This window comes from Pongo pygmaeus, chromosome 18 (assembly GCF_028885625.2).
Source record: "Pongo pygmaeus isolate AG05252 chromosome 18, NHGRI_mPonPyg2-v2.0_pri, whole genome shotgun sequence".
In the NCBI taxonomy this organism is placed as follows: Eukaryota; Metazoa; Chordata; class Mammalia; order Primates; family Hominidae; genus Pongo; species Pongo pygmaeus.
In genome coordinates, this window is record NC_072391.2 from 52,750,798 (window position 1) to 52,877,154 (window position 126,357).

The 126,357-nt window shown below is 46.5% G+C and overlaps 3 protein-coding genes and 1 pseudogene across 8 annotated transcripts; all 4 read left to right on the forward strand.

The window, feature by feature from the left end:
- Nucleotides 1-1,127: 1,127 nt before the first annotated feature.
- SLC6A2 (solute carrier family 6 member 2) lies at nucleotides 1,128-51,536 on the forward strand. Of its 6 annotated transcripts, none has more exons than XM_054452564.1 (15): nucleotides 1,128-1,309; nucleotides 1,782-2,106; nucleotides 14,737-14,868; nucleotides 17,121-17,358; nucleotides 30,323-30,461; nucleotides 37,212-37,346; nucleotides 39,349-39,452; nucleotides 40,617-40,741; nucleotides 41,556-41,668; nucleotides 43,291-43,419; nucleotides 43,865-43,964; nucleotides 44,943-45,043; nucleotides 45,528-45,695; nucleotides 47,264-47,335; nucleotides 47,724-48,221. In XM_054452564.1, exons 2-15 carry the CDS (start codon nucleotides 1,833-1,835, stop codon nucleotides 47,745-47,747), a joined length of 1,854 nt encoding a protein of 617 aa, XP_054308539.1. In that variant the 5' UTR covers nucleotides 1,128-1,309; nucleotides 1,782-1,832; the 3' UTR covers nucleotides 47,748-48,221. The 6 variants fall into 6 exon arrangements, with proteins under 6 accessions (XP_054308539.1, XP_054308537.1, XP_063511231.1 ...); XM_054452562.1 differs by lacking the exon at nucleotides 47,724-48,221 and adding an exon at nucleotides 51,299-51,536 and having other exon boundaries at nucleotides 1,221-1,309; XM_054452561.2 differs by lacking the exons at nucleotides 1,128-1,309; nucleotides 47,724-48,221 and adding exons at nucleotides 1,424-1,490; nucleotides 51,299-51,536.
- A 7,922-nt stretch (nucleotides 51,537-59,458) lies between these two features.
- LOC129015015 (histone-lysine N-methyltransferase SETMAR-like) lies at nucleotides 59,459-60,482 on the forward strand (annotated as a pseudogene).
- Nucleotides 60,483-69,824: 9,342 nt separating this feature from the next.
- Nucleotides 69,825-75,607, forward strand: LOC129015158 (putative inactive carboxylesterase 4). The gene is made up of 4 exons (XM_054452755.1): nucleotides 69,825-69,840; nucleotides 70,708-70,867; nucleotides 73,251-73,395; nucleotides 75,470-75,607. The coding sequence occupies exons 1-4, from the start codon at nucleotides 69,825-69,827 to the stop codon at nucleotides 75,605-75,607; spliced, it is 459 nt and encodes a 152-aa protein (XP_054308730.1).
- An 11,701-nt stretch (nucleotides 75,608-87,308) lies between these two features.
- On the forward strand, nucleotides 87,309-118,204 carry LOC129015159 (liver carboxylesterase 1-like). The gene is given in 13 exon segments (XM_054452756.2): nucleotides 87,309-87,495; nucleotides 88,308-88,512; nucleotides 89,269-89,413; nucleotides 91,506-91,639; nucleotides 96,324-96,477; nucleotides 98,123-98,230; nucleotides 104,447-104,635; nucleotides 108,676-108,816; nucleotides 110,701-110,781; nucleotides 111,045-111,204; nucleotides 115,339-115,470; nucleotides 117,456-117,528; nucleotides 117,822-118,204. Coding segments are annotated over 13 exon segments (1,893 nt in total). The 3' UTR covers nucleotides 118,006-118,204.
- The last annotated feature ends 8,153 nt before the right edge of the window (nucleotides 118,205-126,357 follow it).

Below are 126,357 nucleotides of genomic sequence, written 5' to 3' on the forward strand. Positions count from 1 at the left end.
TTGCTGATTCAGCTCCACCCTGCTTCCACACATCTGTGGTCACAACACATCCTGACCACACTGGGTTATGATAGACTCTACACACTGGTCTGGGAGCTCCTTGAAAGCAAGGACTATCTCCTCTCTAGCCAGCACTGTTCACGCACACAGCAGGTGATCAGCATCTGCTAAAGGGATTAATACATTAATCAATAGATGAATGAATGAGTGAGAAAACGACTCTCAGGTCCAAATGGCTCACTCCTTTACTTGTCTAATTGTTACCTTCTCAAATTCCCTGACCCCGTACGCAAACTGCAGCCCCACTGTCCCCCCTTTCCCTCACCCATCATATAACGTGTGTGTTTATTACGTTTCCCGTTTCCTCTGTCTCCGCCAGCAGAATGTAAACTCCATGAGGTCAGGAATCTCCGAGTTATGTTGCGCCAGTGTAATCCAAGAGCCCGGAACAGTGCCTGGCACACAGCGGGCATATGGAAGAACAAATGTGTGAAGGTGTGAATGAATGAATAATTGAGTGAATAAATAGTAGTTCTCAGCCTCATAGAACACGGGTCACAACCTCAAATGCCCTGCTACCCTGCCCATAAATAACAGAGATGCAGGAGTAAGTGCTGGGCTGTGACCTGTCAACATGCTAAGCCGCTCAAACAAAACTGCCCAACAGCCCTCTGGCCGCCTATTTGCAGCACTGGGCCCTGAGCCGCACATTCCCATTTCGTTGATAAAGAAACTGACCAGATAGTTTAAGTGGCCTGCTGCGGAAGACAGAGCTGGTGCTGCACCGATCGCTGCTTCCCCAGTCCTTTTTTGGCCTCCTCTCTGACGCAACGCAGACCCCAGTTCTGGAGAGTCTGTCACTAGCTCCCCGTGGTGGGAGATCAGAGGCCTGGTGTCCTTGGGAGCGGCGAGCGGTGCTCGGCGCAGGATAGAAAGGGAGTGCGCGCCCGGGTCCCCCAGATCCCTGGGAGCCCGCGCCACGCTCCCGCCCCTGCCCATCCCCGGCCGCGCTGTCAGTCTCCATTAGCGCTAACAGGCTCCAGACGGAGCGGGCCGGGCGCTGGGTTAATGCAATCGGCGCGTTACCTGGGGCGCAGGCTACATTATCAGCCCGGCCCCCGCCAGGCACGGCCAGAACCAGTCAGCCCGCGCCCTGCCGGCCGCCCCGCGCCTCCAGCTCTTCCCCGGCCCCGCCCGAACGCCACACGGCGGAGCCCAGCCCCAGCCCGCGTCCCAGAGCCCGCCAAGGCGCAGCCGGTCGGGGGCCGGCAGGGCGCAAGGCACCAGGGATCCCCTCGCCGCCGGACACGTGAGTGCGCCCTGAGCGCGGGACAGGGCTAGGTCGGCCGGGGAGGCCCGGGCCGAGACGCGCCAGCAGAGGGCTAGCGAGTTTGTAGTGCAGTGACTTTGTGTCCGGGAAGGCTCCTGTGGCTGTTGAAGTGTCGCGGACCCGAGCTGGGGTGGGGGTCGGCACGCTGCCCTCAGCCTCGGTGAGTTCAATCCCAGCCATTTGGGGCAGGCGAGAGTGGGTGAACGAGGAAAAGTGCTGCAGGGTCTTCAGCCGCCCCCAGAGGGCTGTCAGAAGTCTCCAACTCTTGAGTTCCGGCGTGCACCAACCTCTGTTTCCAAATTTTTCCAGCGGACGCGCACCCTTTTCTGGGAACCCTGCGTCCGCTCAGCGCGCGCTCATCCCAGTATCTAAGGCGCTCCCGGGTGGTCTTGGGAGTTGCAAGTAGGGAGGAACGGCCCGGTAACCACCTCTTTTCCCTTTATCCAAGCAGAGCCTCGGCGTGCCCCCAGGACCGCTAAAGTTCCTCTCGCCAGCTGCATCCATGCTTCTGGCGCGGATGAACCCGCAGGTGCAGCCCGAGAACAGCGGCGCGGACGCGGGTGCAGAGCAGCCCCTTCGGGCGCGCAAAACTGCGGAGCTGCTGGTGGTGAAGGAGCGCAACGGCGTCCAGTGCCTGCTGGCGCCCCGCGACGGCGACGCGCAGCCCCGGGAGACCTGGGGCAAGAAGATCGACTTCCTGCTGTCCGTAGTCGGCTTCGCAGTGGACCTGGCCAACGTGTGGCGCTTCCCCTACCTCTGCTACAAGAACGGCGGCGGTGAGCGCGGGATCGGGCTGGGAATTTGAATTTGGGAGGTCCGCTCTCTGCAGCGGTGGCTGGGACAGGAGCTGGAATACACACGGAAGGGAGGCGAGAAGACAGGGGCATATCTGGGGCGCAGAAAGAACTGGACAGGGCTAACGGAAAAAAAAAAGGATTGGAGTCCTCTGGAAGGTCATTTTCCCGGGCTCTTTGCAGAGTACCTCGAGCTCATTCCAGCGGAAGTGTCAGGATTGGGCACCCTGGAAGCAAAACAGCAGAAGAGTGAAATCGAGGCATGACCCTAAAGTCATGATAGGGGTATGGATGGAAAGGACAGAATCTGGGGTGCCGGTTTGGGTGGGGGAGCCTGACCTTTTGATGGTCTACTGGAAGGGAGGTGGAGGTTCCAAGAGCTCTTGAAGGGGCACCAGAAGTGGGTGGGATTTGACAACCAGGCCCACAGTGACCCTAAATCTAGCACTCTGAGCCTGGGGGCAGGAACCTTTGGGCCAGGAGCAGTGGGAATACTTCGGTTTTCTGAATGCAACTGGGGAGGCCCTGTGGTCTTGGGGATAGAAACACACAAGAAGAAGCCAGTATCAGAAAGAATGCCATTCTCAGGGAGCACAGCCCAGGTGGAATCAGGCCAGTAGGTGCCAAGAACTGGCCTGGTCCTCAAGGCAGGAGGCCTAGATGATTGGTGTGAAACCTCTACCTCCTGAAGTTCTAGCTGCATTGCAGGGAGGAGTGGGAGAGGGGCCTGAAGAAGACTCCAGTGGAACAGATGCACTCTCTCCCCCTTCTGCTGGGTGGTCCAATTGGCCACCTGCCTGAGAATGAGAGCCTAGAAATCACCTACAGCCAATCCAGGAAGAATAACATAGAACCCCGGGCCAGGGAAGCAGCCTGGGAGTCAGGGTGCTGACCCCCCACCCCCTAGCTCCTTCCTGAGGGGCTTTGCTCCTGGGGTGCCCAGTCCTGCCACTTTTGCTGGAATGAGCTCAGAGGTACCCTGCAAAGAGTGTGGGAAAATAGACCTTTTGAGGAAGAAATTGAAGGGGAACCCAGCTCTGAAAGCCTCTCTCTCTCCACTGGGCTGCACTGCTTGACGGTAGCTGTGACTCTGGACTTAAGGGAGGTCAGAGGGAGGAAGGGCAAGAATTTGGAGCTGGGTAGAGGGAAAGCTCATGACCTGTTCACAGGCTCTAGGACTTACAACTCTTTGCTTCTGTGTGTACTCTGGACCCTTGCTTTGGGATGGGCAATACTTGGTGTTTGCAAAAAAGGAGTGAGGCCGGGCATGGTGGCTCATGCCTGTAATCCTAACACTTTGGAAGGACAAAGTGGGCAGATTGCCTGAGCTCAGGAGTTCAAGACCAGCCTGGGCAACATGGTGAGACCTCGTCTCTACTAAAAGTACAAAAACTTAGCTGGGCGTAGTGGTGCACGCCTGTAATCCCAGCTACTCAGGAGACTGAGGCAGGAGAATCACTTGAACCCGGGATGTGGAAGTTGCAGTGAGCCGAGATCACGCCACTGCACTCCAGCCTGGACCATGGGTGGCAGAGCAAGACTCTGTCTCAAAAAAAAGGAGTGGGATCACCATAGAGCACGGGTGGCTCTGAGCAGAGGATGCTGAGTAAGAAAGCAGTTAGCTCTTCCAACGAGAAAGTTAACCCAAGGTTGGAGCTGACAGATGGAGGATTGCGTCCACGGTCTCCCTGACACCTCCTGAGATGGGTCTGTCATTGTCAGATACTCTGAGACCAGATAGCTGGGACAGCAGTCCTGAGCTTCAGGAGCATCTGAGGTCTGGGGCCTGATCCCTGGGGGAACAACTTGTGACTCTGCAGGCTCAATGTTTGTGTCTGGCCCTGGGATGGTCATAGGCAGAGAGAGAAAGGTGAGAAAAGGAGAAGCTAATCCAGAGGTGAAACTTTCCCACCTTTGGTGGCTGCAGCCTCTCAAGCGTTACTGGGCAGGTTTAAGCATGGCTGTTTGGGCCCGGGAAGGGAGAAAATGCAGATTCTCTGTTTTTTAACAGGCAGGGAGATGATGAATGACAGACCTTAAGACCCGCCATCCCGCCTGCCGTCAGTGACTGCACCAGACTGCTTGTCTCTAGACAGTGGAAGGCTCTGTCATTAATCAGTAATATTTTTCTGGTCCCTCTTGGTGTGAGACACAATGCTAGGCTCTGCAGGGGTCACGGTCACCAAGAGACATGAACCACCACTTCTGCCTGCCAGGAGCTTTAATCACCCGAGTCTTTATTGTCATGCTGCTACAAGTTCTTCCCATTGCTCTATGGGTTTGTTGAAACTAAAAGCATCCAGATGGCCAATTTGACAAGTCAGCTAGATGGATATTCCAGGGCTTTCATTGACACTGTGTGCTCTTTAGTCATTGCCAGCAATGCAAATAAAGAGCACCTGTTGTATGCAGGGTACTAGGTTCTTAGGATGCAGAATGGAGCAAACTTGTCACGAGTTCCGGTCTTTAAGTGAAGTTGGCCGAGGGCTCCTTCGCCCGGGCTTGCTAGCTCAAAACACAGCTCACTCCAAGTTGTTTGGTGGCTTTTCTCTTTGTGGGTCTGTCTCCCAAACAGGAAAAGGCACAATGAGGGCAGAGACTGTGACTTTTTAATCCCTGTATTTCTAATGCCCAAGATAGGGCCTAGATCACAGGAATGTGGTAGAAGGTGCCCAAGAAACTGCTGTTGAATAAGTTAATGAAATGCTCCAAGCCCTCAGAGACCTCCAACCATATTCAGAAACAACAACAGAAACACTCAGTGCTAACTAATAAAGTGAAGCCACATACAGCAGTGGGGCAGGGGCGGACTATTTATTAGCGGTCTTAGCTGTGGAGTCCTGGGTTCCAGTTTCTAGCTGTATGGCTTTGGCAAGTCTCCAAGCCTCAGTTTCCTCACTTGTCAAATGGAAATAATGGTGTTCAGCTCAGAACATTGTTGTGGGGACCAAATATAATAACTGATGGAGAGCCTGGCATGGATTGTGGCCTTAGGAAAGGTGGCTGCTGATTTTTGTTAATGTCGTTATGATGATGTATGAAATGGATGGAGAGACAAGTGCTTTAGACAAATGCTCTAAAGGCCTGAGGAAGGGCTGCTTAGGAAGGGCTGGGAGGAGGTGGGCTGTGGTTGAAGCTCAGCTGCTCTGGATGGGGAGGGTGCAGACAAGCAATGAGAAGGGAGGAGATCTCCAGCTGTGCACCTGGGGCAGGAATGTACATGGAATCATCTCAGAGAACAGGAGTGTAGGCTGGCTGCAGGGCAAGCTGGGAGAGATAAGGGTGCAGGGGCAAGTTGGGGCCAGGCTGCAGAGGCCTTGAATGCCAGGCTAAGGGGTGGGGATATTATACCAGTGAATTTCCATTTCTGGTTAGGATGTTCACAGTTGGTGTCAGGGAGCAGTGCAGCCCTCCATCTCAGACTATGAGGTAACTCCTTTTCTCACTTACCTCTCATCCCTTCAGACATGCTCAGCTAGCCCCCTCTGGGCTTTATCTCTGCGTAGGCCTCCTGGCTTCTCTGTCTTTTTGTGGATCAATTCTCATCCAGTAATTCCCAAATTAGCCCCAGAGATGAGAGCGAGTGGTCAGGAAAGGTGGGTCTTTGCAGTTGCAGAAGCAGCCGGAAGACTGGAGTTTGAATCTGAGCTCTGCCTCTCACTGTGTGACCTCAGGCATAGTACAGCCCCTCTCTGAGCCTCAAGTTCCCAGCCATAGGTGAACATGACCTGGGATAACACCACAAGATTTATTCCTTTCCAATTCCCTGGCTCAGGGTTACACTGAAGCCAGGACTCACCCGGCCTGTTATTTAACAGCCCTCAGTGTGCTCTTCTGGTGCCAGTATTAACACTGTAACCTCTGCAATTCTGACTGTTCATCCTGGCCCAGAATGGAGGATGTTTTGAAATGATGAAGGTGGCAATGGTTTAGGCCCCTGGTTAATGTTTTCTGAATGAATTACTGGAAAAGATCAGCCTGTCTGAACATCTTCCCCATGGCCAGCTGCTGGGATGCACGGGCTGCGGGAGGCTTTGGGAGGGGAAAGCCACTCTCAGAAATTCCAGAGCTTTGTTCAGAACCTTCTCAAACAGCTGGTCTCCATGAGGAGGCAGTACCAGGCGGTGATTCTAGAGTTTCCCTTTGCACCTGTGATCCTGGTCTGTGCTGGTCCCTGGGGAAGAGCAGGAAGACTGACTGGGTGCTCATGTTTGCCTTTCTTCCAGGGAAGTGGCCACTGTGAATTAACCTTTGCACATGGCTGCTTCTGTTTGACTCCTGTCCTGAGGCCAGCTTAGAGCTGTGCATTGTAGAGAAATATAGTCTTTAGGTTCAGGATCTGAGTCTAACTTTTGCTAGAAAGGTAATGATAGACAAATCACTCACCTTTGCTGATCTGAGCTTCAGTTTCCTTACACAGAAGAGGAGAATAACCACAGCACCTTCTTGCAGGATGAGATGGCATCAGAGACAATATATGTAAACTCCTTGAAATGATGTCACATAATAGGGGCTCCATACATGTAGTCATTAGTATTTTGTTATTGTTCAATGATATTAACTGAATGCTAGACTTAGGAGTGGGGCAGGATCCTGATTTTGGAAGTAGCAGAATTCATCCTAAGATGAAATTGATAAAAGGAAATAAGGCTGGAAAGTAGTCCCACTTGGGTCTGGAGCCCAAGCATGATAGACTCAGGAATCAGGGGTTGGGCTTTGCTCCATTTCCTGACAGCCTAACCGTATCTCAAAATAGATTCCTTACCTGGAAAATGGGGTTTATAATTCCTGCATGGGGTCCCATGACCTTCTGTGGTTTTGCATCCCCAGCGGACTCTCTCCTCTCCCCAAGGAAGCTCAGAGTCTTAGGGACCCCCAGCCCTTTGGGAGCCCTTGTGGCCAAAATATCTGGGATCCTTAACACCGAGTATGAAGCAGTGGCTGCTACAGAGGTCAGGAGTCTCCAAACTCAGTGCTCTTACATCTGGCCTGGCTGCAGGGGGCCATCTACACCCCGGGCTTGCCAAGCCAGACACTGATTGTCAGCTCAGATGCACAATGAGCCAGCCAGCTGGTGTGGCACTCAGCTGACAAGTCTGTACATCCCTTGGCAGAAATGTGGTGCTCATCTGGGACCCTGATCTGAGGTCACTGGCATGGTTTGGCTTGTTACTCCAAGCTTGTCAAAAGGATCTGAAAGGGGCTGTTCCTGACAACATTGGGATTTAATAGGAATAAATGTTATATCCTGCCCTGCAGTCCCAAACATAACTGCCTAAGTAAGGATTAGGCTACAGCACAAGTGGAGAAAGGCCCCGGGGCTTTCATTAGCTGCATCCTTCATGTGAGTCACTGCTGAGAGCCATTATTTAGCCAAAAAAAATTTACTAATTGCCTATCATATGCCAGGAATATGGAGATGAGCAAAAGAAAATCCTTGCCTTTAAGGGGCTCATGATCTGCTGCAGATCTCCTAAAAGTTTGTCATTTTCGATTCCAATATTGGAGGTATTAATCCCAAATGAGGGAGGTGAGGTCCTGCTCTGTTATTTGTGGGTCATATTTCCCTCTGTGATGTAGTTCTGAGCAACCCAAACACCCTCTGATGTGTTTCTCTTAAAGAGACTAAGATGGAGGAAATGGAAACCAGAATCTTCACAGAGATTTTACTAAAGCCATAGCTTTATTAGGAAAAATCAAGTCCAGATCCTCCAAAGTGACCAGCAGATGGAGAATTACCACATGAGGGGGGGTAGCCCGGCGCCAGTTTCCCTGAATTCCACCCCCATTTTTCTACTTAGAGCAGCTGGGTTTAATCCATCAGGGGAGTGGGTGTGTTCCCTCAGTGGGCCTGTTTCCAGGTCTTTCACTCAACAACAACAATCAACACAGAAGATGTCTGTGACCCCATGTTTGGGGGTTTCTCCCAGCACATCAGGCAAGTAATCAAGTCTGCAGCAGACACCAGCTGAGTGCCTCCGATTCAATTCAATTCTGGTGCTGTCTACCTGGAGATAGCATCAGATCCCACAGGTTGAGGCATTCCCACAAGAATGCCCATCACTTTATGTTCCTATAATAAGGCCCAGGTTGTTTTACTGTGCTTCTGACCCACTGTCTATAAATCAGGGTTCCCCCCACCCCTTGCTTGGGTTTGATTAATTTGCTAGAGTGGCTCACAGAACTCAGAGGAACACTTTATTACATTTTCTGCTATGGTTTAGATATGGTTTGTTTGTCTCCACTAAAACTCCTGTTGAAGTTTGAATCCCAGTGTTGGAGTGTTGGGAGGAGGGGCCTAGTGAGAGGTGTTTGGGTCATGAGAGTGGATCTCTTATAAATAGATTAATGTCCTTTGGAGAAGGTAAGTGAGTTCTCGCCCCACTCTCTTGGTTCCCCTCTTGCCATGTGATCTCTGTACCCCTGCTCCCCTTTCCTTTTCTGCCATGAGTGGAAGCAGCCAGAGGCCCTCACCAGATGCAGCTGCCCAACGTTGAACTTTCCAGCCACCAGAATCATGAGACATATAAACCTCTTTTCTTTATAAATTCCCTAGCCTCAGGTATTCTGTTATAGCAATGCTAAACAGACCAAGGCACTCCCTCACCTTCACCTTGGGTCCCTCCAGCTGAGGTCTTACCATAGCTCTGTGTACTACTATGATACCTATCTGTCTATCTGTCTATCCATCTGTCTGTCTATCTATTGATCTATTGTTCCTGGCTCAAAATACCAATAGCCCTTGCTGTAACATTGGGGCACTTTAGGCCTCAGAAAACAGAACCTCTCTGTCTTTGACCTTCTGCTGCCCTCCTTCCATCTGCTCCCTTATCTCTCCAAGGCAGGATTTTTCCCTGGGTTTTCTTTCTTGGAGCTGGCAGTAACGAAATTCTCTGACCCACCTTTCTAATTGTGAGTCATAAAACCCCCATTTCAGAAGAAGTCCTGCCCCAGGCCCTGGGGGAAGGAATGCTGCACAGGGAGACCGAGAAGAATCTGAACAGACAGGCCTTGCTGAGCTTTCCCACTCAGCTTATTAGTATTACATCATACTCCATTCAGTCATGGTGGCCAAACATGCCTGTCCAATGACATCTCCATAGAAGGCCCAAGAGGACAGGGTTCAGGAGCTTCAGGAGAGCCAAACACATGGAGGTTCCTGAGTAGGAAATGTTTGAGGGGCCATCTCAGCTTCAGAACTCTTCTAGGGTCAGCTAAGGTTTGGCCTGGCATATCCTGTCCCCCGCTTTGGCCGGTGCTTCCATTCCCTAAATCTCTTCACTGCATGCATCCCCCTCCCACTACCTTCATGCCATCCTTCGTGCAGCACTACAGGGCATTCTTTCTAGGTAACAGGGCTGTCTGTGGCCTGGGGGCATCTTTTGTCCTGCATTTGCTCATGGTCAGCACTCTTGTTTGCACACAAGAGTAGAGTAGCCAGCCCCACTTGGGACAGGGACATGAGGATCCCAGAGCACTGCCGCAGAGTCCTGTGTGTGGCCTCCAGCCGGCGTTCATGCTGTGCTCCACAAAGGGCCCAGCCACCCTCCACCACACAAGACATCCTTTACTTCCTGTTTCCAGTGGACAGAGCTGCTGCACATCTGCTCTTGAGTATAATGACAAGACATGAGTCCCATTTACAGAGCACCCACTAAGTGCCTGACACTTCACCTCTGTCATCTCTGATTATCACAGCAAACCAGTGACACAGGTATTATTATCGCATTTACAAAGGGGGAGCTAAGGCTCAGAGGAGGTACATTTAGACAAGGTCACGTAGCTATACACAGCAGGGCTGAGGGACAGGATTATCTTTAGGTCCAGGCATGAAGACCTGCCCTACCTCTGTGCTTCAGAGAGCACAACTCTGCCCCCTTTCCATCTCATGGGAGTCAAGTGTGCCTGCCCACCCAGCACACTCCCCATCCGAATACCCCACCACCCTCCAATACCCGGAGGGTGGAATTCCCTGCCCAAACAGCCTCAGGCACCCTTCTGGGTCTACATGAACCTCTTGCTGTGTTCCCTCTTCTGTGGTGTGGGCTGTGCTGCGGGAGGTGGGGGTGTCTGCAAGGCAGGTGGACATAGCTTGGACACCTATGTGCAAGAGCCCTGACATGGCTAGATTGAGCTGGGAGGAAGTAGGGGCAGGGCAAATGGGTCTTCCCCTCTACCTCCACATTCCAGCCTGGAGCTCCAAGAGCTGAGAATTCCAACCTTGAACTTCATAATAGAACTATTACAAAGGTCTCTTTGTCAAAGTAGGAAGACAGAACATGTTTTATGTAACAGTTGTTGATTTGTCACCTTTAAATGTGTTGAAGTGTGAGCAGCCCTGTCTCCTGACTAAAGTTTCACCTTCTCCTGCATCCTGATGCCTACTGTGCTGTTAGGGCACCCTTGGGGTGTTGGGGAAGGGGGACAAATCTAGCTTCCCTAAGCGTGGACCAAGGTTTTCTTGGGGGCTCTGGTGCATGACACCAGCAGTGACAGCCTGTAGCTGAGCTGTGTGTATCAAGGGAACTATTCTGTGGATTGGCACTTCCTGCATATATCAGGGTGTGGCCAGAATTCACAGTTTGAGGAATCCTGTCCTCAACAAACTAGGTATCAGGGGAGCCTCTCTCTTTCCTGAAGCTCCTCTTTGACCACACTCCCTCCACCTCCCCCGAGATCCCCAGCAGGTCTTAGCCACTGCACCCCTCACTGAACCCTTCCTCCAGGCTTTCCAGCCCTCTACCTGGGGTCCTCCTCACCTGCTGGGGGCTCCTCCAGCACATCCCACTCTAAACCTAATGACCCCTCGGCTTCCCTTCCTGGGTACTTAGCATTTGCACAGAGGCTTCCAGAGCCCTTCTGTACCCAGAAGAGTTTCTCTCTAACAGTGGGATGGGAGGCAGTGTGGTTGGGCCACAGGTGATGGGACTAATGCTTTTCTTACTAAATTCATCCAAAGGCCACTGCTCAGAGTTTCTTTCATGGTCGACAGTTCTTTTTCTCATGTGGTTGTGTGAGTGTGTCGACATGCAAAAGTGTGTGTCCATTTGCATGAGTATGCACAGGTGTGCATTTGTGTGCATGCATATGGTTTTTGGAGACTCCCAGGCACTGGGCACTGAGCCCCTCATGAGGCATGCCCTGCCTGTGTTTTTCCAGGTCTGCCCTCACCAGCCCAGCACTCATGCAGCCAGGGCATTCCAAGATAAGATTCTGGCCTTGCAGTTCTGAGACTCTCGGACCCTGTGTGAGGACGGTTGCAGCTGGCACTGCTACACATGGAGATGGAGCAGGACCACACGAGTATGGCAGTTACAAGCCTTGCAGAGCAGTAATTTTTAGGGGGTTTGCAACCAGCCTCAGTTTCCAGAGAACCACTGCAGAGCTGTTTATAAAAGAGGCAACTTCAGTTGACTTCTCTCATCCCTGGAGCTCCTTCCTGACTCTTCAATCTGAAGAGTTTACTTCTGCAAGAGGAGAAGGAAACTCCCACGTTTCCTTCTGCAAGAGGCCTTGGGCAAGCTAGCTGTCCTCTTTTAGAATAAGGCACTGACCACGGGTAGCTGGCTGTTTTTTCATTCCTACTTAGCCATTTCACCACTCTTTGGTCTTCTTAATCTGTTTCCACCTGAATGAAGCTTTGGCTGGCCCACATCAAATGCACTCACAGAGAAGAGCCGCAGGCGCATGCAGACTCATCATCTTCCCTCCTTTTCTCACGTTACTGTGCCTCCCAGCCAGCAGAGGAAGAGTAACTCCAAACTGGGCAGTTTACCTATGTGTTGGCAGTGTTACCCAGAGGTTTAGAGTTGAGGAAAACAGCCAAAGTGAGACGCCTAGTTAACTGGCTGATGCTGCTTTTCCCCTCCCTTGGCCATGCAGCAGAGTATTGAGTCGTGGGGGGCAACCCACAGTGGCAAGGGCTGAGCAGTGACTCCTGGCTTTTTCCTTCGCCATGTTCCCTTGGGCCACTGACTTCCATCTTCAGGCCTATCAAAGAGTTTTTGTTTATTTGTTTGTTTTGTTTTCTTCTCTCTTTCTCTCTCTCTAAATTTTTTTTTTTGAGTCAGCATCTCACTCTGTCACCCAGGCTGCAGGGCAGTGGCATAATCATAGCTCACTGAGCCTCAAACTCTGATGCCCAGGCTGTTCTTGAGTTCCTGGGCTCAAGTAAGCCTCCTGCCTCGGCCTCCCTAAGTGCTGGGACTACAGGCATGAGCCACTGTGCCTGGCCCTATTAAACAGTTTAATACACCTATCTAACTGCCCCTTGCCCTGGCTCTAGATCCTCAAGGGGAGTAGCAGTTGGCCACAAGGCAGAGTGGGGCTGAGACAGATCCAGGTTTGAAGCCAAGCTTCATACTTGCTAGTTGGACAAGCAGCTTAACCTTTCTAAGCCTCAGTTTCCTCATCTGTAAAAGGGATTGTGGTAATTCTCTCTCAGGGGTGGTTTTAAATAAATAATTATGTAAAAACTTGTGTGCAGCTTGGCATATAACAGGTGCTCAACAAATGGTACTTGTTAACTTTCACCAACCCCACTGCCTACCTCCATCTACATCAGCACACCAGCCCACCATTACTGTCAGCAATGTGCATAGGGACATGGGTCAGGTGGCAAACCAGCCCTCTCTATGTGGGAGAGGGAGAAAGGAAGAGAATGAAAGGAAGAAATGAGGAAGGGGAGAAATGGCACATGGCCACTCCAGAGACTTCCAGCCTGGAACAGTGGCTGTAGCATTGGGCCAGCCTATGACCAATAGACCAGATAGCTTAGCTGGTCCCAGATCCCCCATTTCAGAACAACCTACCCTCTGATCCTATTCAGACTCATGTCCTTCATCTAGGCTGGAATGTTCTAGAATCTGTGGGGCATGTTGGACACAGCTCTGGAGCTCTTGAGCCAGGCAGACCTGGACCCAAATCCTAACAGGATAAGGTCAACTTACCAGCAACTTACCAGCAGGATAAGGTCAGTCATGTCATTTAATTTCTCCAACCCTCAGTTTCCTCATCTGAAAAATGGGTATAGCAGTTGCTATGTCAGAGGGTTTCTGGGTAGTGTAAGTGGGATCAAGCCCAGGTCCTGCTTGATACACAGGAGATGTTCATTTCCCAGTAGTTTTACCTTTTCCCCCTTTCTGCCCTGCCCCCCACCACTGACCCATCTTCTACTCACAAGGGATTGGGTCTCTCAGCGTTAGGGCCAACACTTCATGCTTCCTACTTAGGAGAGGCACCCTGAGAAACAAGTGGGGACTGATAGTCTGAGTAGCTGAGTGAGTTTGACCCTAGGTATCATGTGACTTTGCCACAGTTCTTTGCTATCTTGAAACCTTAGTTTCCACATCTGTAAAATGGAAATAATAATGATCTTTGATCTTTGTGGTGAGGATTGAATGAAAGTGCTTGGAGCTCAGAAGGGGAGGAGCAAGTGTGAGCTGCTGGTATCTATTGTTAATATTGCTAATGTTACCATTGTTAAAGTATTTCCTGTTTTCTTGATGTGGGTAGGTCAGAGAGTATTTGGTTTCCAGGGTTACAAACCTTAGCTAAAGGCCAGTGGTAACAGGAGTTTAGATCTGGCCTGGCCACCTCCAGCTGTGTGTGGAAAGGAGCTGGTGTTTTGCTTTGGGCACGCTTGCAAGCTGGGGCTCATATGACATGTGTCCCAGTGAGTCACCTCGCAGAGTCAGAACCCACTAAGCACATCCCGGGCTGCCAGGGTGTACTGAGAATTGTCTCAGCACCTCAGACGAGTCTAAGTCCACCAGGAATTCTCCCAGGAATTAATTGCTGCCTGGTGCCCAGGGACCCCATCAAGTTTCTGTGATGTTCTGGGTGGGTAACTTCCCTGATCAGAGACTTGAACCTCTGCCCCTTTGCTTCAGCCGCCTGTGACAGTGGGGACCAAGTGGGTCGCAAGGCCGGAATGTGAATCCGGCTTCCATCACCTACCAGCAGCACCAACAGGAGCCATTAGACTCCCTTCTCTGCCCCTCAGCTTGCCCTGGGGTACGTAATGACCCTGACTGGTTATTATGTTTGCAGGCTGTTGTGAAACTCTAAGAAGAATCCAGTGAGATCATGTTTGGGAAAGCCACATGCAACCCTATGTGATAGGATACCAGCAAAATTCGAAACTCTGTCATGTAAATTTAGGCACTGTCTCTTTTTCTCTGGTCTCAATTTTCTTGCCTGTAAAAGGAAGGGTTTGGGTTAGATTGGCATTCCCAGAGTGATGATTCATAAAAGAAAAGTTCAGTGTTTAAATAAATCTGGTAAAGGCTACACCTGTGATCCCCCTCCTGGCACATCACAGCATGCACTTGTGTATCAAAGGCTAGGAGAAGCCTGCAAGAAGCAAACCTATTTTGCTTTGCTTAACCTAGATTTTACTAATTTGACCACAGAACCTCACTATTATGGTTATGATTATTACTACCACAAATATTCTTACTGTTATGATGATTAGTATTGATTGCTGTGCGTCACCTTTGGAAGCAGCCAGCTGAGCAGATGCCCAGGAACTTTGCAGCTCTTGCAGACACGGATCCAAGACTGGGAGGGGCAGGGGTCTGCCAGGTCACACTCTGCCCCTGTGTCCTCCAGGTGCCTTCTTGATCCCGTACACACTGTTCCTTATCATCGCGGGGATGCCCCTGTTCTACATGGAGCTGGCTCTGGGACAGTACAACCGGGAGGGGGCTGCCACCGTGTGGAAAATCTGCCCATTCTTCAAAGGTAAAGAAGGGGTGGGAGGAAGTTTCAAGGTTGTTCATAAAGGCTTCCCTGTTGCCCTTGGGGAATCTGCTCCAGTGGTGAGATCTAAGGTAGACCTCCTGTCATGTGGGATTCACAGGTATTGACAAGGTCAACAGTGTCCCCCATTCCAAGTTACATGGAGAGCATTCAGTGTGTTGGGAATAGCATTAGCATAGAAATTCTGGAAACCTGGGTTCTAATCCAGCTTACCTGCTGAGTGACCAGAGAGTCTATTTCCTGTATGGGAAATTTTTACGTAAGTATCAGAAGTACCCAGCACATACACCACTACTCTCTCCTTTTGCTCCCATGGCAGACATTAGAAGTTGATCATGGATCTTTTTGAGCCCAGCCAGAAAGCTGATTCAAAATCCTTAGTACAATAGCCACAACTAGTTGATTGCAGCAGAAATATAACACAAAGCCTACTTGCATTTGGGACTAAGAACACATCTGCAGAAAGTAGCCAGAGCAACTGCTATTTCTTGGCCCCTATACAGCTGGGAGAAGGGCATGGAGGAAGAGTTAGTCTCTCCCAAGCACTGGTTGGAGAACTGGGCAGATGGCAACGAGGGCCAGTGTGATTCCCATGAGCCTCTTCTCAGCTGGCATGTGTCTCCTGAGTACCTCCTGTGTACTCAGTCCTGTGGGAGATACAGCTGGTGCAAGAGTCTTATAAGACATGTGCATTCGTTACTTTTTTTGTTGTTAATTGTCAGAAATTCAACTCAAACTGGCTTCAGTATAAAAGAGAATTGCCTTCTGTTACAGTAAAGTCCGGGGATTGGCTTCAGGTATAGATAGATCCAGATGCCCAAATAATGTTATCTGGAATCTATCACTGTTTTTGTGTTTCAGATCTGTTGTTTTCTCTTAGCATCAGTCTCAGGTAAATTCTTCTCAAGTACCTGCAAAGATGGCCATCAGCAACCCCAGGCTTAAATTTTACCAAGTATAAATTTTACCAAAAGCAAACAAGTAAACAAACAAAAACCCTTATAGAGTCATAGCTTCCTTAAAGGTCCCAGAGAAGATGCTCATTGGTTTAACTTGAGTCATATGCCCATCTACTAACCAATCACTGTGGCTGTGAGGAAGCAGTGCTCTGATTGGCCAGGCGTACATCTCATGATGGAGGAAGAGTGGGGAGTAGCCTCATCCACACCTCATAGGCTAATCATAGCTTAAGGCTAATTCCTTAAAAAGCAATGTTGGGTAGGTAAACAATACATCTACCCTAGAAAAAAGCTATAGAACTATCCGTAAAGGAGCTTGTGATACATTGAGGAACACGATACTGGCACCCGAAGCAAGTGGTTGAGAGTAGGACCCAGAAGGCACACAGGGCTGAAGTTCCAATCAGGGAGTGCTTGCTTGGGTTTCCCCAGAAGCATTTCGGAGACAAGGATATAAGCGTAAGGAGTTAGTGCGGGAAGTGATCCTCAGGGAGCAGCAACTGGGGATAGGGAAGGGGAGGCAGCCATAAAGGGTGTGCACCAAGTCCGTGCCACCCTGGGCAGGGAGCTCAGTCCCATCAGGGAAGAATGTGAACATCCGTCAGTGTTATCCTGCCCAGGGGGCGAGGGAGCTGGATACTTATAATCCAGCTCCTAACATGGCTGCCCACTGGGGGCAAGAAGGTGGTGAGTGGGCAGGGGAGCTCCAGTGGAAAGAGAGAGCTCTCGGGCAAAGAGATGGCAGGGGCCTATGGACTCTGGCAATCTGCTATAGCACGTTTCCTCAATCCCCGGGCCACGGACCAATAACCGTGCAGTCGGTGGCCTGTTAGGAACCGGGCCACACAGCAGGAGGTGAGCAGCGGGTAAGTGAAGCTTCATCTGTATTTACAGCTGCTCTCCATCGCTCGCATGACCGCCTGAGCTCTGCCTCCTGTCAGATCAGCCGCGGCACTAGATTCTCATATGAGCGCAACCCCTACTGTGAACTGCGCATGGGAGGGATCTAGGTTGTGTGCTCCTTATGAGAATCTAACTAACGCCTGATGACCTGTGGTGGAACGGTTTCATCTTGAAACTACCCCCACCCCAAAATCTATGGAAAAATTGTCTTCCATGCAACTGGTCCCTGGTGCTGAAAAGATTGGGGACCGCTGTGCGGCAGGAAACGAGAGGCAGAGGGAATGGGAGTGCAGTGGTGGAGCCACACCCAAGGAGAGGTGGCTGTGGGGCTGGGCCTGGGAGACTCCTGCCTTACCCCCTGTCCCCGCCCAGGCGTTGGCTATGCTGTCATCCTGATCGCCCTGTACGTTGGCTTCTACTACAACGTCATCATCGCCTGGTCACTCTACTACCTCTTCTCCTCCTTCACCCTCAACCTGCCCTGGACCGACTGTGGCCACACCTGGAACAGTCCCAACTGTACCGACCCCAAGCTCCTCAATGGCTCCGTGCTTGGCAACCACACCAAGTACTCCAAGTACAAGTTCACGCCGGCAGCCGAGTTTTATGAGTAAGTCACAGACCCCTTGTGCTGGGCCTGTTGAGGCCAGTGCTTGGTATGACCTGAGCCGAACACTAAGGAAAGTCATAGACCAAGGAGACGCATGCCGTCAGGATATTAATGTTTACTGAGCAGCCACTGACCTGATGCTGGGTGAGGGGCTGAGGACACAGCCATGGTCGAGGTAGTTGGAGGAGCTTGCGTTCTGGGGCAGGGAAGTGGAGGCGGGCAAGATAATACACAAATAAACAGGTAAGGGAGTGAGAATGTTTTAGAGTGTGTGTGCACTTCAGGGAATGCAACACTTTCTGGGGTGTGTAACTGCTCTTAAAGAACTGAAACCAGGTATGTGGGAAAAATCAATCATGGAGGGAAAAGAACGGTTGTGTGGGTAGTCAGGGAAGGCCTCTCTGAGAAGGTTACATAGGAACTGATGATGTCAGAGAAGGGAAGAGCTGGGGCTCCAGGGCAGGCGATGAGCTGCAGGTTGAACCCAAGTTGATTTGACCCTAAAGCTGTTGTTTGACTCACCCTGGGCTGCTGTCCTTCTGGAGTTCCTATGGGGGAATGTAATCAGAGCTTGGAGAAAATTCAAGAAGTGGGAAGCAGGCCAGCTGTATGCAGCTCTGAGAAATTATTTGGACCATGTGTGCATGAGAAGCACTGGCCGTTGGTGCAAGACAGAATATCATTAAAAAAAAGAAACTTTTATGTTGAAATACCATTATACATTAAAAGTAGTAAAAATAGTGCATATACCCATCACCCAGTTTCCCCAATGTTGACAACTTACATAACCATGGTATGAGTTTGAAACCAGAAAATTAACATTGATACACTGTTAGCTAACAAGCTGCAGACCTTACTTGAATTTCACCAATTTTCCCACTCATGTTCTTTTCAGGTATTTAGTTGCCATGTTTCTTTAATCTTCTCCAATCTTTGCTCTTCCTTGATTTTCATGACCTTAACACTTGAAAAGTACGGCCAGTTACTTTGTGAAATATTGATTTGAGTTTGTTTGTTGTTTTCTCATAATTAAACTGTGGTTATGCATTTTGGCAAGATTACCCTAGAAATGATGCTCTGCCCTCCTCAGTTCATTCCATCAGGGGGTGGGGAGACATGCTGTCAATGTCTTGTTACTTGTGATGTTAACCTTGCACACTTGGTTAAGGTGGAGACTGCCAGCTTCCTCCTGTGTAGAGAAAGTTATTTTCCTTTTTTAAGTAATGTGCCTTTTAAGGACATACACTGAGTTTATGCAAATATCTTGATTCTCATCATACTTTTGTCCACATTTCTTAGCATTCGTTGATGATTTTTGCAAGTAAGGACTATTACCATAATGTTTATCTGGTTGTAATTTCCTATTTCCATCATTTCTTCTATTTTATTTTATTTGTTGTTTTTTGAGACAGAGTCTCGCTCTGTTGCCCAGGCTGGAGTGCAGTGGTGCCATCTCGGCTCACTGCAACCTCCACTTCCCACATTTAAGTGATTCTCCTGCCTCAACCTCCTGAGTAGCCAGGATTACAAGTGTGCACCATCACGCCTGGCTAATTTTTGTATTTTTAATAGAGATGGGGTTTCACCATGTTGGCCAGGCTGGTCTCGAACTCCTGGCCTCAGGTGATCCACCCATTTTGGCCTCCCAAAGTGCTGGGATTACAGGCGTGAGCCACCACCCCCAACCTATCATTCCTTCTAGATTAATTGGAATTCTTCTTTAAGGAAGAGTTGTCCCTTCTCCCCTGTTTATTTGTTTTTTCAGTTATTCATTTATATCAGTATGGGCTTCTGGATATTTATTTTATTCTGTAGTCTTAATTCATAACTATTATTGTTGTTGTTATTATTATTTATTTCAACTTTCATTTTAGATTCAGGGGTACACAAGCAGGTTGTTACATGGGTACATTGCATGATGCTGAGGTTTGGGGTGTGATTGAACCTGCCACCCAAGTAATGAGCATAGTACCCAATAGGTACTTTTTAAATTCTTGTCCCCCTCCCTCCCTCACTCCTCACTCTTGTTGTCCCCAGTGTCTACTGTTCCTGTCTTTATGTCCATGTGTACTCAATATTTAGCTTCCTCTTATAAGTAAGAACATGCAGTATTTGGTTTTCTGTTCCTGGATTAATTTACTTAGGATAAGGGCCTCCAGCTACATCCATGTCCCTGCAAAGGACATGATTTTGTCCTTTTTGTGGCTGCATAATATTCCATGGTATATATGTACCACATTTTCTTTTTCTTTTTCTTTTTTTTTTTTTTGAGACCAAGTCTCTCTCTGTCACTCAGGCTGTAGTGCAGTGGTGTGATCTCGGCTCACTGCAACCTCTGTGTCCCAGGTTCAAGTGATTCTCCTGACTCAGCCTCCTGAGTAGCTGGGATTACAGGCACCCACCACCACGCCTGGCTAATTTTTGAATTTTTAGTAGAGACAGAGTTTCACTACGTTGGCTAGGCTAGTCTCAAACTCCTGACCTCAGGTGATCCACCTGCCTCGGCCTCCCAAAATGCTGGGATTACAGGCATGAGCCATCACACCCAGCCACCACATTTTCTTTATCCAATCCATCATTGATGGGCACCTAGGTTGATGACATGTCTTTGCTATTTTGAGTAGTGCTGCAATGAACATCCATGCGCAGGTGTCTTTTTGGTAGAAGGATTCATCTTTCTTTGGGTAGATGCCCAGTAGTGGGATTGCTGGGTCGAATGGTAGTTCTATTTTTAGTTCTCAGAGAAATCTCCAAACTGCTTTCCACATTGGCTTAACTAATTTACATTCCCACCAACATTGTATAAGCATTCCCTTTTCTCGGCAGCCTTGCCAGCATCTGTTATTTTTTGATTTTTTAAATAATAGCCATTCTGTTGGGTGTGAGCTCATAACCATCATTATTTAATTTGTGGCTTCCCTGAATCCTCTCAGCTTCTACTTCCTCTATTTATGTCCTTGAGGAGGGCAATGACTGACTTGTTTTCAGCCGCCTGATTTAAAATGTTTGCATAGCACTCTGTTCACAATGTAGCATCCATTGTCTTCATCCCTCAGACGTGGGTCAATTCCATTTTATCAATCCCTACACAAACATGCTAGCAGGTAAGCAGAAAGCACCTGTTACAACTTGTGGGGCAGACAGGATAGATTCCACCTGAACTCCACCCTCAGGGCACTCATGGTCTAGAGCAGAGGTCCCCAAACTTTTCTGCTTAAGATCATAGAGTAAATATTGCAGAATTTGCAGGCCACATATGTTCTGTTGCATGTTCTTTGTTTTATTTTACCTCTAAAAAGTAAAACCATTCTTAGCTCACAGGTCATACCTAAACAGTCCATAGCTCAGATTTGGCCTGGGGGCCGTGGTGTGCTGATTCCTGGCCTAGTGCAAGATTTCCCAATAAAACTTCCCGCCATGATAGAAATGGTCTATATCTGTGCAATCCACCAGAGTACCCACTTGCCACAGGTGGTTACCGAGCAGTTGAAATGTGGCTAAGGTGACTGATGAGCTATATTTCTAATTTAATTTTAATTTATTTACCTTTAAATAGACATATGTGGCCAGTTGCTACTGTATTGGGCAGTGCAAAAAAGGGTGAAAAAAAAAAACATATTCACAAACAACAAAACTTTAGGGCTCTTCTCCTTCAGTCCTATGGATTCCCCAAGCCCAGAACCTGGGAATGAGTCCTGATTATCTGGAGATTGGGGTTATCCTGGGACCAACTCTTTCCCTGCCATCTTGGTGCAGCAGGGCCAGGGGGATTTAGTTTGGTTGAAAGAGTCCTCTGGAAAGTCTACTGCCTCCTGGGGCTCAGGGGAGTCAGTTTTCTCAGGATCCAGGAAATACCCTCAATGGTTCACTACAGAGAATTTGCTAAGGGTCCTGTACCTGCATCCACCTGTCTCCATCCATGATTCCCATGGACTTCTAACAGGCATATGTAAAAATTATGTGTTTTAGAATTTTTCTTGGAGAGGGTCTATAGTTGTCATCAAATTCTCAAATACCTCTCCAGCCCTCCCAGAGGATCTGAATCACTGCTGTCGCTGAACATCAGCATCTGCTATAAGAAACCTGTCTTCCTCACCACCACATTAATAGCTAACCTCTTACCATGTGTATGAGGTTTTCTGCTAACTTCCTCGTATGTATTATTTTGATTTAAGCCTCACCCACCTAATGAGGTTTTTGTAACTCTTATCCTCATAACACTCTTAGGGAGGCTTCATTTCACAGTTGAGACAGTAAAGTCCACAACCACACAACTACTACTGCACAGAGCCAAGATTTGGACCCAGCCAGCGTGCATTTGCAAGACCCTGAGAATGAGCATCTCCCATTTTGCACTGTAGGAGCTTACTTCTCCCCACTCTAACCCCAGCCCTGCCTGGCAGGGAAACTTCACAGCATGCACCCTTAACCTCCGTGTTATATTGGCCTCTACCCATTATACATGTTTGTTATTATGCAGAAATATTGTCGTGGTCACACATCACATTTACCCAGCTTGGATTGTATTCCAGCCATGGTTCAAAGCACTCTTTCTATACTACATTTTAATCCTGAGCACTGTGATCTAAAATTATTTTTATGAATGGGAAAACAGGCACAAACCAGTAAGTGACTTGTCTGAGGTCATAGAGTTTAGAAGTGGCATTAAAAGTCGGTTTGGACCCAGTCTATCTCCAAAGCCCAAGCTCTTAGCCCAGGATTCTAAACCTTGACTGCGCATCAGAATCACCTGGAAAGCATGGATGCCTGGATTCTACATCCAGAGATTCTGATTTCATTGGTCCAGGTACAACCAGGGCACAGAAATTTCCGTCAATAGCCCCTCCTGCAATTCTAACATCCAGCCAACGTTGGAAGCCCTTGTTTACACACTGCGCTCTTCTGTCTTGGAGTAAGACTCCTGCTGGAGTCACGCTGACATCTCTATAGTCTCATGTCATGGAAAATCTAGGGCCTCCTTCACTCTTCTGAGGAGGATTATGGCCTCAGAAAATTCCCAAACCATCAGAGAGCTTGCAGGTGGGGGTTTTAGGCCTTTCTGTCTTATGAACATGGTTTGGAGGGGAAGGTGGTAAAGATAGTGGAGCAGAGTGCTGCCGACACATGTGATTGGTTGCACGCTCTCCCCCTCATCCTCCCATAGAGGAAAAAGCGTGATTTTTCTTTTTGCTCTTGGCAACCCTTGTTTTACAAATTAAAATGGGAAACAATAGCTTTGTCTCTAGTCCAGTTAGCATTTGATTCCTCCGCTGATGTCTTCATGGCTAGTATGTTGGCCCCAGCAGAGACACCCAGCCGGAGGGAGAGGTGAGATAGGTTTTGAGACCCTACTTACTTTAATTACTGCCCTAAGCTTCCTCCAGGCTCAGCTGTAAGGAGAAAGTGGTGGGAAAAGATGGCATCCTCAGGCTGAAATGGTTGGGGGATGCAGGTAGAACTGAATGCAGAGTTGTTTTTTGTTTGTTTGTTTGTTTTAAAAAAGACGGGGTCTTGCTCTGTCACCCAGTGGCACAGTCTCGGCTCAATGCAGCCTTGACCTCCCAGGCTCAAGTAATCCTCCCACCTCAGCATCCCAAGTAGCTGGGACTACAAGCATGTACCACCACGCCGGGCTAACTTTTTATATTTTTTGTAGAGATGGGGTTTCATCATGTTGCACAGGCTGGTCTTGAACTCCTGGGCTCAGGTGATCCACCCACCTCTGCCTCCCAAAGTGATGGGATTACAGATGTGAGCCACCTCACCGGGCCTACAGAGCTTATTTTAGGAGCCTTCTGCCCTACAGATCTTCCCTCTCTTTTTCCTCTCCTTAACCTTCCCTCCACTAACCATGCAAACCTTCACTGCTACCATCAGCCAAGCACTGAGGATCTCCTCACATCCAAATCTCATTTAATCTTCACAGTTCATGGAGGTGGAAATTATTCCCATTTTACAGATAAGAGAGTGGAGGCTCAGGTTTTAGGTAAGTGGCAGAGCTGGGAGTGCAGGGGCCTCTGCAAGTAGATAGGAGTTCTTCTCACTCCGCCCTTTCTTGCCTAGAGCCTGCCTCTGTGCTTTGTAATGCACAGCACTGTCATCAGCTGCCTCTGGACTTTTTTTTTTCATGGCATGCTGCCCTTTTGTCTAAATGTTTCTGCTTGAAAAACATCCCCTCAACTCAGTTTGGGGAGCCAGTGAGTGGGACTCCTAGTGCCAACCCTGAGGAAATAGAAAATTTTTTCTCTTTCCGCCAACCTCCTGGCCAATTTTGTTACCATCCTGTACTCATTTAGGCTGATGGACTGAGCATATCATTCAAGGGAACAAAACTGCTATTCTCCCCAGGCTCCAGGCCTGAAGCCAAGCAGCCCCACAGCTAAAAGAGACTCTGCAGCTCTGTAACTTTATCTGTAAAAGGCCACCTTTGATGAACATGTGCCTGGCAATAGAAAACTTCCACCCCATGCCGGTCCCTGGTGAGGAAGAAAAGTCTCCCTCCAGCCTAGTATTAATCATCTGTGCTAAATATCAAGTGAGAAATTGAGCTTTTTTGGTGTGTAGACTTCAGAAAGCCTGGACAGTACACTTAACGATGATTCATTTTCATTAAACTTCTGGAAAACTAAAACTGACGTAAGTTTCTTGTACTAAACCCCAAGGCTTGGGCCTGCTGGGGAAAGCAGGCTGGATTCTCATTGATTTTCTTGGGTGTAAGCTTGGGAGTCCAGATCTTTTCACTGATGAAATACCTAGACAACCTCTACAACCCTGAAAGTGGACTTTGAATGCATGGGACATCAGTTGGGCCTGTTGGGGGGGCATTTCAACCATGAGATTGGACACCAGAGGCATTTTGGCAAGTTTCAGGGCAAGGATGATTGGTTCCATGCCTTTTTATTCCCATTATTTGGATAGTCAAGTCAACCAAATGACAGTTGACACAATTCAACACCTGTCCCATAAAGGCACAGGAAGAAGCGGAATTAAGCATCAGATAGGGTCAGTACATGCCTCTGGTTCTCTATCTTTTTTTTTTTTTTTTTTTTTTTTTTGAGGCAGATTCTCACCCTGTCACGCAGGCTGGAGGGCAGTGGCTCAATCTTGGCTATTGCAATCTCCGCCTCCCAGGTTCAAGTGATTCTCCTGCCTCAGCCTCCCAAGTAGCTGGGACTACAGGTGTGCGCCACCACACTCGGCTAATTTTTGTATTTTTAGCAAAGAGGTAGTTTCACCATGTTGACCAGACTGATCTTGAACTCCTGATCTCAAGTGATCCACCTGCCTTGGCCTCCCAACATGCTGGGATTGTAGGCGTGAGCCACCACACCCAGCCTGGTCCTCTGTCTTTTTAAATATGAGTATGCCTTGCCATCCTTTCCTCTTCTTTCTGTCTCTCTCTTAGGACATAGCAGAGGGGTCTAAGTCAGGGGATCGTTTTGAGTTAGGACTAACAGGATGAGAAGTTAGCCAGGTAGACAAATTGAGCTCAGACGTGTGTTCTGGCTGAAGGAACGGAAGGTCCCAAGGCCCAGAGCCATGGATACACCCTATAACTGGGGACTGACAAGTAGCTTGCTGCTGCTGGGGTGAAAGGCAGGGTGTGGCAAGGCCAGGGATGAACTTGGCAGGGGATGGACTGTGGAAGGCCTCAGATTCTGAGAGACTTACATTGTTATCCTCTGGACCTCGATGCTTTCGACTTTTTCGGTTGGATGATTCTTTGTTGGGGGACGGGGTGCACACTGTCTTGTGTATCTGTGATGTTTAGCAGCATCCCTGGCCTCTACTCTCTAGATACCAGCAGCATCTCCCTCCTTCCAGAGGTAACAACCAAAAATATCTCTCTAGACATGCCAAATGTCTCTGGAAGGCAGGGGCAAAGTTGCCTCCAGTGAGAACCACTGTTTTAGGTGCTAAGAAACCTCTGAGGCTTTGGAGGCAGGAGAGTGGCAAGGTTAGAACAGCACTTTGGATGGATGGTTCTGCAGTGGCACAGACAGTGGATTTAAGGGGGCTGACAGGAGGCAGAGAGACTGGGTTCGGGAGAGGGTGGGAGTCATTTACAATAGCTCTGGAAGGACAGTGTATTAGTCAGGGTTCTCTAGAGGGACAGACTAATGATATAGATCTCATATGAGTTTATTAAGGAGTATCGACTCACACGATCACAAGGTGATGTCCCACAGTAGGCTGTCTGCAAGCTGAGGAGCAAGGAAGCCAGTCCAAGTCCCAAAGCTGAAGAACTTGGAATCCGATGTTCGAGGGTAGCAAGCATCCAGCACGGGAGAAAGATGTAGGCCAGAAGACTAAACCAGTCTAGTCTTTCCATGTTCTTCTGCCTGCTTTTGTTCTGGCTTCACTGGCAGCTGACTAGATGGTGCCCACCCAGATTGAGGGTGGGCCTGCCTTTCCGAGTTCACCGACTTAAATGTTAATCTCCTTTGGCAACACACTCCCAGACACACCCAGGAACAGTACTTTGCATCCTTCAATCCAATCAAGTTGACACTCAATATTAACCATCACAGACAGAATGTGGGTCTGGCCTGGGATGGGGACAGTGGGGGTGGGGGTGGAGGGAGCAACCAAGAGACAGGGTTAGCGGGGGACCAGACACGGCAACTGATTGCATGGGGAAGATGATGCAGGGTGAGAGTTTAAGGCCACAACGCTGGTCTGGGAGCTGCAGGGATGGGAGCCATTTTGGGGAGGGGGCATTGGTCTGGGTAGACCTTGATGACCCACCCAACTCTTCTCATTCATTCACGCATGCTCACATCCCCTCTCCCCATTGCTCCCTCTCCTATACCTGTGCACCTCCTATCAGCTTTCTGGCCAGCAGAGAAGGCACCTGCCACCTTCACAGCGGAGTCTCCCCAGCCGACCCCCTCTACTGAGTTTTCTGGGTACCCTTGACTCTCTTGCTGACACCTGCTGCTCCTTGAAGCCTAGGACTCAAACATAATGATCATTATAATTACCATTTATTGAGCATTTCCTGGGTTCAGGGTATCATTATCTGATATTCTGTAACAGCCCTCATCACAGCCCTTTCACTGAAAAGGGAAAGACTCGGTGATGGGGAATGCTTACACGCACTACTGTCCCCTTGCCTGTGAGCCCCAGGGGGCTGGAGCCGTCACCTGCTTCTCCACAGCCATGCCACCAGCCCCCGGCACACTGCCTGCTCAGAGCAGAGGTGCAGAGAGAGTTTGTGGAATCGATGAAAGGATTCGGGTCACACAGGAGCTGGTGGTAAGGGCTAGGATGGGAAGCCAGGTCTGTCTGACCCCAGAGCTCAGACAATTTCTGTGCCACATTTTTCTGTTTTCCTTCACATTCTTTCAAATAACATACGTCTATTTTGAGTGGATAAATGATGAAAGAGTGAATGAAACAGCATCGCTGGTGGTCTTCAGCCTTTCTTTCACCTGCCTGGAAACAAATTTTAATTCCTACCCAAGGGTAAGCTAAGTAAGTTTCCAGACTCAGGGTATATGTTTTCCTTACAAGCCTGGAATCTTCCTGCATCATTCGGGATGATTCCAGCAAGGGTTGTCATCTGCCTCTGGCAGACAGACAATTGATCTTATCCCCTGCAGGTGTGTACAGTGTTGCCATTAATGTGTGTTTTGGAATTAAAGCCACCTTCCAGGGAAGGACAATATATTAAGCTGTTTGCCTCTAACACTTTAGTGTAAATTTATTTTGTTTTGTTTTGTTTTTGAGATGGAGTCTTGCTCTGTTGCCCAGGCTGGAGTGCAGTGACAAGATCTCCGCTCACCGCAATCTCTATCTCCCAGGTTCAAGCAATTCTCATGCTTCAGTCTCCCAAGTAGCTGGGATTACAGGCATGCACTACCACACCCAGCTAATTTTTGTATTTTTAGTAGAGACAGGGTTTTGCCATGTTGGCCAGGCCGGTCTCGAACTCCTGACCTCAGGTGATCCTCCTGCCTTGGCCTCCCAAAGTGCTGGAATTATAAGCATGAGCCACCATGCCTGGTTATATAAATCTATTAAGCAGCTGCTTTCTGAATGGACCTCTAGCTGTGCACAAACGCCTATAGAATGAGACAGGGAAGTTTCCTTATGGGAAAATGTGTGGTGCCCTGGGCAGTATGAAAGATCTGGGCAAAGGGGTTAGAAATTTGCCACAAGTGAGGGGAGGAGTTGCTAAGAGAAAGACTGAGAGTGTGTGGGAGACTGACCCTCTTTCCTTACTCATTCTTCTTGGGGTGATCCTGGGATCTCATTTTCTATAGTAGAGGGATTGTTGGGTTTAGCAAGAAAGGCTGGGAGCATTTATCTGTTTCTAATCCAATGATCTCTCATGAGCTAACAGGTCTAACTGCCAGTTCTGGGCTTAGCACTGAGGACCAGGAATGGTTAATTCACCTCCTCATCCTGGGAGACCCTTGTATACAGTTAGCCCTGACCTTGCAGGAATGGGCAGGCTCTCCTAGCAACTGAGTCAAGAGCCACGGGAACTGGAAGAGTTGAAAGATGCCTATCAAGGATGATCAGGGGGCCTCCCAGGAGAGGTGACACTGGATCTGGGCTTTGAAGAGTGTTGGGCAATGTGCAGCTGACTGTTGCCTTTGAGTGTGAGGCACAGAGAAGAAGAACCCAGTGGGAACTCATTTTGGGGGCCCCTGAAGCTCCCTTGAACCTCCCAACATGTGTCATGCTTTATTGTGAATTTGCATGTAGCGTTGCCTCCCATGCTACAATACAAGCCCACCAAGGCAGAGTCGGGACAGTGCACGAGCAGTTTCTGTGTGTGTCCGAGGCCCAGATGGGCTGGCTCACAGCGGGCCTTCAGTGACAAATGAACGATTAGGGTGCAGAGCAAATACCACACCAAGTTGTTCCCATTTCTGCTTGCTTTGCCTTGCAAGGGTGCAGAATGGTCAGGGGAACCCTTCTCTCCTGGGACCTGCTGTACTGTTTCAGCAGTCAGTCTTATTTGACCTTTCCTCAGCTCCTAACCGACTTTGATTAGATTCTCATTAGCAAACGGTCATTTTGTTTTCAATTCTCTTTATCATTTCTTCATTGTAGATTGTACAAGGGACCCCAATATTCTCAGACCACCTTAGGATTGTTTGTTTTTCTTACTTAAAAAAAACCAGGCCTGGCGCAGTGGCTCATGCCTGTAATCCCAGCACTTTGGGAGGCCAAGGCAGGTGGATAGCCTGAGGTCAGGAGTTCAAGACCAGCCTGGCCAACATGGTGAAACCGTATCTCTACTAAAAATACAAAAATTTAGCCAGGTATGATGGTGGGCTTCTGTAATCCCAGGTACTCAGGAGGCTGAGGTATGAGAATCACTTGAACTTGGGAGGCGGAGGTTGCAGTGAGCCGACATCGCACCATTGCACTCCAGCCTGGGCAACAATAGTGAAACTCCATCTCAAAAAAAAAAAAAAAAAAAAAAATGAAACAAAACAAAAGAAAAAAAAACCCAAACACTTTATTGATAGCTAACATATTACAAAGGAATGACTATCATCAAGCGACAGCTCAGAAAATGTTACCTGTTGAACGCAGCCAGTAACCTCACCCAGCTCAGGAAAGAGTATGATGAATGAATGTCCTGAAGTCCTCATCATGTCCTCTCCCAGCCAGTATCCCCCTCACCCCCATCCCAGGGTACACCTCTCCTGACTTCTAATCCTTTAGGTCAGTTTTGCCTGTTGTTGAATTTTATATGACTTGAGTCAGACGGAAGTGCTCTTCTGGCTTTGACTTCTTTCTCTCAACAGTGTGTGCTACAGCCATCCCTCTGGAGGTAATTGCTGTATAATACTCCACTTAGGCCAGGTGTGGTGGCTCACACCTATAATCTCAGCACTTTGAGAGGCTGGAGCATTTGGATCACTTGAGCCCAGGAGTTCAAGAACAGTCTGGGCAACATGGCAAAACCCAGTCTCTACCAAAAGAATACAAAAATTAGCCAGGCGTGGTGATGTATACCTATATTCCCAGCTGCTTGGGAGGCTGAGGTGGGAGGACCACCTGAGCCTGGGGAGGCTGAGCCTGTGGTGAGCCGTGATGGTGCCACTGCACTCCAGCCTGGGCAACAGAGTGAGAACCTATCTCAAAAAAAAACAAAAACAAAAACAACAACAACACCAACAACAACAAAACTCCACTTTATAAATATATCCTAATTTACCCATTCCACTGTTGATGGATGTTTGAGTACTTTGCAATTTGGGGTTATTATGAATAATGCTGCCATAAACATTCTAGAGCATGTCTTTTGGTGAACATGTGTACAATATTCTATTGAGTCAATATCTAGGGCACAGGATAAGCATAGCTTTAGCTTTAGTAGCTATTCCCCAATAGGAGAAATGTTCACTCTTGTCTCAGTCTCTAGACCAGGTATTCTCAGATTCAGCAATATGGACCTTTTGGGCAGGATCATTTTTTTGTTATTGGAGACTGTCCTGTACATTGCAGTATGTTTAGCAGCACCCATAGTCTCTATGCCAGTAGCACCACCTCTCATCAAGTCATGACAATCAAAAACAACTCAGACATTGCCAAATATCCTCTGGGGTGGGGGTCGGGGGCAAAACAGTCTTCCCTCCTGCTGAGAACTGCTCTTTACAGTGTGAGTTCTGTGAGGACAGGAACCTTCCTTATTTATTACTCCAAGGCCAGGCGAGCAATAGGCACTTGAGATTTTTGTCTTTTAAAAGCAGCCATGAGCCTGGAATCTCCCCAGATGATTTGCCTCTTCTAGGACAGAGTGGTCCTGGGCACAGGCCATGGCTGACCAGGTCAGACCCATGTGGTGCATGGCAGTGGCTAGGGCCCCTGAGTTAGGGGAGAGTGGCCAGGTCCTGTCTCCATCAGCATGCATTTGCAGGGACTGGTCTGTGGTCACGGCCTCTGTCGTCCTCCCTGACGACATTTACCCTGGTCCCCTCCCTTCTCCTCTGGGCAGGCGTGGTGTCCTCCACCTTCACGAGAGCAGCGGGATTCATGACATCGGCCTGCCTCAGTGGCAGCTCTTGCTCTGTCTGATGGTCGTCGTCATCGTCTTGTATTTTAGCCTCTGGAAAGGGGTGAAGACATCAGGAAAGGTAATATCTCTTTGTTTCTCTTTCAGTTGGGTGATCAACCTTGGGGGGTGTGATTATTTCTAGCAATAATTATGTGGCTGGTGGACAAAAAAGATGGAGCTGGAAGTGCAAGGCCTGGGTTCAAGCCCCTGTTCTGCCACTGACTTGGACAAATCCCTTCCCTTCCTTTCCTTTCCCTTCCCCAAATCTGTGTCTCCACAACAATAGGTTGAAGGGGTATAAGTGGATCAGAGTTCCTCATATTTTCCTGCCAAAACCTCCCTAATAGCAGAGACCAGGGACTGGGATACCCCCAAGGGCCTCAGGACAAAGTCTAGAGATACTATCAACATGCCCTTGATAAATCTTGAATCTTGACCTAAATCTTCATGCAAATGTTGCATCCTACTCTGGAATATGACCATAAAATCAATAAATCCCCTCTCTGAATTTTTGAGAAAAAAGGATGCTCTAGAAGATATTCAGATGTATGCTGGATTTTGTGTTTCCTCGGATACGGAAATAAGTGCCCCCAGGGTTCCAGGTGCCTTGGAGAGAAGAGCATAGGTTTAGATGACCCATGAGGGCCAGTCTGGGGTTGGCATTCTGAACTTGGGTGACACTGTCCTCCTATAGTCAGCCTCTCATGGGTGGGGAATATTCAGGAAATGGCTCCTGTTGATTTTTAGCCCAAGGAACATCATGGGAACAACAACCCCATTTGGACTCTACAGGGTCTATTTAGAAGCTTGACTCTATTAAAGAGGATGTGGATGGGAAATTTTCTTTCTAGTGTTCTGGTGAGCTAACACTGTGCAACAAACTACCCCAAAATGTAGTGACTCAAAATAACAACCATTTTATTGTCTCTCACAATCCTATGGGTTGATCGGGATCAGCTGGGTGGTTCTTCTGCTCCACGTGATATTCCCGTGACTACATAGCTTCACTGGGCTGGAATATTCTAGATTGTCCATACACATTGCTAGCAATTGGCACTAGCTGGGAGCTAAGTTGGAGCTGCCAACCAGAGCATCTTGGGATGTTTCCATATAGCCTTTCTATGGTGCTTGGGCTTCTCACAGCATGGCGGCTGAGTTCCAAGAACATGTCCCAAGCAGACAAGCCCCAGTGATGTACAAGTAGCTCTTCCAGTCACTGCTTGCATCATTCTTGCTATTGTCCCAATGGCCAAAAAAAGTGTTGAGGTAAAACCCAGTGTCCATATGGGAGGGGATTACACACAGGTGTGCATTCATTGGGGGCCACAGTGCAACAGTCTACCTTAATCAGGTGGGTGTCAATTTGGGAGAATCCTCATTAGGCAACTGATTTTGGAAAGGGAGGGTGCACCAGAGTTCTCTCTGATACTCTTAGAGTTCTTGGTCATGCCATTGAGAGCAAAGAAAGTAGCAGGGGAGCAGCAGCCAGTAGAGATGAAATCCATCAAGAACTGGAGAGAGAACTTCCTATCAGCATGTTGGGGACACAGTGTCTACCCTAAGAAAGCACTCAAACAAAATGCAGACCAGGGCTTGGAGAAAGTCTAGGGTTGAGCAAAACCAGGATAGGACCACTACCATTCTGATGCCTGGCACCTAGTAGGTCTTCAGTAAATATTTATTGGATGATTGAAGGATGGGTGGGTGTATAAGTTTGGGGAACTTCATTAAGTATTCTTTCGAATTTAGTTCAAAATATCAACATAGGAGACCTACTATGTACCAGGCTTGATGCTAGTACTAGTGATGTAAGAATAACACAGGTTCCTTCTTCAATTGCTTTAGTCTATGTGTATTACAGGCAGGTTATGGATCAACCAACGTCACTAGCTTCTTGGGTCTCTATCCAGAGACATATGTGTGTGTCCCCATTTAATAAAAACCTGTGGTCACAAACTATGCGCACTATTATATATCCTGCTATTTTTTAAGCTTAACTTTACCTTGAAGATAATTTCACATCCAGTAGTCGAATTACATTTCAATAGAAATACAAACTGTGGGTTTCAAAATTGTAATTAAATCAGCTTAATGGGTCATCACATACACTTTTTAAAAATGAAAAAGTCTAGATAATAAGAGATCATTGCACATAGTAAAGTAAGAGCTGTCTCTTGGAATTTTTGTTTCAGTTACAGCAATCTCTAAGTTTATGTGTAGTTTGTCTTGATATTGAAGGTATTTCTTAGCATGAGTCGTGGTCAAAAAGTGTGAGATGCTGCATTAGTGGAGAAAGGAAGCTCTTTCAACTGAAAGTGTCTCCAAAGACCATACAGAAGGTGGCATTCGAGCTGGGTCTACAAGGTCAGGCACAGGTAGAGGTGGGGTGAAGGGAAGGGATTCTTAGCAGAAGGAACTACATGAGCAAAGCCGTAGAGATGTGGAAGCCCCAGGCCAGCCTTGTCTAGCACTCTCTGCACCTTTCCTGGGTACGAGGAGCAGAGTTCTCCTGGCCTCTGCAGGCACAGACAGAGACCCTGAGGGGAGACAGGGCTCACCCCTGTGAACTGCAGAAGATGTATGAGCTTTATACTGCTTCTGGCCTTGGCATAGGACCACCACAAACTTCTAATATTGCACCCCAAGATTGGGTTCCCCAATGCCATCACAAAAGAGGGTAGAGCCTGCCCCACCTAGTTTAGCTTCTGACTAGAGTGGAGTATATGTTGTCTGCAGGCAGGCTGATGCGAAAGAGACCGGGAGGAGTGGGGCTGAGCATGCTCAGTTCTTTCCAAAATACACCTTCAGAGAAGGTAATGAGGGGCGAACCGGAGTGTTACACTAGGAAAGCCCCCATGTAGAAAAACAATGAGAGAGGAATATGAGTCCCCTCTGCATGTGTCATCTGAAACCACAGCCCACATTTTGCATAAGTCTCTCAGAGTTCTGACCACTAAGCAGGCATGCCACAGGCAGTCCATGGAGAGGAGATTTTTAGAATGGGGAGCTTCACTTAGGACATTACTGTGCCCTGTCTTTAATTGTTTTTATAAACTGGCTTGTGAGAAACCAAGAGTGTTGCTTATTTCTTTCTAGACTGAACCTGGAACAGGACACTGAGCCTTTCTTAGCAGGCTTCCATAGCCTCAGAGCTGGCCTCAGGTGAATTGCAAATGTTCATACCTCCAGTCTTGGCAAGTGAAGGTTGTGCTGGTCCTGGCTTGCTTTAGTGATTTGATTGGACTCAATTTTAATGAACAGCATCATTCACACATGAGTGAGGCATAGACTAAAATGTTTGTAGCTTGGTGTTTTCTTCAGTAACATCAGTGCATACCCCACACCTCATAAATCTCCCTTTTTAAAATCACAAATTCTAAATCAGTAAAGGGTAAATTAATGCAGATTTAAAGTGGTAAAGTGCGGACATTTATCATCTCTGTTTTCAAGTCAACCTTAGAGCAGGTCCTGGGCAGTGTTTTTCAAACTCTCATGGGTGTAAGAATCACTGAAATGGCTTGCTAAAACTCAGATTCCTGGGTCCCTCTTTGAGAGAGTCTGATTCAGTGGGGATGAGGTGAGAATTTGCATTTCTGACAAGCACCTAGGTGATGCTCATGCTGCTGGTCTATGGACCACACCTTGATCTAGGCAGCCCTTTTCTCGATGCCTGGATTCATAGCAAGGCTTGCACAACTTCAGTGACAAGCACCTCATCACCTTCCTGGGCAGCTCTTTCCCTTGAGAGAGCTCTATCAATTTGAAAGTTCCTTCTTTTATGGAGCCAAGGTCCTCATTTTGATGGTGAGCCACTGGCTTGAATTTGGTACCCCGGAACCACACAAATTATCCATAGAAACACCAGCAGGTATGGATTTAAAGTGATAGAAAGCAGTGACCTCCCTTAGGGACTAAGGACATTTGCCAAGACCAATGGGCTGCTCATTGCTTTCTTGATGTTGTGCTCAAAATTGGACCAAGTCTAGGTTCTCATGGCCAGAGCTATGTTGCAAGTTGAAATTCTGAGAGCTGAGAAGCCTGGGGTGGAGACGACAGAGCCCAAGCCTTTCTTCTGTTTACCCATTGTGCATTCAGGGCACATTTGAGCATGAGTGAACTGTTGGCCAAAGATCCAGGAATCCTTCTTTCAACACAAGATCTTAGGCAGCTGAAGTAACACCCGCTGCCAATTCTGAGAATCTTCAACAAGACTCAGATGATTTAGCTTTGAACACATGGGCATAGACAAAACAAGTTCCCTTTCTTGATGCCTGAACTATAGTCAGGGTCTCAGCCCAGTCATGGCCTGATGTATTCCTTAGGGAAACTGAATCCATGGCCAACAAACATGGCCAATGCAGGACCACCTCCAGGCCCCATGGGAGATTCCCTGGAGTCAGAGGTCAAGATACTGTTTTCTGATGGGAGGAGTGTAGTCTCACCTGGTTTGCTGGGCTGGGCATTGCAGCGGGGCTGCAGCTATTGACATGAGTTTTAGGAGACCAGAGCAGTTAGGACCAGTCTCAAGGAGATGTGAGAGCTCCTTCTTGTGCCTTTTGCCAAGGGCTTACACCTGTTTGTCCCAGATCAGGAGACTGAATACAAGATTGATTAACATGAGGTCACCCAGATGCAACAGCTTCACTTTCCAGGGCATGTTTCCCTCCTCATTTGTTATGCAATTTGTCCTTCCTGTTCTTGCCTCCCTGAAAGAAAACAAGTGGAAATCCCATTTCCACAAAGACCTTCTTAGAGCGAGGGAGTGATGGAGAAACAAGTGGATAACATGAAACAGAGGAGGCTTTCCTGATTCCTTCTGAGCCCAGAAGATGTGACTACCACTATGCATTTACTCACTCCCATGCTGACCCTGTTACTCATTCATTCACCTGTTCACGCATTTATTCTTTGACTTAGTCGTCCACTAACTTTCTGATTTATCACTTCGTCCATCCATCCATCCATCTACTCAACCCTCCACCCAACTAATCATCTTATCCATCCTTTTAACCAGCTACCCAATCATAATCCAGCCATCCACTCATCCATCCATTTACCTAACAATCCAATCATTCATCTACACCACTGCCCAGTCCAATCATTCATACAATAAACATTTATTCGGACTCACATGTGCCAGGTTCTGGGGCTTCAGGTTTGAAAAATATAGGATTTTACTTCTAAGGGGCTCATGATCTAGTGGGAAAGACAAGTAAAGAAAGAGGATAAATCCCCACCCTTAAACATAAGTATGAAAAACATATGGCTTTATTTTCTATATCTCCATTTTTTGTTTAGAGCCCATATCTTTTTAGCCTGGCAAAGAACTTTCATGTTTCAAGGTTTCCACTTTCTCCTTAGGGATATGTGAAGATTCCTGGGGCTATGTAGTTCCAGGGATTTGGGGGGTGGAACCACCTGGCATTTAAGTTATAGGCCTTCTCATGTTTCAGCTGAGTCCTCCTTGAGTCTGACTACCTTGACCTTAGCCTGATTTTTCACTTGGGGCACAGCCTTCTTTCAGCAAGGCTACCCATGGCTGCCTCTGCCTAAAGTGGTGATTTCTCACCTTGGCTGCACAATTTTATCATCTGGGAAGCTTTACAAAAAAAATACTCATTTCGGGCCCACCCCGACCAACTAAGTCAGAAACTCCAAGAATAGGATCTGAGCTTTAACATTTTTACCTATAATTTCCCCCAGGGTATTTGAATGTGTAGCCAAGGGTGAGAAGGAACAGCAAGGAAACCCATATAACACCCCCATCCCTGTCTCTAACTTTCTTTTCTGTTCCTGCAACCCGGACAAGGGGATGGGGTGTTTCTTTTTAGTCTGGAGTAATCTCTTCCTTTGTGTGTTTCTGAATAAAGTACGTTGTCTGTGTCCCACATCTGTCCCCACTAAGATAAAGAATGGTCAGAGGTTCTGCTTTCTGCCCAGCCACATCCCTTCCTGGGCAATGTGCTTAGGAAAGAAAATATGCTTAAAGTGGGGTAAAGAAAAAGAGGAAGAGATAAACAAAAGGGAGAGAGTGGAGGAGAGGGAGACGAGGGAGGGGAGAACAAGAAGAGGGAGGGAGGATGGGGACAGAGAAAAAGAGAGGGGGAGAGAGAGAGAGAGAGAGAGAGAGAGAGAGAGAGAGAGAGAGAGAGAGAGAGAGAGAGAGAGAGAGAGACAGACTGAGACTGAGATTTCTAAATATCCTGCCAGTCAGATAGGTGCATGCGGCAACGAATAGCAATGGTGTGATGGACACAGGACTGATGGGGAAAGGGGAGAGCACAAAGGTGGGTGTACTTAGTTCTGCCTGATCCACGAACCACACCTTGATCTAGGCAATCCTTTGCCAATGCCTGTATTCATAGCAACACTCGCACAACTTCAATTGGTGGTGAGACAGGTACCTCACCACCTCTCTAGGCTCTTTTCCTTTAGAGAGCTCTATATATGGGAAAGTTCTTCATTTTATGGAGTCAGGAGTCTTTCCTTGAAGGAGTCAGGAGAGGTGGCTTTGTAGATGAGGAGGCATCTGGTGTTATGAGGACCTAGTCTTTGCCCTTGGCTTCCATCATAGTGCTATCCCCACTGCGGCTAACTCTCGCCCTGGGTTCTGAGCTTCTCTAGGGTGTCACCTGTGTCCGTTTGCTGATCTAGCCCTGGATTCCGGCTCAGGGCCTTGCCTAGAGCTGGAACTTGTAGCATGTGCTTTGGGTAAAGGAAGGTGGGAAAGAGCATGACTGGCTCTCTGGGAAAGGGCTCTGTGCCCCACCAGCCCGCCACGGGATTGGGGCCAGAGCGAGGCTCTCACCTGAACTTATCCATTGCCCAGGTGGTGTGGATCACAGCCACGCTGCCTTACTTCGTGCTGTTCGTGCTCCTGGTCCATGGCGTCACGCTGCCCGGAGCCTCCAACGGCATCAATGCCTACCTGCACATCGACTTCTACCGCTTGAAAGAGGCCACGGTCAGTGCTCAGTGACCACCAAGCCTTGGGCCAGGCTTGTGGGAGGGTTTTCAGGAGAAGGTGATGATGGAAAATCTGGTCCCAGCTCTGCCACAAATGTGCAGTGTAGCCTCGGACAGGATCCTTCCCTGTCTGAGGTGCAGCTTCCCCATCTGACCAATGCGGATTTGCACCTGACAGTCTCCATAAGCCCGCCCATGTCTGGAGGCCTGGGATTCTGTGATTCCATCTGGTGGTCTTCACAGACTACTCTTTTTGAGGAGAGAAATTCCCTGTGAAGAGGACATGATGTCCTGGGACCTTGCTCTTGTCCTGTGCCCACAGTTCCCTAGCCCACCCCAGCCATTCCCTGCCCTCTTTCTACTGTGGGATCCCCAAACCTGGTCTTTGCCGCCATCCTGTGATGTCAGCACAAGGATAGTCTTAGCCACCAGGGAGGCCCTGCCAACTCTCTTCCCCAACACCCTCATCCAACCACTCCCCCTGTCCAGAGGTCCAAACTATGGTGAAAGTGGGTGAATTTGGTAGTGGAGTCCAGTGCAGAGCAGTGAGGGTGGGAGCAGAGACAATCACAGAGGTACTCAGTACCTTGAGCATCTTCAGATAACTGCTGAGATTACTTCCAGCCTCCTCTTGCAGGGCCCCTCAGTGAGAACACCTCAACATGCTATCTTACAATTCTCCAGGGTTTCTTTATTTGAACCCATAATAATCCTGGCAGGTTCCAGCAGCACAGGATGAAGAGGAATGCATCCCAATGTACATCTCCATAGTTGTAATGCTCCAACACACTGCAATGTTATAGACCGGTAACCAAGAGAAAACCTATTTTCATAGTAGCAGCCAGAAAGATAGCAGAGCATAAGACATGAATCAGCCTTGTAAATTGCAAAATAAGTCAGACTTCTATTTGTTCTGTGACTGTTTATGCCAAACCTTTCAGATGTGTAGAAGCTAAGCCCTCAGTGCAGTCTCAAGGAGCAGATCTGTCTTCCCCCATCAGATCATGCTGCCCTCTGTTTGCACAGCTGGGGAAGCCTGGACTAACACCAGTCAGGGGATGACAGACATCTCTGAAATCTGAATTGCAAGGCTGGGCGCGGTGGTTCACGCCTGTAATCCCAGCACTTTGGGAGGCTGAGGTGGGCGGATCACTTGAGGTCAGGAGTTCAAGACCAGCCTGGCCAACATGGGGAAACCCCGTCTCTACTAAAAATACAAAAATTAGCAGGGCATGGTGGCACACACTTGTAATCCCAGCTACTCAGGATGCTTGAACCCAGGGGGTAGAGGTTGCAGTGAGCCAAGGTCATGCCACTGCACTCCAGCCTGGGTGACAGAGTGAGACCCTCATTAAAAAAAAAAAAAAAATCTGAATTGCAGCTCTTAGTCTGAGTGGGTGAGGTATAATTATCCCCATTATACAGATAAGGAAACAGACAGAGAGAAGTGAACTTGACCAGGGCTAGGATATGAGGCAGAGAAGTTGGAAAGGAATTCAGATCTTCAGGCCTCCAGCCATGTGCTTTTATCACCTAACAGATGGAATAAGTAAGCCCCATTGGCCCCCAAGGAGTCACCATTGTCGATGGCTTGTAGAAGCCTACTAGGAATGGTCCTCACTTTCTGAAAATGCCATCTCCGTAACTCCTAAGATGGCCATAACCCTCTGTTCCTGCCCCATTCACACTCTAGCCTAGAACTTTTCATTTTGTTAACTTTCTTTGAAAATCAGGGCATGAAATTGAGTGAATGAGTTCCTACAGGGTGAGCTCACTCATGACTACCCAAGGCTGGGAGATGCTAGAGAGGCCCAGCCTCTCTCTGCAGTTGTTTTGTACAGGATGCAGGGGAGGGAGTTGCCAGGGCTGCCCATCTCTGGTTCAGACCATGTTTCCTCTGGTCTCAGAGCAGCCCCAGGGTTTCTCAGCCCTTCCAGAGCAGTGAGGTGTTCCAGTGGTGTAGGAAGCAGAGGCTGATGGTTTTTGTCTGCTGGTTTCAGGTATGGATTGATGCCGCAACTCAGATATTTTTTTCCCTGGGGGCTGGATTTGGAGTGTTGATTGCATTTGCCAGTTACAACAAATTTGACAACAACTGTTACAGGTAAGATTCTTCTCAGAATTCTGAGAAGCTCTAAATCCTGGGGATTGACTCTTGTGGAGATGGCAGAGAGGGCTCTGGTCTGGAAGCCAACTCTCCCAGGGCAAGCCAAATTTTCTTCCTGTGAACCATCCTGGGCATTCTATAAACTGCGACATGGCCTCTGAGGGTCCTGATGACCACATTTCATCTCAGGATGCCTCTTAAAAAAATGTGAGGTGTGGAACTGGGAAAACTGAGGTTACCAGCACTGAGAGATGGGTAGTTATGACAGAGGAGAACTGTGAAGATTTCAGTATGGACTCTGTCCATCAGATGCCCAGGCAGGCAGGGGTGGAATATCCCAGCTGCTGAGGTCCTGGCAGGGTCAGAGGTGAGACTACAGGGGAGACTGAGACTCAGAAGACCATGATCTAGCTCAGTTCAGGAAGCACTCGATGCTACCTCCTGCTGGCCCAGTGCTGTGGGGACTTCAGGCACAGGCACAAATTTGGGTCCACTTCCATTACACTCCATCCAAGGCTTAAGGCAGAATCACAGTGTCTTTGGTACATGACGGAGTCCAGTGAATTCATACCAGTGGGACAGGCTATAGGCAGGTAAGGAAATGGGGTGATCAGCCCCCTGATAGAAGACAAGCCAGTGCATGGAGGTGAATTTGAGATGAGCCTTGGAGGATAGTTAGGATTATGCTAGGCAGACGTGGAGTGGACTGCATGCACTGGGGGAGAAGGGGGACAACACAGGCAAATGCAAGGAAGTGGTTTGTTTATGGACCAATTTATGGTTTGTTCAGAGTACACCTTGGGAGTCATGGAAGATAAATATATAAGGAAGGTTGGGTCTTCTTAGCAAAGCTCTTGAATGGCAGGATGAGGAGTTGGGAGGCACTGGGGAGCAGCCATGGAAGGTTTGTTGAAGGAGGCTGGTGACTCAATTCCCTGGCAGGAGTACACTCTGGTATCAGGCTGTTGCATCCATAAGCAGTTAACCTACTTCCTGCACCAGTGATGGTGAGGCCCCGTATCCATGTGGCAGCAGGAGCTGCTGAAGGGGGGATGGCCTTTGAGGCTGGGGCCAGGCTGCAGTTTCTATAGCCAGTCCAGCAGTCAAAGCACAGGGTTGAGGGTGTCAAGGGACTTGACCTCACTGTGCTTCTTCCCCCAGGGATGCCCTGCTGACCAGCAGCATCAATTGCATCACCAGCTTCGTCTCTGGGTTCGCCATCTTCTCCATCCTTGGTTACATGGCCCATGAACACAAGGTCAACATTGAGGATGTGGCCACAGAAGGTGGGTGGGCAGCCCACCTGGGCCCCAGCCCACTGAGGAGGGAGCTGAGAAGCCCACCTTATTCTTGGCTGCATGGCTCTTCCGTGGCTGTAGGTTGTCCATGGAGGTGTCCAAACCACCCATGTGATTGACTTTCCTTTGAGGTTGTTAGTGGGAATTCCAGGCAGTCACAGGCCCCATGCATGTAGCAGAACCTTCCTCTGAGTCAGGGTGGAAAGAACAGATTTTGGAATGTCCTCTCTGTACCAGCCCTGGGCTAAGCACTTGACATACCTCCCACTTAGTTCTCACAAGGCTGCCAAGCAAGTGTCAATAGACTCACTTTACAAATGGGAAGACTGAGACGCAAGCTAAATACATTGTCCGGCATCACCCAGCTAGTGAGCAATTGTGCAATAGTATTCACACCCCAATCAATCCAGCTCTGGAGCTTGTGTCCTTCCCTGCAGCTTCCCATATCCTTATGGCCACAGAGAAGCTGATACCTGGGGAAGGGCTACTTCTAATGCACTCTGAGGACCCCAAGATTTTGTGAGTAAGAGTGGATCCCTTATAGAGTATAGGAGGTGGGGTTTGCAGCACGTAGCCTATAGCTGTCCAGGCAGGGAACTGCTCTCCAGACTGGCTGTTGGGGGTCAGCCTCTCCGATGCACAGGTGAGCTGTAAGTTCATGCTGACTTCATCTGCTATCTCCAGACCTGTGTTCTGTCCGCCCACACATGACCGAACAATTGGGCCCCCAGATACTCCCCTATCATGTGCAGCTCAGACCAATGGTTTCAGCCATTGATGAGGTCCTTGATGTTTCTTACAGGAGCTGGCCTAGTGTTCATCCTGTATCCAGAGGCCATTTCTACCCTGTCTGGATCTACATTCTGGGCTGTTGTGTTTTTCGTCATGCTCCTGGCGCTGGGCCTTGACAGCTCAGTGAGTGACCTTGCTCAGGATACCTATCCCCCATCCCACTGGGCCTGACCCCCTTCCCCAACACACAGTGCTGGGCCTGAAGTTCCCACTATTCAAACACCAGGTTAACAGTTGTTTCCGGAAGGCCCTATTTAAATGCAGACAAAAAAAATGAGTCCTCACTCAAAAAGATAAGACTTAGGCCAAAGCCAAGAACCATAGGAACCCCTTTGACATCCAAATAAGAAGAGACTTAGAAATCCAATAAGAAGAGACTTAGATATCCAAATAAGAAATCCAAATAAGAAGAGACTTCAGATAAGCCAGCCCCACGCTGTCCTCTTGCAGGTAGGGAAATGATTCAGAGGCAACACAGATAGAATCTTGTTCTCTAAACAAGCATTTTCTCGTTATATTTTATTACCAATAATCAACAGGCCAGGCATGGTGGCTCACGCATATAATTCCAGGGCTGTGGAAGGCCGAGGTGGGAGGATTGCTTGAGGCCAGGATGTCGAGGCCAGGATGTCAAGACCAGACTGGGCAACATAGGGAGATCCTCGTCTCTGTAAAAAATTTAAAAAATTAGCTGAGCATGGTGTTGTATGCCTGTAGCCCTAGCTACTCAGGAGACTGAGGTGGGAGGATCACATGAGCCCACGAGTTGGAGGCTGCAGTGAGCTATGATTATACCACTGCACTTCAACCTGGGTAGAGTGAGACCTGGTTTCTAAAAAACACCTCAAAACCCAAACAAACAAAAACATTTTGAGCCCAGTAGTTTCTTACATCCTTTTATTTTCTCCAAATGTAAGATTGGATTTACTGACGTCTTTTTAAATCTATACCTACCCTTACTACCTCATGCCTGGAGGTTTGCAAAAAATCTTATGGAAGGGCTGGCACTTGGTTTTTCTCCCACTGCCTTTTGCTTTCAATCAGCAGATCTGCCAGGAGCAGGGTGTTGAGAAGGATTTTGAGGCTGCTTCTGGGCTTATAATGAAGAATAGTGATTTTGATTAACAGTGTCTGCCAAGAGGAGGGGAGAGGAGAGGAGAGTGGTAGCTTGCATGCTTCTTGTCTGCCCTCACATTGTCCTCATAAGGAAGCAATCTGCCCATAGCAGTGGGATATGAGACCCTTTCAGACTCTAAGAGTCTGGAGTTTGAAGTGACCACTTTGCTTGATCATTAGAAAGGCAGCCAAAAATCCTTATCAAAAACTGCTGCCTGAAGTTCCCATCACTAGAAGCTCTTCTGACGGAGTTGTTTCCAGAGACACTTATTGACATGTAAACGTATGACATGGGTTTTGGCGTTTTACTGCTTTCACTCCACTATCAGCTTATCTGTACCCACTCAGGCTAAGTGAGTGGCAGGAGACAGGTAGCTGTTGAGTAGGGGAGACAGGCATTGTCTTAACCCTCACCCTCTCCCACATAGTTTCTGAGTTCTGATTTTGCCTGAGAACAAGACAGAAATGGGACAAGAGGATAGGGAAGGCAGGACGTGCTGATTTCTCGAGAGAGGCAAGGCAGCCTACGTGAGTCCTGGGCTGCAGGAGGCCCTAGGAACCCTGGAGCCTGAGACTGAGGTCCAGGGAGACCCTAATTCCTGCACTCCACCCCTCCTGGTTCCCTCCAGATGGGAGGCATGGAGGCTGTCATCACAGGCCTGGCAGACGACTTCCAGGTCCTGAAGCGACACCGGAAACTCTTCACATTTGGCGTCACCTTCAGCACCTTCCTTCTCGCCCTGTTCTGCATAACCAAGGTGAGTAGGGGCTGGGCTCTGGGTCACCTGGGGGCCTCTGAGGCTGCATTTCGATAAAGTCAAACATTCCTAGCCTTAGAACTGGGGCTGAGCTCAGGGAGAACAATGCAGGATCCAGCATCCTCAATTCAGCGGCCTGACCCACTAGGGTTAGGCCCAGTAGTCTTCTTCCATCTCTGATGCTAAGGATTCTGTTCAGCCCTGTTAATTGCTTATTGATTTGAGGGGCAGCAAAAGTCCCTTTGGAACCCATCTAACTCTTTATTGGCTGAAACTGAGGTGACTGTAACGTCAATACAACAGCACCACAACCCTATGCCCTGGGTTTTCAAATAGGGCTCCGAGCAAGTGGGACAGGAGGCAGGTTAGTAAGTTGACAGACACAACAATCAGTTCCCACGTTTGACCAAAGAGGGCCACTTGGCTTCTTCTCTCCCTGTGCCAGGGTGGAATTTATGTGCTCACCCTCCTGGACACCTTTGCTGCGGGCACCTCCATCCTTTTTGCTGTCCTCATGGAAGCCATCGGAGTTTCCTGGTTTTATGGTATGTGAGTGTGTGGAAAAGCCTCAGCTCCCAGTCCTCCTAGAATCCTGCACCTGGAGGTGCAGAGAGGCCTTCCATTTCCAGGACAGCCACCTAAAATTCCAGAGTCCAGCAAGTCACTTATTGGGAACAAATCTCAATCCTCGGCTCATCTTTGGATGAACCTGCCCTTAACAGGAGGCTGCAAAGGCCCCTCAGCATCAACTCCTAAAAGAGGAACCCTTAGGAAAATGCTGACCCCCCAAGTCATATAATTCATCCTACCAGGGGGTTGCCAGATTTAGCAAACACAACACGGGTTGCCTAGTTAAACTTGAATTTCAGATAAATAACAAATAATTATTTAGTATAAGTATAGCTCAAATATTGCATCGGACATACACTAATTTTTTTCATTATTTATGTGAAATTCAAACTTAACTGGGTATCTTGTATTTTTTCTGGCAAACTTATTCTGGAACAGAACTGAGGAATATTTTACAAACCCTTAAATGTGTTAATTGTTTGTTTTCCCCCCCAAGTGTCACACCAACATGTTAGTCCTGTTCTCACTCTGCTGCCACTCAGAAAGAGATTCAGTGGAAGAGTCTGGGCTCTTCTATCAGATTGAAGTCAGGGAATGTGCTGTATGCATAGTTGTTGTTATTTTCAGAGCAAGAGTAACCAAGAGGGAAGAGCTGGGCTTTGGAGTCAGGCCAACTGGCTCTGGAATTTGGGGCAAATCCCCTCACCTCTTTGAGCCCAGGTTTCCCTCTGACAGGTGAATTGGGGTGGCACATGAAAGGGGATATTGTCCTAGAGTTTGTCCTCTCCCTCATTCTGCATTACAAAGCGCCCACCCCCGAGTCTCCGGAGTTCCAGGGTGTCAGCATCTCGCCTCACTGCCCTGCTCTCCACCTGGGGCCAGAACCTCATGGGAGGACCTGGCCCTGGCTGTCATGGGGGCCATGGTAACAGGCCTGCCCTGTGTGTGCACAGGAGTGGACAGGTTCAGCAACGACATCCAGCAGATGATGGGGTTCAGGCCGGGTCTATACTGGAGACTGTGCTGGAAGTTCGTCAGTCCTGCCTTCCTCCTGGTGTGTAGTGTCTGCAGGGAAGCCCTGCATGTGGGGAGGGGGCTGTGTCCAGGATGGAGCTGGGTGAGGATATTTGCTTCTTAGGGGAGGAGGCTCTGGGATCCAGAAGCCCTGGTCATGCAGAGGGGTCACTTGGGATGCTTGGCCCTGTGGATAACGTGGTAGACATCCACCTTACTAGGGGGTTCTCCAGCTGGGGCCAGGTCCCCGGGGGCTGTTATGCCTTCTCCAAAGTCACCTTCTGTTCTTCCTCTTTTCTTGCTCCCTGTCATATCTGCCTCCTTTTGATTATCACTTGCTTCTTGAATTCTTTCTTATTTCTCCATCTCTTTCTCTTTTTCCCTCCTTCCTTATTTCCTCCCTTTGCTGTGATGCTCACTGCTGTTCATTTCTCTCCCACCTTTCTTCCACCTCCTTCTCTCTTTCCTTTCTTGTCTCTCTTCTGTCCCGTCTTCCTTTCTCTCCCTTCCCTGCCCATCTCTAGTTCGTGGTTGTGGTCAGCATCATCAACTTCAAGCCACTCACCTACGACGACTACATCTTCCCGCCCTGGGCCAACTGGGTGGGGTGGGGCATCGCCCTGTCCTCCATGGTCCTGGTGCCCATCTACGTCATCTATAAGTTCCTCAGCACGCAGGGCTCTCTTTGGGAGGTGAGCTCTGGTCCTCCCCAGGGGAACAGGGTGGGAGGGGGCTGAAGGGAAAGACGGGAGGACTCTCATTCCTGTTGGGGTGGGGGAAGGGAGACAGAAGGACACAGACACTAGGGTCAAACGGACCCACCTCATTGGCCAGGTTATTTTCCCCCATGAGCCTCAGTTTCCACATCTGTATATTAAGGATAATATTACGTACCCCAAAACAAAAAGGAAGTACTTAGCACAGTGTCTGGCGCACAGGAGGTGTTCAGTACATGTTACTTGGGGGTGAGCTCAGCCTTGGAGTTCACTAAGGATTGATTAGACAGACGGCCTGAACCCAGCTCACTCTCGTGTCTCTGTCTAAGCTTTGTCATTTCCCAAGATGTCCCAGCTCTTCCCCATCCATGCCCACTGTGATCTGCTCCTTCTGGTTTTCACCTGCCTCTTTCCAGAACCTAATAATCTGATCAGCCTAAACCACAGATTTCTGAACTATATTTTCTTTCTATGCATTCTGCATATATGTCAATATTTATACATATGTATATATGTACATGTGTATGTATATACATATATATATACACACACACACACATTTATATAAATATTTAGGAAACTGCCCTTTATTCTGAAATTACGTCATTCCTATTTGATTAAAATACCCTTTCTTTCATAAACTAATAGTGATAATCTTTTCCTCATATCCTTACTTTACAAAACAAAGATGATTTCATTCCTTCATTCCTTTATCCACTCACTTGGAAGGTATTTATTGGGACGCAGATATATGCTGGGCAGTATTCGAGGCACTAGACAAAAATTCCTGCCCTTATGGAGTTCACATTCTAATGAAGGGCAGGTAAACAAAATGAGGGTGGAAGGCATCCTTGGGAGCCACGCGGAAACTCAAGGAAGGGAATAACAGACAGACAGCCCCCACCCTCATTCTTTGTGATACGTTTCCTGTCTGTGAAATCCCTAAGTCTGGAGTCCTCTTGTTTCGGGTCACTGGGAGGATCAGTGTTCAGTGACCTCATTCTAGACATGGGAACTGGGACCTGAGCCTTCTATTCTCCACACTTTGGGAGTGGAGAGGCTTCCCGCTATCAGTGATCAATTGTTGGTTCAGAACACATGACTTGAGACCCCACAAGTGCCTCCACAGCAGGAGGGCTTTCCTGATTCCCTGCAGGGCCAGAGGCTTCCTTCCACACTCTCCCTGCTGCACTTTCTCCATTCTGGGTCTAAGACGATGTGTGTGTTTGTTCATTGCCAGTCCCTTACATGGGCGGTAAGCTCCCCCAAAGTAGAGACTGTGTGGTTCTCCTTCAAGTCTGGATCCACAGGGCCTAGCCCCATGTCTGACCACAGTAGATAGCTCAAGAAACAGTGGCTGCATGAATGACTCAATGGACCAGCTCCACAAACAAGGCTGGAGGTGTCTTATACAGACCCCAAATGCTATCCATGTGGGGCTGCAGGATCAAATAGCAGGTGGCCCTCATCTGGGGGTGCAGCCAGGCTGCCAGAAGGGTGTCCCTGGGCCAAGCTGAGGCCTCCTCCCCTTCTCTTCCTTTCAGAGACTGGCCTATGGCATTACGCCAGAGAACGAGCACCACCTGGTGGCTCAGAGGGACGTCAGACAGTTCCAGGTGGGTGAAGCCTAGACCCCTGGGGTGGAGATTACAAGGGCGGGCCCTGGCTGTTCCCTGCTGTGCACTGCCCAAGGCTGGACCTCACAGCCAGAAAATCCAGAAACCCAGTGTGAGCTGCCTTTTCCCCTTGGAAACATCGGGATCGGGGACAGGGAGGCTCCCCGCGAGCCCATGGCCTCAGGCTTGCCGTGTGACTTTGGGGAGGTTCTGCTGCCCTTTCTGGGCCTCTGTGACAATTAGGGAATCAACTTGCATGTTCCCTGAGGCCCGTGAAGGAAGGGGGTGTTTTTCTGCCTCCTCTCTACCTCCTGCTGCCCCCGCCAACTTGCCCTTGCTCCTTTCGGTCCCCACCATGTCATCAAGTCCTCGCCGTCTTTCTCTGCAGTTGCAACACTGGCTGGCCATCTAAGCCTGCCTGGAAGAGAAGGAGGAACCCCCATGCCAATGTCCAGGTCACAGGCATCCGCTTCGCTCCCACCCCAGACACCATCTTATGATTCCCCCCTGGAAGTTGTCCTTTCTGATCCTCTCTTCTTTTCCCATTTACAAATGATTTTGTGACTGTAGTTTTTGTTCACCTTCTGTGCATCTGGCCCGGGGGCTGTTAGCTCAGAGGAGGGGAGCAAACAGGAAAATGACTTCTGTTCTGTCCCCGTTGTTTTGGGGGAAGTCTCTCCCACTTTGGGATCCTGCCAATGCTAGGTTCACGAGGTCAGAAATCCCCACCAAGTTTGCCTAGACTTTGGGCACAGAAGTTCTTAGTCCACCAAATCAGAGAGAGGATGGGCTTTTGATCAGATACCCCCCACCCAGAAAAAACAAAAACAAAAGCAAAAATCAAACAAAATCTGGCTGAGTTTAGTGGGGTGGTTGGGGAAGGTACGTAGACCCTCCTCTTGCCCACCCTAGACAGCCCTCTCGTGTCTGAACCTCAGCCTGGGAGTTAGATTTATTTGTCCCTAAAATGAAGTCAGTGGATAGATGCTTTGAGGGATTTTGAGTAGAAACATTCATAGTTAATTTTCACTCTGGCCAATCTGAGTTTGATGTGTGTGTTCTGGAACATTCCTCCAGCTTTTGGTGGTCAGATGGCCCAGAGCTATGGGGGCCAGGAAAAAGAGGGTAAATGAACCACACTGAGCAGATTCTAGGAGGTACCTACATCAGACAAGCTGGTGGAGGCCACGTGACAAGCCACATCTACTGAGGCCTCATGCTGCTCTTGCTGTGTTAAGACATGGAGCCCAGAAACCCATCTGCACTTCCTGAGACCTGCATGGGGAAATGGGGGCAGGGACCAAGTGAGGCCGCATGTGTGTCTTCACCGTGCTGTCCTCACAAGGCCAGGTGGGTGCCCAAAGGGAGCCTGACAGGCTGTTGTGTTAATTTATTGTTTTTGGACACCTGCACACCCTCCCTCTGGGAATCCCACCTGGAGTGGACCAGGGGTCTTGAGAGATGGAGAGTTGGCTGCAAAAACTCTCCTGCACTAGATGTGGCACCTTGGAAGGCAGGGTGAGACAAGCAGCCCAGAAATACTCTCTCAAGTGGAGGGGAGAATTTTGAGAGTGTATGGGACAGTTCGGTGGTTTCAGAGAATTTCTAGGTTTCTACTTGGATCTACTTCTGATGCAAACTTGCACTTGGTGCCCTCTGGTGGTGGTTAGTTTTAATTCCATGAGAGAAATGATTCCTAGTTTGCTAAATTGGTGGCATCTTTGGAAGAGGTTTTTGTTTATGGTTAGAGTCTCTTACACCCTTGTTGGAGGGATTCTTATTCTGACTGTGGGAGCTCCTGTTGCAGGATCTTGGGAAAAAATAAAGAAGCCACTGCACTCGCACGTCAAGAGGGTGCTTTGCCTCAAATTGGGGTGTTGTTGAGCCTGGCGGTTCCTGCATGAAGAGGATTATGAGGGGACCAGGGTGGGGCAGGGAGATGGTTTTGTCTCCCAGGGTCCTGAGGTTTCCTTGCTGGGTCGGGGTCCTCAGGTCATTCTATAGAGAAAAGAGGGAAAATCGGGAGACTTTGAATCCTTCCGTATAAAAAGGTCAGCTGAATGCCTGAGACAGCCCAGGTGGCAGGTGTCTTGTAGCCCCGTGAACAGTGAGGCTTAAGAATGGAGAACAATCAGGTCGGGGTCTGGGCCCCATTAGTGATTTTGAATCCTCCCATAAAAGGTAACTTCTTCCTAGGTGTTACCATTTTTCTTTTCGTTTTTTGTTTGTTTGTTTTTCTTTTTGTTTTTGTAATAAAGCACTTTTATGCACATTACCTGCCATCTGCCCGATGAGGACTGCAGGGCTATAGCTTCTATCTCCCCATTTCCCAGGTGAGAAAACCAAGGCCCAGCATTTTAGTCACTCTTGCTCAAGGTTTTTTAGCAACTAAGAGATCGAGTTGGACCTTCAATTCACATCCGCTGACTCTCAGCCCAGATTATTTTGAAATTCCCTGCACAATATGGTTCACCCCACTCAGGGCTGTCATTTAAAAAAAAAAAAAACTCATTCAAACAGCAAAGGAAAATTTCTTAGCAAAAGAACAATGTGTTGGAGGATGGGAAGGGGCGAGAGAATGCCATTTATTTTCCTCTAGCTGGTTTCCAGAGAGGAAATTATTTAGCTCCTCACTTTTGATGAAAATAATCACTCTTTGGAATAGTTGGATGTGAAAAGCTGAGTCTACTTGGTTGAAATGAGAGCAAACAGTCAGTCAGCAAAGCCTTGTGCATTAGAGCAGGGGCATGCTTCCGAGAGAGCCTGCCATTTCCTCTTTGCCATCTGCATGTGGCCCCTTCTGCCTCCAGACATTTGTCCCGGGGTGAATCGGAGATGTGGTGCTAGCTGAACCAACACCAAACCAACGCAATGGTGCTGCCTTGCGGCGGAAGTTGGCTCCTGAATCTGGGGTGGGAACCTGGCTCCAAGCCTGGGTCCCCTGGGAGGGTGGGGGTACCCAGAAAGCCCTTGGAAGTTCTCGGGGAGGTGCTTGGCGACCATTTGGGTTTACCTTTCCACCCACATGTAATGGAGGGAGAGTATGGGCTTTATGTTAAGTCATCTTTGACTTCCTTTTTGTAGCTTGTTTTTAATAGCAGAGGTCACCCAGGACAAGGGTGCTGTGTACTGTATATGACACTTGACACTTTTGATATTTTGTCAGGTTTTTAAAGAATTATTATTTTTCATGAAATGTAAAATATCAGTTTGAGAACATCACATTTACATCTACTCAATGTCTAGTTATTTAGCACCCACCTTTTAGCTTTCATTCTAGATGAAAACGAGACAAGGGAGAAGGAGAGCTACCAACTCTTGCCAGATATTCTGCTGAACAGAAATCCCCGAAGCTGCCTTAATTCTCAAAGGGAGTTACTGCTCAGATGGGAGCCAGTTCCTGCTATATGATCTGTTTTCCAGCCTCGCTAATGTGAGACTGAAGCATTCTTACCAAAGAAATAATTTCTTAGTAAAGAAGCCCATTGGACTCACTTTATTTGTTTATTTCCTTTGAAAGCCACAGAAGAGAGAAAAACAGAGAAGGTGTGTAGTGTGGCAGAAAAAGCACAGCATATAGTTTTACAGACTTGGGTCTGCAGCTGACTAGCTGGGTGGCCTGGGGATAGTGGCTTCATCTTTTGGGGCTTCAAGATTCTTTGTCTTTAAAATCAGGGGTTATATCAGATCATCAAAGTTCCCATTCCATTAAGGAAAACCCTGCATGTATCCATAATGATGCTGTCCTGTTAAATTTACAATGAAGGAAACACATCACTTAACTCTAAGAATTTTCCACAATGAACTGATGACCAGTGATCTCTCTATCAGAGAAATGTCAGATTTCTAGCCTCCAGAACTTTGCTTTTTCTGGACATTCAATAGTTCCTCTTTCTCAGATATTTTTCAACTGATGCCAGAAACACTTGGTATTTGTTTTTAATCCAACCCTTTTGTTTTGAGGCTTTGGAGGATAACATGTTGTCATACCCTGTGAGTCCCAGGATCCTCAGAAGCCACTGAAACCTTGGTGAATGTGAAGTCACTTTTGGGGTGCCTGCCCTCATCCCTCTGTCTCTCTGCTTCCGTGTAAATAAAGACTGTTTCAATTGTGTCCTCTCTGTGTCATGGAGTGTTCCAATGTCATGCAGATTTCTGTGTCTGATTTGGATTTATTTTAAAAGTTGTTCTCTTCGTGGAATATAAGTGTACAGAATAATAAAGAATGTTTCCTGGGCTGTGTATCTGGTAGTAGAGTTCTGAATGCTTTCTTCCATGAAAGTGGAATGCTACAAATTATGTAAGGGAGGTGGGTGTGTCTATGATCAGCTTCCAACTAGTAAAGAAGAGCGTCTGGTCATAGTGACCCACCTTTTAATCAAATAACTCTTTTTATAACCTATGGAAAAGGAGATTGGAAGGAGTTAAATCTGTAATCTTAGCTTTGAGATTAAAGTATATTTTTAAATAAAAAGAGGGCACCAAGTGATACAAGGTTTAGTTTAGTTTAGTTTTCATTTCTAAGGCTGAGTTTCCAGGAGCTCAGAACCTCCTGTTGAATTGAATTAAATACACAATTTGGTGCGTGTGTGAATTTTTCTGGGGAGAGGGATACATTCACATTTAGACCCTTAGAAGATCTAAGTCTTTGTTTGGGGAAGATGTAAACTGAGTATTGTCATTGTTTGGAGAAGATGTGAACATATAGGTAATGATTTTTAATGCAAGCCAGCAACTAGATAGTGATACCAACATAAAAGAGGTGTTGTCAACTGTTCAGTCAATGTCCTCCAATATCTAAAGGCTGTCAGAGAGTGTGTGGTGGGCCCAAGTGCTGAAATGGTGCCAATGGTAGGAAGTCCAGGAAGACAGCTTGCAAGATTCGACCAGAACAGAGAATGGGCTGTTGCTGGAAGTGATAACTCCAGCTCTAGAGATATGCAAGCTATCATCAGGCAGTGTCTCCTGGGGATGCAATGTCAGGTGGAATTGGGGGGAGGGAGGTTGCACAGCCTCTAAGATTCCTTCCATTTGGAGTTCCTAGGGTTGTTTTTTTTCTTTTCTTTTTTTTTTGACAGTCATAAGCCAGCCTTGTACAACAGCACTGGGAGATGCAAATACATTCATGCCAAGGACCCTGGGGTGGGAGTGGTTTGGCCTCACAAATTAGAGTTCGGCAGATATCCCAGAGAGGCTATTATCATTCTGATCATTTTGTTTCAATCCAGAATTGGAGTTGGGCTTTATTATAGTGAATCAAACAGAAGGCAGCTGCACTTCTGGCATTCCCTTGTGCCTGACAAGATCTGGTAAGCCGTAGTCCTGTGGGAGGAGGGGAGGGAGGCTGGTCCAGAGAGGGAAAGAGCAGCTGTTTTGTGGGGGTGATGGAGAATCTGGTGGCCCAGGCTTCCACCCTGTCCCCTAGGCTGACAACCCAGTAGGAGAAGTCGGAGGAGCACAGATAAGCCTCACCTTAGGCACTTGGTGGGCTTCTGAATTTTCCCCAATTTAATTGCACCCCATCCTACTTCTGGAGATTGGATAGCTTCATTTTTATCTCCTCCCCAAAGGCACTGATACACGTAGTCTCTATCTGGGGCTCAATTTGTTCCTCTGTACAGTGGATCGGGAGTGATCAGAACTAAGTGTTCATGAATGGGTTTCAAAATTTTTCAGAATCTTCTGAGATTAAATTCAAACTTTTGTTTGAATGAATTTGTGCTCAATTTTGGGGAAAGAGGATCCATACATTCATCAAGTTTTCAAATATTTAAAACCCACAAGTATATATTACTTTTGGGGGCCTCTCTCTTCTGATGATACATGGCATCGGTCTCTGCCCTTCACCCCAAACTAAATGAGGATGACAATAGACCTATTTCTGAATCTCAGTCACCCTGCATTATGTTGACTTTGTTTTTTTGTCTATTTGTTTCTGAGACAGGGTCTCACTCTGTTGCCCAGGCTGGAGTGCAGTGGTGCGATGACAGCTCACAGCAGTCTTGACCTCCTGGGCTCAAAGTGATCCTCCCACCTCGGCCTCCTGAGTAGATGGGATTACAAGTGCATGCCACCACAGTTGGCTAATTTTAATTTTGGTAGAAACAGTGACTCGCTAGATTGCCCAGGCTGGTCTCAAACTCCTGACCTCAAGCAAACCTCCTGCCTTAGCTTCCTGAGTAGCTGGGATCACAGGTGCGGGCCACTGGGCCTGGCTTGACTTTTCATATCAATCATCCCACAGCAAATACCTCATTTTATCCCCTGACAATAAGCCTGCAAGATAGGCAGCAACAGGAACACCATGCCCACTGGACAGATGAGACAACTGAGGCTGGAGCTGAGAAGTGACCTGCCTAAGGTCACGCAGCTACCGAAGGGCAAAGTCAGGTCCCCTGATGCCTGGGTCAATGCTCTTCACATTATATTCACTGCCCTATGGAAATAAGGTAGAGTGGGGACAAGACAAGTCCTGATGGGTACCACAGAAGTGTGGGAAGAGACTGCAGGGCTATAAGGACTTGGTCAGCTAACGGGAGCTTGTTGCAGGGGACTGGGAACATTGCTTCGTCACACAGTCTCAAACAGGACTGGAAGGATCAATGCTGTTAGGGATCAATGCTCTGGAAAAGTTCTGGCCCCCCAGTGTCCACTTGAGACCAACTACTCTGATGTGATGATTGAGTCATGTTGGAAAAGTCATTGCTAAGCCTTGGCTTTCCCAGCTATGAAATGAGAATGTTGGATCGGGTGATTCTCTAAAGTCCTTTCTGTTTCTAACTCTATGAGATACACTCAGGGAGCCGGCATGAAGTTGATGGGCTAATTCATATGAAGATGTAAATGGCTACTTTGTCAGGCAGACAGTGACAGACAAAGGTGGGAGTTGCTGCCTTTTGTTCATCCTATAAGTTTAGTGCAGGGCTTGGTAAACTATTTCTGTAAAGGTCTCTGTCACAACTTCTCAGCTGCTGTTGTAGCATGAAAGTAACCTTATTTATAAGTATCAGGTGGTGGGTTGGATTTGGCCTGAGGTCTGTGGTTTGCAGACCTCTGGTTAGGCGGAAAGAGTGAAGGGTCTGGAGTTGGACTAGACCTGGGTTTGAGTCTCAGCTTTACCACTGACTGCTGTGAAATCTTGGACAAGTTATGTAAAACTTCTGAAGGCTTTCTTGTTTCTGAAGAGTGAGAATAAGATTCCCACAAGAGAGTTTTCAGGAAGGTGAAACAAGGTGATGTACACTTACAGCAACTCTCTGGGGCTGCAGTACCTGGATTCAAGCCCTGGTTCCATCACTCCAGTGTGAATCCCTGGGCAAGCCACATAACTTCCCTTTGCCTCTGTTTATCATCGATAAATGGGAAAGACAGTAGTGACCCCTGCTAGGGTCATGGGGAGAATTAAATGTTAATATGGTATTCAGAATAGTACCACCTACACAGTTTATCCTTTTGTATATTTGGTTCATGTCAGCTATAGGATGAATGTATATTTCCTCCTCTCATCACCTCTGCCCATTTCAAAGGCATCCCAGCTACCACTGTGTTTTCACGAAGCCAAATCAGTGTCTGTTTCCTCGTCCTCTTGGATCCCCTCCTTAGAATGGTGCCCTCCTTAGGATGATGTCCTTGAATTTGGGTCTGGGTAGCCAAATCCAAGTTTCCCTGGGCCTGAGTACATGCAACCACCTGGGCAGGAAGTTCAAGCTTCTGGAAATCCCAGGCTCCACAGACCTTGCCTCCTGCAGGACCCGGCTTCCCTGTAAGCCCTCAGCTGTCAGCCCCCATTAGACCACTGGCATGGGAGATATTACTCTAGGCTGGCCCTGGTCTTGGCTATGACCTGGAAAGGGAGGAGACAAGAGGCAGACTCCTCAAAGAGCTGGCAACTGTCTGGGTCCTGGTGTCCTACTTATCAGCTACTGGCTCTGCCAGCCTCAGGCCTGGGGAAAGCTAGGTCGGGTCAGATTAGCAGGGCATGAGGGTAAGGGTTGGGCTGCAGTACATCAAGGAGGACCACCCTGTCCCCAGAGAAGGCCCAGCAAGGGTCACAGCCTGGAATGCCCAGGAGCCACAAAGCCACCATCTCTGCAGCAGAGGGTAGTTGTTAGGTGGGGAGCACTCCACACACCCCTGCAGCTCCAGGCTGCAATCCAGACCCCAGCCCAGGAGGGGCAGACAGGAGTCAGAAGAAGAGAGGCCTAACACAGCAGTAGCACCTGGTCACAGTCAGCCCAGCAACAGGGCACCTGCCTGCCGTCCACCTCGAGCCATTCCCAGGACCCTGCTAAACCTTTTTTCTTGCACCACGGCAACCAAACTGCCTCCTTGTAGTTGCCTTTGACCCCTGACCCACATCTGCAGTCACTTGGTGGTAACAATCCCCTATCATGGGGAGAAGGGACAGGGTAGGGCTGGCATTTGAGGCATACCCACTCACATAAGGAGAGCATTGCAGCTCTGGCCTGTCAAATGGACTGAAGAGCCAAACCAGGGAGTGTCAGAGACAAGATTAGGGGATCTGGGCTCCACAGTACATTGTGGATGAGAGCATGAAGCCACATCCCGGCCACACAAGCCCTGGAGTTCCAGGAGGACCAAGGCTTTAGGAGCATCAGCACCTTGGACAAGGCCAATTGGCTGATCTGCCTTTAATTAGCAAACAGGTTGGTTTACCTTGTGTCAGTTACTATTCTGAGCGCTTTACAAATATCAGTCACTGAACCCTCCTAATGACTCCATGAGATAGCATGATTATTCGCATTTATAAATGGGGGAAACTGAGACACAAAGAGATGGAATAACTAGTTGTTGGAACCAGGATTTGAACCCGGTAAGTCTGGCTCCAGTCTGTGTCTTTAACCATTGATCTGCCCCCTTCCCTGGTTCCCAGCCACATGGACATAACACGGTCAGGCTGGTGTGGACATGAGTCCTCCTCTACTTCCATCCCTTCTTCAATTGCAAATGCATAATGCTAAATAAATATCTTAACTTACGTGTATACATATATAAGTTGTACACATATGTGTAATTTAACACACATGTGTGTTATACACATATATACCTATTTCTAACAAAAATATGTAAATGTAAATATATATGTATGTGTGTGTGTGTGTATATATATATATATATATTTAAGTGCCTACAATGTGATAGGAAGCAAACTTGCTCTAGATCACATAGTAAGAGGGAATTCAGTTTGGACAGAGGCTCCCTATCTCCTAGGAAAAGTACCTGTCCTGGCTTTCTCCAGAAACCCCCCAATCCTGTACTCTCTGGTTCTTTATGCCAAATACAGGTTTAGTCTGGGCTCACTAGCCAAAAGCAAAAAGATTAGGCACATATATGTTAGGATGCAAGTGACTGCATCTAACAGAAATGTAACTATAGTTTCTTCATAAATGGGGTTTTCTTATCCTCTTGTAACAAACAGGCAATGGGTCAGGGAGAAGGTGTTGAGCAGGAAGAAGATGGAGAAGTAACTTTGGTCCTAGAGAAGGATTTCAACAGGGGCCCCTGCCTGGATGTGTCCAGAAGCCCCAGATGGCTCTGGAGCTGCTTTAAAAAGTAATAAAAAAAATTGGATGCCTTCCAGCTTCTTGTTCCACTATCCACAGCATGTGGTGGTCATCCTCATGGAGAAAAGATGGTGAAGCCACCTGCAGATGCCTTGCCCACCTTTCAGGCAGTAGGAAGGGGGAGGGACAGAAAAGGTAAAGGCAGAAGACAGCTGAGTCATCTCTTGTCACGCTGGAGGAGCGTGGCTTCCCTGGAACCCCTCCACAGTCTGCCTACACCCCATTGGCCCAATCTGTGCAACACAGAACCCATGACTATAAGAGAGTCTGGAGAAGTAAGAACTTTTGCTGGGTACGTTGCTGCCCTGAACAGAATCATGATTCTCTTAGGGAGAGGATGGGAAGGACATTGAGGAGATGCTCATTGCTGCCTCCCTCTCTGCAGCTTCCTCACCCCAGGTTCCCTCATCTGCTGAGAACAAGAGGGTCCCTGTGGAAAGCACCCTGGACCGAAAGGCCACAGATAAGGGCATCTATGTTCTATGGTCTGATATTAGTTACTCCCTTGGGCTCAAGTTGTGGGGACTCAGGACTCAGGTCTTGCAGGAGGAAGACAGACAGACCTGGGGTTGGCATTCACAGAGGCACCACTGAGCTGGCGGTAGATATGTCCATTGAGCAGAGTATTTCTGCCCATTCTAGGTTCCCTCTCCCCTTCCCTGGCCTGACAGGTGCGTTAGCAACAAAGGAGGGAGAGTTCTAATTGATAATATGAGCACTATGACCACCAGGTGGCACCAACACACACTTCTGTGGCTAAGCAGAGGCTGAACCCAGACCCTTCTCAGAGCCTGTCTGAATCCTCAACACTCTCTGGAACCAGGGGAGTGAAAAGCAGTTTTGAATGAATGAAAAGATCCATTTTGTTTTGTTACTATCATATCTTGGTTGCACTCATTCGTTCATTCATTTATTCATTGATCAGAATCATACAGGGTCCCACTATGTTCCAGGAAAGAACAATGGAAAACAGAGAAGGAATAGTCCTGCCCGGGAGGAGCTCTCAGTCTAATGGGGAGACGGATTGTGTGTTGATAAGGAAACATTTATTGAGCACTTATTGCATGCTCATGGAAAGCCCTTTAGTGGCTCCTCATTTCCTTCAAGGTAAATTCAAGTCCTCAGCCTCCCTGTCTTCATCTCACCCCACCTCTCTGCACCATCACCCTACACTAGCTGCACATAATCCAAGCACACCCTGTCTCCCTGAGCCTCAGCCTTGGGCTCCTCCCCCTCTTTCATCTCTCTGAAACTGGATAACTTCTGTTTGTCACTCAAGATATCAGACCCTAAAAAATGCCTTTCCTAACCTATCCATCACCACATTTGCCACATTTATTGAAATGATCTTTCAGGGGACCAGCAGCTTTTGAGACAGGAGGCAATAACTGCTTATTCATATTTGTATGCCTGGTGCTTAGACAAGGATCTGGCACATGTAAGCCTTAAGGGGATGGTTGGGTTTATAGAGATGAATGAGACAAGGCCATCTCATAACCTAGCAGAGAAATCATGCACAGAGCCCCATTTGGGGAGATCAGAGAGGGCTCCCCATAGCAGGTGGTGCTAGATTTGCATCTTAGGGAAATTCCAGGTCATGAGAATAGCGAGAGTGGCAGCACAGAGGCATGAATCAGTAGCAGAGAGTACAAGATCTGCAGAAATTTGCAGAGTCCAAGCAGAGGGGCTGTAGAAGAGCACAAAATTCAGAATATGAGAGACACCCTGTACTGAGAGAAGGCAGTGGAACTTTTTCCAGAAGGCAAAAAGGAGCCAAGGGTTTTAGATGGGTGGAATGATATAATCATAATTGGGCGTAGATGGTGCATTAGTGAACGACTGTGGTGTAGCGAACTACCCCCAAACTTATAAAGACAATCATGTATTTAACTCGTAAATCTGTGGCCCATCTAGGAAGTTCTGCAGATACTGACCAAGCTCCACATCTTGATTGGGTTTCCTCATGTGTCTGTAGCTGGCAGGCCAGTTGGAAACTGGCTGGTCTTAGATAGCCTCCCCTGGGATGTTTTCCTTCCATGCAGTGTCTCATTCCCCAGGGAAATCATGTGGGTTCAAGGGAGTGATTGGACACGAGTAAGGCCTCTTAAGGCCTTGGCTGAGAACTGGCACACCGTCACGTCTGCCATACATTATTTTGAAACCACATGCAAAAGCTGATATATAGAGAGGTGAAAACAATTGTGGCCATTCAGATGGCTCATTGCGCCTCTGTAGTGGGGAGAGTAGTGATAGAGAGACCAATTAGGAATCTTACACCAGCCCAGGTGGGAGGCAAAGCGTGGGTTTAAAACAAAGATTTTATTTTTTTAAGTTCAAATTTAACTTTTAATTGACATATAGTATTAGGTTCTTTCCAATGTAATTGCAGTTTTTGTACTGTTGAAATGTGCCGTTTGATATTGGAATACATCCTTAAATAAATGTGGTTATGCTATACATGATTTTAATGCACATATCTCGTTTTATTTTTTTGCTAATGACTTGTTACTTGCTGTTTATTTCATATTTATTTTAGGCTATGGAAATAATGTTAGACAAAAAGCAAATTTGAATGATTTTTTTTGAGTTGAAAATGGGTCGTAAAGCAGTGGAGACAACTCACAACATCAACAACACATTTGGCCCAAGAATTGCTAATGAACATAGAGTGCAGTGGTGGTTCAAGAAGTTTTGCAAAGGAGACATGAGCCTTGAAGACCAGGAGTGTAGTGAGCAGCCATCAGAAGTTAACACTGACCAATTGAGAACAATCATCGAAGCTGATCCTCTTACAGCTACAGGAGAAGTTGCTGAAGAACTCAACTTGACCATTCTATGATCGTTCGGCATTTGATGCAAATTGAAAAGGTGAAAAACCTCAATAAGTGGGTTCTTAATGAGCTGAGCAAAAATGAAAAAAAAAAAGTATTTTTGAAGTGTCATCTTCTCTTATTCTATGCAACAACAATGAACCATTTCTCAATTGGATTGTGACATGTGATGAAAAGTGGATTTTATACGGCAACTGGCAACAACTAGGTCAGTGGTTGGACTTAGAAGAAGCTCCAAAGCACTTCACAAAGCCAAACTTGCACCAAAAAACAAAAGGTCATGGTCACTGTTTGGTGATCTGCTGCCAGTCTGATCCACTACCGTTTTCTGAATCCCAGTGAAGCCATTATATCTGAGAAGTATGCTCAGCAAATCGATGAGATGCACTGAAAACTGCAATGCCTGCGACCAGCATTGGTCAACAGAAAGGGTCCAATTCTCCACAACAAACTGCACATCGGACAACCAACACTTCAAAAGTTGAATGAATTGGGCTATGAAGTTTTGCCTCATCCGCCATATTTACCTGACCTCTAGCCAACTGTCTACCATTTCTTCAAGGATCTTGACAACTTTTTGTAGAAAAATGCTTCCACGACCAGCAGGATGCAGAAAATGCTTTCCAAGAGTTCATCGAATCCCAAAGCACAGATTTTTATGCTACAGGAATAAACAAACTTATTTCTCATTGGCAAAAATGTATTAATTGTAATGGTTTTTATTTTGATTAATAAATGTGTTTGAGCCTAGTTATAATGATTTAAAATTCACAATCCGAAACCACAATTACTTTTGCACCAACCTAATAATTGTACATATTTATGGGGGCACGTAGTGATGTTTCACTACACATAATGTACGGTGATCAGATCAGGGTAATTAGAATAGCTATCATCTCAAACATTTAATATTTCTTTGTGTTGCGAATATTCAGTATTCTCCTTCTAGCTATTTGGAACTGCATAGTACATTATTGTTAACTATAGTCATCCTAAAGTGCTATAGAACATTAGAATGTATTCCTCTTATTTAACTGTAATTTTGTCTCCCTTAATAAATTTCTCACTATCTTTGCCTTTCCCTACCCTTCCCAGCCTCTAGCATCCTCTGTTCTAGTTTTTTCTTTTGTGAGATCAACTTTTTAAAGCTTCTCAATATGAGTGAGAACAAGCTTTGTTTGAATTTATGTTCCTAAAACAAAGGTTTTAATAAAACAATACAAAAGGTTGGGCAGGCCAAAAGTACCCCAACATTAAAGGCCCCCAAAGAAGTCTGATCTATTTACCCTAAAAGCCAGAAAGGAAAGATTACAATGAGAAACCCGACCAAAAATTGCTTGGGGCTATGATTAGGCAGGTTAATCAACTGACAAAAGGGTCAAGGTCCCTTTGCTAAACACCTTGCTGGAAACCCAAGCTTTGTGCACAAAAGTGGGTGAAATGGTCAGGAGTTGGAGAAGAGAAACTCCAGGGCTCCTTGACACCAAAGCCCCCATATGCTGTGGTGAAGCCCCGACGTGGGGTATATACAGAATTGTATACAGAATATACAATTGTAAAGGCTGATGGGATTATGAAAGTTGGAATATTTGAACAGGCTTTATGTAAGAAAGCAGTGTCCCCTTTGCCTGAATGTTTTGTGGGAATGGATATTGTCTGGCTGGAGAACACTTCCCTTACCTAGTATTATAAAACTGAAATCTGTTGATATAGTCCTAATGGAGACTACAGTTAGGAATATAAGAGTTGAGGGAATTAAGGTGAACATTTGGATGAAAACTAATATGTTTGGGCAGGCTTTATGTGAAGTGCTTGCCTCTCCTTTACATGATTGTATTATGGGAATAGACGTATCTGACTGGGGAATGTTTTCCCTACCTAGTACTATAAAACAGAAGGCATATATAGCCAACCTCCAAGCAATATTAATTGAACATGCTAAACGAGAACTAGTAAGATTGTATGAGCCCAGACAGTGTAGACTAGAAGCTGGAGCACTGGTAGGAACAAATTCTCAGTGTGATAGCCCTGGCGGGGGCGGGGTGGTGGCGGGACATAAACCAGGGCTTACGGCAAAAGCCTGTGAGCGCCTCCCAGTGATGAACACTGGGACTTTGAACTAGAGAATTTCCACCTGAGGGTCACTTATTACCTTGTGATTGAACATTAATTGAAGTTACCTCAGTGACTGAAGGACATAAAATGATCTTAAATCCTGAAATACCCATGATATCTTGGGTGATGTCAGAGAAACACTCTCCTGGGGTTAGGGGGAAGGCAGTGTTCAGAGGTATTCCATGAAAATGAGTTCAGTGGAAATAGAATTCAATGGAAATGGTTTATACAGGATCATGCTATCTGGGAGTACAAGAAGGAGACACGCACAAACAGAGAGCCTCTTTCACCCTAGGACTGATTCCAGAGCTGTGTGAGGAGCTTCTGAATTATATTAGTTGTACAGTGCCCTATAAACCATTCTTAACTGAGCACTAAGAGCTGCTTCTTCTGTGGACAGCAATTCCAAGGTGAACGAACATCCTGTTTGGAAGGCCACCACTTTGGTTGAAGAAGGCAAAAACAAATCAGCTCAATGGGTTGAATTGCATGCTGTTTACCTAGCATGATGGAAGAATTGAACAGTGGGAAAAGCCCCCATGTTGGGGCCAGTGGCCTGGCCACACACTCAGGCAAGAGGGCAATGGAAACCTGGCCTGGTAAAAGGATGCTCATATGGAGCACAGTCCTACAGGAATTTGAGGGGTGCATTAAAGTAGGACATGTCAATGCCTTTCAGAAGAATCCCTTCCCAGATTTGAAAGGTAGTTGGAATTGACAAATAGATGTCCCTGTGTGCTTGCTTAAGGTGGCCACCTGGCTCCATGAAATGAACGGACACTGGGGTAGGGCAGCAATGCTGCTGGAATAATCTAGGCATATTCCTTTTGCGTCGTCTGAGGCACAAAATGCCAATAAGAACTGCTCTGTTTGCCAGCAGGAGACAGAGATTCCAGAGGGCTATGTGGCAGACCCTGGTGGGAAGGCCCTGAACATAGCTGGCAAGTGAGACTGATGGTGGTATCTCTGGCATGGGGGGCTACAAAGGGGTCTTGACCAGAAGAGATGCTGTCTCTAGACTGGGCTTTGCTTACCTGGTGGAAGATGCAAATACTCAGAATGCCGTAAAAGAACTGGAATAGAAGATATTGCACCAATTTGGATGGCAGAGTCACATTTCCTCAGGCCAAGAAATATACAATATAGCCTATAATGTCCAACAATGGGCAGAGAGCTCTCCTCCTCAGAATAATAGTTTGATAGAAAATTGGAACAGACAACTAAAACATTGGTTGTCTGAAATGGAGAGAGATAAAGGCATGAAGGGCTGGCTTGCACACCTTCACAAGTGTGTCCTCACACTCAGCAGGAGGAGATGAAGGACTGCCCCACTAGATAGATTCCTCTGTTTTCCTGGTGGATCTGGAAAGGAGGAGATGGGGAGAATGCTGGTGTGACTATGCAATTCTTAGTAGGGAAAGAATATGCTGATATTATGACTAAATTTTTTTAAATCTTCTTCACACTATATCAACTTTTTTTTTCTTTTTCCTAGCTGATGCAGTGGTTATAGGACCAGGGCTGATTCCAACAACAACAACAACAAAAAAGTGTAAATTCCTAAGGGTCTGATGGGGCGGATTGTTCTCTGATCCCATCTGTAAAAATTGGGGTTCATAGTAAATGCATTTATATTTTACCAGGTGGTAGAAACACCCCACTAGGTCTGCACCTGTGTAACTTTACCCTATCTGAATGGGAGTGGACTAAGGGGGAGGCACTTGCTAGACCAGCATTGCTGCCTGCAATCTGGACCAGCACAGTGGCCAAAACTAATGTACCTTCCAAAAGTTGGAAAGTTTAGGCAAAAATGGGGAGAAGGAGGAAGAGTAGCTGAGGGCAAAGGAATGAATAAATGGGTTGTGTAATGAGGGAAATCCAATATATATTAACATCTCAAAAGAGGCTCAGAGCAAGTGATGGTATTATCTCTTAGCTCAATTATACAGATGCCTAAAAGGCTAAAGCTGTATGTTTGCAGAGTCCAGTCTTGCTTTTGGAACCCAACAAGATCTCTCCAATAAGGCTACCAGCCCAAGTGGTCTCTCCCTGGGAGACATTTTCATACAATACAGTGATGAAGTGAGACTAATTATTAATGATGGAATGGGATTCTAGTAATGTGCCAGTATTTTTTTTGAGTTCTATATTGTTTGCTGTAAAGGGTCTCTGGCCAGAGTGACCCAAAGGGATGGGCTGTGACATCATAAGAAACCCATATTAGGGCCCTGGCCTTAGCCAGGGACCCCTGCAGTCTGGAACATCCAACAAAGAAACACAGGCACAGCACCAGTGATAGGAGGGGCCTCCTCCAAGGTCCAGGAGTGTACCTGGTAAAGGGGTTACCTCTCTACTCCACTGCAATGCAGAGTATGGCTGCAAATGAAAGGAAATACAGAGGAGCCACACTGCTAAGAGCCTATCTACTGCCCATTACCCTTAAGACACTCTGTATCTTTTAAGATCTAGTGGATCATAGCCTAAACTACAACATCAAAAATATTTTGCTATTATGCCCTCCTGTGAAACCAAGGGCAAGAATTTAGCCACAAATAAAGACCCTGAACAGAACCTTGACCTTCTGAAAACATCCAGAAGCCAACTGACAATACTCAACTTACACCACAGTAAAATGAACACAAACCCTCCCAGATGAGAAAGAATTGTTTGCAAGAACTCTGGCAACTCAAAAAGCCAGAGAGTCCCCTTACCTCCAAATGAGTCCACTAGATTTCCAGGAATGGCTCTCAACCAGACTGAAATGACAGGCATAGAACTCAGAATGCAGATGGCAAGAAAGCTCATCAAGATTCAGGAGAAAGTTGAAACCCAACCCAAGGAATCCAGTAAAACAACCCAAGACCTGAAAGACCAAATAGCCATTTTAAGAAAGAACCAAACTGAACTTCCAGAGCTAAAAAATTCACTACAATAATTCTATAATATAAGTAAAAGTATTATCAACAGAATAGACCAAGATGAGGAAAGAATCTCAGAGCTCAAAGGCCAGTACTTCACATTGACAGTCAGACAAAAGTTAAAAAAAATTTTTTTTAATGAACAAAACTTCCAAGAAATATGTAAAGAGACCAAATCTGCAATTCATTGGCATTCCTGAGAGAAAGAGAATAAGCAACCTTGCAAAATATATGTGGGGATGTGGGGATATAGTCCATGAAAATTTCTCTAATCTCACTAGAGAGGTTAACACGCAAATTCAGGAAATACAGAGAACCCGCTAAATGCTATACAACATGACCATCCTCAAGGAACATAGTCATCAGATTCACCAACATCAACCCAAAAGAAAAAATCTTAAAGACAGCTAGAGAGAAGGGTCAAGTCACATAGAGAGAGAATCCCATCAGGCTAGCAGCAGACCTATCAGCAGAAATCTTACACCCCAGAAGATATTGGAGGCCTATTTTTAGTGTCCTTAAAGAAAAGAAATTTCAACCAAGAATTCATATTCCTTCAAACTAAGCTTCATAAGTGAAGGAGAAATAAAATCCTTCTTAGACAAGCAAATGCTGAGGGACATTGTTTCAACTAAACCAGCCTTACAAGAGGTCATTAAGGGAGTGCTAAACATGGAATCAAAAGAGTGATACTTGTTACCACAAAAACACACTAAGAATAGAGCCCACAGGTACTATAAAGCAACTACACAACCAAGTCTACATAACAACCAGCTAGCAACACAGCAACAGGCTCAAAATCTCACATGCCTATTCTAACCTTGAATGTAAATGGGCTAAATGCCTCCACTTAAAAGATACAGAGTGGCAAGCCAGATAAAAAGAGAAGACCCAACCATCTGCTGTCTTCAAGAGACTCATCTCACATGTAATGACACCCACAGGTTCAAAGTAAAGGGATGGAGAAATATCTACCATGCAAATGGAAAACTAAAAAGAACCAGTCACTATTTTTATGTCAGATAAAATAGATGTTAAACCAATTTCTTTAAGAAGGACAAAGAAGGGTATTACATTATGCTAAAAGGTACAATTCAACAAGAATAATTAACTATCATAAATATATACACACCCAACATTGGAGCACCCCAATTCATGAAACAATTCTTCTTGGACTACAAAAAGACTTAGATAACCACACAATAAGAGTGGGAGACTTCAACATTCCACTGACAGCATTAGACAGATCGTTGAGGCAGAAAACAAACAAAGAAACTCTAGACTTAAACTTTACTCTTGGCCAGTTAGACCTAATAGACATCTAAAGAACACTCCACCAAACAACAGCAGAACAAATATTCTTCTCACCTGCACACAGAACATATTCTTCTTTTTTTTTTTTGAAACAGAGTTCCACTGTTGTCGCCCAGGCTGGAGTGCAATGGTGTGATCTTGGCTCACTGCAATCTCTGCCTCCCAGGTTCAAGTGATTCTTCTGCCTCAGCCTCCTGAGTATCTCTGGGATTATGGCACCCATCACCACGACTGGCTAATTTTTTTTTTTTTTTTTTTTTGTATTTTTACTAGAGACCAGGTTTCACCACACTGGCCAGGCTGGTCTCAAACTCCTGACCTCAAAAGATCTGCCCACCTTGGCCTCCCAAAGTGCTGGGATTACAGGTATGAGCCACCACACCTGACCACACAGAACATATTCTAAGATTAACTACATGCTCAGTCATAAAGCAAGTGTTAAAATTTTTTTGTAAAGTTAAAATCATACCAAGCACACTCTCGGACCACAGTGCAATAAAAATAAAAATATTATCAAGAACATCTCTCAAAACTGCATAAATACATGGAAATTAAACAACTTACTCTTGAATAACTCCTGGGTGAATATCAAATTTAAGGCATAAATCAAAAAATTCTTTGAAATTATTGAAAATAGGGATGCAACTTACCAAAATCTCTGGGATGCAGCTAAAGCAGTGTTAAGAGGAAAGTTTAGAGCACCAAATGCCTTCATCAAGAAGTTAGAAAGATCTCAAATTAACAATGTAAGTTTGCACCTAAAGGAACTAGAAAAAGAGAACAAACCAACCCCAAAGCTAGCAAAAGAAAAGATAACTAACATTAGAGAAGAGTTTGACATTGAGTTGCAAAAATCCATACAAATGATCATTAAAACTACAAGTTGGTTATTAGTAAAAATAAACAAGATCAATAGGCCCCTAGATAGATTAACAAAATCAAAGAAGATCCAAATAAGCACAATCAGAAATGACAAAAATGATGTTACACCTGATCCCACAGAAATACAAAAGATCCTCAGATATTATTATGAATAACCCTATGTGCACAAATTAGAAAATCTAGAGAAAATAAATAAATTCCTGGAAATACTCAATCTCCTAAGATTGAATCAGGAAGAGATTGAAATCCTGAGGAGACTAATATGAAACTCTGAAATTGAATCAGTTACAACAACAACAAAAAAACCCTACCAACCAAAAAAAGTCCTGGATCAGATTAATTTACAGCCAAATTCTACCACATGTACAAAGAAGAACTGAGACCAATTCTACTGAAACTATTCCAAGAAAATCCAAGAGGAGGGACTCCTCTCTAATTCATTCTATGAAGCCAGCATCAGACTAATGCCAAAATCTGGCAGAGACACAGTGAAAAAAAAACTTCTGGCTAATATGCCTGATGAACATAGACACAAAAATCCTCAACAAAATACTAGCAAACCAAATTCAGCAGCACATCAAAAAGTAAATAAACGATGATCAAGTAGGCTTTATCCCTGAGATGCAATAATTGGTTCAACAAGTACAAATCAATAAATGTGATTCACCACATAAACAGAATTTAAAACAAAAACAATATGTTCATCTCAATAGACAAAGAAAGAACTTCTTATAAAATCTGACATCCTTTCATGTTAAAAACCCTCAACAGACTAAGCATTAAAGGAGCACATCTCAAAATAATAAGAGCCATCTATGACAAACCCACAGCCAACATCACACTGAATGGGCAAATCTGGAAGCATTCTCCTTGAGATATGGAACAAGACAAAAATGCCAACTCTCACCACTCCTATTAAACATAGCCCTGGAAGTCCTAACTAGAGCAATCAGGCAAGAAAAAGAAATAAAAGGCATCTAAACAGGAAAAGAAGAAGTCAAACTATCTCTCTTCACTGACAATATAATTCTATACTTAGAAAACCCTGAAGATTCCACCAAAAGGCTACTAGAACTGATAAATTATTTTAGTAAGGTTTCAAGATACAAAGTCAATGTACAAAAATTACTATCATTTCTATACATCAATAACATCCAGGCTGAGAGTCAAATCAAGAACACAATCCCATTTACAACAACCACAAATAAATGAAATACCTAGGAATATAGCTAACCAAGGAAGTGAAAGATCTCTGCAAGGAGAACTACAAAACACTGCTCAAAGAATTCAGAGATGACACAAATAAATGGAAAAATATTCAATGCTCCTGGATAGGAAAAATCAATATCATTAAAATGGAAATGCTTCCTAAAGCGATTTACAGATTCAATGCTATTTCCATCAAACTACCTGCACCGATTCCTCACAGAGTTAGAAAGAACAATTCTAAAATTCATATCCAACCAAAAGAGCCAGAATCATCATAGCTATCCTAAGCAAAAAGAACAAAGCTGGAGGCATCACATTACCCAACTTCAGACTATACTATAAGACTACAGTAACCGAAATAGCATGGTACTGGTACAAAAATGGACACATAGACCAATGGAACAGAAGAGAAAACTCAGAAATAAAGCCACAAACCTAAAACCATCTGATCTTCGACAAGGTCAACAAAAACAAGCAATGGGGAAAGGACTCCCTATTCAGTAAATGGTGCTGGGATAACTGGCCAACCGTATGCAGAAGAATGAAATAATTGAAACACAGCCATGCCCATTTGCATAGGTGTCATCCATGGCTGCCTTTACCATCACAGCAGTTGCCAAAGAGAACATGGCCTGCAAAGCCTAAAATATTTACTATCTGACACTTTATAGAAAAAGCTTGCTGATACTCTAATTTGGATCACTGACTGACCATATGGAAGACAACCACATTGTTGACCTGAACAACAACACTCTACGTATGTTTATTGCAGCATTATTCACAATAGCAAAGACTTGGAACCAACCCAAATGTCCAACAATGATAGACTGGATTAAGAAAATGTGGCACATATACACCATGGAATACTATGCAGCCATAAAAAAATAATGAGTTCATGTCCTTTGTAGGGACATGGATGAAATTGGAAATCATCATTCTCAGTAAACTATCACAAGAACAAAAAACCAAACACCGCATATTCTCACTCATAGGTGGGAATTGAACAATGAGAACACATGGACACAGGAAGGGGAACATCACACTCTGCGGACTGTTATGGGGTGGGGGGAGGGGGCAGGGATAGCATTAGGAGATATACCTAATGCTAAATGACGAGTTAATGGGTGCAGCACACCAGCATGGCACATGTATACATATGTAACTAACCTGCACATTGTGCACATGTACCCTAAAACCTAAAGTATAATAATAATAAATAAATAAGTAAATAAAAAAAAAGAAAAATAAGCCATTGAAATTCTGGTCCTAATTGCTACCAGAGTTTATCCTAGTCTCACTAATAATTCTTCCTCAGCAGTCACAGGGTGATTGACTGATGAATGTACATGGCCCAATCATCAGTTGTTTGAGCCATTGCGGGTGACTAGTTATGCCCATGGGAGTACAGCTCTCTCCTCTACGACCCACCACCAGCCCAAAATTTCCTCCAGATACTCTGACCAGTAAGTCCTAGGACCTGATTGACCCCAGGGAGTCTGACCCCCTAAGTATAACACAGCATCATGGGCAGCATCATGGGCCTGGGAAGGTGTAAACATAATATAATTTCTGCCCATTGAACTGAATGTTAACAGGAAGACGTTCCCTGAAGCAGAAGGAAATGACCTTGGTGACAATGACCCTTGCCAAAGGTAGGTAACCCTTGCCTTGTCACCTACCTGGTGGTCATGATGGCGATCAAGGCTGGCCCTGCTTTCATGTAACCAACTGGCCTTCAATAGTTCACTTTTCCCATTGAGTGACTTTTTTCAGTTATACACTTTTGTAAACTAGAAGTGTTTTTACTGGCATTTCTTTATGTACTTTTTTATTTTTACCATCATTTTAATTTAAAAAATGCAGTCACACATTTTCCATGCATACCTCTAATTTATGGCAGGTTATACAGGTCTTGCATTTATGGAAATGGTATAAAGTCTCCTTTTTGAGTGAGCATGTTGAAGTAAAAAGAGTGACTTCATTTAAAGAAAACTGCTCATGGAAGTACAGATGATATGCTGATAAGGCAAAAAACCATGATATTAGTATAAGACTAACTGAGATTCCAGAAAGACTGCATATGCCCAGGCTGCAGTGGAGAATGTCATAGAATCCTGGATTCATAGAGTGTGGAGCCACGGTGAAGGGTGCATGAGAGAGCCTCTCCCCCAGAGCCACCCCCTGTCTTTCCACAAGGAATTCCTAAATGTCACCCAGTGGATTCTCAGACTTCTGTCTCCCATTTCAGTGTTCTCCACCACAAAATCTACACCTGATCAATCCCATAGTTCAGAGACAAAGCTGAGTGAGGGGCCCAGCAAGACATGGGCATGCTGCGCCCAATGCCTGCTCTAACATGTGTTTTCCATATATCCGCTGAGTAAACTGATGGAGGTGGAGAAGCTTGGGAGAGTTCATTTGAAGCCTCCAGATATGCCCACTCTCCCAAGTCCTACCCAACCTCCTATGTAAGCCAGGGGTGGCTTTGGCATGTGACCATGGTGATGTTCGCCTCAAAGTGATGCAGGAAGGAGTCAGCTTAGAAGGATTTGCACAGCCTGTGGCCATTTTCCTGGGAATCCCTTTTGCCAAGCCCCCTCTTGGACCCCTGAGGTTTACTCCACCACAGCCTGCAGAGCCGTGGAGCTTCGTGAAGAATGCCACCTCGTACCCTCCTATGTAAGCCAGGGGTGGCTGTGGCATGTGTCCGTGGGGATGTTCGCCTCAAAGTGATGCAGGAAGGAGTCAAGGCAGTCCCCCAATGGGCTGATCCTTTGCTCTGGAATCCTTAAGATCATTGTAGATCCTTAAGAACATTCCAGAACTCTCACAGCATTCTGGAGTCCATTATTTAACACATGTTTATTGAGCACCTACTGTGGGCCAGGCATGTTCTGGGTTCTTGGGATCCATTAGTGAGCAAAGCAAAGATCCCTAGATTCACGGAGGGTGCATTCTAGCAGGGGGAGACAGATAAGAACAACATGCAAATTACTCCATGGATCATGTGATACGTTAGAACGGGATAAGTGCCTTGGAAACAAAGAAGCAGTTAAGCAGATGAGGGAGATCAGAAGGAAGGATCCCATGAATTCCACTGTCTTGAACTTTGACATAGTAGGGGAGAGGGGTGGGCCAGGAGGTGTTTGAGTGGCAAGTGTACTGAGATGTCCACTCGGCAAGTGCTCAACTCTCAGGTGTGCCTATTCCTGAGGAGAACAATGGCAGGTGTGTCCTTCACCCTGGCCAAGCTGGAAAGAAAAACCAAAAGGTTCTAACTGGCCTCACCACCACTCCGCAGGGTACCAAGGACCCCACAGGCATCAGAGAAGACCCCACTCATCTCGGCAGCCAGGCATTTGGAGGCTTTCTAGCAGCCCACTTCTGGTTGCCTTCTTTTCTTTCCTTTTTTTAAAAACAATATTTACTGTTTTATTTTCTGACTGCAAATGTAATGTATACTTATTACAGAAAAGGTAAAGTATTATGATCTAATATTTTGTTTGTATTCCAGTTTTTCTGCCTGTTGCTATACTTGCTTCCTTTAAAATGGAATGCTAAGTTCAGATAATTTGGATGCTTGTTTTGCTCATTAAGTATATCATGAGCATCATTCTATGCCATTAAATAGCATAGCCTGATATTAGCAGCTGCATTACATTTGATATTGCACCATAATTAATTTCCCCAAGCTTTTATCTGGGGTCATTAGGTTACATATGAAGTTTTTGATAATATAGAGAGCACTGTGATGAATATTTTGTAGTGAAACCTTATGACCATTCATAATTATTTTAGGATAAGTTCGCAGAAATGACATTTCTGAGTCAAAAAGTATATATCTTTTGTTGAAATTCCTTGCCAAAATATTCCAACTACACTTCTCCCATTGAAGGATGATAATCTCCATTCATCAGATTTTTTGCAGTGCTTGGGGTTCTTAAAATTGTTTTTGGTTATTGGATAGGCAAAATGATAATAATAATAGCAATATTATTTTCCTCCTTGCATTTATCTGAAGACCAGTGAAGTTGAGTTCTTTTTCCCTTTCTTCACATTGGAATGTTATTATTATTATTATTATTATTATTATTATTATTATTATTATGCCGCTTGTGCTTGGTGATCTGTAGGAAAACCTCCCAGGATGGAAATCAAGAAGTTGTCCTTGCTGGCTCTGATTCTTGACAGCTGTGTCATCCCAGAGCCTGAGTGCCTCAGTTTCCTCATGTACCAAGTGGGGGCAGTGAGGCCTGCCTTCTGGTACTTTGAGGTCTGGGACCGTTGCTTATAATATACTTGTGTATAAGCACCACATGGCATGGATCTACCTGGCTATGTAACCTTGGGCAGGTTCTCTAACCTCTCTGGGCTTCAGTTTTCTCATTTGTAAAATGGAAATAATGGAACCTATGTAATCAGACTAATCTGAGGCTTAAATGAGTTAATACATAAAGGGTACTTAAAACAGTGCCTGGAACACTGGGAGGACTCAATAACTATTACCAATGTTCATCTATGTTGTATCCTTGAGATCTTTCATCAGGGCAACCAACAGCACTTGTCTGGGATAGGCGGATGGTAGAATCTTGGCATGTCAGGGCTGCAAGACTCATGTAGAAATCAATCCTCTCACATAGACCTGGCAGATTGGGACCAAGAACGTGAAAGGAATTCACCCAAGGTCACCCCGTAAGTGCGCGGGAGAGACAAAACTAGAGCACAGTTCTGATGTTGTCCCACAAAGATTTTACCCCTAAGATATTGTGAGAAATGTCACCTCCCAGGGAGGATCAGTGTATTGGTGGTCTCCCCTCCTCAACGCTGGGAGTCCCAAAGTTTCCGGGAAGAAAAGAGGTGTGAAGCCCTTCTCACTGTGCTTGGTCTTAGGAGACCTTAGTGAGTCCCAGCGCCCCCACCTGAAGCCCCTGATAGCCTCCTACCCACTACAATGTCGTGAGTCTGTAAATATCAAGTCCATTTTCAGGCTTCAACCTCCCAGTCCAAGGCGCTGCGCTTAGATCTGGCTGAATTTCAGGGGTTCTTCTTTCCCCCACCCCAGGTGCACTCAAGATCCCAAGGCAGGGCAGTTAATCTCAGAACTATTGACCAACAGAAAGGAGAACATTCCTCTCAAGATTTCCGAAGACTGCTTTTACCTCGATATTTACACTCCTGCTGACTTGACCAAGAAAAACAGGCTGCCGGTAAGCTGTGGGATCCCCTGGTCAAGGCGTGTCAGTGCCAGTAACCCGGATCTTCTGGGGCAGACCGGAAGGGGGTGAAGGCAGCTTGGGGAGGGAGCTGCACAGGCCAGGATTGTTTCAGGACCCCAGGGCCTCCACAGAAAACACTGGTTTTCCTCACCTCAGCTTCCCCTCGTGACACAGGGACCTGGGGGAGTTTGCTGTGCATCTTTAATGAACATCTTAATTGTTCCAAGTTCCCTCATGCTAATAGAAGGATGAGAATGATTACTTTTAGTTACTAGATTAAAAATCTGAAACCCAGAGTGGTTAAGACATGATTTTCAATAATGTTAGCAGTGGAAGGAACTTAGAGAAAAGCCCAACTTAGAGAAAAGCCCAACACCCCAACTCTTCCTTTTCAGATAGAGAAACTGAGGCCCAGACAAGGAAGGGGAGGTCACCCAGTGGGGTAGTTTTGGCTCAAATCTTCTGATCTTCAAACTAGTGCTTTTGACACAGATTAGGCCATTGAGCTTTTATGTGGCCTTCTCCAGCACACCAACATCCATCTTGGGTAACTTTCACTGTCTGGGTACGGGTGTTGGGGGTACAATCTGGGACAATCCCAGAAGCTCTTCGTTTTGCCTTTGGGCAAATGTCTGGGATTTTTTTGTACCTAATTTCCCTCCCTAATTGTGTTGGCAAAGGCTGATGACCCAATGTGTCAGCATTTCCCAAATAAACAAAGGGCAGGAGATGGGGCTGGCTGCCAGCTGCAGGGTTGGGAGTGTCTGCTGGCAAAGAAGGCCACCCCAAGGTGAAAGACGAAGGGGTGTCACGTCCAGCGAGTCTCCCAGGGGCACCATGGCATGGTGCCTAGGAGTGGGGGAGCAGGTCTGCAAACGTGGGACTAGAAGTTGGCCCTACATGTGCTTTGTAAGACACAGGAAGTGAGAGAAAGGTTTACTCACTCATTCATTCATTCTTCTATTGGGTACTCAGTGCCCCATATACACAGTCAGACCTGGGGCTTCAGGGAAAGGAGGAACATGAACCCACTCCACACAGCCCCTGCCTTCAAGGATCTTGCCTTCTGGGCGGTAGAGGCATATCCTCCTTTCAGCATGTTATTGCAGGCCAGCCCTAGGGCTCACCCTTCACACAAAGATGAATGCACACTCAGTCCCTCCACAGGAGGCAGGCAGGGATTAGCGGTGTGGGAGAAACAGGAGCTCTGGGAACCTGGAGGCAGGAGAACCTCCAGGAATGGCCACAGGTTCTAGAACTACACATGCTTAGAAAAGCACTTCGTACATAGTTTATGTTATGAGTTCTTTTATATTTCATGAATAATATTATTACAATATTATTATTTTAGCCACTCTCACTTCTTCCCCACTATGTGGACTTTTAAAATGCAAGAACCTTGCATTAGGAATTGTACCTACTCTCATCCTCAGGTATTAGCAGAGTCCCTGGCACATACTAAGTTCTCAGACAGTGTTAGTCCATTAATTGAAGGCATCCTGAAGAGGGTGGGTTTTAGGCTGCGCTCTGCAGGGTGGATAGGATCTGGGGATACAGAGGCATAGAGAAGGCATTTGAGGAAGAGACACCATCACAGGCATGTGTGTTTCTCGAGATAATCATTCATGCACAGAGAAGTTTACTTCACCATGAGAGAGTTAACTGAGATGAAGCTGAGATACAAGGGCTGCCCCATAGGTACATGGAGTGATGAACAGTCCAGGCTTGAGGGTGATGGGAGTGAGGGGGAGAACGTGACATCCTTAGCCTTTGCTATGCCCATGATGAGGTCCTCAGTGTGAAGAGCCTTGAGGGGAGGAGGCACTGGAGGCTGGGTAGAAAGGAAGGGGCAGCCAGGGTATGTGCAGTGGGTGGTGGCTTGGGCACCAGTTGGGAGAATTGTGGAGGAGAGAGACTGCCTTTTCCAACCTTGCTGCGTGCTTGTGAACTTCAAGTAACATCCTCCTTCAGTTGTGACCAACAGGTAGGTCACCAAACAAGATGCCCTCTGAGTGCTCCCTGGTTCTGTGTCCTGTAACTGGTATGTTGCTTTCCCCCTGCCCAGGTGATGGTGTGGATCCATGGAGGGGGGCTGATGATGGGTGCGGCATCAACCTATGATGGGCAGGTCCTCACTGCCCATGAAAACGTGGTGGTGGTGACCATTCAGCACCGCCTGGGCATCTGGGGATGCTTCAGATAAGAAATTGGACTCTCCTCACTGCACCTTTGGCCCCCAACATGAGGCTGCTAGGACCCAGCTCTGGTCATGTCAGCCCTCAGGAGACCTTACCTAGGTTCCTCATTGTAGCATACAAGCACATTCATAATTGGACACTACCTACCCTCTCACTCTCCAGCCACGCTTGTCCACTTGCCTCTGAGCTTTTGCATTTGCTGTTCCCTCTTCCTGGAATGCTTACCCTACATAAAGAACTCCCCTTCATCCTGCAAGACCCAGCCCCCAGTTACCTCCACTGAAAGACTCATCTCCTTTTCATCTGTGCTGCTCCCACACATTGCATTTCTCTGTCATGGCAGCTAGCAGGCAGCCCAGCTGTTGAAGGTTGACACATCTGACTTGTCATGGAGAGGAGGGAAGTGGCAGAGTCACAGAGGGAGCTCAGGGCATGTTGTGGGTGAAGGAATGGGGTCTGCAGAAGGTGGGGTGTGGGAGCATCTGACCCCTTCCTGGAGGAGTGTTTGGGGCCCACTCACCCCATTTTCTGCTTGAAATCTGGCAAGTGCAGGAAGCAAGGATGGAGTCTTCCCCATCAAGTCTCCATGGGGACTCAAGTCAGATCTCCTTCAAGGTGCAACTACTATGAACCTTTTCTTAGTGTGACCATCGCAGCACTCCAATCCTGAGGTCAGACATGTAAGCTACAGTGCAACGCTACAATCACTGCAATCTTCGTGAACACACACCAAAGAGAAGCTTGGGTTAGGATGAGTTTCAGTGAGTTGTATGAGTCAGAGCTGTCTAATGGGAGATGGGAAAACTCCCCCAAGGTGCCATGAACAGAATAAGGAGTGTTGGAATAGCAGCGTCGTGTTAACTGAAAAACTCAGGAGTTGAGGGCTTCAGGCATGGCTGGATCCAGATGCCTATAGGATGTTATTAAGAATCTACCACTCTCTATCCTTCAACTTTGCACAACTCTGTGTTGGCTTCACTCTTAGGCAGATATCTTCTGGGAAGGTTAAAGACAACAGCGCTCTAGAGTTATATCCTATCTACTTAGAAACCCTCTTTCTAAACAGTTCCTGTAAAAGTTCTGGGGTAACTCTATTGGATTGACATGGGTGTATGCCTATCCCTGAAGTAATATCCACGATCAGGGAGATGGGCAGCCTCCATAAGCAGGTGTCCTATCCAGAGCTCTAGCAACCGTGGCTGAGTCCCCGTCCCATCCTTCCCGTGCCGGTGCCCACCCCTCCATTCTATGCCTTCACCCTGTGCTCAGGCCCAGCAGAGTCAGAGTCCGGCCCACTTCCTCTGAGCCCAGCCAGCTCAGCACCAGGAGGGAGAACGTGACACCTCTGTTGCCTGCTCACCCAGCTCAGTGTTCTCCTGGGAAGCCTCTCACCCACATCCTCTGCCTTTGTCTTCACAGAATTTCTTAACTCTGGACTTACATGGAGACCCCAGAGAGGTAAGGACCTTTTGTTTCTTGATTACAGGTTTTAAGTCTTAGCACCTTTAAGCTCCAATTAACTGTGAGTGAAAGAATCCTCTCTCGGGTAGTTATAGTAACTCCTGTGTGCTTGATGCGGAGGCCCAGAGAGGGGCAGTGACTCACCTGGGTGACACAGCCAGTAAGACTAGTGGCTGGCCTGGAACCCATTTTCCTTACTCCCAGTCCAGTGCTCCCAGGCATCACCTCTGTGTGCCCTGGGCTCTGCCCACTCCCCTTCTTTTTTACATTTTCTGCTCTCCAAAATGGCACTATGGGAGGAGGCTGAACCAGAACTTTCCACTATCAGGATGCAGAGATAACAGGGATGATGACCCGTGGAAAGGGGAAGCCTGAATCCCAGTCCAAGGACACTCGCCTCCTCCCAGCACACAGGAAACTCCAACAGTATCCTCCTGATCTCCTCAACCCCACCCCCGCCTCCCAATGGGTTGACCATTTCTGGTGACATCACATCTGCAGCATCTTACAATCCTGTCCTCTCTGCTGCCTGCCTGGAGGTCACAGCACTCTCCTAAATGGTCATGGGCGGAGTACATAAGATTCATTCAGCAAAGACTTAATAAGCACTTCCTATGTGCCAGGACTTGTTTAGTAGCTGGGGATATAGCAGTGAAACAAGAAAGATTCCCTGCCCTCTTGGGAACCTCCATTACAGTGCAGGGAGAGTGCAATAAAAAAGCAAATCAAATATGTATTCTGTTTGATGATGTGCAGCATTAGGGGATAGAGTTTGCGGGTGGTTTCAATTTAAGTAGCAGGATCAGGGAATGGCTCAATGAGAAGGTGGCATTTGAGCCAAGCTCTGGAGGAGGCAGGAAGCCAGCTGTCAGGAAACCTGGAGAAGCCTATTCCAGGCAGAGGGAACAGCCACTGCAAAGACCCTGACGGAAGTGGCAGGTCTGGATGGAGAGGACCGAGTGTGAGGACAGACTGGCTTGAGGCTAAAGAGGTAATTGGCGGTGGGAGAGAGATCATTTAAAGTACTTGGATTTGATTTCAGAGCAAGATAGGAAGCTTTTGGAGGTTTTGAACAGAGGAGTCACATGATCTTAGATTTCACAAAGGTCTCTGCCTCTGGTGTTCAAATAGACTGTAGGAAACGGGCAGAGTGGATGCAGTTGATTAGCTGGGCAGCCGCTGCATTACCATAATCCAGGCAAGGGTTCCTGGCTGCTTAGGCCTATAGTAGTGGGGATGGGAACAGTGTTTGGAGTCTGGATATTTTTGAAGGAATAGCTGAGAGGATTCGCTGATGGACAAGATGCAAGGGGTAAGAAAGGGGGAGGCGTGGAGGATGCCCTGAGTTTTCTGACAGAAGCAAGGTCATACCCACACAGGGCAGCCACTTGAAAACTCTGAGTGGACAACAATCGCTTGTCATTGTTGCTGATGGTAATTTTCCCACTTGGCCGCCACCCAACTGCGGCAATCCTGTCTCTCTCCTCAACTTTTATTCTCTTCTACTTCACATCCTCTCGCCAATTCCACGTCTCATGGTGCAGCCAGACTAGCCTTCCTTAACAGAGTTAGAGCACATCACTCCCACCTCTTAAAAGCCTGACATTCTTTATGAGAGAAATCCCTTTCCCTCCATGGAGTTAGTCCTTCAAACACATCTACGTGTGCACTGTGTGCCAGACTGTGCAGAAGGTAGGCTCTGCACCTGTCCCTCCCTCTAGACCCTGCCCCACAGCATCCCTCCAAGCGCAGGACATTTGGGTGTTTCTGGAATTTACCCTGCATAGTGGCACCTGTGTCTTTTTGCTCCTGCCATTCCCACTGTTTAGAAATTTTCACTCCTTTCCTCACCTGTCAATACCATTCACTGCCCAGAGCCCACCGCAGGCGGGCAGTGCCTCCTCCACATAGCCTGCCCTGCATCTTCCTTTCAGAGGGGCTGCTCCTCTTGCTGGCCTCCCACGGCAGCCCTGCCTGAACTGCACAGCCTCTCAAGGAGGCTGGACTTGCACCCCAATCCTGTTCTGCATTGTCAGCCATATTGGATTACGATCTGCGCCTTGTCCAGCTGGGTGTGGTCCGCTTTTCAGAACATCTCCCCCAGGCAGCCTGAACTAGCTAGTCATTCATTGGCTTTTGTAGAGCAGACCAAAGGTCCCAGAAGCCATAGAGTGTCAAAGGCTAGGAATTGTCCAGTTGCATCTGATATCCAGGAGGGAAATACAGCCCATGGGGCATGGAGCTGGGAAGATGGCACAGAGGACTGGTGTCTATGAGAGGGATGCACAGCAACCCTGCTAACAAGTAATACCTAACATTTATTCAGCACTTCCAGACACCAGGTGCTGTGCTAAGTATTTTGCATGTATTCAGCCATTTAACCCTCACGGTAACTCACCTCTTAGATGAGAAAAATGAGGCCCAAACAGGTGAAACTCCCAGCCAGTAAGTAACAGAGCCAGGTTTCAGATCCAGTTAATCTGGTTTCAAAGTCCATGCTCTGTTTTTAACGCCACTGTGACTAAATATGAAATATAACTGTACCCAGAACCAGCTGCCCTGATGGCAACACATGAGTCGGGCTCTCCCTAAACTGTGACCACATAAAAATTATTCATCAAAGGTAAAACCTAAAATTAGGACATGGATCAATATACTGTGAGTTCATCACTGATTCTTTTATTCATGATTTTCTCTCTAATAGGGAATCACGTCCTAGTCTAGCCTCCTTGAGTGATGAGGGTTCAGTACCTCCTCAAAGCCACCAATGGATCAACAACAGCTCTTGTTTAAATACAGATAGATAGCACAATCTCTCCTCATTAATCATGGATTCTGCGTTTATAAATTCACCTGCTTCCTAAAATGTTCTTATAACCCCCAAATCGATACTGGTGGCACTTTCATGGTCACACACAGGCAGGCACAGAACAGGGGAAGCTGGATTTGCATGATGGGCACGTTCCAACTGAGATCCAGTGAGGCAACCTCTGTCTTCTTGTTTCATCTCTCATGCTAACAAGTGTCCTCTTTGCGGTCTATTTAGTGCCATGTGTTCTGCATTTTTGTGTTTTTTTGTGGTGATGTCATGGTTTAGAGTGGCCCCCAAGGGTAGTGCTGCTGTCTGGCATTCCTGAGCTAAGCAGGCTGTGCTATGCCTTACGGGGAAGGCATCTGTGTGAGACAAGCATGGGTAGTGCTGCTGGCCGTGCGTTCGGTGTTGAAAAATCTACAAAACTGAACATCCAGGAAAAGGAGGAGGAAATTGGCCAGTTCATGCATGAGGCTGTGAGGGGAAGTGCTAAAGTAATACCTACTGTGTGTGATGGAGCTCTGGAAAGATGGAAAAGCAACTATATTGGGAGATTCATGAGATGATGCAGGAATTTTTAAAAAGCAGGGTGGACAGCACTGTTGTGAGGTTGAAAACTAAGGAAATTTGCAGTCATGTTACCCTGGGTCACAAAAATGGGAAGGCCTTTCCAGCTGGAGTTTTATTAATTCTTTGTAAGACTTATGTATTGTATAAAGTGTCTTTCAACAGAAACCCACACCATCATGAGAGCTTGTTTGGTGGCCAGGCATTGACTTCATCAAGAGTCATCATTACTGCAGCCATTACTTGAACTTTGGGAAACTTCTTCCTTTTGACACTCAGATCTCTGCACAGAAATCACCTTATGTTGACATCTGGCAGGGACCTTCCAATATTCTGTTGTAATTAGGTGGTCAGAGTTCCTGGAGGAGGTTAATAAAAAATTTTGGATCCCTCTTCTTTCGCAGGAAGTGGTAGACCGTTTTTCCTTTACACAAACATTTAGAAACAATTTTTTCTACCTTTTTGACAGCTACATTGAATCTCATTGTATAATACTCAATAAATTATTTAACTATCTCCCATTGTTAGCAATTCAAATGATTTCCTATTTTGTACTATTGTCAACTTCCCTGAGGTTGATACATATATCTTTGGGCTCATTCAGAATTATTCCTAGAGAATAGTGCTTTAAAATAAAGGTTTTATCATTATTTAGGTATGGCAGGGCCAACAGATCAGATGTCAGCCATTGAAAAAACAATTTGGGCTGGACATGGTGGCTCACGCCTGTAATCCCAGCACTTTGGGAGGCCAAGGTGGATGGATTACCTGAGGTCAGGAGCTCGAGACCAGCCTGACCAACATGGAGAAACCCCATCTCTACTAAAAATACAAAAAAATGAGCTGGGTATGGTGATGGGCGCCTATAATCCCAGCTACTCAGGAGACTGAGGAAGGAGAATCACTTGAACCTGGGAGACAGAGGTGGCAGTGAGCCAAGATCACAGCATTGCACTCCAGCCTGGGCAACAGAGTGTCACTCTGTCAGATAGAAAGAAAGAAAGGAAAGAAAGAAAGAAAGAAAGAAAGAAAGAAAGAAAGAAAGAAAGAAAGAAAGAAAGAATAAGTAGTTTGTTACTCACAGACCCCAAGACAAGACAAGGGAGCACTCCATGCCATGGGAGCAGGACGCTGCACAGACAACGCTGGAGTCTATCAGAAGGTGGTGGTGATGGGGATGTGGCAACAGGTGTTCCTGTGGTTTCCATGGGAAGGAAGAGGTGAGGCAGGGTGAGCAGGTTTGGGATCAGTTAGTTTGAAAAATTTCAGGGGGCTCTGCGGCATCAGGGCTATTCCATCTGGTACCTAGCCCTGGGGTGATTAGGGTGTGAGGCTATTAGTCTAGAGTGGGAGAGCCCCACAAAGGAGGTGGTTGGGGATGTGGGCTCTGGATTGGTGAGTTTACGTATGAAAGGCACACTAAGAGACAAGTGGCTTATATCTCTAGCAATTGGCTAACCATGGGAGGAGCAGTCCCTCTAGGAGCAAAACCCTGCATGTCAAAGTATCAGAATGGAGAAAATAAGGAACATGATTAATAAAAAATAGCTGGGGCAAAAGGGATGCCTTTTTGAAATGTTAGGATAGATTTTGCCAAATTGCCCCCAAGAAAGCTTGAATTAATTGATCTCTCACATCAGTGGTGAAAGTTCCTGGTTTTCTATATTGTTGCCACTAGGCATTACCGCCAAAAGAGTAGCGGTAAAACTCCTTGCAAATTCAATAAGTGCCATTTGGGTATCTGGTTTGAATTTGCGTGTCTTGGTGTGTGTGCTGTTGATCTGGGAAAATGGTATTTTGTGGATGTGAAGACCCCTTGGAGCCTGATTGGTGGGATGGAGGGGACTGTGGACTGTACCCACCCTGATGTGCTCCTGGCCTCCAAAGAAGGACAGCTATGTGGGAAGTTTCAGAGGGGCTACAGCTTTCCCACCCCAGCTGTGACCCAGCCCAGGAAGGATTCTAGAGATTTTGTCCCTTGCATGATCTTCTAAAGTGAGAACACAGGGCCAGCATCAGTAGCTCCTGGGATCTGGGCAGACCTTTGTGCAGTCCAGCTTTTTGGAGAAGCTTATGTCATTTATGCTTGCTGAGTCCTGGTGTAAGCCCCAGAGCCAAGCTTTCACAAGCTAGGACTTAGGCAACTTTGAAAAGGAGTTTATCTTCTACCCTCCTGAGAAGTATGTAGGAGGTTCCCCTTGAGAGTAACCACTGGTCCCTCCAGATGGCTTGGCTGCTTCTGCCAGGCTCTACTTTCAGAAATGCCCTTCATTGTGCAATTCTCAGAATTAAAGCCTTTCAGCGTTTCCTCATTGTCCAGGGATGAAGTCGGTTCTCCTTGGCTTGGCATTGAAGCTCTCTGTCCTCCATTCACCCTTCTAGTCCAACTGGCCTCCCCAAGAAGCCCCTGAACCTGCCTTGTTCCAATGCTAATTTCTTCTCTGCCTCTCCAAATTTTGCCCATCTCTCAATACCCGGTACCATCAAGAGTCATCACAGCTTTGGGCATTAGCATATAGGAATATTGATAGATCTCAGGGCAAGAAAACACATGGAACATGCATCTCTGTGGACGGCACTCTATTCACCTGGATGCTTATAATGTAATCTGTAGTTTGAGTTCACAGGGCTCTTTCCAGATTATAATTCAATCTTCACTTTTCTGTGTCTAAATTTTTACATGGCTTTCTGAATCATCTTTTTCCCATTATATTCTTAACAGGCTAAAGGAAGGCTTAATAGCGTAGCCCTAATGAATAGGATATGGGTTTACAATCAGGCTTTTGTGATTTGAATCAAAGAAATGCAAAAACTTAGTGTTTATCAGAGTGTGGTGCATTATTTCTGGAGTTATGCAAGATCATTCTATATGGTGCACAAACTAGAAACCACTTATAGAACGGTTGTTTATTTATTTTGCTGTGTATTAGGGAAAAAACCCCTTACTATCAAGTCCATGGTTTAATGGACTTTACCTGTGACAAGGATTGCTGGCAGTCTGTTAAAATCTGTCCCACCTTCCTTGGTACACAGCTGGATTACATTTTCCAGCCTTGGTTGCAATTAGTTTGATCATGTGACTAAGTTCTCATCAATGTCCTCTGAGTGGGAGTGGAGAGTGCCACAGCCAGGCCTGGCCCATACAAATACTCCATGGTCACACTTCTGCTCCTGCCTCTTGCAGGTGACAGGGAGTTGACACCTATGGCAACTTTAGAAACCATGAGTTAAGGAAGGCAAAGCCACCATAGCCTAGATCAGGAGTGAGTAAACTACAGCCTGAGGGCCAAATCTGGCCTACTGTCTTTTTAAAAATAAAGTTTTATTGAAGCACAGCCATGCCCATTTGCATAGGTATTGTTTATGGGTCGCCTTACTACCACAGCAGTTGCCACAGACAGTCCATGGCCTGCAAAGCCCAAAGTACTCGCTATCTGGCCCTTTATAGAGAAAGTTTGCCAATACCCTAATTTCGATCTCTGAATGACCATATGGAGGACAGCCACCTTGTTGACCTGAACAACGCTCTAGTCCTTTACCTAAGCGAAAAATAAGCTTTTGAAATTCTGGGCCTATTTGCTACCATAGTTTAACCTACTCTCACTAATAATTCTGGCTCAGCAGTCACAGGGTGATTGACTGATGAATGTACATGGCCCGATCATCAGTTGTTTGAGCCATTGAGGTGGACTAGTTATGCCCATGGGAATTGCTGGGTCATATGGAAACTCTATGTTGAACTTTGGAGGAACTGCCTACACCGCACAACAGTTTATAACCTTTCACAACACATCCTGTCTTCATTGTTAATAAATAGCTGTGCACATCACTATTTTGAGTGAATACATCGTATTTCCTTAGCCAGCTGTACCAGAGTGTGTTTAGTGAATTCCCTATTGTTGGACATTTAATGATGCCATGAAAGACGCTTTGAGTGACTTCCTTGTGTCCCCCGCAGCTTGTAAATGACAGCTTTCCAGGCGTGCCCAGAGCACTCTGTATCCCCCTGATTCGGTGATTTCACATGGCCTTGACATCACCCCTACTGCTCTTCCACCCCATCTGTCTTGTCTACCAATGGTGAGTCCCTTGAGAAGCTGAACCATGTCTCCAATTGGCCTTTGTATGCATTATAAATGGCCAGGTGCCAGGCATTTTGGTAAATGTTCACAGAATGGATGGGCACGTGAATGGATGGATGATTAAAACCAGGAGCTACTGAGAGATGGGATCATTTTTACATTCTGTCCAAAAATTCCTGCTTTGGAAGGTAGTGATTTACCTGAGATTGGTGGTCTGTGACAGAAGGCTGGGCTAGTTGGCAGGATATTGTGAAGCTAATTCAGGCATCAGAAAGGGGACTGGATAAAATTTAAGTTCGCTTCCAAACTTGAGAGCCTGAAATGCTATGAAACACAAGCCCTGGGAGCTGAGATGTGTGCGAAGTTACCCAGCTGAGCTGTGGGGCTGTGAGTGGCTCTAAAATTTTTAAACTTTTTCTGAGGACCTCAGACCAAAGTCTCCCTTTGCCTAAAAGCTTCTGCCTGCTGGTGCAGGCCTTTGGGGGCCTTCACAGTACACTGAGGTTGGAGTCCTGCAAGGGAAAAACCCTTATGCAACAAGTAGTTGGGCGAGTTTATTAGCTCTCTGTAATTTGAGAGTATAGACCAGACTGCTTTGATGAAATAGGCCAAGGGGCTTTTATTGTGGCTTCCAAGGATAGAAGAGGAAAGGCAGGGCGGGCAGCCTGAGAACTGGTGAGTTGGGATAATTCAGGGGGCTCTGGGGCAGAGGGGCTGTTCCCAGTTGTCTGGTACCTAGACCTGGCATAATTAGGACAGGTGGGTAGTGGCCAGGGCATGGCAACCCGATCAAAGAGGCAGTTGGGGTGTGGGCTGCGGGTTGGCTGGACCCTGGGAGGGACAGTTTCTCTGATGTCAGCAAAGCCTCAGATGCCAGAGCATCAGAATAAAGAAAGCAAAACACATGGTACACAGAGGGTGCAGCGAGGGGCCTCGAAATACCCCCGTGCCATTTTATAGACAGAGAAACTGAGACTCACACAGGGAAATGTACTTGCCCAAGGTCAACCCGAAAATCATGCCTGGGTCTGTCTCTGGGTCCTGAATCCTGACAGCCCAGCCCTATCTGCATCCTGTCTTCCTTCTGGCAGCCTGACACTGTGAGAGCTCTGGAACTGTGGGGAAGGACAGAGGAAGAGAGGAAGCCTATTTGGAGCTGAATGTTCCTTTACCTCTTGTTACTCCTGGCAATGCCATCCATACAGGCTGCCTCCACTTCCTCAATTTCCTCCTCTGTAAATTGGGCATGTTGATGCCTACCCAGCAAGGCTTATTTGAAGATGAATTTAAACAAACAGGAATGCATGCCTGGCACATAGTAGGTGCCCACCATGTTCATGCTTCATATAACAACAGCAGCAACTGCTCTTGTTCCCATTCTTCTTTCTGCTTTCCCCCATTCACTCACTTTTTCACCGCTGGCAATCTGGCTGCCATCCACCTCATCCTGTTGAAGTGAATCCCTAAGCGGAAAAGGACCAGCCCAGTGGTTTCTTCTCTGCCTTGACCCTCCTCCACCTCCCTGAAGTCCTCAGCAATCTTAGCCCCCATCTTGTCCTCTTCTCCCTGGGCTTCCAGGATGCTGGGATGTTCTCTCCTTCCCACTCTGATGGATCTTCGGTCTTGGCTGTAGTGGTCTCTGTGTTTGATCTTTGTTTCTTCCCTTCCCTCTCACACTGGCATCTTCGATGAAGCCATACACATCCATGGTATGTACCCTCACCGTCTAGGAGAAGATTCTGCCCTGCTCCCCCACCAGGCTTCCTTCCAGTCTTGAAGTGTGCTCGTCCTATGGCACCATCTTGCCAGGATATCCCACTGACATCTCCACTGAGCCTATGTAAACAGGGACCCAGCATCACAAGCCAGCTCTTTGGTCTTCTTTATCTTCCATGTCCCCAAAACTGGTCAGAGACCACGTTTGTCTTTCTTTTCTTTTCTTTCTTTTTTTTTTGAGATGGAGTCTCACTCTGTCACCCAGGCTGGAGTGCAGTGGTGCAATCTCGGCTCACTCCAACCCCGCCTCCTGTACTGAAGCGATTCTCCTGCCTCAGCCTCCCAAGTAGCCAAAATTACAGGCACACGCCATCACGCCCGGCTAATTTTCATATTTTTAGTAGAGAAGGGGTTTCATCATGTTGGCCAGGCTGGTTTCCAACTCCTGACCTCAAGTGATCTGCCCTCCTCGGCCTCCCAAAGTGGTGGGATAACAGATGTGAGCCCCTGTGCCCAGTCTCCAAGTCTTACAAAATACCTTTTAGACATCATCATATTTCTTCATAAATATTTTCTTTTTTATTTAAAATTTTAAAATAATTAACGTGGGGGTGGGAAGGATTTCAGGTGAAGACTAGAAATCCCATACAGTGCAGAAAACATGGAAATCACCATGAAAACAGGCCACCTGTAATGCCACCACCCATTGCTATGTTGATAAACATGCTTCCAAGGAAATTCATCTCAATGTTATTTGTAATTAGCAACAACAACAGAAGAAATCAAGTTAAATATTCTCACTATGGGGATGGCTGTTGTTGAGACATGGATGCTGTTGCATAACTGGGCTTTGCATAGGGAGTTTCCATGCGATTGGATATTCTCCTGTAAGATCAAATCTGAATTGTTCTGTTCTGCTGTGGCCCCACTTTGATGGAGGTATTGACTTCTTGCCTGTATCCAAAGCAGAGCAGCTGGGACGACAAGAGGCTGGAAATCATTTCCCAGGAGGGAAGCTCAGACAAATTGAGGTCACTGGAGCCAGACAGGACCTCAGGGGTGGGCGGCATGATCAAGTGTCTGAAAGGCCACAGGCCACAGATCAGATCAGGCCAGTGCGGTCCCATGGCAGGTGCTACCAAGACTGATGTGGAGGCTGCGGGAAATGAATTTCAGCTCAATGAGGAAGCATTGTCTGTGCTGCAGGAATGGAGCAGACCTGCCCAGGGCCACCAGAAGATTGTACCTCAACCTGGTCATTTCCCTTATCTGGAAAGTTTCCTGCTGCTTATTTGTCCACTAACGAAAACTCAGGGGTTTAGCCTGGCATTTTAGGCTCTCCCTGACATGCGCTGTCTCATTCCAAGAATATTTTCCACTCCGCTTAGACTCCACCTGGTGCATGTGGACCATGCCCCCTTCCCCAGGCAGGCTCTGCATTCTGCTCCTCTGAGCCTCAGCAAATTCCCTTCTCTCTGCTGTGTACCACTCCCTGCTTCTCAACTCCCCTTATTCAATCCTCCTCTACCGCAAGTCCCAGCTCCTCCATGATGCCCGCAATCAGAAGGCCTTGCCCCCTCTTCTAATTCCTGGACTGCTTTATGGGTACCTCTCCCAGGACACGGCCACTTCCTTCCCAGCTGTAGCCCCAGGTGTATGTGTGACCCTTCCCTACAAGGATCAGTACTTCTGAAAACACAGTGCACCTCTTGTTCACCCTCTCATCTACCATGCAGCTCAGTGCCAGGATTCTGATGGATAAATGTTTCCAGAAGCTTCTATGGGGGAAGCTAAATGTCTTGTTCTTTCCTAGTAGCTGTCCTTCTTGCATTTATTTTTGGCTGGATGTTTTTATGCCTGCAATTCTAATTTGCTCCTTAAACCAGCTTGATGAGTTAGGAAGGACATTGATCCCTCATCCCTATTGTACATCAAGAGAAACTGAGGCATAGAGGGTCTAGGTGACTTATTTAAGGTCACACACCTAGAAAATGGGAAACCGCACCTGGAATCCGGGTCCAGCCTTTTGCCTCTGATGCATCCTGATTTCTTCTCCATGTCCAGCAGGACATCAGTCCTCGCCACCTGTGGTGGACACCGTGCATGGCAAAGTGTTGGGGAAGTTCATCAGCTTAGAAGGATTTGCACAGCCTGTGGCCATTTTCCTGGGAACCCCTTTTGCCAAGCCCCCTCTTGGACCCCTGAGGTTTACTCCACCGCAGGCTGCAGAGCGATGGAGCTTCTTGAAGAATGCCACCTCGTACTCTCCTATGTAAGCCAGGGGTGGCGGTGGCATGTGTCCATGGGGATGCTTGCCTCAAAGTGATGCAGAAAGGAGTCAAGGCAGTCTGCTGATGGGCTGATCCTTTGCTCTGGAATCTTTAAGATCATTGTAGATCCTTAAGAACATTCCAGAACTCTCACAGCATTCTGGAGTCCATTATTTAACACATGTTTATTGAGCACCTACTGTGTGCCAGGAATGTTCTGGGTTCAACCAACAGCACTTGCCTGGGATAGGCAGATGGTAGATAATCTTGGCATGTCAGGGCTTCAAAACTCATGTAGAAATCACTCCTCTCACTTAGACCTGGCAGACGGGGACCCAAAATGTGAAACGAATTCACCCAAGGTCACCCCGTAAATGCGAGGGAGAGAAAAAATTAGAGCATAGTTCTCTTGATGTCGTCCCACAAAGATTTCACCTCTAAGATGTTGTGAGAAATGTCACTTCCCAGGGAGGATCAGTGTATTGGTTGTTTCCCCTCCTTGATGCTGGAAGTCCCAAAGGGTCCAGGAAGGGTAGAGGTGTGAAGCCCTTCTCACTTTGCTTGGTCTTAGGAGACCTTAGTGAGTCCCAGCACCCCCACCTGAAGCCCCTGATAGCCTCCTACCCACTACAATATCGTGAGTCTGTAAATATCAAGTCCATTTTCAGGCTTCAACCTCCCAGTCCAAGGCGCTGCCCTAGAAGACACCTCGCTTAGATCTGGCTGAACTTCAGGGGTTCTTCTTTCCCCTTCACCAGGTGCACCCAAGATCCCAAGGCGGAGTAGTTTCTCTCAGAGCTATTGACTAACAGAAAGGAGAACATTCCTCTCAAGATTTCCGAAGACTGCTTTTACCTCAATATTTACACTCCTGCTGACTTGACCAAGAAAAACAGGCTGCCAGTAAGCTGTGGGATCCCCTGGTCAAGGCGTGTCAGTGCCAGTAACCCGGATCTTCTGGGGCAGACCGGAAGGGGGTGAAGGCAGCTTGGGGAGGGAGCTGCACAGGCCAGGATTGTTTCAGGACCCCAGGGCCTCCACAGAAAACACTGGTTTTCCTCACCTCAGCTTCCCCTCGTGACACAGGGTCCTGGGGGAGTTTGTTGTGCATCTTTAATGAACATCTTAATTGTTCCAAGTTCCCTCATGCTAATAGAAGGATGAGAATGATTACTTTTAGTTACTAGATTAAAAATCTGATACCCAGAGTGGTTAAGACATGATTTTCAATAATGTTAGCAGTGGAAGGAACTTAGAGAAAAGCCCAACTTAGAGAAAAGCCCAACACCCCAACTCTTCCTTTTCAGATAGAGAAACTGAGGCCCAGACAAGGAAGGGGAGGTCACCCAGTAGGGTAGTTTTGGCTCAAGTCTTCTGATCTTCAGACCAGTGCCTTTGACACAGAGTGGGGCATTGAGCTTGTATGTGGCCTTTCTCCAGCACACCAACATTCATCTGGGGTAACTTTCACTGTCCGGGTATGGGAGTTGGGGGTGGTGCCTGGGACAATCCCAGAAGCTCTTCGTTTTGCCTATGGTCAAATAGCTGGGATTTTTTTGTATCTAATTTCCCTCCCTAATTGTGTTGGCAAAGTCTGATGACCCAATGTGTAAGCATTTCCCAAATAAACAAAGTGCAGGAGATGGGGCTGCTGCCACTTGCAGGATGGGGAGGGTCTCCTGGTAAAGAAGGCCACCCCAGGGTGGAAGAGGAAGGGGTGTCACATCCAGCCAGTCTCTCAGGAGCACTATGGCATGGTGCCCAGGAGTGGGGGAGCAGGTCTGCGAACATGGGAGTAGAAGATGGCCCTACATGTGCTTTGTAAGACACAGGAAGTGGGAGAAACGTTTACTCACTCACTCATTCATTCATTCATTCATTCATTCTTCTATTGGGTACTCAGTGCCCCATATACACAGTTAGACTTGTGGCTTCAGGGAAAGGAGGAACATGAACCCACTCCACACATCCCCTGCCTTCAAGGAACTTGCCTTCTGGGCAGTAGAGACATACCCTCCTTTCCCCATGTTATTGCAGGCCAGCCCTAGGGCTCAGCCTTCACACAAAGATGAATGCACACTCAGTTCCTCCACAGGAGGCAGGCAGGGATTAGAGGTGTGAGAGAAACAGGAGCTCTGGGAACCTGGAGGCAGGAGAACCTCCAGGAATGGCCACAGGTTCTAGAACTACACATGCTTAGAACAGCACTTCGTACATAGTTTATGTTATGAGTTCTTTTATATTTCATGAATAATATTATTACAATATTATTATTTTAGCCACTCTCACTTCTTCCCCACTATGTGGACTTTTAAAATGCAAGAACCTTGCATTAGGAATTGTACCTACTCTCATCCTCGGGTATTAGCAGAATCCCTGGCACATAGTATGTTCTCAGACAGTGTTAGTCCATTGACTGAAGGCATCCTGAAGAGGGTGGGTTTTAGGCTGCGCTCTGCAGGATGGATATGATTTGGGGTTGCAGAGGCATAGAGGAGGCATTTGAGGAAGAGACACCATCACAGGCATGTGTGATTCTCAAGACAATCATTCATGCACAGAGAAGTTTACTTCACCATTAGAGAGTTAACTGAGATGAAGCTGAGATACAAGGGCTGCCCCATGGGTACACTGAGTGCATGAACAGTCCAGGCTTGAGGGTGATGGGAGTGAGGGGGAGAAAATGACATCCTTAGCCTTTGCTATGCCCATGATGAGGTTCTCAGTGTGAAGAGCCTTGAGGGGAGGAGGCACTGGAGGCTGGGTAGAAAGGAAGGGGCAGCCAGGGTATGTGCAGTGGGGTGGTGGCTTGGGCCCCAGTTGGGAGAATTTTGGAGGAGAGAGACTGCCTTTTGCAACCTTGCTGGGCGCTTGTGAACTTCGGGTAACATCCTCCTTCAGTTGTGACCAACAGGTAGGTCACCAAACAAGATGCCCTCTAAGTGCTCCCTGGCTCTGTGTCCTGTAACTGGTATGTTGCTTTCCCCCTGCCCAGGTGATGGTGTGGATCCATGGAGGGGGGCTGATGATGGGTGCGGCATCAACCTATGATGGGCAGGTCCTCGCTGCCCATGAAAACGTAGTGGTGGTGACCATTCAGCACTGCCCGGGCATCTGGGGATTCTTCAGGTAAGAAATTGGACTCTCCTCACTGCACCTTTGGCCCCCAACATGAGGCTGCTAGGACTAGCTCTGTTCATGTCAGCCCTCAGGAGACCTTACCTAGGTTCCTCATTGTAGCATACAAGCACATTCGTAATTGGACACTACCTGCCCTCTCACTCTCCAGCCACACTGGTTCACTTGCCTCTGAGCTTTTGTATGAGGTGTTCCGTCTGCCTGGAATGCTTACTCTACCTAAAGAACTCCTCTTTATCCTGCAAGACCCAGCCCCCAGTTACCTCCACTGAAAGACTCATCTCCTTTTCGTCTGTGCTGCTCCCACACATTGCATTTCTCTGTCATGGCAGCTAGCAGGCAGCCCAGCTGTTGAAGGTTGACACATCTGACTTCTCATGGAGAGGAGGGAAGTGGCAGAGTCACAGAGGGAGCTCAGGGCATGTTGTGGGTGAAGGAATGGGAGCTGCAAAAGGTGGGGTGTGGGAGCATCTGACCCCTTCCTGGAGAAGTGTTGGGGCCCACTCACCCCATTTTCTGCTTGAAATCTGGCAAGTGTGGGAAGCAAGGATGGAGTCCTCCTCATCAGGTCTCCATGGGGACAGGAGTCAGATCTCCTTCAAGGTGTAATTACTATGAACCTTTTCTTAGTGTGGCCATCCCAGCACCCCAATCCCGAGTGAGTGATGCGAGGGCTATGGGAAGGATTCCACTCACTGATGAGACGGCCTAGGGAGATGGAGGATGCGTTGTGGTCTACCCATCAACAAGGCATCTCAGGCCAGTCTTGGCTGTATCACCTTCATCCTTTTCAGCCACAGCCTGTGACTCTGCTCCCCATTACAGTAAAGCTGCTTCATGATCTCTCTCCACTTCCTCCCCTCCGCGTGTCTCCTCCACCCGTGCCAGTCAGGTTTCTTCCTGAGCACGCCACTCGGCTGGTCTCATCACGGTCATCAGTGACCTCTCCCTGCTCTCTGCCGAACCTCTCAGGACCTCCCAGCAGCAGCCAATGGCCGCTCAGCTTCTGTGACATGCTTCCTTCCCAGCCCCTTTCCTGGTCCGCCCTCCTCCCTGTCCACAGGCCTCTCTTGTCTCCTTCTCCCTCCCTACTAATTCCCAGTGATCCCAAGGAGCAGCCCAGAGCCCCTGTTTCCAGCCCACCTCACCTTTCAAGCCCACAGGCTTCACTCACTGCCTCCTCCCCGCCCCTGGCTGTCTAAAGGGCGCTGCACTCCTCCCAGGGACAAGCTGAATCCTTGACTCCCACTGCCCCTCCCCAACAGAGACCCCCTTCTCCTCCCACCGCATCTCCACTCAGCTGCTGCTGCCGCATCCTCCCGTGGGCTCAGGAGAAGGCTTTGTGGGCAGCCTGGACTCTCTTTTCCCACAACCCTCTTGGCTCCATCTTCAGAATCCACTACTTCGCACCTTCTCCCTGGCTCCTACCCCAACCAAAGCTCTCTGTCTCTCACCTTGATTATGATCTTAACACTTACTTTCAGAGCTCTGCCGCTTTTATACTGAGGCTGAGTTGCACAGTACCGAGAGCTATCACTTAACATGTGCACTGAATCATGCGATGCCTCTGTACAAAACCCTGCAGGGGCTTCCCATGTTCCTTACCATGACAGCCAAAGTTCTTACGAGGGCCCCAGGGCTCTCTCTAGCTGTACCTCCTGACTCACACTTTCTTTCACTGGGCCCCAGGGCCTTTGCACTTGCTTTTTCTTCTGCCTAGATTTCCTTTCTTTGGATATTTGCAAGGGTCATATGCTCGTTGTGCTTGTTAATGAAGGTCTTTACCTCCAAGACTTCAAATGCCACTGCCTCCAAAAGGCCTTCCCTGGTTGCGATCTGAAATAGCACCCTCTGTCCCACCCCTGTTTTTTCCTTACTCCATTTTATTTTCCTCAATGCACTTTCACTACCTGACATCATTATATTCTCTTTATATATCTGTTTATCTGCTTGTGATCTGTAGTGGGAGCTCAGTGTCATCACAGGTTTTGCCCTTTTTGCTCTCAGGCGTGCTGTAGCTCATAGGACAGTGTCAGACATACAGTAGATGCTCAGTAAATAGTTGCCAGTTGAATGAATGTAGAACCATACATCACAACTGTAGCAAGGCAAGGAAGGGTCTTAGAGATGCTGAAGCCCAGCCTTATTCTTTTTTTTTTTTTTTTTTGGATTTTTTCTTGTTTTTTTATTATACTTTAAGTTCTAGGGTACATGTGCGCAATGTGCAGCTTTGTTACATATGTATACATGTGCCATATTGGTGTGCTGCAGCCGTTAACTCGTCATTTACATTAGGTATATCTCCTAATGCTATCCCTCCCCCATTCCCCACCCCATGACAGGCCGTGGTGTGTGATGTTCCCCACCCTGTGTCCGAGTGTTCTCAGTGTTCAATTCCTACCTATGAGTGAGAACATGCGGTGTTTGGTTTTCTCTCCTTGCGATAGTTTGCTGAGAATGATGGTTTCCAGCTTCATCCATGTTCCCACAAAGGACATGAATGCATCCTTTTTTATGGGTGCATAGTATTCCATGGTGTATATGTGCCATATTTTCTTTTTTTTTTCTTTTCAGATAATGTAGGTAAAAACATTTACTTAGAGATAAAGGACATTACAAATGATAAAAAAAATTAATCCACCAGAAGATACAGTATTCTAAATGACAGAATATTAACTAAAAAGCCTTCAAAATATTTAAAGCAAAACCATACTAAACTAAAAAAACCAATCAAGCATATCCACAATCATGGTAGAAAATCTTAACACAAATCTCTCAATAACTGATGAAGCAATAAAAACAGTAGACATTCAGAACATTTGAACAGCAATGTAACCCGTAGCTATGGAACATATATTCTTTTCACATGTACATAGAATATTTATCAAAATTGATAATATGATAGGCCACAAATGAAGTTTTAACAAGTTCTAACAAATTGAAATTATACAGAAGATATTCTCTGAACACAATTCAGAAAAAAAAAACTGTAACCAAAAGATAATTAGGGTTTAAAAAAGCCTCAACCCATATTTCACTTCATAGACAAAGATTAACTCAAAATGGACTGTACACCTAAATGCAAAAGGAAAATTTAGAAAATTTTTATAGAAAATATAGGACCTTTGTTACCTTTGGTAGGCTAAGTTCCCTTATATGATACACAAAATACACCAGGTATAAAAAATAAAAATTATAAACTGGACTTCATTAAAATAAAAAACATCTAGTCTTCAAAAGACATCATTAAGAAAATGAAAGAAGATAATATAAAAAGAATATTTGCAACTGAATAATAAGAGGACAAAGAACCTGAGTTTAAAGTATGTGCACATGATTTGAATAGACATTTCACTAAAGAGTATATAGAAATGACCAAGTACATGCAAAATGCTCATCATCATTAGCCATCACAAGAAATATAAATTAAAAACAATTATATACCACTGCAAAACAATTAGAATGATTACAATTAAAAGGGTTGACAATACCAAGTATTAGGATGTAAAGCAGCTGGAACTCTTATGTAGTGGGAATAAAAAATGGTACAATTTGGAAAAGGGTTTCATAATTACTAAGTAATTAGTAAACACCATCTCACCCAGGGATTTCACATTAACCAAGAGAAATGGAAGTGTATGTGCACAGAAAGAAATGTACTAATATATATTCACAAATGCTCATGTGATCTTTATTCAAAAAGCCCCAAGCCAGAAAAATGCAAATACTTATCAACAGGTGAATGAATTAATAAATTGTGGCATATACATACAATGGAATATTTCTTTTTTTTATTATACTTTAAGTTTTAGGGTACATGTGCACAACGTGCAGGTTAGTAACATATGTATACATGTGCCATGTTGGTGTGCTGCACCCATTAACTCATCATTTAACATTAGGTATGTCTCCTAATGCTATCCCTCCCCCCCTCCCCCAACCCCACAACAGGACCTGGTGTGTGATGTTCCCCTTCCTGTGTCCGAGTGTTCTCATTGTTCGATTCCCACCTATGAGTGAGAACATGCGGTGTCTGGTTTTCTGTCCTTGCTATAGTTTGCTGAGAATGATGGTTTCCAGCTTCATCCATGTTCCTACAAAGGACGTGAACTCATCTTTTCTTATCGGTGCATAGTATTCCATGGTGTATGTGTGCCACATTTTCTTAATCCAGTCTATCATTGATGGACATTTGGGTTGGCTCCAAGTCTTTGCTATTGTGAATAGTGCTGCAATAAACATATGTGTGCATGTGTCTTTATAGCAGCATATTTTATAATCCTTTGGATATATACCCAGTAATGGGATGAAGCCCAGCCTTATTCTCTTTTTTTTTTTTTTTTTTTTGAGATGGAGTCTCGCTCTGTCGCCCAGGCTGGAGTGCAGTGGCATGATCTCGGCTCACTGCAACCTCTGCCTCCCAGGTTCATGCCATTCTCCTGCCTCAGCCTCCCGAGCAGCTGGGACTACAGGCGCCTGCCACCATGCCTGGCTAACTTTTTGTAGTATTAGTAGAGATGGGGTTTCACCGTGTTAGCCAGGATGGTCTCGATCTCCTGACCTTATGATCCACCCACCTTGGCACTTGTTGAGAGCCGCCAGCCGCATCTGTTGTCCTGAAGGTCCTGCCATGACATCTCTGCTCCCCACTCTCAACCTGTTCTCTTCCTCACAGCACAGGAGATGAATACAGCCAGGGGAACTGGGGTCACCCGGACCAGCTGGCTGCCCTGCACTGGGTCCAGGACAACATTGCCAGCCTCGGAGGAAACCCAGGCTCTGTGACCATCTTTGAAGAGTCATCGGGAGCAGAAAGTATTTCTGTTCTTGTGAGTGTTCCTTGCACCGGGCCCAACCCCACTGTTGATGTGATGCTGATGAGACCGCTTGGATACCTGTCAATCCAGCTATGCCCACCTCTGCTTACAATACCTGGATTCAGGACTGACCCTACTCACTGTCCCACATCAGGAAAGCTAAAGACCAAGCTCTTCTTGGCCCCCAGGAAGCTTAAGGCTCAGCTTAGTGTCCCGGGGCCATATGAATCTCCAGTTGCAGCCTGCAATGGTGGCATTCCTCTCTTCTAGCTTGGTTGAGCTCTCTCTCTCTCTCTGTCTCTCTCTCTCTCCCACTCACTTTAATATGAGGATTCACTTCCCTTGTCTTGGGAAGTAGGGATAGGCATAAATTATGAGTAAGGGCAGGCAAAGACAACAGGTGGGCGGAGGTATTGTTTGGCGCAAAGCCAGATCTACATGTGGAGGGGACGTGGACACTGAGCAGGCTGGGGATTCCTCTGGGGTGGTCTGATGGCTGGTTCATGCCCAAGAAGGAGGCAACAGTCTCTGTGACTGAGAGGCCAGGTGAGTTAGGGCAGGCAGGCGAGAAGAAGGAGCCATGGAGCCGAGGATGAGGAGGGATGGGGCAGGGGTTGTGGGACACAGACACAACCTGGGGGTGTGAGGAGTCCTGCTGGGGTGGGGATTGGGTGCAGGAGGCACTGGGGGAGCTGGGATCAAAAACCAGATGAGAAGTGCCAGGAGCTGTAGGAAGCCTTCCACCTGCCTGCAGGTGGGCAGAGGGTCAGCCCACTACTGGAGTCTTCAACCCTGTGTTGGTTTTGTAGTTGAATACGCAGAGGAAAACATTTTTATACTTTTTGAAGTAGAGAAAAAGGAAAAATACAGATAAGCCCAAGAAAGACAAAAGCCATCTACAGTCCTACAACACAGGGATAGTCATTGTGCTCAGTTTGACCCGGATTTTTCTAGTCTTCTTTTCTATGACTTTACAGCTATCTGTCTATCCATCTATCCATCCATCTACCTATCACTAGATCTATCATCTATTATCAATCTTTGCCTTTTTTATTTACGAAAGTACTTTCCTGAATACTATAATACAAGATGAATACTTTACTAAATATTAAATGTTGTCCCTTAATAGTATATTTTACAGTTGCACAGTATTCCACGATAAGAATGAAAAACCATTTATTTGCCCAACCTCATAATATTGGACCCTTGGGTTATGTCCAGTGTGTACCACTGTAAACAGCAGAGGCATCCTTAGAAATCTTTGTGTGCCTCCAGGATCATTTTTTAGGATAAGCCCTGAGTAACGGAGATGCTGAATCGAAAGTTGTGGCTAGGACATTCTAAGCTGCCTTTCCAATACCTTTGTTGGTTAGGCTCAGCTGCCACACACCTCCTGTTATGTCCTTGCCCTGTGCCGTGTCCCGATCCCACTTAGGTTCTCTTGGGTGGGAGGTTCTCTTGGGTGGGAGGTGCTCTTGGGTGGGAGGTGAGCCTGGCAAGCAGGCCAAGTGAGTTGAGTGGCCATCGTGTCCACTGAGCCCAGGATCTCAGGGGAATGGGCCAGGGCAGAGCTGGGGTGGATGTAGTCCAGAAGAGCGAGTGAGTAACTGACCCCACCCCTGAACATGAACTCTACTTCCCTCCCTTCTGCTGCCAGATTTTCTCTCCATTGTCCAAGAATCTCTTCCACCGGGCCATTTCTGAGAGTGGTGTGGCCCTCACTCCTGCTCTGGTGGAGGAGGGTAACATCAAGTCCCTGGCTAAGGTAAGTCTCCCACTTGATGCCCCCACCCCTTTGGCTCTATGCTTCTGAATCCTCAGGGGTCGCTCTTGCTGTGGATTCTAGCTAATGTTCTCCTAGAACCACTGAAGCCCTACCAGTAGCTGAGCAGGAAGTGTGAGGAGACACCCAGCCTCTCAGTTGCACAGCCGGGCAAACTGACACAGGGCTTGGAAGGGATTTTCCAAGGGCAGGAGGTGATCAGGTCAGAGCTGATACTCCAGCTCATGGGCCTAGACAGCCAGTACGGTGCCCTATCTGTGACCATACTCCTCCTATGTGCCAGGGCCTGGTGCCATGTTGGGCAGTGATGGTGTCTTATGTCTCTCAGGGTCTGAGTTCTGTGGACCCACTTGTGCGCTGTAGACCTGAAGCAGTTCCACACTGAGCACCTGATAACCAGGGTTGGTTCCTGGAGAATTCACTCATTGATTCATTTGTTCACACAACAAAACTAGGTGAGTAAGCGAAGGCAAAAAGAAGAGGTGTGCAGAGGTCATTTTTGGCTCAAAGCCAGATGTCTGTGTAGAGGAGACATGGACACTACATGGCCCTATGTGGCTCTGCATTCTAGCCAGATACCTAACACCCTCTCCAAGCTTCTGCTATAATGTAGGAAATAGATGAATAGCTACAAAATTACACAACTAGAAAGTGTCACCTGTGACAAGAGCAGTGAAGGCGAGGTACTTGCTGCCACAGCAGAATCTAAAGAAAGCATGGAGTCCTGGGGCTGGAAGAGGTTACCAGGGAAGGCTTGATGGAAAAGTGACCAATGAGTCAGGAGCAAGGAACGTCCAGGGAGTGGGAGCAGCACGTGCACGTGTCCTGTGGCAGGAGGACGCATCACAATCACGAGGGAGACAGAGAGACAGGGCCGACGCGGCCAGAGCAGGGAGAGCAGGGGGAGCGTGGCGAGTACTGAGAGCGGGGACTTTGGGAGGGGTCACCCTGCACAGGACCCTGGCAAGGATTGTGTCATCATCTGGAGAGTGGTTGGAAGCCAAAGGAAGAGGTGATCGATAGGAAACCAGACCTAGGCTGAAGATCGCCCACTGGAGCCAGTGGCATGGAGGAATTTGGTACCTTTGTGAGCTTGTTTGGGGAAAGCATTCAAACTTAAAGGGCTGGTACATTGGAGGAGAGAAAATGGGGATGCCAAGAATTTTTAGAATTTTTGAGAATATTTTTAGAATTCATTGGTTATAAGCAACAGTTGCCCATTGACCAGACTTAAGTCAAGAAGGAGGATTGGCTAAGTGTGGTGGCTCATGCCTGTAATTTCTGAGAGTGATGTGGCCCTCACTCCTGTTCTGCTGGAGAAGGGCGACCTCAAGCCCCTGGCTGACGTAAGTCTCCCGCTGGATGCCCCCACCCCCTTGACTCTGTGCTCCTGAATTCTCAGGGGTCATTCTTGCCACGGGTTCTAGGTGATGTTCTCCTAGAATCACTGAAGCGATTGGGAGGTAGAGGCGGAAGACTTGCTTGAGCCCAGGAGTTAGAGACCAGCCAAGGCAGCAAAGTGGGACCCTGTCTCTACAAAAAGCAAAAAATTAAGCTGGGCATGGTGGTGCAAGACTGTGGGCCCATCTACATGGGAGGCTGAAGTGGGAGGATCACCTGAGCCCAGGAGGTCTACGCTGCAGTGAGCTGTGTTTGCACCACTGCACTCCAGCCTGGGCAACGAAGCAAGACCTTGTCCCAAAGTCTTCTTTTTAAAAGGAGAACTTATTTTTCAAAGAAACAGAGATCTGGGAGGATGGGCTTTGTGAAAAAACAGGAAGCAGAAATTACAAAATGATGGGAATCCTAGACTCTGTTACTCTTGTTTTCTCTCTCTGTCTCTTTCTCTCTGTCGGTCTATCTTTCTCTCTCTCTCTCACCCTCTACTTCTCCCTGTCCCTGTGTATTTATTCAAGAAACACCCTGGGCATTGATTCTGTCTGAGATCCTGCACGGGGCTCTGGGGACATGTGCACTTGCCCTGGCTCTCCCACCATGGAGCCTGCCTGCTCTCCCTCTGTGCCCTTCTTTCTGGCTGCACTTTGCTTCCAGTCTGCATGAGCACCCTATCTGCCCCTGAGCTTAAGAACTCTCCTTTGGTCCCAGAAAGTAGTCAGGCTGTCTCTTCTGTTGTGAAAGATGAGCGTTTTTACGTTAGCAGCTCTCCGCCCTGATTCCAGTTCACTTAGGAGAGAGGCTCACTGTCCTGTCTTTGCTTCGATGTCCCTGAACTCTTAGAAAAGAGGGAAACCAGAGTGCGCTGGGCAGACTGACTCCAATCCGTAGGACAGGCAGAAGGGAGCCTCTGCCTCAGGAGGGCTCTGTTTATTTTTATATTTTTTACATTTTTTTTAAAGATGAAAAGAGGTTCTTGGTGTATTAATTGTTGTTACTCTGTGGCTTGACTTAGGACAAAGGTGCAGAGACCATCGCTCGTGGCCAAATCAGGATCTATGTCTGCATGGCCCTTGAGCTAAGGATGACTTTTTTTAATTATATGAAATTTAAATTTCACTGTCCATAAAGGAAATTTTCCTCGAACACAGTGACACTCATTTACCTAGTGTCTCTGGCTGCATTTCATGCCAACAGCAGTACTGAAGTTGCAGCAGAGACCACGTGGCCCACACAGCCTCAAATATTTACTGTTTGGTCTTTGATGGGCACATTGCTGACCTGTGCCCTAAAGAGTCATGTTTGATTACTGCTTGGGACTCTAGTACACAAATGTGCAGGTGGAAACTCCTGGCTGTGCCACAGACACCTCACTCAGCTGAGAAACCTCGTCTATGTCTTGCAAGGGACGACACCCTGTTTTTCTTTAGCACTCACCTTTAAAGCACATTCGCTGCCTTCTGAAGTGCCTCTGTGTGAATCATCTTATCTAGGCGTCCTGCAATTCTGTACGTTTATTGTGTGGGAGACATGGCACTCTCCCACGTGTATTAACTCATGAGGTAGGTGCAGTCATTATTCCCACCCATGGGTGGAGAAACCAAGGCCCAAAGAAATCAGGTGGACTGCCTGTGGCCTAATGGCTAGTAAGTGGAGCAGCCAGGATTTGAAAGTAGACAAGTAAATTCAAGATTCCATCGTCTCAACCCCAGCTCCACCTCACCTTTCTTGACACATTGAGCTTGAGATGATTATGTCCATTTCAATAAAGATAAGGTAGCAGAGATAAGAGACTGGGTAATTGGCTCATATCACAATTGAGATTAGTAACAGAAGCAATGCTCTGTGGGACCCAGAACCCACACATGCGGGTCTAGAGTTTCTTCTGCTGCCCCCTGTCACTTGTACAAGTCAGGCTTAGGATAGAACATCTTTTTCTATATTGATGGAGGGAAGGGACTTCTCTCTTGAACTCTGTTGTTGCCTGTGATCTTTGCAGCAAATTGCTAACACTGCTGGGTGTGAAACCACCACCTCAGCTGTCATGGTTCACTGCCTGTGACAGAAGATGGAAGAGGAGCTCTTGGAGACCACATTGAAAATGGTAGATTGCCTGTTCCTGTAGCCCAAACCCTGTAAACTTGGTCCCAGACTTCTTCATTTCAGCTGTCCTCTTGCCCTGGGAGAGTTACCTGGGACAATTTCTCAAGTCTCAGGAGTCTCAGTATCTGAATGGGGAATCCAATTTGTCCTTTTTTATTGAAAAATGACACGAATATTTTTAAAAAGTCCAAAAATAACATGATAAAAAATTGACCAAATCTACTGTTTGACCAAAGTTTAATATTTTGCCATTCTTGTTTTCAGATGTATTTTTGAGAAACTAAGCATTACATATTCCCAGGGGACACCATCATCCTGAATTTGGGGGATGGCGATATTAAGCTCAAAGATTTTCAGAAAGATGTCACAATTTATCTTGGTTGACTTAGAAACTGTCTGTATTAGACCTGGTGGTGGTCCGGTTTTCTAGATTTTCTGAGACTGACTCAGTTGTCATTCTAGGATAGTCATCCGTCCACTCAATCATTAATCCATCTACTATTATCTTATGCATCTATCTGTTCACTAATCCATCCAATTCACTGATATCTTTTTATCAATCTAATATCAACCTGTTCATAACTTTTTGTTTATCTATTTTCAATCAATCCACCATTCATGCATCATCCAGCCACCATATATCTTAACTCTATCACCCATTCCTCCAAAACCAACAATCCAGTTACAACCTATCTGTTAGTTTTCACCCATCTATTCATGTATCCATCCAATTCCACTGTACTCCAGCTATTGGCGAACCCATCCATCCCTCCATTTATCCACCCATCCATCCATGCTAAGTATGTAGGGGTGGGTGTTAGAGGTAGTGAAACAGACATGACGTGTACACAGTCCCTGCTCACAAGGAACTATCCAAAGACAAACACATTCATATACTTCGCAGGTTGAGTATGGTGGCAGCACAGAGGGGAAGCATTCATTATAGTCATCAGGGATGCTTCACTGAGAAGGTGGATGAGCCGAATTTGAGACCAGACAGCGGAATTGGAGAGTTCATGCCCTTAACCCTGACTCCACCTTATCTTTCTTGAGAAATTCAGCTTTGAGATAATTGTGCCCATTTTAATAGAGGTAACAGAGACAGAGAAATTTTGTAATTGGCTCATGTCACAGTTCCAGTTAGTCAGAGGCAACACTGTGGGACACGGAACCCACACCTGTGGGTCTAGAATATCTTCTGCCATTCCTGCTGTCCTCCCATATTAGGACTTCGGGAGGTTTATGATTAATGGACGGCCATGGTAGTCTCTCATCACAGGGAAGCCCAGCAGGACAAACATCCACATGGCACAGCACCCAGGGCCATTGGGTACTATTCCCTTTGATGGAGAAGGGTGTGAATTCCAAGCTCAGGAGTAGCCTGATCCCTGGACTCCCTTCTTGGACCTGAGGCTACTCCTGGGTCCCAGGGCTGGCCTCTACCACTGGACTCTGCTTGTGTTTCCATGGGTTGAGTCCAACGTGGTCTTGGAGCTTAGGCCTTGGTTCAGGCTCTAAATGACCAAAGTATTCAAGGAATTAAAGCACAACTGTTTTCTAATGCCTGGAAGGAGGCAAATATTCCAGCAATTCTGCATGTGGCATCAGAGGACCCAGCTTAAAAGGAAAAACTTGGTAACTTTGGGAAAATCCAGCCCTCAGATCCTGGGACATCCTGCTGAGATTTTCTAAGATCTTGTGGAAGCGCCTCTATGATTACCCACTGCCTCCAGTACACACACATGCAGACACACAGACAAATACACACACACAGAGAAGCACACACACAGAAACACACACAGACACAGAACAGAGAGACACACAAACACACACAGACACACACACAAACACACAGACACAAACAGAGACACACACAAACACACACACAAACACACACACACACACACACTTCTGGCTAGTGGGACTACAATCCTTAATGGAGAGACCTGCACTGGTTACTTCCTGTGAACAGGCCAGACATGTGAGCTACAGTGCAGCGATACAATCATTGCAATCTTCGTGAACACATACCAAAGAGAAGCATGGGGTAGGGTGAGTTTCAGTGAGTTGTATGAGTCAGAGCTGTATAATGGGAGATGAGAAAACACCCCCAAGGTGCCTTGAATGGAAAAAGGAATGTATTGGAATAACATCCTTGTGTTAACTGAAAAACTCAAAAATTGAGAGTTTCAGGCATGGCTGGATCCAGATGCCTATAGGATGTTATTGAGAATCTATCATTCTCTATCCTTCAGCTTTGCACAACTCTGTGTTGGCTTCACTTTTAGACAGACATATCTTCTGGGAAGGTTAAAGACAACAGCGCTCTAGAGTTATATCCTATCTACTTAGAAACCCTCTCTCCAAACAATTCCTGCAAAAGTTCTGGGGTAAAATCTATTGGATTGACATAGATGTATACCTATCCCTGAACTAATATCCACGATCAGGGAGATGGAGCACACCAGGTCACTTATAGATGCCTGAATTCGTGGAGTGATAGGGACAGAAAGACGTCCCTGAAAAAGAATGGGGGTATTCTTCCCTGGGGAACAGGAAGGGGAGAGGGATGGGGGACAGGGCAGGCTCCAAAAGCAGGTGTCCTACCCAGAGCTCTAGCAATGCTGGCTCACAGTTCCTGGCCCATCCTTGCCGTGCCGGTGCCCTCTCTTCTGTTCTACGCCTTCACCCTGTGCTCAGGCCCACCAGAGCCAGAGTCCTGCCCACTTCCTCTGGGCCCAGCCATCTCAGCACCAGGAGGGAGAACCTGACACCTCTGTTGCCTGCTCACCCAGCTCAGTGTTCTCCTGGGAAGCCTCTCACCCACATCCGCTGCCTTTGTCGTCACAGAATTTCTTAACTCTGGACTTACATGGAGACCCCAGAGAGGTAAGGACCTTTTGTTTCTCGATTGCAGGTTTTGAGTCTTAGCACCTTTAAGCTCCAATTAACTAGGAGTGAAAGAATCCCCTCTCGGGTAATTGTAGTAACTCCTGTGTGCTTGATGCTGAGGCCCGGAGAGGGGCAGTGACTCATCTGGGTAACACAGCCAGGAAGACTAGTGGCTGGCCTGGAACCCATTTTCCTTACTCCCAGTCCAGTGCTCCCAGGCATCACTTCTGTGTGCCCTGGGCTCTGCCCACTCCCCTTCTTTTTTACATTTTCTGCTCCCCAAAATGACACTATGGGAGGAGGTTGAACCAGAACCTGCCACTATCGGGAGGCAGAGATAACAGGGATGATTAGGCATGGAGAGGGGAAGCCTAAATCTCAGTCCAAGGACACTCGCCTCCTCCCAGCACACAGGAATCTCCAACAATATCCTCCTGATCTCCTCACCCCCACCCCCACCTCCCAATGGGTTGATGTTTCTGGTGACATCACGTCTGCAGCATCTTACAATCCTGTCCTCTCTGCTGCCTCCATGGAGGTCACAGCACTCTCCTAAATGGTCATGGGTGGAGTACATGAGATTCATCCAGAAAAGACTTAATAAACACTTCCTATGTGCCAGGACTTGTTTAGGAGTTGGTGATATAGGAGTAAAACAAGAAAGACTCCCTGCCCTCGTGGGACCTTCCATTACAGTGCAGGGGGAGTGCAACAGAAAAACAAATGAAGTATGTATTCTGTTTGATGGTGTGCAGCATTAGGGGTAGAGTTTCCAGGTGGCTTCAATTTAAGTAGCAGGATCAGGGAATGGCTGAATGAGAAGGTGGCATTTGAGCCAAGCTCTGGAGGAGGCAGGAAGCCAGCTGTCAGGAAACCTGGAGAAGCTTATTCCAGGCAGAGTGAATAGCCACTGCAAAGACCCTGATGGATGTGGCAGGTCGAGCTGGGGAGGACCAAGTGTGGGGACAGACTGGCTTGAGGCTAAAGGGGTAATGGGAAGTGGGAGAGGGATCATTTAAAGTAGTTGAATTTGGATTCAGAGCAAGATGGGGAGCTTTTGGAGGTTTTGAACAGAGGAGTCACATGATCTTAGATTTCACAAAGGTCTCTGCCCCTGGTGTTCAAATAGACTGTAGGAAATGGGCAGAGTGGATGCAGTTGACCAGCTGGGGGGCCACTGCATTGCCATAATCCAGGCAAGGGCAGCTGGCTGCTTAGGGCTGTAGTAGTGGGGATGGGAGGAATGGTTGGAGTCTGGATCTCTTTGAAGGAATAGCTGAGAGGATTCTCTGATGGACAGGATGCAAGGGGTAAGAAAGGGGGAGGAGTGGAGGATGTCCTGAGTTTTCTGACGGAAGCAAGGTCATACTCACACAGGACAGCCACTTGAAAACTCTGAGTGGACAACAATCACTTGTCATTGTTGCTGATGGCAGTCTTCCCACTTGGCTGCCACCCAACTGGGGCAATCCTGTCTCTCTCCTCAACTTTTATCCTTTTCTACTTCACATCCTCTCCCCAATTCCATGTCTCATGGTGCAGCCAGACTGGCCTTCCTTAACAGAGTTAGAGCACATCACCCCCACTTCTTAAAAGCCTGACCTTCCTTATGAGACAAATTCCCTTCTCTCCATGGAGTTAGTCCTTCAAAACACATCTGCGTGCACACTGTGTGCCAGACTGTGCAGAAGGTAGGCTCTGCCCCTGTCCCTCCCTCTAGAACCTGCCCCCAAGGTATTTCTCCAAGCCCAGAACTTCTGGGTGTTTCTGGAATTTACCCTGCATAGTGACATCTGTGTCCTTTTGCTCATGCCGTTCCCGCTCTTTAGAAATTCTCACTCCTTTCCTCACTTGTCAATACCATTCACTGCCCAGAGCCCACTGCAGGCGGGCAGCGCCTCCTCCACGTAGCCTCCCCTGCATCTTCCTTCCAGAGGGGCTGCTCCTATTGCTGGTCTCTCACGGCAGCCCTGCCTGAACTACACAGCCCCTCAAAGAGGCCAGACTTGCACCCCAGTCCTGTTCCGTATTGTCAGCCATATTGGATTAGGATCTGCGCCTTGTCCAGCTGGGTCTGGCCCACTTCACAGAACATTTCCCCCAGACAGCCCAAACTAGCTGCTCATTCATTGGCCTTTGTAGAGCAGATCAAAGGTCCCGGAAGCCATAGGGTCTCAAAACAGCTAGGAATTGTCCAGTCGCATCTGATATACAGGAGGGCAATACAGCCCATGGGGCATGGAGCTGGGAAGATGGCACAGAGGACTGGGGTCTATGAGAGGGATGCCCAGCAACCCTGCTAACAAGTAATACCTAACATTTATTCGACCCTTCCAGACATCAGGGGATGCGCTAAGTATTTTGCATGTATTCAGCCATTTAATCCTCACAATAACTCACCTCTTAGATGTGAAAAATGAGGCCCAAACAGGTGAAACTCTCAGCCAGTAAGTAGCAGAGCCAGGTTTCAGGTCCAGTTAATCTGGTTTCAACGTCCATGCTCTGTTTTTAACACCACTGTGACTAAATATGAAATATAACTGTACCCAGAACCAGCTGCCCTGATGGCAACACATGAGTCGGGCTCTCTCTAATCTGTGACCATATAAAAATTATTCATCAAAGGTAAAACCTAAAATTAGGACATGGATCAATATACTGTGAGTTCATCACTGATTCTTTTATTTATGATTTTCTCTCTAATAGGGGATCACGCCCTAGTCTAGGCTCCTTGAGTGATGAGGGTTCAGTACCTCCTCAAAGCCACCCATGGATCAATAACAGCTCTCATTTAAATACAGATAGATAGCACAATCTCTCCTCATTAATCATGGATTCTGCGTTTATAAATTCACCTGCTTGCTAAAATGTCCTTATAACCCCCAAATCGATACTGGTGGCACTTTCATGGTCACACACAGGCAGGTACAGAGTAGGGGAAGCTGGATTTACATGATGGGCAAGTTCCATCGGAGATCCGGCGAGGCAACCTCTGTCTTTTTGTTTCATCTCTCATGCTAAAAAGTGTCCTCTTCATGGTCTATTTAGTGCCATGTGTTCTGCATTTTTTGCTTTTTGAGGTGACGTCACTGTTCAGAGTCGCCCCCAAGAGTAGCGCTGCTGTCCAGCGTTCCTGAGCTAAGCAGGCTCTGCTGTGCCTTACCGGGAAGGCACCTGTGTGAGACGAGCTTGGGTAGTGCTGCTGGCCATGCATTTGGTGTTGAAAAATCCACAAAACTGCACATCCAGGAAAAGGAGGAGGAAATTGGCCAGTTCATACATGAGGCTGTGATGGGAAGTGCTAAAGTAACACCTACTGTGTGTGATGGAGCTGTGGAAAGATGGAAAAGCAACTACATTGGGAGATTCATGAGATGATGAAGGAATTTTTAAAAAGCAGGGTGGATAGCACTGTTGTGAGGTTGAAAACTAAGGAAATTTACACTCATGTTACCCAGGGACACAAAAATGGGAAGGCCCTTCCAGCTGGTGTTTTATTAAAAGTAATCCTACTTGTAATTAATTCTTTGTAAGACTTATGTATTATATAAAGTGTCTTTCAACAGAAACCCACACATAAAAGAAGGTTGATGAAAATGTTGTGGCCAGAGGTTTGCAAAAACCTAACCCAGTATTTCTCCTTTGAGTGATGACTCTGTATTCTTTAATTCAGCACTCATGGGAGCTTTGTCAGAAGCAACTGCTGCAACTATCGAAAATAACTGTGGACAAAGAGAGGGAAATGCATGTACTTCAAATTGAAATATATAAACGTGTAATTTTACATAGATAATACATGTATTTCAATATGAGTGAAGATTTCTTCCTCTCCTCAACACCTGACCAGTGTCAGCCTCTGCCTGAAGTTCTGCCCCTGAGTTACACTACCCTCCTTAGTTGGGACCCTGTGTGTGTGTAGCCATGGCCCAAAGTCACGCAGGTCTAGGGTGCTGGTCTCACCCTCAGATAGGCAGAGCTGGGGACATGGTTGTGACCCAGGGTGGGAATCACAGGCGCTGTGCTGCTCTCTCCCCCAGAGTTACCCCCACACTCCCATGGTGATTGATGGAGTGGTGCTGCCAAAAACACCCGAGGAGCTTCAAGCTGAAAGGAGGTTACACACTGTCCCCTACATCGTTGGATTTAAAAAGAAGGAATTTGGCTGCTTTCTTCCAACGGTGAGAAGGTGCAGGCCTCTTGGAGGGACTCACCTACCCCCATCAGCCCTCCCGTCTCTGGTCCCAGGAGTGCTTCCCTCTCCAAGCACCCCTCTGAGTCCTGGGCAGCTGTTCCCTTCAGCAGGAGTTAACATTTCCATGGAAACCTTCTCCAGGAGGGCACAGTTGTCACCGGGGTATCAGGTCTCTGGGATCCCCTCTCCCCAGACTCTCTGATTGTCTTCCTATTGAAGAATCCTGAAGTGTCTGTGCTAGGAGGGCCAGTAGAGAAAATAACTGTGCAGATGGGAAAACTGAGGGGGCCTGGGTCGGGGGGAAGGAGCTGAGGAGTCCGAGAGGCAGTTGGGGGCTTCCTGGCTTCCCACTTTGGCCTGGGTAGGTGTAGTTCCCCCATAAATCACTCATGCTCTTCATCACCTCATTGAAAAGATCCAAAAAAAGTGGCTTCTTTTGATTTACCATTGACTTCTAGGGAACAGTAGACAGCAGGGTCTACTTGAGAGACGACGGTCAGAGGAGGGTGAGGATGGAAAAGTTACCTAATCAGGTGCTGTCCTCAATACCTGGTAACAAAATAATCCATACAGCAAACTACAGAGAAACAATTTACCCATGTAACAAACCTGCACATGTACCCGCAAACCTAAAATAAAAATGTGGAAGAAGAAAAGATTGACTTCTAAAAGTGAAAAAGCGTTCTCCTTCCAGTAGAGGACACACAAAGCTGATCATGATTAAAGCAGTAGGACAGAGTTTATTGGGTAACATGATTGCACAGAGGAAAGAAGAGTCCAGTATGGATTGGACTCAAATCCCCAAAACTAACCCCTGGCGCTGTTTTAAAGTCTGAGTGTGCAAAGGGAAAGGCACTGTGGGCTGTGGAGAGGGACTTGGTCCATGTGACTAGACCGCCTGGATGTCTTCATCCTGGCTCACCTGGGGCAGAAACAAACTTCTCTTGTCTTCAGGAGAGGAAGCCATGCATTAGACTGCAGGAAAAACCCACCGAAGTCAGGATCTACTCTTTCCACAGGGACTGGGAAGATCAGGAGTGAGCTCCCTGAATGTTTGCATTGCAAAGAGAAGGCTCTAAAGTCCTCAAGGAAATGGGGTTGGGTGGTAGATTCCATCCCAAAGGGCAGAGAAAGTGTTTATCATTGCAAGCTTCTAAAGTAACTGCTCTAGTTGGGTTCAGGGGCCTGTCTGCTTCTCTCCAGGTTTTGGCTGGAGCAGAGTAAATTGTCCTGGCAGAGTTGAGCCTTCCCAGGCAGGCTTGTTAAGGATACCTGCGGTCATTCTAGGGACACAGCCTTAAGCTGCTAGAAGTGATGCTAGAGTTTGGTTGAGTCTCTGAGTGCAGAGGTTTGGGCAGATTGTTTTGTGCGAAGAGGTATGAAGTTTGCCCCTCAGAAGGATTTCAGAGGTTATACCAAAGACCAAAGCCATGAAGGCAGGCTCTATGGCTTTCAGTGTCATCTGTGACACATGGCAGTACTTGGGAGGTCTGCGTCCTCTTCCCCAGAGCCCTCTATTCCACACTGGCCTGGAAGACACCTTCTCTCTCCATGTCACTGACCACTGTAGGGATCCCAGCCTGAGACACACACACAAAACACACACACACACACACACACACACACACGGCAAAACTGCCAAAGCTTCTCCTTTTTTTTTTTTTTTTTTTTTGTAATTTTTGTAATGCTTGAGTTTCTGGATATAAGCCCACTTTATTCATTGATTTTGCCCATTTCAGTAAAAACCCATGCCCTTAAAAGCCCCCCCAAATTAGATGACTTTCAGTCTGCATTGATTTGGTTGGTTGGTCAGTTTGTTTCTTCTTATTAATTCCCAATGATTCATAAACGCTTAACTTTTTTTTAACAGTTGATGGGCTATCCACTCTCCGAAGGGAAACTGAACCAGAAGACAGCCATGTCACTCTTATGGAAGTCCTATCCCTTTGTTGTAAGAGTCTAGGAATCATGGGAATTGGCTGAGACCCAGAGAGGGACAAGGACTTGCCCAAATCATAGAGCAATTAAATGGCAAAATGAAGACTGGGGCCTCAGGGTTTCTCCCATCTTTCCACCGTTCCCACTTCACTTTCCACCCTAGCGGGGAGTTGCACAGGACTCGTGAGTTTCACCATTGAGGTAGGCCTTCATGATGGGCTGGAGAAACTACATTGCTCACCAGGGGGTGGCGGTCACTTTATTGATCTATTCTAGCACATTCCTAAGGAACTGATTCCAGAAGCCATTGAGAAGTACTTAGGAGGAACAGATGACCCTGTCAAAAAGAAAGACCTGTTCCTGGACTTAATGGGGGATGTACTGTTCGGTGTCCCATCTGTGATTGTGGCCGGAACCACAAAGGTGAGTCCTAGAGGTCAAACAGGGGAGGGATATGGACCCCACCAGCTTCTGTATCTGACCCACCTACCTCCCAGAATAGACAGATGTGGAAACAGCCGAGGGTCAGGCCTCAAAGGCTGATTCCATATGGCATGGGATAAGGTGCTGTCTTATTTTGGTTTATGCCAGTAGCAGACTGTGAGAAAAAAAATCCAGAGGCAAGTGGTTTTTTTTAAGGTAATGATCCCATATAACAGAAGTAGGGAGGTAGGGAAGTGAGAGAGGAAAGAGATGGAATGCAATCCATGATGCCTTGACAAGGGAGTATCCTCTGTGGACAACTGGAGCTGGGAAACTCTAGGAAACACCGAGAATACAGCACTCAGGGGCATCGCATCTGAGCAGCAATAGAGCTGGGGTATTTATCCACCAGCTTCCACTTGTCGTTGTTTTAAGGCTCTTGCAAGGAGTTGTTTATTCCCTGTGACTCTGACATGCCGTACACAAGGGCAGAGTAGTCTCTTGTGACCAGACAAAGGCCTCAGGCCAGGAGCTACAGATGCTGGAGGTGGAAGTTAGGCTGGCATGCCCAGGAAGAGGGGATATGGGTGAGACACTGACAGCATCTGCTGCAAGGGCTCCATGCCTGGAGTTATCATGGGACCTAAGGCTGCTGTAGGACAAATATTGAAAGATGAGTCTTGGAAGGTTTTTAAGGTCCAACCTGGCTGTAAACAAGCTTGTTGAGTGTTGGAGCTGGAAAAAGAGTGGGAGCCCTGCACAGGATCCAGAGTATTGTCCAGGACCAAGAAGGCCAAAAGGAAGAGCTGTGGTGGGTGTGGGGGAGGTGGTCTGAAGAATGGCAATGTCTGAGGCTGGCTTTTGTCTATCTCGGTGTGTGCAGGAACACGCAAGCACAGGGCCAGAGAAGGGTCTATGCAGGACCTTCCTCCACTGACCCAAGGCTGTGTGGGTGGGGCATGAGGTTAGGGATGCCTGGGTTCCCCTAGAGAAGAGTGTCCTCTCCTGGGTACCAACTAGCAGAGGCTCACAGAACTCCTCTTTTTCTTCCAGCTCTCATTCGCCTAGTCTTCAAGCCAGGAAATGTCCTCTCTCTAACCATGCTGGAAGGGTTTTTAAATTTAGAACTTCATAAGCTATAGCTAAAGCTGATCTAGCAGGTGCCCAGACACACCTTTGCACAGAAAGGGGCAGGTGCGCCGAGCGGGGTGGCTCACGCCTGTAATCCCAGCACTTTGGGAGGCCAAGGTGGGCAGATCACAAGGTCAGGAGATCGAGACCATCCTGGCTAACATAGTGAAACCCCATCTCTACTAAAAATACAAAAAATTAGCCGGGCCTGGTGGTGGGTGCCTGTAGTCCCAGCTACTCGGGAGGCTGAGGCAGGAGAATGGCGTGAACCCAGGAGGCAGAACTGGCAGTAAGCCGAGATGGTGCCACTGCACTCCAGCCTGGGCGACAGAGCAAGACTCCGTCTCAAAAAAAAAAAAAAAAAAAAAAAAAAAAAAGGAAGGGGCAGGTGCTCATAACTCTCATTTCTTCACAGGGTCCTGATAAAACCCTATAATCAGGCAGGACCACTGGAGTTGAATCAGTTCTGTCTTAAACTTGGCTTTGCCCCATGCTCTGTGTCTGATCTACATATAGTGTTCCCATCTCCATCTTCCGATGGTTTGAGCAATACTGACCCTCTGTTTTTCATCTGATTTCCCATGACTTTGAGTTCAGGATTTTGTTTGTTTGTTTGTTTGTTTGTTTGCCAGGACTACACAGATCTTATCAACTTTCACTTATTGTTGTGTCTCACTCTTTTTGATAAAAACATCATTTCTGAACATAAAGTTAATATGTTAAAGTTAATATGCAGAAAGTTTCAAAAATATGGAAACACATAAAGAAGAAACTAGATATGACTCCTAATTCCCCCACCTGGAGGCAAGTGGTATAAATTTTTTTGTGCTTTCCTCTAAAGATTTTTCATGTCCTATATACTTTAAGAATCAATTTCATATTTTACTTTTGTTCATAGAACACTATGGTGTGAAGATTTTCTGAATGTTGGTACAAACTCATCAAAGCATTCCTTATTCCATGAAATCGCTATATTAAATAGACTTTAATATTCCTATCCTATTAGTTGTTTAGCATGGCTGCTCATATTCTGATGCTACAATAACATTGAGCTCAGCCTAATGTTTATAAGTCTCTAACCACGTCTAATAATTTTCTTAGGATTCTTTTTAGAAGTGAATAACTAGGCTGGACCATAGAAATATTTTTGAACTCTTGGCAAATAATGCAAATTTGCATTCCAGTGCATAAGAATGTGGATTTCTTCATTCCCTTTCTCATTTGGGATACTAAGGTTAAAAGTTAATGCTGCCAATTTACCCCACCAAAAAGAAGCACATCACCCTGTTTTCTTTTGCATGTCTTTAATGACATGTCTTTCATTGTCTCTGTTTCTCTTCTTGTACCTATTTGTTATTGCCCAAAACTGTGCCCTACTTTCCTCTGAAGACTTGTGTTGTGACTGAAGGAATTGTATGGATATCAATGGCTTTAGCTAAAAAGGTTTGACAAAGTACGTTTCGGGCAGCATGCTGCCTATAATAAGTTCTCTCATTCACAAAAGCTCTTTCCTCTATAGTTGGCTTTGAGTTCCTTTGGAAAATGTTTGAATGGCAAAGGCAAGGTCAAACACTCCTTTCAGCAAGTTTTGCTTGACCTTGAAGCAGCCATTTAACAGGTGGATTACAGAGCCACAGAAGGATGGCATCTTCCCCAGAGCTCTTCCTGCTGAGCTGAGGGTGCAGTGCAGGAGGCTAACAAATATGAGCGAACAGATTATTCTTCATTCTCACATTGAAATGACATGTGCGGCTGGGGCATGAGGTTAGGGATGCCTGAGCTCCCGTTGTTAAATCCTTTTGTGGCTGAATATTTAAGGATGTTAAGAAATGACGGCTGGAGGTGGTGGCTCATGCCTACACTCTCAGCACTTTGGGAGGCTGAGGTGGGAGGATTGTGAGAGCCTAGGATTTCAAGATCAGCCTGGGCAACATAGTGAGACCTTTTCTCTACAAAAAAAATTGTTTTTAAAAAGTGATGGTAGTATATTACAAAATAACATATATAATATCATCCCAAGTTTATATACATAAAAGAGAAATATGCTAAAATAAAAAAGAAGGATTCTCTGTGGTAGAGTTATGAGTGATGTTTTAAATTTGATTTTTAAAATGGATTTTCAAAATGATTTTCAAATTATATGGGAGGTGGAAAATTCAAAGTGCTGAGGCACAGGGCCAGGCGGCCCACGAGGTAGCCCTGAAGGGGCAGCGATCTGTGGCTCCAATGAGCCAATCATTGGGAAACTGGCATCTTCTTGGGGCTGGGACAGGAGAGCTTTGTTGGTGGGAGAGGAGGGGAAAGCAGAAGGAAAGAGGGCAGGGGAAAGGCAAGGTCACCCTTGCTCAGCCCCTTCTTTTCTCTGCCAGGACTTTACTGCCTTAACACCCTAACACTCCCAGGCCAGGCAGGCAGCAAGACACATGGGGACAGAGCTATAAAGCAGTGAGTACCACAGATTCCTGAGACACAAGAGGCAGATTGTTCCCTCTCTGCATATGTTTGTATTTAAATAGCCTCATGTTCAGACAAGCAAGTTGGATTTGCTTCAGTCTTCTCAGGATGGGTGAGAAAAACACTGGAAATGCTCAAAACGAGGCAGAACACACCTGTCAGGGTGGAGATGGCATCCAAGTGAATGAACGCGAGTCTGTTATCAATGAATTATATCCGGTGTAACCAGATGTAGAGAGATTGTCTTGTGTGAGAATGCACCAGCAGGAAAAGGGGTTGACGAGGCAGAGTCAGGGTCCCTGCACCGGCAGCTATTTTAAATGAATTGACCCAGGGTTTCCACATTCACTCATAAAACATTTGTTCATTGAACACATATTTGGCTCAAATTCCTCTTCCACCTCAGACAGCTATGCAGCCCGGAGCACATGACTGAGCTTTCCTGTGATTCTGTTTCTCTACTGTGCTGACAGCCAGAGGTTTCCTGCAGAGCTGGAGATCTTGGTAGCCTCCAGGTGTGTGTCTGGCAACATGAATTGTGCATGAATCCTTGTCTTCTCAGATGCTGGAGCGCCAACCTACATGTATGAGTTTCAGTATCGTCCAAGCTTCTCATCAGACATGAAACCCAAGACGGTGATAGGAGACCATGGGGATGAGCTCTTCTCCGTCTTTGGGGCCCCATTTTTAAAAGGTAATGGCTCCTTCCTGTCTGTGAGCTAGGAGTTAGAGACTTGGGTTCCAGTCTTGGTGTGGTGGCCTTCAGCAATTTTGTCCTCTCCTGGTCTTAGTTTCCTGATTCTGTATAACAGGGTTGAATGTCATTGGGTTGTCCGCCAGCTTCCTCCCACTCTAACACACGTGAGGGGGGATGTGTATTCATGTGCCCTCTGCACAGACACTCAGAATCCTGCTCTGTGACATCAACAAGACAGGTGGTTGGGGGAGGGGGTCTCCTGCAGGATTCACTATGACAGGGTTGAATGTCATTGGGTTGTCCCCCAGTTTCCTTCTGCTCTAATACACCTGAGGGACGATGTGTATTCTTATGCCCTCTGCCACCCACACTCAGAATCCTGGGCTGTGTCATCAACAAGATAGGTGGTGGGATACATGCAGGGCCCTGCTCTAGGTTGAGAAGCCATCAGTCAATTCCCCTCTCCCAGGAGCACTGAGAATGTGAGTGAGGGTGAGGTTAGAATTGGTGTTAACCCTGAGTCAGGTCTAATGTGTGTCGTTTGTGTTTCTGTCTATCTGTCTCTAACAAACCTTGTAAAAGTTTAAATTTAATATAATTAATAATTGTTAATTTAGAAATCACAGGATGTATGAATTTGGAATGCGAGAGGAGACTTTATTTTCGATATGGTATATAGTCAGCAAGGTGGCCATCCCTCAAGCTGGGAAGGTGCCTCTGGCCAAGCCCAGAAACAGGCTCATCGAACGAGGAGGGGTTGGGTAGAAGCTTTATATGAACGGATTGGCTAAACATACATGTTCAACAGGTTACAGGGGAGCAATGGATATTCATGAAGACAGTCCTGACACGTGTATTAAACAAACATGCATGTAACATTGCCCATGTTCACCTGGTGGTGTAGACCTAATATTTAAATGTATTACTATTAGGGCCTTTAAATCCAAAGGTCTTCTCAGAACACAAAGCCCGGCAAGTGAGCAGCCTCTGTACACCGGGCAGGTCCAGTCCATGGTTGGTGATGTTCTTATCTGGAGAAAATTACTGAAATCAGTCTCTTATGCAATCAAAGCCGTAGTTAAGGCTGGTGGGTCAGGGTTCTATTCTTCCGAGTCTCCAAGCTGCATCCATTTTAATTGTTTTCATTTTGCTTGACTCCAGGCCAGTGCTGGTTTAGCTGTTAGAGAAAAGGAAGCACCTTGCAGCAGTGAGAACAAAGTGGATTCTTTAAGGGTAGAGATGCAGGCCTGAACCCTTGCCCGGCATGGCCTTAGATCTTTTTTAAATTTGGTGTCTTATTGCCACAAAGAGTGTGTCCTGTCAGAATGATGACCTTTATTTTATTGCTGATGCTGGTCCGGTGGTGTCTAAATCACAGAAGGAAGGGAGTATTATGAGGCCTGTCTGACCTCCTGTCTGTTTCCAGGCAGGAACTCAGTTTAGGGTCTTCTGGGCTCCCCTTAGCCCAGAGAGGGTCTGTTCAGTGAGTTGGGGGTGTTAGGATTTTATTTTTAGTTTATATTATACAATATTTTTTAAAATCCTTTCACAGTATCTTCTAAGCCTTAACTCTCAGCTGTTACAGATCACATGGGACTCACCCCATGGCTGCTCAGGGTGCACCATCGCCACTGGGCATGTCCCAATTATGTACCCTTAGGAGGCTTCAGTTCTGTTATATTTCAGAATATGAATTGTGGGTTTCTGCAAGAGAGGGAGAAAAAACCCAAGAGATAGCAACCCTGGGAGGTGGGGAAAGCACATGGAATGATGCATGCCCATTGCTGAGGCCTAGGTCAGGCATGCTCAAAGGTAAAGTACACACAAATCCACCAGGATCTTCTAAATGTGCGGACCTCAGCTCAGTGGGTGTGGAGCATGTGCCAAGACTATGTTTCTAGGAGGTTCGCACATGATGTTGATGCTGCAGGTCCACGGACCACACTTTGAGCAGCAAAGGCTTTTTTTCTTCTTCCCCACAGAGGGTGCCTCAGAAGATGAGATCAGACTTAGCAAGATGGTGATGAAATTCTGGGCCAACTTTGCTCGCAATGGGTGAGGCTCTTGGCAAAGACAGAGCATGGCTGGTGAGGGTGGGGTCGGGGCATGCCTATTGGGAAGGGGCAGCTTCTAAGGTTCTAGTGATCAAACTTCTGACCCTGTGACCATAGCACTCTGACAGTGACAACTCTCTACAAATGGAGAGGCCGCCCCTGGAGATAGTGAACTCCCCATCTCTGGAGATATACAAGCCTCTTGACAAAGATAACTTGGGCTTCCTCGCACATCTCAAGATTGTTGGGAACACACAGCAGCTTTGGGGAAATTCTATTTGATTTTGTTTCCAGAAACCCCAACGGGGAAGGGCTGCCCCACTGGCCAGAGTACAACCAGAAGGAAGGGTATCTGCAGATTGGTGGCAACACCCAGGCGGCCCAGAAGCTGAAGGACAAAGAAGTAGCTTTCTGGACCAACCTCTTTGCCAAGAAGGCAGTGGAGAAGCCGCCCCAGACAGAACACATTGAGCTGTGAATGGAAGATCCATCCAGCCTCGGGAGCCTGGAGGAGCAAAGACTGGGGTCTTTTGCGAAAAGAATTGCAGGTTCAGAAGGCATCTTACCATGGCTGGGGAATTGTCTGGTGGTGGGGGGCAGGGGACAGAGGTCATGAAGAAGCAAGTGTTTTATTTGTGACCCCAGCTTTGGCAATAAAAGATCTTTTGAAAGCCAAATCAGTGTTTGTATCTTGTACTGGAGATTAATCCATCCTCCGCAGAGACAGAACGACGATGAATGAGGCAATGTGAGAAGGAAGGTGGCTTTGCTGGGGATGGTCTGGCCTCAGAACGAGCAGAGTCCATAGGGCTGGGTCGTGGACAGTGCTCAGGGGAGCTCTGGGCCTGCTGCATGTTTCTGAGCCCCCAACAATTTCCAACAATAGGATTTAGGATTGCCAGAGTGCAGCATCCCTATCCTCCATTTGGAGCTGCCTATGGAAATGGAAGTGGCCCAGGCTGAGAATTTGCCTGGATCAGGGAAGAGAGAAAGGTGCCGAGGTGATCCCGTGGCACTCTTGGATGGCCTTTATTGACTCTTGCACAGGCTGCAACACCTTCCTCAGTATGTACACTAGCCTCCTAGACCCCTCCCTGAGATGTCTCTTTCAACAGCTGGTCTAAACTCCCTCTGTAGCCTGGACCACTTCTGTTGCAGGCAGTGACCACCTTGGAGTAAGTCTCTAGAGGGTCCTCCTAATACTGTGTCTTTCAGAATCTCATGGGTGATTTCTGGTTTCTGCTAGAATGTAGAAAGCTCTAAAGAGTGTCACTCCTGCCTTATCAGCAAGAGAAAGCTGGATTGTCCTCAAAATCATAACTTTTCCTGCACCAAATAGCTGAAGTTGCAAGGCACATGATTACCCTGAAATCAACGGGAAGAAAAGCACTTGGTGGAAATGTGGGATGTGAGCACTGGCTTACCTCTAACCTGTAGGCAGTAGATGGGGTGACCATAATGAGCAGAAATACTCTATGAATTTTAATCAGTGCTGAAGGCCAAGTGTGGGCCACTGTGAAAGTATAAAATCTCTGGGAACCATGGACCCAAGGAGGAGTTGACTCCCTTCACAGACTCTACCCAATGGATGTCTATCAAGAGCCCACAAGAAAGACTGGGGTAGATAGTAAGACTGGAGAGGGCCAGGTGTGGTGGCTCATGCCTGTAATCCAGCACTTTGGGAGGCCGAGGCAGGCAGATGACGAGGTCAGGAGATCGAGACCATCATGGCTAACACGATGAAACCCCGTCTCTACTAACAATGCAAAAAATTAGCTGGGCGTGCTGGCGGGTGCCTGTAGTCGCAGCTACTCAGGAGGCTGAGGCAGGAGAATTGCGTGAACCCGGGAGGTGGAGCTTGCAGTGAGCTAAGATCATGCCACTGCACTCCAGCCTGGGCGACAGAGCAAGACTCCGTGTCAAAAGAAAAAAAAAAATTGCCCTGGGCAGAGCTGCAGGGGAGGGTGGGAAGCAGGCTCAGGCCCTGCACCTGGGTAGCTGCCCCACCTGGTGCTGCCCCAGGTAATGCATCTGCAAGATGAGCCTCCCTTCCCCCAGCAGGGACAGATCCCACCCAGTCCTGCCCCGTGTGCTCTGCTAAAAGTTTGTGTCAAGGGTGTGCCTCATTATTCCCTGCGACAGGAAGGGCTGGGGAGAAAAAAACCTACCTTGCCACTTGATTGTGTCAAAATACAAGGGAATTCATTGCAAAGAGCTCACTGTGCTCCATGAATGGGGTGGAGCTCAAATCTTAAATTAAAGGATGGGTAGCAAGGGGGATGGCCAGCCACAGCATGGCAGAAGTGTGACCCTGAGCAGTGGTGGCAAGGGGGCCAGCCCATGGGCAGCAGGGCTGGTGTTGGCAAGGTTGCTGGAGCACACCGTGGGTGCCTGGAGAACAGCTTTTCTACTTGACATGTAGGAAACAGACTTCTCTCTTTATAGGAAGATAATGCCATAAAATGTCTGTCTATCCATTTCTCTCTCTATCTATTATCTATCTCCCATCTATCTATCAATTATCTATCTATCATCTGTTATCTATCTAGTCTATTTCATTAATTACATTTATTTATGTAATTGTATTTCAAGCTCTATTTACCCCCTGAACTTTTCATGTGAGAGACCACATTTATTCAATATATGCTTTAGGTAAGTTTCATTTGGATTTCTCTTAGTACATACGATAGAGTCCTGATTAAAATCATTGCTGCATTTGGTCATTTATATTCTATCCTGTAACTATAATTTATATGATCACCAGTAATTTTATCTGTATCAGTCTTGTCTCCTGTATTAGATAGCAGTTTTTTAAGGTCTGGTACAAACATTTAAGTTTTTTATTGAACATAACATACGTATAAGAAATATATATGTATACATACACACACACAAATACACACATGCTATGTATATAGTATGACTTGATAATTTCACTAACTGATCACATTGTGTAATTAGGACCCAGATCAAGACACAATATTACCAGCATCCCAGAAGCCATATGGAGTTCAATTTCAGGCCCTGCTCACCTCCCCCTCCTTGTTTATCTACCCAAAATGGTCACCACAGTCCTGACATCTAGCAGCAATATTAGTTTTTCCAGGTTTTGTGCTTTATATAAACAGAATCACATACTCTTGCATCTGGTTTCTTTCCCTCAATATGTTTATGAAATTCACGTGTATTGCTGTGTATGGCTGTAGTTTGTTATCATTGCTGTATAGTCATTCATTGTATGGATGTGCCATAATTTATCCATTCTACTGGTTTAGGGCATTTGGAGAATATATGAGTCTGCTTGGGCTTCTGTAACAAAATGCCATAGACTGAGTGGCTTCATCAACTGAAATTCGCATTTGCATAGTTTTCAAGGCTAGAAGTTCCAGAACATGACACAGTGAGAAGGCAGCAGTCTGCAAACAGGGAAGAGAGCCTTCACCAGGAAATAAGTTAGCTTAATCAACTAAAATTTGCATTTGCATAGTTCTCAAGGCTAGAAGTTCCAGATCAAAGTACCAGCTTACTTGTTTCCTGGTTGTCAGGCCTCTGAGCCCAAGCCAAGCCATCGCATCCCTTATGACTTGCACGTATACATCCAGATGGCCTGAAGTAACTGAAGATCCACAAAAGAAAAATAGCCTTAACTGATGACATTCCACCATTGTGATTTGTTTCTGCCCCACCCGAACTGATCAATGTACTTTGTAATCTCCCCCACCCTTAAGAAGGTTCTTTATAATTCTCCCCACCCTTGAGAATGTACTTTGTGAGATCCACCCCTGCCTGCAAAACATTGCTCTTAACTTCACCGCCTATCCCAAAACCTATAAGATCTAATGATAATCCACCACTCTTTGCTGACTCTCTTTTCGGACTCAGCCCGCCTGCACCCAGGTGAAATAAACAGCCATGTTGCTCACACAAAGCCTGTTTGGTGGTCTCTTCACACAGACATGCATGAAACTGGCGAGTGCTCTCTTCCTGGCTTGCAGAGAGCTGCCTTCTCACTATGTCCTATGTGGCCTCTCTTCTGTGCATGAGCAGCTAGACAGAGAGAGAGAGAGACAGAGAGAGGGAGAGAGCACTCTGGTGTTTCTTCTTCTTATAAGGACACCAGTTCCACTGGATGGGAACCACACTCTTATGACCTATTTAACTATAATTACCTTTGTAAAGGCTCTATCTCCAAATCTAGTCACATGAGGGGTTAGAGCTTCAACACAGGAATTTTGTGGGGAACATAATTCATTCCATAATAGTCCCTAGTTTTAGATTATTATAGTGTTGTTATAAGGAATATTCTAGGACATATCTTTTAATGACCACATGAGTGCGTTTCTCTTGGATATATACCTAAGAGTGGCTTTGCTGGGTCATAAGAGCTTCAGGTATCAGTTTTAGTAGATATGCCCAAAAGTGTTTTAGAGTAATTGTACCAGGTTGCACTCCTACCAGCAGAATAAGAGATGTACCATATTGTTGTCAATGCTTGGTGTGGTGGTTAATTTTAGATGTCAACTAGACTGGATTGATGGGTGCCTAGATGGTGATGACACATGGTTTCATGTGTATCTGTGAGGTTGTTTCTAGAGGAGATTCACATATGAGTCAGTTGACTGAGAGAGAAAGGCCTTCCCTCAATGTGGGCAGGGACATCCAATTGTCTGGGGGCCCAGTTGGGACAAATAGAAGAGGAGGAAATTGCTCTCTGCTTCCTCTCTCCTTTCTGGAGTAAGATGCCTGTTTCTCCTTCTGCTCTTGTACATCAGACTCCAAATTCTTTGACTTTTAGACTCTGGGATTTGCACTGGCAGCCTCCCAGTGGGCCTCAGCCTTTCAGCCTTGGACTAGGGGCTGAACCGTCATCCTCGCTGGGCTTCTGGGCTTGGACTGAGTCACACTACTGGCTTCTCTGGTTCTCTAGCCTGAAGATCACCTATTGTGCAACTTCTTCACCTCTGTGGTCATGTGAGCCAATTCCCCTGATAAATTCCCTCTCATACATCCCATTGGCTCTACCTCTCTGGAGAACTCTGTCTGATACCTTCAGTATTTTTAGAAGGATTGGTACACTTTGATTCTTATTCATTACTATATAATTCCTCCATTAGTTTCACTGATTCTTATTCATTACTATATAATTCCTCCATTAGTTTCACTGCATGCAACAATTGAGTTACAGAAGCATATTTCTGAAAATAAGTTATTCAATGGGAAAAATGGACTTTTGATGGTCAATTAGTAATATGAAGGCAGGGACAAACTTGCCCACCATCATGAGAGCTTGTTTGGTGGCCAGTCATTGACTTCATCAGGAGTCATCATTACTGCAGTCATTACTTGCTGCAAAGAATGTAGCAAAGAAATAACTAAGATCAGAGCAGAACTGAGGGAGACAGAGACACAAAAAAACCTTCAAAAAATCAATGAATCCTGGAGCTGGTTTTTTTGAAAAGATCTACAAAATAGATAGACCACCAGCAAGACTAATAAAGAAGATAAGAGAGAAGAATCAAATCGATGCAAAAAATTTAATGATAAAGGGAATATCACCACCAATCCCACAGAAATACAAACTACCATCAGAGAATACTATAAACACCTCTACACAAATAAACTATAAAATCTAGAAGAAATGGATAAATTCCTGGACACATACACCTTCCCAAGACTAAACCAGGAGGAAGCTGAATCCCAGAACAGACCAATAACAGGCTCTGAAATTGAGGCAATAATTAATAGCCTACCAACCAAAAAAGGTCCAGGACCAGACGGATTCATAGCCAAATTCTACCAGAGGTACAAAGAGGAGCTGGTACCATTCCTTCTGAAACTATTCCAATCAATAAAAAAAGAGGGAATCCTCCTTAATTCATTTTATGAGGCCAACATCATCCTGATACCAAAGCCTGGCAGAGACACAACAGAAAAAGAGAATTTTAGACCAATATCTTTGATGAACATCAATGAAAAATCCTCAATAAAATACTGGCAAACCGAATCCAGCAGCACATTAAAAAGCTTATCCACCACGATCAAGTTGACTTCATTCCTGGGATGCAAGGCTGGTTCAACATATGCAAATCAATAAACATAATCCAGCATATAAACAGAACTAAAGACAAAAACCACATGATTATCTCAATAGATGCAGAAAATGCCTTCAAAAAAATTCAACAGCCCTTCATGCTAAAAACTCTCAATAAATTAGGTATTGATGGGACATATCTCAAAATAATAAGAGCTATTTATGACAAACCCACAGCCAATATCATAATGAATGGGCAAAAACTGGAAGCATTCCCTTTGAAAACTGGCACAAGACAGGGATGCCCTCTCTCACCACTCCTATTCAACATAGTGTTGGAAGTTCTGGCCACGGCAATCAGGCAAGAGAAAGAAATAAAGGGTATTCAATTAGGAAAAGAGGAAGTCAAATTGTCCATGTTTGCAGATGACATGATTGTATATTTAGAAAACCCCATCATCTCAGCCCCAAATCTCCTTAAGCTGATAAGCAACTTTGGCAAAGTCTCAGGATACAAAATCAATGTGCAAAAATCACAAGCATTCTTATACACCAATAACAGACAAACAGAGAGCCAGATCATGAGTGAACTCCCATTCACAATTGCTTCAAAGAGAATAGAATACCTAGAAATCCAACTTACAAGGGATGTGAAGGACCTCTTCAAGGAGAACTACAAACCACTGCTCAACAAAATAAAAGAGGACACAAACAAATAGAAGAACATTCCATGCTGATGGATAGGAAGAATCAATATTGTGAAAATAGCCATACTGCCCAAGGTAATTTATAGATTCAATGCCGTCCCCAACAAGCTACCAATGACTTTCTTCACAGAATTGGAAAAAACTACTTTAAAGTTCATATGGAACCAAAAAAGAGCCCACATTGCCAAGACAATCCTAAGGCAAAAAAACAAACCTGGAAGCATCACGCTACCTGACTTCAAACTTACTACAAGGCTACAGTAACCAAAACAGCATGGTACTGATACCAAAACAGATATAGACCAATGGAACAGAATAGAGCCCCCAGAAACAATACCACACATCTACAATTATCTGATCTGTGACAAACCTGACAAAAACAAGAAATGGGGAAAGGACTCCCTATTTAATAAATGGTGCTGGGAAAACTGGCTAGCCATATATAGAAAGCTGAAACTGGATCCCTTCCTTACATCTTATACAAAAATTAATTCAAGATGAATTAAAGACTTAAATGTTAGACCTAAAACCATAAAAACCCTGGAAGAAAACCTAGGCAATACCATTCAGGATATAGGCATGGGCAAGGACTCCATGACTAAAACACCAAAAGCAATGACAACAGAAGCCAGAATTGACAAACGGGATCTAATTAAACTAAAGAGCTTCTGCACAGCAAAAGAAACTACCATCAGAGTGAACAGGCAACCTACAGAATGGGAGATAATTTTTGCAATCTACTCATCTGAGAAAGAGCTCATATCCAGAATCTACAAAGAACTTAAACAAATTTACAAAAAAAAAAAAAAAATCAAACAACCCCATCAAAAAGGGGGCAAAGGATAAGAACAGAGAGTTGTCAAAGAAGACATTTATGCAGCCTGCAGACACATGAAAAAATGCTTATCATCACTAGCCATCAGAAAAATGCAAATCAAAACCACAATGAGATACCATCTCACACCAGTTAAAATGGTGATCATTAAAAAGTCAGGAAACAACAGGTGCTGGAGAGGATGTGGAGAAATAGAAACACTTTTACACTGTTGGTGGGACTGTAAACTAGTGGAACCATTGTGGAAGACAGTGTGGTGATTCCTCAAGGATCTAGATCTAGAAATACCATTTGACCCAGCCATCCCATTACTGGGTATACACCCAAAGGATTATAAATCATGCTGCTATAAAGACACATGCAAACGTGTGTTTATTGCAGCACTATTCACAATGTCAAAGACTTGGAACCAACCCAAATGTCCATCAATGATAGACTGGATTAAGAAAATGTAGTACATATACACCATGGAATACTATGCAGCCATAAAAAGGGATGAGTTCATGTCCTTTGTAGGGACATGGATGAAGCTGGAAACCATCATTCTCAGCAAACTATCGCAAGGACAAAAAACCAAATACCGCATGTTGTCACTCATAGGTGGGAATTGAACAATGAGAACACTTGGGCACAGAGTGGGGAACATCACACACTGGGTCCTGTTGTGTGGTGGGGGGAGGGAGGAGGAATAGTATTAGGAGATATACCTAATGTAAATGACGAGTTAATGGGTGCAGCACAGTAACATGGCACAAGTATACGTATGTAACAAACCTGCACATTGTGCACATGTACCCTAGAACATAAAGTATAATTTAAAAAATATATATATATATATAAAATGAATAGGATCTGGGTTTGTAATCAGTCTTTTGTGATTTGAATCAAAGAAATGCAAAAATTTAGTGTTTATCAGAGTGTGGTGCACTTATTCCTGGAGTTATGCAAGATCATTCTAGATGGCGCACAAACTAGAAACCACTTATAGAATTGTTGTTTATTTATTTTGCTGTGTATTAGGGAAAAAAACCCCTTACTATCAAGTCCATGGTTTAATGGATATTACCTGTGACAAGGATTGCTGGCAGTCTGTTAAAATCTGTCCCACCTTCCTTGGTACACAGCCAGATTACATTTTCCAGCCTTGGTTGCAATTAGATTGATCATGTGACTAAGTTCTCACCAATGTCCTCTGAGTGGGAGTGGAGAGTGCCACAGCTAGGCCTGGCCCATACAAATACTCCATGGTCACACTTC

Coding starts and splice junctions, on each gene's coding strand:
- SLC6A2 (XM_054452562.1), top strand. CDS start 1,833: ATGCTTCTGGCGCGGATGAACCCGCAGGTGCAGCCCGAGAACAGCGGC. Junction 17,359..30,322: donor CCGGCAGCCGAGTTTTATGA/GTAAGTCACAGA, acceptor TCCTCTGGGCAG/GCGTGGTGTCCTCCACCTTC. Junction 43,965..44,942: donor CGGAGTTTCCTGGTTTTATG/GTATGTGAGTGT, acceptor GTGTGTGCACAG/GAGTGGACAGGTTCAGCAAC.
- LOC129015158 (XM_054452755.1), top strand. Junction 70,868..73,250: donor GCCACCTCGTACCCTCCTAT/GTAAGCCAGGGG, acceptor CCCCCACCCCAG/GTGCACTCAAGATCCCAAGG. Junction 73,396..75,469: donor CCAAGAAAAACAGGCTGCCG/GTAAGCTGTGGG, acceptor CCCCCTGCCCAG/GTGATGGTGTGGATCCATGG.